This window comes from Poecilia reticulata, chromosome 21, assembly GCF_904066995.2.
Source record: "Poecilia reticulata chromosome 21, P_reticulata-male-v2, whole genome shotgun sequence".
Taxonomy (NCBI): domain Eukaryota; kingdom Metazoa; phylum Chordata; class Actinopteri; order Cyprinodontiformes; family Poeciliidae; genus Poecilia; species Poecilia reticulata.
The window spans coordinates 2,874,746-2,981,334 of NC_088850.1; the positions used below are offsets into that span (position 1 = coordinate 2,874,746).

At 38.9% G+C, this 106,589-nt stretch overlaps 8 protein-coding genes and 4 long non-coding RNA genes across 17 annotated transcripts; 2 read left to right on the forward strand and 10 right to left on the reverse strand.

Annotated features, from left to right (window-relative positions):
* Positions 1 to 6,941: 6,941 nt before the first annotated feature.
* Positions 6,942 to 10,666, reverse strand: LOC145549653 (uncharacterized). Its single transcript, XR_014085494.1, has 5 exons — positions 10,556 to 10,666; positions 10,304 to 10,375; positions 10,193 to 10,221; positions 10,017 to 10,085; positions 6,942 to 9,294 (listed from the first exon to the last, which is right to left on the reverse strand). It is a non-coding gene; the product is annotated as an uncharacterized LOC145549653 (long non-coding RNA).
* A 1,077-nt stretch (positions 10,667 to 11,743) lies between these two features.
* LOC145549681 (uncharacterized) lies at positions 11,744 to 12,540 on the reverse strand. Its single transcript, XR_014085530.1, has 3 exons — positions 12,316 to 12,540; positions 12,118 to 12,201; positions 11,744 to 11,837 (listed from the first exon to the last, which is right to left on the reverse strand). It is a non-coding gene; the product is annotated as an uncharacterized LOC145549681 (long non-coding RNA).
* Positions 12,541 to 18,769: 6,229 nt separating this feature from the next.
* Positions 18,770 to 19,229, reverse strand: LOC145549678 (uncharacterized). The gene is made up of 2 exons (XR_014085525.1): positions 18,960 to 19,229; positions 18,770 to 18,845 (listed from the first exon to the last, which is right to left on the reverse strand). It is a non-coding gene; the product is annotated as an uncharacterized LOC145549678 (long non-coding RNA).
* A 14,366-nt stretch (positions 19,230 to 33,595) lies between these two features.
* On the reverse strand, positions 33,596 to 36,821 carry LOC145549785 (uncharacterized). Its single transcript, XM_081602613.1, has 8 exons — positions 36,738 to 36,821; positions 36,269 to 36,601; positions 35,916 to 36,188; positions 35,666 to 35,734; positions 35,276 to 35,356; positions 35,163 to 35,191; positions 34,771 to 34,836; positions 33,596 to 34,192 (listed from the first exon to the last, which is right to left on the reverse strand). Exons 1-8 carry the CDS (start codon positions 36,796 to 36,798, stop codon positions 34,067 to 34,069), a joined length of 1,038 nt encoding a protein of 345 aa, XP_081458739.1. The 5' UTR covers positions 36,799 to 36,821; the 3' UTR covers positions 33,596 to 34,066.
* A 2,162-nt stretch (positions 36,822 to 38,983) lies between these two features.
* Positions 38,984 to 41,631, reverse strand: LOC145549786 (uncharacterized). The gene is made up of 6 exons (XM_081602618.1): positions 41,559 to 41,631; positions 41,061 to 41,384; positions 40,645 to 40,911; positions 40,417 to 40,497; positions 39,411 to 39,494; positions 38,984 to 39,145 (listed from the first exon to the last, which is right to left on the reverse strand). Exons 1-6 carry the CDS (start codon positions 41,611 to 41,613, stop codon positions 39,138 to 39,140), a joined length of 819 nt encoding a protein of 272 aa, XP_081458744.1. The 5' UTR covers positions 41,614 to 41,631; the 3' UTR covers positions 38,984 to 39,137.
* A 1,607-nt stretch (positions 41,632 to 43,238) lies between these two features.
* Positions 43,239 to 52,430, reverse strand: LOC103457208 (uncharacterized). Of its 2 annotated transcripts, XM_017302079.2 has the most exons (16): positions 52,352 to 52,430; positions 51,934 to 52,203; positions 51,709 to 51,795; positions 51,280 to 51,372; positions 51,172 to 51,200; positions 51,046 to 51,102; positions 50,755 to 50,814; positions 47,051 to 50,309; positions 46,516 to 46,851; positions 46,100 to 46,366; positions 45,872 to 45,970; positions 45,483 to 45,569; positions 45,374 to 45,402; positions 45,222 to 45,278; positions 45,053 to 45,112; positions 43,239 to 44,792 (listed from the first exon to the last, which is right to left on the reverse strand). In XM_017302079.2, exons 8-16 carry the CDS (start codon positions 47,178 to 47,180, stop codon positions 44,676 to 44,678), a joined length of 1,182 nt encoding a protein of 393 aa, XP_017157568.2. In that variant the 5' UTR covers positions 47,181 to 50,309; positions 50,755 to 50,814; positions 51,046 to 51,102; positions 51,172 to 51,200; positions 51,280 to 51,372; positions 51,709 to 51,795; positions 51,934 to 52,203; positions 52,352 to 52,430; the 3' UTR covers positions 43,239 to 44,675. The 2 variants fall into 2 exon arrangements, with proteins under 2 accessions (XP_017157568.2, XP_081458618.1); XM_081602492.1 differs by having other exon boundaries at positions 51,934 to 52,426.
* On the reverse strand, positions 50,193 to 57,609 carry LOC108166111 (uncharacterized). Its single transcript, XM_081602797.1, has 4 exons — positions 56,838 to 57,609; positions 54,211 to 56,763; positions 50,755 to 50,814; positions 50,193 to 50,309 (listed from the first exon to the last, which is right to left on the reverse strand). Exons 1-4 carry the CDS (start codon positions 56,859 to 56,861, stop codon positions 50,193 to 50,195), a joined length of 2,754 nt encoding a protein of 917 aa, XP_081458923.1. The 5' UTR covers positions 56,862 to 57,609.
* Positions 57,610 to 58,536: 927 nt separating this feature from the next.
* LOC108165746 (uncharacterized) lies at positions 58,537 to 62,835 on the reverse strand. 2 transcript variants are annotated; one of them, XR_014085653.1, is made up of 3 exons: positions 62,178 to 62,835; positions 58,893 to 61,120; positions 58,537 to 58,651 (listed from the first exon to the last, which is right to left on the reverse strand). It is a non-coding gene; the product is annotated as an uncharacterized LOC108165746 (long non-coding RNA). The 2 variants fall into 2 exon arrangements; XR_014085652.1 differs by lacking the exon at positions 58,537 to 58,651 and having other exon boundaries at positions 60,781 to 62,058.
* A 1,450-nt stretch (positions 62,836 to 64,285) lies between these two features.
* LOC103457210 (uncharacterized) lies at positions 64,286 to 69,744 on the reverse strand. The gene is made up of 2 exons (XM_008397174.3): positions 69,141 to 69,744; positions 64,286 to 66,342 (listed from the first exon to the last, which is right to left on the reverse strand). Exons 1-2 carry the CDS (start codon positions 69,438 to 69,440, stop codon positions 65,926 to 65,928), a joined length of 717 nt encoding a protein of 238 aa, XP_008395396.1. The 5' UTR covers positions 69,441 to 69,744; the 3' UTR covers positions 64,286 to 65,925.
* Positions 69,745 to 70,477: 733 nt separating this feature from the next.
* On the reverse strand, positions 70,478 to 82,898 carry LOC103457211 (cysteine-rich protein 2-like). The gene is made up of 8 exons (XM_008397175.3): positions 82,669 to 82,898; positions 77,790 to 77,884; positions 75,784 to 75,841; positions 75,548 to 75,676; positions 75,285 to 75,353; positions 75,060 to 75,154; positions 72,998 to 73,055; positions 70,478 to 71,051 (listed from the first exon to the last, which is right to left on the reverse strand). The coding sequence occupies exons 1-8, from the start codon at positions 82,709 to 82,711 to the stop codon at positions 70,987 to 70,989; spliced, it is 612 nt and encodes a 203-aa protein (XP_008395397.1). The 5' UTR covers positions 82,712 to 82,898; the 3' UTR covers positions 70,478 to 70,986.
* A 7,874-nt stretch (positions 82,899 to 90,772) lies between these two features.
* LOC108165760 (uncharacterized) lies at positions 90,773 to 94,254 on the forward strand. Of its 3 annotated transcripts, none has more exons than XM_081602696.1 (8): positions 90,773 to 90,901; positions 90,996 to 91,322; positions 91,431 to 91,709; positions 91,853 to 92,014; positions 92,417 to 92,506; positions 92,677 to 92,705; positions 93,056 to 93,118; positions 93,439 to 94,254. In XM_081602696.1, the coding sequence occupies exons 1-8, from the start codon at positions 90,847 to 90,849 to the stop codon at positions 93,490 to 93,492; spliced, it is 1,059 nt and encodes a 352-aa protein (XP_081458822.1). In that variant the 5' UTR covers positions 90,773 to 90,846; the 3' UTR covers positions 93,493 to 94,254. The 3 variants fall into 3 exon arrangements, with proteins under 3 accessions (XP_081458822.1, XP_081458821.1, XP_081458820.1); XM_081602695.1 differs by having other exon boundaries at positions 90,999 to 91,322; positions 93,053 to 93,118; positions 93,439 to 94,253; XM_081602694.1 differs by having other exon boundaries at positions 90,774 to 90,901; positions 93,053 to 93,118; positions 93,439 to 94,253.
* Positions 94,255 to 96,029: 1,775 nt separating this feature from the next.
* On the forward strand, positions 96,030 to 103,242 carry LOC103457302 (uncharacterized). Of its 2 annotated transcripts, XM_081602690.1 has the most exons (11): positions 96,030 to 96,283; positions 96,973 to 97,074; positions 97,156 to 97,245; positions 97,753 to 97,781; positions 99,176 to 100,658; positions 100,741 to 101,061; positions 101,142 to 101,417; positions 101,730 to 101,762; positions 101,839 to 101,934; positions 102,031 to 102,059; positions 102,410 to 103,242. In XM_081602690.1, the coding sequence occupies exons 5-11, from the start codon at positions 100,598 to 100,600 to the stop codon at positions 102,488 to 102,490; spliced, it is 897 nt and encodes a 298-aa protein (XP_081458816.1). In that variant the 5' UTR covers positions 96,030 to 96,283; positions 96,973 to 97,074; positions 97,156 to 97,245; positions 97,753 to 97,781; positions 99,176 to 100,597; the 3' UTR covers positions 102,491 to 103,242. The 2 variants fall into 2 exon arrangements, with proteins under 2 accessions (XP_081458816.1, XP_017157669.1); XM_017302180.2 differs by lacking the exons at positions 96,030 to 96,283; positions 96,973 to 97,074; positions 97,156 to 97,245; positions 97,753 to 97,781 and having other exon boundaries at positions 98,818 to 100,658.
* The last annotated feature ends 3,347 nt before the right edge of the window (positions 103,243 to 106,589 follow it).

Below are 106,589 nucleotides of genomic sequence, written 5' to 3' on the forward strand. Positions count from 1 at the left end.
GATGACTTTAATGTTTTATTTCAATGTTTCTGATATGTATTATTTTCCTTTTGTAATTTTTATTTTGATTCATTTTTAGAATTCTGTCAGTAGATTTATTGTAATTATTAAATATATTGAAAATATATTTAGAAAATGGAAGCTTTAGCGAAAGTTCAAGCTGGAAGACTCCACCCCCTTCGTTCGCCCATCGACGTCATGCTCATCTCCGACCTCAGCGCTGGACCTCACCCGGCGCGTTCAATCAGCAATCAGGCTCTGCATAAAAGGATCCCCACCAAAGCCGTCAGCTGATTCCCAGCTGCGTTCAATCCGTTCATCGCACGGCTCAGCTTCTCCACAGCCTCGTGATTCCCCGTCCATCGACCTCGCATCTTGCGTTGGCCCTTTCTTTTCCACTCAGACGCTCCTCCGATGCAAGATATTTCTCCTGGCCCCAGCCTCAATCATTTGAAGCAGCTTCTCCCGCCATATCTCTCACCTGCCTGGGGTTTTCACTTACTCCACAATCCACCTCCGAAAAAAGAAAAAACATAACAAACCCTCCGGTCACCTTTGACCTTCGGCCAGTGACGCACGACGCATTACCTCCCGCACAGTCTGTGAGACAAGGTAGTCAATTGCGGAGCTCTACGTGGAGGTGACGGCCTGTCTAAAGAAAGACGACAGAATCAAAGAGGATCTGATGGAAGCAGCAAAAGGCCGTCTTCCTCCGCCTGCCAAGCTTCTCTCACTTCCACATGCCGGTATGGTCAGCATCTTTCCGGATTTCCCCCTCTACGCCCGTCTCGGGTTGCCAGGACGCTCCTCAGGTGCAAGAGATTCCTCGATGATTTCAAGTAGCGTCTCCCCCTTTCTCTCGCTCAACTGGGATTTCTCCATCTCCCGCTCCCTCACCATCTACTCCACGGTCCACCTCTGGCAAGTGGACACGTGATCACACTGTTTCAACCCACACCGTCTTTCTTCGCCTCAGCTCCTTCACACCAGCGCCACGCTATGGATCAGCAATGCCTACGGTTTCCCTCTCCTGCATGGCCGCTGTCAGTACGCTCAGCAACACCTCTGGTTTTCCCTCACTACGCCTGTTTCAGGCCACCAGGGTAAGACGTAGCATTTTCATGTCTCATTCAAGTCTCGCAATACTTTGTAACGCAGACACCTGTCATTAGTTTATCCCCTCCCGAACACGTTGACCGTATATTCATGCGCCACTTGAGTTCTAATGTCTACGGATTTTTACCCAAACATCGACTAAGTTAAGTCATCGTCATTTTTTTCTCCGAGGCGCCTTTAAACATAACCTTAGTTCAGTAGGTGACCGCTGTTGCATAAGAGCCGCAAGATGTATGTTAGAATCCTGACAGTGATGGAGGGATATCTTCCCCTGCAGCTGGCCCATGTCCCAGCGCCGCTCAGCCCCAGCAGCTGGCCCATGTCCCAGCGTCGCTCAGCCCCAGCAGCTGGCCCATGTCCCAGCGTCGCTCAGCCCCAGCAGCTGGCCCATGTCCCAGCGTCGCTCAGCCCCAGCAGCTGGCCCATGTCCCAGCGTCGCTCAGCCCCAGCAGCTGGCCCATGTCCCAGCGCCGCTCAGCCCCAGCAGCTGGCCCATGTCCCAGCGCCGCTCAGCCCCAGCAGCTGGCCCATGTCCCAGCGTCGCTCAGCCCCAGCAGCTGGCCCATGTCCCAGCGTCGCTCAGCCCCAGCAGCTGGCCCATGTCCCAGCGCCGCTCAGCCCCTTCAGCTGGCCCATGTCCCAGCGCCGCTCAGCCCCAGCAGCTGGCCCATGTCCCAGCGCCGCTCAGCCCCAGCAGCTGGCCCATGTCCCAGCGCCGCTCAGCCCCAGCAGCTGGCCCATGTCCCAGCGCCGCTCAGCCCCTTCAGCTGGCCCATGTCCCAGCGCCGCTCAGCCCCAGCAGCTGGCCCATGTCCCAGCGCCGTTCAGCCCCAGCAGCTGGCCCATGTCCCAGCATCGCTCAGCCCCTTCAGCTCGCCCATGTCCCAGCGTTGCCTGCCCCTTCAGCCGGCCCGTGTCCTAGCCTTTCTCTTTGTTGGTCCATGTCTCAGTGTTTTTCCTTTCCCTCATACTTTTCAGTGTGGCTCCCTTACCGTGGGCACCTATCCTACAGCCTTTCTCCAGATATATTTGTGTCCCCTAGCTCCCCAACTCCTGCCTGGCTTCGTGCCTTCAACTATCCTTCTCTTGCCCGGTATTATTTCGGCTCTTTCCTTAGCAGGCCTTCATTCTCCAGATGAGCATCATAACATGAAAACCCCTCTATCAATCAAATTTGATTCCTCCTATCAGCTTCTCATCTTCTAGTTTTCTGCACTCCTTCGGCCTACAACCCGTACTTTTCTTTTCTCCACGCATCATCAAGTTGGCATACAAGTTTTAGGTCTCACCTTTCCTCGGGCCCAGCCTCAGCCCTTTTTTTGGAGGAGAGCATCCCTAATCAGTTATTGGGATGTTCATCGAGTTCACATCAAATCTCAGCTCAAATTAGCTGCCGGGGTCCGAGCGTCAAAGAACTGTTATTCATTCCTGTCATTAAATCTTTTAATTGCTCCCTTTTGTCCGTCTGAGTCTCTCCAGATTGAACTAAGAAGGTAACTTGTTTAAAACCATTGCAGTTCAACACTGAGATCATTTTTACCTTTAGAGTTTGATGAATCACATCCTGTTGAGGTTTTGGTTGGCGTCGGGTTTTCAGTCCTTCCTGTTGTCATTGTCATCACTTTGGGTTGTTGTGTTGAACCAGGCAGGAAAAAGAAAACTGAAAACATAGAATAAAAACGCAACCAAAAACTTTACAGGTTAGATTCGCTTTCCACAACTGCAGTCACAGTTTCAGCTTGTTGAAGACATTTTTGTTTTAGAAAACTGTTTAAGTTATAATACATATCTCTTTATCAACAAACAGGAAGTAGTTCATCATATTCTCACCTGGTTTTTCCCTCAGAGGTGAAATCCTGAAGCTAAACTCCTTCATGTCTCCTTCAGGTTTAACTTGACATCTGAATAACTCAGAAGGTTTTGATGTGGAAACATGAGGAGACGTTGTGAAGCTCACAGTGGCTGAACAGGCAGATTGAGTTATGGTTTTAATATTTACAGCATCTCTGTTATCATACAGCCACTTCACTGACTGAGGACATCTATCACCATATGATGACACAGAGCAGATCAGGATGGTTTCATTGTTGATCTTCTGTTCAGTCACTGAGGAAGATGAAGATATTGATACAGTAACATTAAGGCTGACTTCATCACTTCAGTTGTAGTCATTATATGAGTTTTTGTTGTAAAAAGTATTCTGAAGGGAAAATATAAATATATAAATACTCACAGTTAACAACAGACAGATCAGCCACAGACTCTGCTACTTGTTGTCCTGATGTTTCAAACCGTCTGCAGGTATAAAGTCCAACATCCTGCACTGAGATCTTCTTTATAACCAGAGAACATTTTGCTGTAACACTCAGTCTGTCTGGTTTAGTTCTGGAATATTTATGAATCTTCCCAAATTCATACAGTGGTTCTGCTTTATTTCTTTGACCACTGAATATCCAGGTAGTGTTATCACAAGTTTCCTTCTGGTCTCTAAAACATTCAGCAGGCAGAGAGACTTCATCTCCATCTCTGACAACAAAGTGAGATGTTTGTTTAGCTGCTGCTGCTCCTGAGGAGATGATGAAAGAAAATCAATCAGGAATGTGCAGCTTTGGCTAATGTCCTAATAACTGCCATACAGATATTAATATTCATCTTCAAAAGATTTAGATCAAATCAGATGAACCTACATTATTAATGGATTTACTGATACATTATTCTTACCTGTAAAGTTTAGCATAAAGAAGAAAAACATCATAATCCATCTGAGTTCAGCCATCGCGTGTCTCTTGTTCTCAGTCTTTAGTTGTGTGACTGACTGGTAGAGGCGCAGCATCTACTTCCTCTGAACCGCATGATGTCACTTCCTCAAACTGACGGATGGTTCGTGTGTATTTTTATTATCTAATCTAGTTTGGACATGGTGTAGAGGTAATCCGTCTTGTCAACATAACAGGATTACAGAAACACAACTTTTAAAATCAACATTTCGTCTTTTTAGCAAGAAAATATTTGATCAGTAAATGTTCAGAGAAAAGCAGCAGGATGAGATCATCATGGTTTCTGACAGAGAGGTGTTGAAGAAAGGAAGATGATGAAGGTGTGAAGATTTTAAATATAAACATGTGAATTTCCCGTTCTTTATTCTGACCTTTTAATAACTAAAGAGGACATTTCTATGAGGATGTGGCTGAAGAGCTCAGAAGGTTGCGGCTATTAATGATGAGCAGATAAAAGATGGTCAAAACAATCATGAGAGAATGGAAACTTTTAGTCACCTACATACTAAGAAATGGTTGAAGGAGCTGCACTTAAATTAGAGCTGCAAAAACTGTAGACTTACACAAAAAGTCTCAGAATTGGTAAAAATCAGGAGTTTCTCTACATTTCAGCTCCATCTGTCTCAAATAGAAGTCAGAACCTGAAGAATGTAACTTCCTGCAGAGGAAATCATTTAGTCATCTGAATCAGAGCATCTAAAAGCTGCTGGACGGCAGCCATCAAAGACTGGAGTTTGACATTTCCTGGAGGGAAGAAGCAGATCTTTTCTTCAACAGGAATAAAAAAAGGTCAATGATCTGAGTCTGCAAGAGCGAAAACAGGAGCATCGGTCCAGTCAGATGGAGTTTTTATTCATTTTATTCATTTTTTTCATTTTTTACGCTTTGAAAACCACAGCATTAGTAATAGGTTATGCTTAAATATAGTCAATAATCATCCTCCAAAATCTTCATCTAAAAATGTCTGCAGATAAAATAACTTACAGCGCCCCCTTCTGGAGATAAACAGTAAATCTTCAGTGTAAGAATTTGCATTTGGAAAAAGAGAAGTTTTACTGTCATTGAGTTTTTCTGGTTAAATGAAGGATACATACATAACAAGCAACATTACTCTTATTGTAACTCAGATTTTATAAATGGAGAAAATTTAAAAATGAAGTGAAATTCAAATGCTTTAAATTAAACTAAACAAATTGTTGCTATGCCAGTAAACTGCTCTGGAAAGTATAATAAGTCAAAAAGCATATTTATTATTTTATTTTATTTTATTACACCAATATACAATAGACCTTAAATTCTAGTATTTAAAGTATTTAAATCCAACTGAATTCATCCATCGAGCGACTCTTATTTTTCAGCTGTGTGACTGACTGGTAGAGAGATGGAGAATCTACTTCCTCTGACTCACATGAGGTCACTTCCTCAAACTGGCCAACCAGTCATTTATCGAGTTAAACACTTTAGACGGAGAACCAACGCCCATTTTTCCTCCTGCATGTTTATCTGATTATTAGAGATCAGAAAGAGTCTTGAAAAGGCTCCAAATGTATAAAATATTAAAATTAGAACTGTGACTTAAGATGGACGTTTTTTTAAATGAAAGAAACTTCTGTTTAGAGTCTATGTTGTCTGTGTGACTGAAGGCTTAAAAGACAGAAGATGGCAGATGTGTGAAGATTAAAAAAATAGATAAATGAGTGTTTGTTTTCTTTCACACGTCAAACATGCCTTGTTAGTTCCTCAGTTTACGTTTTTTCTTTCTGAGAAGTGATGAAGTGTTTGGAGAGAATGTGGCTGGTTTCACCCCCTGATGATAATCAGATGAACTCATTACTGCCACTGGACTCCTGCTAACTGAGCACATGCAGAAAAGAACAGGCTGATTAAAACAGTGTAGAAACATTTTAAATAGTTAAGACTTGATTAAGTCTTAATTAAAAGTGTTTTAAAGTAGTTGAACCTGGGAATATTGACAACTTTATACTGTTACAACTCATCACCAACCTCCTGTTGTAAAAAGCAACATTGCTCCTGTTTGTTCCAGCTGGTTTCCTTCTGTATTTTATCTGTTTTACCTACAGATCACTGTCAGCATATTCACATATTTCTGTCTTAATCCAACATGTTGATGACAGAGACAAGGTGTGAACATTAAAGTGGTACATTGCTGCAGAATGCCCCTGGTGGTGGACAGAGACATTGCAGCTCTCATCATTAACTCCAGCCTCTGTTTCTACTCAGATCATCACAGAGGAAACACTCATAAAATCACTTTAAATAAAGTTCTTCATTTAAAAACAGGACAAAACCAGGAGACATTCTTCTCACAGGATAATTCAGCATTTCTTATGCTCTCTTGGTGGGTCAGTGCTTTGAGATGTCAAGTTTAATGCCTTAAGCAGAAGATACTAATAGATGTGTGAAAAAGTTCAGATACATATACAAGAGTCCTTTCCACACAGCTAAAGTCATTTATCAGTTCTCCATTTTAATTCTAGTGCATTTTATTCAGAGATGTGAACAGGAAGTCTTTGGTTACACTGCAGAGAATAAGACCTTCAAAGTTTTATCTTCTGATAATGAGAAAGATTATTAAAATTAGGGGTTTTCTCCTCTCAGTTTTGTTCTGTGACGCACAAAACCAACAAAAGTAGCTACCTGTTAATTTCCAGTCACAGATAGTTAAAGTTAGAAGATTGTAAATCTCCTTTGCCTGTGTATTTCAGTGGGTGTGAACATTAATTCAATGTTTTTACATATTATTGAATTAAGCCAACATTCCAGTAACATTTAGAGGTTTCCCTGCTAAATCGTGCAACAGCAACATTTTCTGGTGCATGTGTTGCATGCTAACCAGGTTCTTTCCTTAAGCTGATTGGTTTTATCTGTGATGTTGAAAATCTGATTGGTTGGAATTAGGGATCAACCTACACATATGACATGTTTGCGAAAGAGAGACAAAATTATTTCCACAGTAAAAAATGCTACATTTATAGGTTTAATACAAAAACTTTATTTACAGAAAATATTCATTGAAATGAGCTCAGGCATTCAGCTGTTCAGGTTACATAGTTTAAACTTATATGATAAAAAGCAACAGACAGGAAATAGTTAGACATGTTTTGCTAAGGTTGCAGTTGTAGCTTCTGCAGTTAATGCTTCTGCTTCTTGGTGCCTCATTCACTGTGTGTGTTTGTGTGTTTATACATGTTTTAGATTTTAAACCGCATTGGAGGCCGTCTATGCATAGTAGTCTGAAGGTTCTGAGTTTAGGATTTTGATGTGAAAGGACTAAAATGTTGGATTATCAATACTTCCCCAGCGTCCTGGATGACAGTCAGGACTCCAGGGTTCTCAATCTAAAGTATAAGGAAGCAAAAGGTAGTTTGCAAGGTTAACAGCAAAAAGGGCAGATATTTAAGCTCCTGCTTCACAGTCTGACCTCTACAACACCAGATCCACAGCAAAACACACAAACTAAGATTACAGGTTCCATCCAACAAGTGCTTCAGAGACTGTTGCATTGCATTGGTTACAGAAACTTGGTTGCAGTGAAACCAGACTCAGACAACAAGCCAGAGGGCTGCATGGCTAACCACCATGACATCAATAGGGTAGAGGTGGGGAGTTATGCATGTACATCAATGATAGCTGGTGCAAAAAGAGTAGACAGCCAATGTTTCCCATATACTTGGAATATTTAACTGTCACATACGGTTAAATATTTGCACCTTGCAATTTGTAAAAGTTTACCTTTTGGCCACACATGCCACCCAATGCCAATGTTAGCTTAGCTGCAGGTCAATTGTACAAAGCAATAAGAAGTCATTAGACATCTAGGGATCATCTTAGTTAGGGAATTCAATCATCTTGGTTAAAATTTAATGCTTCCAAGTCTTAATCAGCAAATAAAACATGCAGCAAGAGTTGAAAGCACGAAGGACAAAGACTGTAGAAACACTCAAAAAAGGTTTAGTCACATTTTGATCTGTGAGATTAACTACCAATACTGAAAGGAATCCCAGTGAACCATATAGAGTAACAGGGTTGGTCTTCATTATATGACCAGTCTGCTGGGGTTTTCACTATTGTGACATTTATTAATTAATTCAGCTACAATTGCCCCACTGACCAAAGAACCATCATCAACATTCTCACAACTACCAATCAGTACCTTCTATTTCTGGTTTAAAAACTGGTTCAAAGCCACATCATTTCCTTCAGTGTATCAAAGCTCCTAATTGGTGCTGATTGGATCTGGGTTCAGCTGGCCAGTGTCTCCAGAAGAGCTTCAGATCCAGTTTAAGGTTTGTCACTTGCTCTCATTACTCTCTGCCTCTCTTTCCTCTCTCTTCTCCAGCCAGTCATGTTTTTGGTTTAAATAAATCTAATTTTAAGTAATGCCATGCAGTGCTTCCCTTTATTTGTTGTGGTCCCAGAGCTAGGCTGGGACTAACTGGGGGCTCGTCCGGGACCAGATCTGACTTTCTGAGGCTGGTGAAGAGCAGCTTGAAGAACAACTTCAGCACCTCTACATGCAAACATACAGTGAAACTAACACCTTGAGGACTCAAAGCAGATTCTGGGCCAGTTTTCACAACAAGGCAATGGCCAATATAATGCAAACAACTGACCTGATAGGACATTTGATGATTGTTTTTCATCATAGTCTGCATATTGTTTCCTGTATGCTTTGCTGTTGCTCTAACTGTGCCACGTTAGCCTGATCTTACTGTGGGGATTGAAAAATATTCTCGCCTAAAAATGTCCAGACCTGCATAATTTTGCTATTTTAAATTTTACTCACACTCATAAACAACAGAAAATGTTTTCTATAAATATACAAGGAAAGTTAAAAAGTTAACAAAAGCAACATTTTCATTCACAAGCATTTTGTTTAGGACAGTGCTATGACATGATACATAACAACCTGAGTAAAAATTTGAATATTTACAGTCAATGAAAATGTTAATACAGTTTTTACATGCAAAAAGATAAACTAAAACCCCAAAATACAATGTACGAAATTTTAAGACTGTCTTTTGTTTGTCATAATCCTTTAAAGTGGACATGACCAATTACTCCTCATGTTTTATGGAGAATTAATTGAAAAACTTATGAAAAAATGGTCCAAATGGGGAATCATGCTGAAGAGCTAAGCTTGATTATCCATTAAATGCAACTTTTTTTTATTATTTCCTGTTTTGAGACCAAAGTTCTGAACTTAATTGGCAAAATAAAAAGATAATTAAATTATCATGTTACCACATGTTGGGTCTTGTTTGCTGCTTCAGTTGATTGAGGTAATAAAACTGTAGAGCTTGTTGGGATCATCAGCGGCTGCAGCAGAGGAGGAACATGCTGCCACGGTGCTGTAGGTCACTGCGTCATGTTGGACAACCTGGAAACAGAAAAACAATATTACAGATTCATTAAGGGGAGGTTTACATCATGCTACATTTATCCTCCTCCAAATTTAATCACAGACGACTCTTAATCCTCCCAGAGCTGTTATTTTCTATGTACAGCCTATTTCTGGGTCATTTTTAGACTTTTACTTTGATTTTACCTGGGTAGTCAGAATGGAAACCAATAGAAGAAATTCAACACACAGAGAAAACAACCTGTGCTTTAAGATGAACATGTCAAGATTGTGATGCCATTTAATTATAAGTATAAATATAAAGTCCATCCATCCATTTTCTTACACCCTTGTCCCTCAGTGGGGTCGGGAGGTGCTGGTGCCTCTCCAGCTAACGTACCAGGCGAGAGGTGGGGTCACCCTGGACAGGTCACCAGTCTGTCGCAGGGCAACACAGAGACACACAACCATGCACACACACACTCACACCTAGGGGCAATTTAGACAGACCAATTAACCTGACAGTCATGTTTTTGGACTGTGGGAGGAAACTGGAGTACCTGGAGAAAACCCACCATGCACAGGGAGAACATGGAGACTCCATGCAGAAAGACCGGGGCCAGGAATCGAACCCAGAACCTTCTTGCTGCAAGGCAACAGCTCTACCAACTGCGCCACCGTGCAGCCCAAGTATAATGTATAATAAATAATTATTAGAAGATCAAAATATAGATTACTTTCTGTATTTCAGTAAATCTTACCGGAGTATTTCTTTTAGTTTCCTCTGCATGTCTGATGGTGGCGTAAGAAACATCATCTTCAAGCTCAACCTGCTCAGAGGAAAGAAACAGATTGATTCTCTGTGACCTTTGGCCTTTCAAGCATCGCTGCTATCTGTTTAACTTCTGCTAAATAGTACAATTTAAACTTTACTCACAGCATTTTCCACAGCCTTAGTTTTCTTTCCTGAAAAGTTCAGTGAGTCAGATTTATGCTAATCCAGAAAGATTAGAAATATATTTATAGTTTTATTAATTAGTTTTCTCACCTTTAGCTCTCCGTATGATGATCACCACAGCAGAGATCAGGATAATGGCTGAAACCACAGCTACAGGAATGACTGGAGCAAAGCAAACAATTTCATTTTTATGGCGAGTCATTGTAAATAGTTTTTTTTTAATTATGTATTTTGAATGTAATTTTCAGTATTCAAGGTAATTAAGTTTTTATTTTACAACTTTTTGAAAATAAAAAGGATGAGATCTGAACATGAACAAAGAATCAAACAGTGTTAACTCACCGACTTTATTTACTGAAGAGGTTATAGTGTCATTGTTAGTTTGTGTGACGTCTGAACGGCCTTGACAAATGAGAAAAAATATAAATTATTTTTATAAACAAGATGTTTTTACATTTTCCCTCAATTAAAATAAAATGCTTTATTGAATGATGCAAAGACCATTTCCAAGAGTCATACACACTTCCAGTTATCGAATTTATTAAAAATCTACTGGGTTAAATGCCATACGTCACTTAAATTTATTCGTTTTCATTTGTATTTCAAACTAGATGACATCCGATCCATCAATCCTCGATGCAAAACCTCAAATAAGAGAATAAAATTCATCAATAAGACTGAGGAATTATTGTAACAGGAAAAAGATGAGAGGAAATGATGACAAGAAAGAAAATATCAAAATAAAAAACAATTGTGTCAAAGACGCTCAACAGAAAAGCTTAAAAATCACAGAATAAATCAAATGAGAACTAAAACTCAGAACATCCTATCCAAAGGAAATAAATTATTCTAAATGGTAATATTAGCTCTAAGACAGTTGATGGATTATGATATTGATATTTTCTGATGTCATATTGATTGTAGCTGAATTTGAAGAGACTCCATGCAGAAGTGGCTTCGTTTTTTTCTAGCTCTAAAATGTGAATAAAGCAAAAATATGACACTTATTGCATGTAATACTAAACCAGACACTTGGACAGTCAGGTAAATCTTTAAATAATATTTTAAGACAAATAAAATCTCCACTTTTAATTGATGGTGAAACATCCATTTCAGATGTGACCGACAGTGAATTTCTGTTTTTAGGTTTCGTTGGTTGTCCAGAGTTTCCTTCTGTCTTCACTAAAGTCAAAAACATACATAGAAAAACACAAAGAAATGTTTTAATGTTTGCATCTGACGCCTCCATCAAACCTGAATCAAATAAAAATCTGGGGATTTTCAGTGTAAATTAAAATGCATATTTTTATCAGTGAATTGAAACTCAATCATGTTCAAATCTTCATATATCAGTGATGCTAAACCTCTTAGATAACTTAGTGAACATTTTAACTCCCAGTTTTGTCGTTTAGAAAATGAAGAACAAAGTGAAGACGAGTCATTCATCTACAGAAAATATATTAAAACCTGAATCAAACACAAAATGTAAAACATTATAATATTATGTTCAGGATATTAGTAAAATCATTACCTTCAGGGATTTTTGAAACATTGTCTGGATTTGGTCTGGTGGTTGTTCTAGATCCAGGTTTTGCTGTTGGTTGAACTTTTCCTCCTGACTTTTCTACAAAACAACAACAAAAAAAAAAAAAGTTTATAACTTTAACCTCTTCTAAATTTTAATAAAAATACACAAACAGTTGGACAAACAGTGAAAATGAATCGAAATCATGAAGCCAAAGACATTTTCATGTGACGTCACTGATCTTATAAAGTTTATCATCTTCTAACTTGTAACTGAACTTAAATAAAAGCCATTTAACTGCAAACATGCCAAACTAAATTATAATAAAACACATTGTGTTTTACAAATATGATGTTACAGATATTAGTAAAATCATTACCTTTATTAGTTGGTGAAACGTTGCTCTGGTTTGGTCTGGTTGTTTTTCTGTTTCCAGGTTTTCTTCTTGGTTGAACTTTTCCTCCTGAGATTCAATAAACAAAACAAATTAGAAAACATTTAATCTCTGAACAAGTTTTAAAGCCAAAGACATTTTCATGTGACGTCGCTGATCTTCTACAGTTTATCATCGTCTCACCTGACGGCTGCAGACTGAAGGTAAACTCTTCATTAGATCCAGTTTGAGTCACTTTACACTGAGGAAACTTTGACCCTGATGATAAAGTGACAGCAGCAGAGCAGACAGACTCTGATGGTGATTCTTTGTTGGTCACATCCTGATAAAACCACTGAACTTTGTATGGACAGGAGTCAGAGGTCACCACAGAGCATCTTAATGTCACCCTCTGGTTCTCCTTCTGTTCAGTCACTGATGAAGACAGAAATGTTAACAGAAGTTTTAAAATACCCTTTTTATTATAATCCCTGTCGTTAATTACTCAAACAAGTCACTGATGTGAACAGATACAGGAAATAATGAAATAATGACTAATATTAATACTCACGATAAACAACAGACAGAGATATTATATCAGACTGATGAACCAGAGTGTGATTGTGTTCATCTCTTGTGTCCCATTGTTGACATTGATAAAGTCCAGCATCTTCCTCTCTGACCTTCTTTATAACCAGAGAACATTTTGATGTCAGACTCAGTCTGTCTGGTTTAGAGCTGATAATCTGACCGAGTGAAACCAGAGCTTCTGTTCCTCTTCCTGAAACAGAAAACCTCCATGTTGTATCTCTACAGTTCCTCTGACCATCGATCACATCTGAACATGACAACATGGCTTCATCTCCAGCTCTCTTTATAACAGATGTTCTCTCTGCAGTGACTGTTAGAAGATAAAACAGGAGCATAAATATTAAATTTAACCGCAGTGAGTAAAGCAGATCTATGATCTGTAGCTCTATAGAAATGTTGAGTATCTTCCTACCTGTGAGCTGCAGGATGATGAATAAAAAGCCTTGAATCCATGGGAGATGATCCATTGTGCGTCTGTTGCTCTGACAGTCAGACTGACTGACTGAACACAGATGGAGCTTCTACTTCCTGATACTCACCACTTCCTCTCTCTGACTGATGGAGGCTCAGAGCTTTATTTGGTCACATCTGCTTGATTTCAGCCATTTGCTTTTAGAAATAAGTTATTGCTCATTATTTAGATTGTATTTATTTTGAAGTCCACATTAAAAGCTAATAGTAAAAAGTAAATGCGAACATTAGAAGTTATATTTCTCAGCCTCATTACACGACAGTACAGATGGTGACGTACAAGAAAGTCTTCAAAGGGGAACAAGATCAGCCTGTGAAACGTCTCAGTTTAGCTAAATGTGCGAAAAGATGAACTTCCTCTTTTGTTTGGGTCTTTGCAGAATCAAGCACAAGAATCCTGCAGATCTATGGTCAGTTCTATAGATGCATCAGATACGATTTTATTTAACTTTTGACAAACTGCTGGTTTCCAGTTTGATCCCTGAAGGGTTTGATCAGAATGTGGAGAACAGCGGCAGCAGCAGCAGCAGCAGCAGCAGCGGCAGCAGCAGCAGCAGCGGCAGCAGCAGCAGCAGCGGCAGCAGCAGCAGCAGCAGCAGCAGAGCTCTGCGGTTTGAACCAGTGATCAGAATAAAACATCATCTAACACTTTGATGTGTCATTTATGCACCAACCAACTCAGTTTATTTTAAACTTGCAGCAACACATTTGCAGACTTTTTTTTTTTTACAGTTCAGGGCTGTAACACTTTGCATATAAACTGTGAAGTTTAAAATGTCATTAAGACATGTTATATTTAACCTGCAGAAAACTGACTGATGATGATGAAAAGGCAAATCAAAGTCCAGTATTAAAGATCCAGGTACAACTTTAAAACCTAAAACCTGCTGGTTTCCACTTTGACATATGAAGTTTTCTTATGTGTGAAATGATGAGGAAGTGTTTGGTGACAACTTGGTGAACAGCAGCAGCAGCAGCTCTGAGGTTTTAACCCACAATAACTAGAAAATAGACGTGGTTAGGAAGTTTATGGGTTTCATTTCTACATCCGTCAACTGAACCTGCAGCTACAGAACATGTTAGATAATAAAAACTCTTTTTATTGTTTATTTTACATGTTTTGTAAGCTTAAGTAGAAAAAGTGGGAATATGGTTTGACAACATGGAAATGTATTTTTACAGTAAATAAAACACAGAGGTCAAAATAAATTGACACTTGCATTCTTTCTAAAAAATAGTAAATACAACTCATCCTAACTCCTACATATGTTTTCAATGAGGATAAAAACTGAAGAACTGGAATCGTTTCTGAACCTGGAGCTCAGTAAAACGTCAAACTATCTGATCTCTGATTGGATGGTTACATTTGTGATTGACATGACATTGACCAATCAGCTGAGAGGAAGAAACATCTAATAAAAACCTGCAGGTTGAAACTCACACAAGTTAGAGAACTAAAGCAAAGAGTTTTTCACAGCTTTTTTCTTTCTAAACAGACATCAGCATACAAAAATTATAACTTGTGTAACTAATTTTAACAAGTACAAATTCTTTATACACATTTAAATTCTTATCAATGGAGGCATGAAGATGAAACTTTCAGAAATTTCACTTTGCAAAGTGTCAACATTTATTTACAACACTTTAACAAACACAACATTTATACACCATGAAGTGTTTACATTCTCACATTTCCGTCTATAAAACTACAAAGCAGAAATTCTCAGAAATTTTAGTCTGGAAGGTTACAAACCTCAAAACAAAACTCAAATTATTTACAACAAAATATAAATAAGTGGAGTTTGTGCCCATGTTGCAAACATTTAACGTCCATCCATCTTCTTGCACCATTGTCCCTCAGTGAGGTCGGGAGGGTTGCTGGTTCCTCTCCAGCTGGCGTACCGGGCGAGAGGCGGGGTCACCTGGACAGGTCGCCAGTCTGTCGCAGGGCAACACAGAGACACACAACCATGCACACACACACACTCAAACCTAGGGGCAATTTAGACAGACCAATTAACCTGACAGTCATGTTTTTGGACCGTGGGAGGAAACCAGAGTACCCGGAGAAAACCCACCATGCACAGGGAGAACATGGAGACTCCATTTAGAAAGACCGGGAATCGAACCCAGAACCTTCTTGCTGTAAGGCAACAGCTTTACCAACCGCGCCACTGTGCAGCCCACATTTAACGTTAAGTTATTAAATGAGTTCTTATTTTTTAACCTAATGTGTCATAAAATACACAAATAACATTGCAGCAACAGATTTCATGCAAATGTCTGCTTTGCTTTACTTTGGTTTGATGTTTGTTTTCTTCAGGAACCGCTAAGAAATGAGATGATACATTTCAGATAGTTATCCATGAAACCAATAAACAAAATAAACAGTAAAATACCATCGGACACTTTGTGCATGCCATTAATAGAAACAGCAAAATAAAAAAACTCCTGTCTTTGAAAAATGTGACATTTTTTGTATTAGTAGATAATAATATTTTTCATTCCAATCATTTTTAACATGTGACATTATTATGAAGCACTGAAATGACAGCAGTGAATATTTCTTACTGAGTTGATGCTGAGAAAAAACAAACAAATCTGACTTTTTCCAAATTCACTGAAATGTAAATTTCTTGGAGTTGATCTGGGACATCAGAGGAGTTTGAAAACACAAAAAGTGACAATAAAATATTACAAAAACCTTCTAATGTTAAAGTTTACATCACCAACAGGTTTTATGGAGAGAACAAACAGAATAATCCAGTTTTAATATAAATCAATAATCAGTTTCTGAGCTTAATATCAATTCATCAGAAGCTTTGTGAGTATTTTCATTCTGCAGATTATCAAACTGTTTCATTTCTCTTTCTCATTTTAGTTCTTGTCCAAATGTTGACGCTCACAACAGTTAGTGAAAAAGCAGCTAAAGCCACAGAGACGATGATGAAACGGCACAGAGCTGAAATAAAGGAAAAATAGATACATTATTCAGTTTTAGGCTTAATATGATTAAATGTTTTGATATTTAGCAAAGTATCTGTTGAGATAAGTTGCAGTTTCATAATCCATCTAAACAGGATGATGAAATCCTGACCTCTGACCTTCCTTTATTATATTTATTTACATATTTAACTTTGTTACATTATAAATCATTCACCTGTGAAAAACATTTCTGGATTAGGAACACAAAGAAACACAAAGAAATGTTTTCATGTTTGCATCTGACGCCTCCATCAAACCTGAATCAAATAAAAATCTGGGGATTTTCAGTGTAAATTAAAATACATATTTTTATCAGTGAATTGAAACTCAATCACGTTCAAATCTTCATATATCAGTGATGCTAAACCTCTTAGATAACTTAGTGAACATTTTAACTCCCAGTTTTGTCGTTTAGAAAATGAAGAACAAAGTGAAGACGAGTCATTCATCTACAGAAAATATATTAAAACCTGAATCAAACACAAAATGTAAAACATTATAATATTATGTTCAGGATATTAGTAAAATCATTACCTTCAGGGATTTTTGAAACATTGTCTGGATTTGGTCTGGTGGTTGTTCTAGATCCAGGTTTTGTTGTTGGTTGAACTTTTCCTCCAGACTTTTCTACAAAATAACAAAAAAAAAAAGTTTATAACTTTAACCTCTTCTAAATTTTAATAAAAATACACAAACAATTGGAAAAACAGTGAAAATGAATCGAAATCATGAAGCCAATGAGATTTTCATGTGACGTCACTGATCTTATAAAGTTTATCATCTTCTAACTTGTAACTGAATTTAAATAAAAGCCATTTAACTGCAAACATCCATCCATCCATCCATCCATCCATCCATCCATCCATCCATCCATCCATCCATCCATCCATCCATCCATCCATCCATCCATCCATCCATCCATCCATCCATCCATCCATCCATCCATCCATCCATCCATCCATCCATTTTCTTCCGCTTATCCGGGGTCGGGTCGCGGGGGCAGCAGCTTCAGAAGGGAGGCCCAGACTTCCCTCTCCAGCCTCTTCCAGCTCCTCCAGGAACCCCAAGGCGTTCCCAGGCCAGCCGAGAGACATAGTCCCTCCAGCGTGTCCTGGGTCTCCCCTCCTCCCGGTGGGACATGAACTCCTCACCAGGGAGGCGTCCAGGAGGCATCCTGACCAGATGCCAGAGCCTCAACTGGCTCCTCTCGACGTGGAGGAGCAGCGGCTCTACTCTGAGTCCCTCCCAGATGACCGAGCTTCTCTCTCTAAGGGAGAGCCCAGCCACCCTGCGGAGGAAACCCATTTCGGCCGCTTGTATCCGTGATCTCGTTCTTTCGGTCATGACCCAAAGCTCGTGACCATAGATGAGGGTGGGAACGTAGATCGACCGGAAAATCGAGAGCTTCGCTTTTTGGCTCAGCTCTCTCTTCACCACGACGGACCGATACAGCGCCCGCTTCACGGCAGACACTGCCCCAATCCGCCTTTCGATCTCCCGCTCCCTTCTTCCCTCATTCGTGAACAAGATCCCCAGATACTTAAACTCCTCCACTTGAGGCAGGACGACCCCCCTGACCCGGAGAAGGCACTCTACCCTTTTCCGGCTCAAGACCATGGCCTTGGATTTGGAGGCACTGAGCCTCATCCCGGCCGCTTCACACTCGGCTGCGAACCGCTCCAGTGAGAGCTGCAGATCACGTTCCGATGAAGCCAACAGGACCACATCATCCGCAAAAAGCAGAGATGCGATCCTAAGGCCACCAAAACGGATCCCCTCAACACCTCGGCTGCGCCTAGAAATTCTGTCCATAAAAGTAATGAACAGAATCGGTGACAAAGGGCAGCCTTGGCGGAGTCCAACTCTCACCGGAAACGAGCCCGACTTACTGCCGGCAATGCGGACCAAACTCTGACACCGGTCATACAGGGACCTGACAGCCCGTATCAAAGGGCCCGGTACCCCATACTCCCGGAGTACCCTCCACAGGGCCCCCCGAGGGACACGGTCGAACGCCTTCTCCAAGTCCACAAAACACATGTAGACTGGTTGGGTGAACTCCCATGCACCCTCCTAGACCCTGCTGAGGGTGTAGAGCTGGTCCAGTGTTCCACGACCTGGACGAAAACCACACTGCTCTTCCTGAATCCGAGGTTCGACTATCCGACGGACCCTCCTCTCCAGGACCCCTGAATAGACCTTACCAGGGAGGCTTAAGAGTGTGACCCCCCTGTAATTGGAACACACCCTCCGGTCCCCCCTTTTTAAACGGGGGACCCTGCCAATGCAGGGGGAATTACCCCCTGCATTGGCAGGGGGTAGTTCCCCTGCCAATGCAGGGGAACTACCCCCGATGTCCATGCGATATTGCAGAGTCGTGTAAGCCAACACAACCCTGCAACATCCAGAGCCTTAAGGAACTCCGGGCGGATCTCATCCATCCCTGGGGCCCTGCCACCGAGGAGCTTTTTGACCACCTCGGCGACCTCGTCCCCAGAGATGCTGAACTGCTGACCCAGAACTGCAAACATGCCAAACTAAATTAGAATAAAACACATTGTGTTCTATAAATATGATGTTAAAGATATTAGTAAAATCATTACCTTCATGAGTTGGTGAAACGTTGCTCTGGTTTGGTCTGGTTGTTTTTCTGTTTCCAGGTTTTCTTGTTGGTTGAATTTTTCCTCCTGAGATTCAATAAACAAAACAAATTAGAAAACATTTAATCTCTGAACAAGTTTTAAAGCCAAAGACATTTTCATGTGACGTCGCTGATCTTCTACAGTTTATCATCGTCTCACCTGACGGCTGCAGACTGAAGGTAAACTCTTCATTAGATCCAGTTTGAGTCACTTTACACTGAGGAAACTTTGACCCTGATGATAAAGTGACAGCAGCAGAGCAGACAGACTCTGATGGTGATTCTTTGTTGGTCACATCCTGATAAAACCACTGAACTTTGTACCGACAGGGGTCAAAGGTCACCACAGAGCAGCTCAATGTCACCTCCTGGTTCTCCTTCTGTTCAGTCACTGATGAAGACAGAAATGTTAAAACAACACAAGATCAATTATCGTTAATATTAATTACTGAAATAAAATGTTCTGACATGAACAGATATTGAAAATAATGACTGAACAAATATTAATACTTACGATAAACTACAGACAGATCAATATCAGAGTGATGAACCAGAATGTGATTGTGATCATCTCTTGTGTCCCATTGTTGACATTGATAAAGTCCAGCATCTTCCTCTCTGAACTTCTTTATAACCAGAGAACATTTTGATGTCAGACTCAGTCTGTCTGGTTTGGTTCTGTTAATCTGTTTTCTCTGACTGAGGTCAAACAGCTCTTCTGTTGTTCCACTTTTTAAACCAGTAAAGGTCCATGTTGTATCATTACAGTTCCTCTGACCATCGATCAGTTGTGAACATGACAACATGGCTTCATCTCCAGCTCTCTTTATAACAGATGTTCTCTCTGCAGTGACTGTTAGAAGATAAAACAGGAGCATAAATATTAAATCTGACCGCAGTGAGTAAAGCAGATCTATAATCTGTAGCTCTACATAAATGTTGAGTGTCTTCCTACCTGTGAGCTGCAGGATGATGAATAAAAAGCCTTGAATCCATGGGAGTTGATCCATTGTGCGTCTGTTGCTCTGACAGTCAGACTGACTGACTGAACACAGATGGAGCTTCTACTTCCTGATACTCACCACTTCCTCACTCTGACTGCTGGAGGCTCAGAGCTTTATTTGGTCACATCGTCTGCTTGGTTTCGGCTAAGCATTTATGAATAAATTATCACTTATAACTAAAAATGATTTCATTTCAAGGTTAATTTTAAAGACCAACACATCAACATTAGAAGGGACTTTTTTCAGTCATATTTTTACAGACTGTGATGATGTGCAAAAGGTCTATGAAAGACGAAGAAGGCCAGCATGTGAGCATTTTTACTTTTGCAAAATTTGAAAAAATGCACTTGCTTCTTTGTTTGGATCTTTTACATACTGAGAATAAAACAGAATAATTCAGCAGACCTGATTAGTTTTGATGAATTTTAGCAAAAGTCCAATTTTATAGATGCAGGTGAGATTTTATTTAACTTCTTAAAATCCTGTTGGTTCTCAGTTTGATCTCTGAACTGTTCCTGTTTTTCACAGAAAGACAGTTCAGAGGTCAACTGATGAGAATGTGGTGAACAGCAGCAGCACCGTTAAGGTTTTAAGCCACGTTTTAAAAAATACACACATCTAGCAGAGTGATAGGTTTCATTTATGCACTCTTTAACTCAGTTTATTTTAAACCTGCAGTTGTAAAAAACTAATCTGCAAGTTGTTTTTTTTTTTAACGCGCAGCGGTCGGGAAGCGTATCGATGGGGAAAAGGCAGACTGACATAAACCTTTTAAAACAACGGAAACAATTTCGGTATCCTGATTATTGAAATGTAAAAGTGCTGTGTTGTTCTATCACTCCGTTTCATACCGGACCACTTACAGCACCGGTGTTAACGCTATAAAATGAACGACCTCTGTCGTGTTATCACCCATGGAGGGATTTCTTTATTTCTTTATTTAAATAGGTTCACTTTTTAGAGGGATACACAGTGAGGGTATCATGATTTTAGTGTGGTGGGATGGTGTTCCACCCTCCCCCACTCCGTGCACCGGGCACCGTTGATTGGTGGGCGGGGCGAATGCCTTTATAGTTGGACAGGCCACTGCAGGGTGCGTGCGTCTTTGTTCTCCCACTGTTGCTATGGTCGGCGGCTACATGTCGGCTTGTGGGTTTGGTCGACTCGTCTTCGATCGTAAGTGGCAGTTTTGCTATCCGTTGCTGGGATTATGGTTGGTTTTTGTGTGCTACACCTGTCGTGCGTTTCTGCAGTGTTGCTCTGATGGCGTTGCCAGCTGCAGCTGAGAATGTGGCGTGTGGCTTCCGTCTGGTCCTCACCTGCTGACCCGCTTCCTCCCGGGTTAGGCTGTGTTTCCACCCCTGGGTGAGCTACCTGCTATTTAGCTTTTGATTTGTTTTATCTGGATCCACCGTTAATGGGTTTTCTGTTTCAGACAACTGATTGTTTGGAGCTGCAGCGCTTTGAACGCTCTGTCTTGTCTTGTCATTATTTGGTTGGGCCGATCTCAACTGAACCCGTTGCGGATTGGGCCGGCTGTGTGGGCGGGGCGTTACTCCTGTGGCCCCACTGAAGGGCATTTCTAAGCAGATGACAACGATTTGTTCCATTGTTTTCTTTTATAGTTTTGTTTTGTTATTGAAGTTACTAATTTGTTTTCTTGTTTTTTTTTTGATTTACTAATTCCTTTTGCATTGTATGTTTGTTGTTTTGGAATAATTGAACTTGTCTGTTGTTTTTCCTTATGTGTTCCTTTTGTTCCAGGGACCGAGTAGTAGGCCTGAAGTCTCGTTTTTAAAAATGTTTTAAAGAAGAATTGTTAAATAAAATATTGTGCACTGCTAAGTCTGTGTTCGGGTGCATCTTGTCACTTTTAAAAAGATCTCCACCTGCTGGCCACATTAGTAATTACATGTTTATAAGAGATTTTCTTTTGTCCTTCCATGGGAGCGGGCAGATTTCAAACAGAAATAAAACACTTTTTAATATAAGTTGCTACTTTGACATGATCACAGAACTGCCAAAACATATGTACAAAAATCAGTGGCGCAAAAAGTGGGTATGCAACGCATAGGGGCGCAGCACCAGAGGGGACGCCAAAACAGTCTGGAGGGGGCGGAGCACCAATGATGTTTTCCCATACACTTCAGGGTGCCTTACGCTCCTTCACCTCGCGCACATGAGGTAAATGTAGCGAGGTTTACCCTTCACGTATGGTCGCCTCGGGGAGGGGGGGTGGTGGGGGGAGCAAGTGAGCGTCGCTCCTTCAACCTGACATTCCTTCCCGGGGGGGGTGGGGGGGGGGGGGTGATTTATGTTTTCGCATCCACCTAAATAATGTGCAGTTGTGGCACAGACAAAAATACCAGACAAAGTGAATCACTGGAACGTCATCAGCTGGTGTAACGCAGAACTGATGAAGCTACCATTAGCAGGTGCGAAGCTGCCCCATAAGCTACAAACACTGAACAGAAGAAGAGCTGCCATCGATACATTTGCAGCCAGGCATGATTTAATGTTACACAATACAGTTTTAACAAGTTGCTCAAAGTCTAAACTGGTCTTGTTGTGCATTTAAGGTGTAAAGTTTACCTTCGACCAAACGCCCCCCAAAGGCATCCCAGCGCCCCCCTTTTGTAAAAATGTCCGCCAGCGCCCCCTGCCGTCCTCTGAATGCCCCCTGGGGGGCGGTACCGCCCACGTTGAGAACCACTACCTTAACATAAGAAATTTGTAATAGATTTCTAAATTAAAGTACAAATCTCAATTTATTTTCTATGATGCACAAAGCAGAAATTCTTAGCCATTTTGTTTTACAAAGGTTACAAAACTAAATTCACAATGATGCAGTCTGATTCACAAAAATTACATGTACAACTGACATTTGTGCATATTTTACAAACATGATTAACTAAATTAAATTTAAGATTTCAGCCCCACATTCTTACACAATATACATGTTCGGTAAAAATGTAAAACAAAACTTTTGTACACATTTATAATGTATGTGCTTTCCTTGCGTTGAAGCAAAATTTCATCTAGACCATCACATATTTAATTAAAAAGACAGAATCAATACAACATATGAAACTTGCAAAAAAATTTGAATTTGACACCAAAATAGAGATTAATTGATAAAGAAAAATAAATGTACATGTTACCGTAATGAGTTGTGTCTTGTTTGCTGTTTCAGTGGATTGAAGTTATAAAACTGTAGATCTTGTTGGGATCATCAGTGGCTGCAGCAGAGGAGGAACATGCTGCCACGGTGCTGTAGGTCACTGCGTCATGTTGGACAACCTGGAAACAGAAAAACAATATTACAGATTCATTAAAGAGACATTTACATCATGCTACCTTATCCTCCACATTTAATTATCAATTATTCTTGATCTTAGAGCTGTTTGTTATATGAACCTAAAGATTCAGGGTTTTAATCAAACTCAAAAATCAAATCACATTTTATTTGTATAGCACATTTCAGCAGCAAGGCATTTCAAAGTACTTTACATAATTAAAAAATACAAAAACAGCAGGTGAGATTGAATAAACAGTAGAAAAGAGAGAGATTTTGAAAGAAAAAAGATAACATTAAAACCCTGTCCTTATTTGGGACTTTAGTTGAAACGCTGTCAACTGGGACTCTAAACCCCGTAGGACTTTAGTTAGACGTTGTTTAACTGGGACTCTAACCCACGTTTTAGAGGAATAAAAAGAAATTAATAAATAGATAAAAAGTAAAGAAAAACATTAAAAACATGGAAGACATCAAAACCCACTCTAACCCTAATTTAGCCATAAGCAACTCTAAACAGGTGGGTTTTAAGTTGACATTTAAAAGTACTCAGTGTTTCAGCTGTTTTACAGTTTTCTGGAAGTTTGTTCCAAATTTGTGGTGCATAGAAACTGAATGCTGCTTCTCCTCATCTGGTTCTGGTTCTGGGGATGCAGAGCAGAACCAGAACCAGAAGATCTGAGGGGTCTAGACCAGGGGTGGGCAATCCTGGTCCTGGAGGGCCGGTGTCCTGCAACTCTTTGACGTCTCCCTGGTCCAACACACTTGAATCCAACAGCTGAATCACCTCCTAAGTGCAGTCAGGTTCTCAAGAGTCCTGCTAATAACCTCATTATTTGACTCAGGTGTGTTGAAGTAGAGATCCATCTAAAAGTTGCAGGAGACCGGCCCTCGAGGCCTAAAGTTGACCACCTCTGGTCTGGGCGGTTGGTACAGTAATAACAGATCTTTAATGTATTGTGGTGCTAAACTGTGCAGTGATTTATAAACTAACATCAGTATTTTAAAGTCTATTCTCTGAGCTACAGGGAGCCAGAGGAGGGACTTTAAAACTGGTGTTATGTCTCCATCTTCCTGGTTTTAGTGAGAACAGCAGCAGCAGCTTCTGGATCAGCTGATTGATTTATTAGTCAGACCTGTGAAGACGCTGTTGCAGTAATAAAATAATTTTAATAAAATGATTGCCTCTCTATAGAAAACATTTTTGGGGAAATATCTTACTCTGTTCATCTGACATTACCTTGGTGGATAAAAATCAAGAAAAGTAAAGAAACGACCCAGAAAATTAGCCTTTTGCTTCAAAAAGCTTCTTGAACATTAATTAAGCTTTAAATTATGCTTCAAGATTGTGATGTTATTTAATAACAGCATTAAGTATTATATTGTAATGTTTTAATGTCAAAATTAAGAGATTTTCTGAAAACAGATCTTACCAGAGTTGTTCTATTGGTTCCCTCTGGATGTCTGATGGTGGAGTAATAAACATCTTCAGGTTCAACCTGCACAGAAAGAAAAAGTTGAGCTGAACTTCCTTTAAGTTTTTACTTTTAAGTAATAAACTCATTGTTTATTCAAACACCACTGTCAAATGTTAAACGTTTGCTACTAAAAGAGTAATATTTGTTGATCTAAGTTGCTACAGAAAATTTTCTAACTTTTAAACAGTCGCTAGATCCCTTGAGAAATAATTTATTTTAATGCTGTTTGTTTCAACGATTCTCTCCTGAAGTTTTATTTTCAGGAACAATTGTTGAGATTGTAGCTAAAAACACACAGAAGAACAACAGGCAGATAAGACGATGGACTTTACTCACAGCATTTTCAACAGTCTTTGTTTTCTTTCCTGAAAAGTTCAGCGAGTCAGATTTATGCTAAACAGAGATAATCCAGAAAGTTGAGAAATATGTATTTATAGTTTTATCAGCAGTGCTCTCACCTTTAGCTCTCCATATGATGATCACCACAGCAGTGATCAGGATAATCACTGAAGCCACAGCGATGAATGGAGCAGCTGAAAAGCAAACAGTTTTATTATATAAATGCTTGTTCTCAGATTTTGAAACCTTATAGTTTATGACTTGTGTTTTTGTGAAGCCCTGAGCTGCCTTTTTGCTGAAATGGACTTTACCAATAAACTTGATTGTTTCATCTTATGGTGCTGGATAAATGAGACAATAAACTTTATTTTTTAACTTTGTTTCAGATTCATCTTCAGTGAGTTTGTCTTTACAATTGTATTTATGTAGCACTGATTTGTGGCACATATGTGAAAACAGTGTGTGCTGAAAAATGTAATTTCAAAACTATTCAAATATTGGAAAAACAGATCCATCAAGCATCAATGGAAACTACAAAAAATAAATCATAAATAGATGTGTCACATCTATTTGATACATCTGTTTGATACATCTATGTACTGGGTGTGAAATACTGAGAAGAAACCATCAAAACTGTCATAAAATGTGTCAAAGTAACAAAAAGAAGCTAAGATAACAATTTAGAGGATAAATTACAAAATGACAGAAGCAATCAAAGATAAAAACCCCCCACAAAATTTATAAAATGTTAAATCCTAACAAAAAGAAATTGTCAAAAAAATTAAACATTACTGCACACAATTGATGGATGTTACCTTTATTTATCACATTTTTTTCAGTTGTCACCTTGGTTGAAATTGAAGCTGGATAGTCTCGACTTTCATTGGTGGCTTTATTTGTTGCTGTGTTTCCAAGGCAAATAAAAATACAAATTAAAATCTGACACTTAAATCACATATTGTTTAAGGTAATGCTACTTTTAATAAAAGAGACTTGTGGCTCTTTTATTAAAAAGAGTGGCGTCACATAAAAACCTTTCATGTGACGTCGCTGATCTTCTACAGTTTATCATCGTCTCACCTGACGGCTGCAGACTGAAGGTAAACTCTTCATTAGATCCAGTTTGAGTCACTTTACACTGAGGAAACTTTGACCCTGATGATAAAGTGACAGCAGCAGAGCAGACAGACTCTGATGGTGATTCTTTGTTGGTCACATCCTGATAAAACCACTGAACTTTGTATGGACAGGGGTCAAAGGTCACCACAGAGCAGCTTAATGTCACCCTCTGATTCTCCTTCTGTTCAGTCACTGATGAAGACAGAAATATTAAAACACCACAGGTTAAATGTTACCTCTATCATTAATCCTAGTCAATTACTGAAACAAAATATATTGAAAATAATGGCTTGATGTTAAAACTCACTATAAAGAACAGACAGATCTACAGCAGACTGATGGAACTGAGTTTGTTTGCCTCTCATATTCCATTGTTGACAGTAATAAAGTCCAGCATCTTCCTCTCTGACCTCCTTTATAACCAGAGAACATTTTGATGTCAGACTCAGTCTGTCTGGTTTAGAGCTCTTAATCTGACCGAGTGAAACCAGAACTACTGCTGGTCTGCTTCTTGAATCAGCAAAGGTCCATGTTGTACCATTACAGCTCTGTTGACCATCGATCAGTTGTGAACATGACAACATGGCTTCATCTCCAGCTCTCTTTATAACAGATGTTCTCTCTGCAGTGACTGTTAGAAGATAAAACAGGAGCATAAATATTAAATCTGACCACAGTGAGTAAAGCAGATCTATGATCTGTAGCTCTATAGAAATGCAGAGTGTCTTCCTACCTGTGAGCTGCAGGATGATGAACAAAAAGCCTTGAATCCATGGGAGTTGATCCATTGTGCGTCTGTTGCTCTGACAGTCAGACTGACTGACTGAACACAGATGGAGCTTCTACTTCCTGATACTCACCACTTCCTCTCTCTGACTGATGGAGGCTCACAGCTTTATTTGGTCAATAAAGCATCTAGTTGTTTATACTGACCTGCTTATGAGTGAAGTATCTGTTTTGTTTTCTTAAAATCTGTATTAAAAGCAATAAAAGTTAATAGTAACGTCATTTTATTTTACATGCCATATGGACATACAAAAAGTTTTCAAAAGAGGAAGAAGACCAGCATGTGAACACTTTCAGTTAGCTAAATGTACTAAATAAAGATAAAAGCTCTTCCTCTTTTTGTTTGTGACTCAAAAACTGCAGAATTGAGCTGAAGAGTCCAGTCGGCCTGATTGGTGTTGATGAATCGTAGATCAAAAGTCCAGTTTTCTGTCACAGGTAAGATTTTATTTAACTTTTTAGAAACCTGCTGGTGTTCAGTTTGATCTCTGAACTGTGTTTTGTCTGTGAAATGATGAGGAAGTGTTTGATGAGAATGTGGTGAACGGCAGCAGCAGCAGAGCTCTGAGGTTTTTACCCACAATGCCCAGTAAACTGCCCACATCTCTCACATTGATGGCTGACATTTAGATACTCAGTTTATTTTAAACTTTCTGCTGTGCATGTGTATTTCACTTCCTACATTCTTAAACATGTATCCTATGTTCATGAAGATGCAGGACTTTTGTACAGATTAAACATGCAGATTGAAAATAAATTAAATAAGCACAGTAATCAGAAATACATAGATTTTTAATTAAGTAATTCAATTTGTGCATGCAAAGACCACAACACATTTTCAATCAGGACAAAAACAGTTCCTGCATTTAAAACCATTCAGCTGCTTCGTACTTCAGTCACACACTGATGATGTCATCGGCCCAGATCCCTCGCATGTTTTCTCACTTTGCATTTAAAACATTTTTAACAGTTTAAGTCATGTTTCATTTTTCAACCTCAGATTTCAGACAAAATTCCCTCAGTAATAATGTAACAACACATCTGCACCAACGTTACAGCTGAGTGTTAATTTGACGTGATGTTTGTTTTGTTCCTGTTGAATTAAACTCATCTGACACGTTATTATAACCACTCATCATCTATAAACACTTATCCTTATTCTAGGAGGGTTTGGGGAAAGGGGGCTGGTGTCATGGTGTTGGACTGTTGGAGGAAGCTGGAGTACCCAGAGAAAACCCACATATGCACATAGAGAACAAACAGACTCCCTGCAGAAAGACGCGCAGGCCGGGATTTGAACCAGGGACCGTTTTGCTTCAGAGCAACAGTGCCACCTACTGGAAAAAAACATTAAAATAAGTGTAATTTATAAAAGCATAACATCTTCCTGTTGAAACGTTTCATTATTTTATTTACAGTGGTACAATAATGTTTTTAATCAGATTTTTTAACATGTGAAACCATTATGTAGCACTAAATACACAGAAATGTCTGTTTTTCTTACTGATTTGATGTTGAGAAAAGTTTTAAAGAAAAAATCATCCGATGTTTTCATAGATCACATCACTGTCATCGTCTTTATGCTCTGTGTGGAAATGAACTAAAACAAAAACACACAACACTTCTTTTAGAAACAGACGAGTCATTTCAATGAGTTACAGCAAATTATCACAAAAAATATTACAACGTTATTAAAGTGAATCTAGATGCTCAGTTAACTTTGAAAATGCAAAAGTGAAATTAAAATCTAAAGTTTACTCCAATAACTGATATTCCTAAGTTTAACACCCACCCAGTTTTACTTTATTTATCAAAAGTGAAGTGATTATTTTGATTCAACAACCTATAAAATTGTTGTATTTTTTCTACTTTACCTTTAGTTCTTGTCCAAACGTTGACGCTCACAACCGTTATGGAAAGAGCTGCTAAACCCAGAGAGACGATGATGAAACGCCCCAAAACTGAAACGGAAACAAGAAATCATTTTCTCCAGTTTAATACCTAGAAATTAAACATCTACTTAATTTTTTTATTAAATTAGCAATTTAGATTATTTTGTAATCCACAACAAAATCAATTAGCCCTGACATTCCTCCACTTTTTACTGTTTCCCAGGTTGATTTGTGGCTAGTGGTTTTAAATGAAGTCCAAACTCAGAATGCTGATAAATGTCCACGACTCCACAGCTTGTCAGACACATACTTGTTGAAATATATTTACTATGACTGTATTATTTAGTCAATACTTTTGTTTTAATTATTTAACTTTGTTACATTTTAAATCAGACTCGGTGAAAAACCTTAACTGGACTTCTGACACTGCAGAGACCAATAGAAAGACCTGCACTTAAAACTTATGAAATATGGAACAAAGATCAATCAAACCTCAAAGGAAAACTACAAAAAATTAATCAAATTCTGAAATAACAGTCAAGGAGCAGCTGTTGTAACAAGAAGCAACTGTGAGACTATTATAACATCAAAAAAGTAATAAATGCATCAATGTAGCATTAAAAGAAAAATGGGACTCAAAACCACAATGAAGTAAAAAGAGGCATAAAAATGTAATAAAACTACCGAAAACATTGTGACCTCATGAAAGATGTGAAAAATTATATCTTAATATTAATACACATACAATTGATAGATTTCTACCTTGAATTATTGAGATCTTTTCAGTCGTCGTCTTGGTTGTAGCTGAAGTTGGAGAGACTCCATTTGTGAGAGCGGCTTCATGTGTTGCTGCGTAAAAAAAAAAAGACCAAGCAAAATTCAAACAATTATTCAAAGTTATGCTTCTGTTTTTACATTTAACATTACAAAAGCAACTCAAACAATTGATTAAACTGGTCGAGTTGATACTTTTCTCAGTTTAACAGCAAGGTAAGTCATCAAAACAGAGAAGAAGAAATCTCTACCTTGAACTGACGGTGAAACAGAACCATCAGATGTGACTGGCAGTGAATTTATGTTTTCAGGTTTTGTTGTTGGTCCAGCGTTTTGTCCTGTGTTCACTAAAATCATAAAACAGAAACAGAAAACCTGTAAATGTTTTACAATGTCTATCACAACAATTAAATATCCAAACGTGTTCAAATCTCTGTGTAATGTCATTGATGTTTAACTTCAAACATAATTTTAATAAATATTTCAATTCCTAGTTTTGTACCTAAAGAAATTGAATAACAAATTCAGACATATTTTAAAAAACTGAATCAAGCACAGTGTTCTATTAATATCACTTTTATAATATTAGCAAAATCACTTCTTTAGGGGGATTTTGAAACATTGTCTGTTTCTGTTCTGGTTATCTTAGACTTTTTGTTTCAAGGTTTTGTTGTTGAACTTTTCCACCTGATTTTTCTATAAGGAAGGAAAATAAATATTCAAAATGTTCAATAATTTATACAAAAAAATTGGAAAACAATTTAGTGTCTAACTTTTGAAGCTCATGATAGTTTTGTGCTATAAAACTGATCTTACATAATTCATAATCTAACCTGTTTCTCACCTGACGGCTGCAGACTGAAGGTAAACTCTTCATTAGATCCAGTTTGAGTCACTTTACACTGAGGAAACTTTGACCCTGATGATAAAGTGACAGCAGCAGAGCAGACAGACTCTGATGGTGATTCTTTGTTGGTCACATCCTGATAAAACCACTGAACTTTGTACCGACAGGGGTCAAAGGTCACCACAGAGCAGCTTAATGTCACCCTCTGGTTCTCCTTCTGTTCAGTCACTGATGAAGACAGAAATGTTAAAACACAAAGTAGGAAAATTACCTTCATTATAGAAATACTTGCCATTAATTGCTGAAAAAAATCACTCTAATATGAACGGAAATAAAAAGAAAATGACTGAAGAAATATTAATACTCACGGTTAACGACAGACAGAGAAATTATATCAGACAGATGAACCAGAGTGTGATTGTGTTCATCTCTTGTGTCCCATTGTTGACATTGATAAAGTCCAGCATCTTCCTCTCTGACCTCCTTTATAACCAGAGAACAGTTTGATGTCAGACTCAGTCTGTTTGGTTTAGAGCTGATAATCTGACCAAGTGAAACCAGAACTTCTGCTATGTTTTCTGAAACAGAAAACCTCCATGTTGTATCTCTACAGTTCCTCTGACCATCGATCACATCTGAACATGACAACATGGCTTCATCTCCAGCTCTCTTTATAACAGATGTTCTCTCTGCAGTGACTGTTGGAAGATAAAACAGGAGCATAAATATTAAATCTGACCACAGTGAGTAAAGCAGATCTATGATCTGTAGCTCTATAGAAATGTAGTGTCTTCCTACCTGTGAGCTGCAGGATGATGAACAAAAAGCCTTGAATCCATGGGAGTTGATCCATTGTGCGTCTGTTGCTCTGACAGTCAGACTGACTGACTGAACACAGATGGAGCTTCTACTTCCTGATACTCACCACTTCCTCTCTCTGACTGATGGCGGTCTGGTTCACTGGTAAAATCAGTTATATTCACTGACTATTGTGGACAAAATGATAACTTGCTTCAAGATTTCTGTTCAAATAAGTAATATGTTTTGACCACAGAAAACTAAGTTGAAATTCAGTGTTCCTCTTAATGTGTTCAGTCCCATTATTTAAGTGTTTGACGTCTTTAGAAGAAGAAAAGCGAACATGTGAAGATTATTAGAAATGCAGTTCTTTTGTTTAGATAGTATTTTAGAAACCTAATGAATGCAGATTGGAACTGTGTTTATTAAGAGCTGCAGATCAACATTCTAATTTTAGTGATGAGAAAGTTTGATGTGAATGTGTTGAACTTCAGCAGAGCTCTGGAGGTGTTAACCCACGACGGTCAGTGCCATGCATGCGGTTACCACCGTGTGAGGTGTCATTTAGTCTCATCAACAAATGTATTTTAAAACTGCAGCAGGAAACAACACAAACCCATAACGGTCCAGTCTTTATCATTTCAAGGGAATCCAAGATTAGTTGAACATGTCGGCCTAAATAGGTCGTAATTTTTCTGTTGAGTAAAAAAATGTTGTTTGTGAAATGCCAAAACTCAATTACTTAAAAAAAATTACGCCTTTTGTTATATTTTCCACTCATGGATGTCACTCGTTTTTCACCCGATGGACTGATGACATGTTTTGGTCCATTCAGTGCCTGAATCCACGGAGTAAACACAGGAAGCTAACGTTACCTGTGTCGTTGTTTGTCATATTGTGTTTGACTGGTGTAATTTTAGATAATGCCACACTGTGTCACCGTTTGCTGTATTAATAAAATAAAAAACAATTCCCACTCACAATAAAAAAAACAGAACGCAGTGGGAGCGAGCCGGAGCCAAGCACAACTTCTGAAGGACCTACATTTGTGTTCTGAACATTTATCTCCAGACGACTGAGCCGTTTTGTGTGAGCAAAACAGATGAAGGCTCTAAAAGGGGATGTGGTTTGCTCTGTCACATTTACACTCCCATCAGACAGAAGTACTTTAAAGCTGTAGAAGGAAGAAACATCTGCAGATAGGCAGCTGCATGTACTTTATTCTATATAAATGTATACATTGCTAACTGAAAAAGTCACCTAAAAAACACAAAAGAAGGCTTAAAGAGGCACAAGACTCAATTTTTATGTTTTTTTTTTAATGCTCATCCTGCGTCAACATTCCAGACATACTGAAGCTGATGGCCATGCAGGACATTTTTACTTTGCAAAAAGGTATTCCTAATTGTATGATTGACTTTATCTGTTCAAAGTAGTCAGGTTGCATCATGAAAGGCTAACCTGTATTGGCATGACAGAAGCTCAGATTGTGTATACTCAAACATGTCTGTGTGAATGTGTGTGGGGGTCGAATTGTGTTTCTAGAGTACATGTGCGTGCACACAGTAGCTGCATATGCTAATTTTCCACATCAAATTGAAAGTCACATGTAAAGGGTATAAAACTTACAGCACTCACAACATGAGTGGGCAGTTATTTTCTATTGAACAGGAAGAGTTTGATGTGAACATGGTGAGCAGCAGCAGCAGCTCTTGAGGTTTTAACCACAAAGACCAAATGACATGTGGTTTGTTCATTGTCAGGTATCGTTGACAACCCCATCAAGAAGTTATTTTAAAGCTGCATCAGGAAGTAACACATATGCAGACAAATATCCATTAATTGCTGTAGTTTACAGAATTATATTCATACCAGACTGAAAGAAAATATCATCTTGAAGACGCTTTACAAATCTCCACTCCATCTAATCCAGAATACAGTTTTAATTCCCCAAGGCAGACTAACAAGATTTATTGAGTTAGATTTAGGATTCTCTTTGGATGTTTGGTAGCAACAGACAGAGGAAAAAGTTTTCAGGTCAATAACTTGTTTGTCTCTGAAACGTTCCGGCTCGTTCTGGAGGATCTTCTGATGTTTCCAAGTCAGAACAAAGAAGCTCTAAGTCCTCTGAACACAAAGATCTTCTGTGTTCAAAGATATTCAGTCATTTTCTGTTTGGCAAGAAAATGGCCAATGATAGGTGGACATTTTGTCAGTTTTGTTCCTTCCCCTTGACATCCCTCAGCTGCCTCAGAGCTGGATGAAATCTTAACCTTAACACAGTGGTTCCCAAACTTTTTCTCCTGTTTTCACTCCATACATACACAGGTCTAAACCCAACGCGAGCGTCGTAGCGCTCATGTTGCGTTTAAAAGCGGCTCAGAAATACAGGTTACGATATGTTAAGCGTCATAGCGTCATGTTGCGTTTAAAGGTGGCTCGGAAAAACAGGTTACCACATGTTAACAACGGATTAAACAGTTTCAACTGCTGATAAAAGTGACAGAGGACACAGATATGGGAAGTGTGGAAGCCCCTACTGTATCAAATTGACATAGGAATAACAGAGTTGGCCATTCTAAGGTAAAAACCAAGCGCATACAGCGTTCATGTTTTTTTTTTTTTATTCATCCAAGCGGCTTCCCCCCCCCCACCTCCCCTGCAATGGCACGGCGCCCCCGTAGGGGGCGCGCCCCACAGTTTGGGAACCTCTGACCTAACATACATCTGCTGCCCTCTGGTGGACGCCATGTTTTAAAATGTTTCAGCCACTCAGTTCATTAGGATCATGGCTCAGTGCAGTAGGACAAAACGTTGTTCACACAATAACAATGATCAGGTTCTTGAGCTGCTAAATGTTTTACAGCTGTGATGTTTTTATGCTTATTTGCAGTGTTTGGTTTTTGATCCAAACCAACAATAAAATATTTCACCGTCATTTGGTCTGATTATAGTTATAGTTTATGAGAGAGTAGAGGCTGTTGGGGTCGTTGGAGGCTGCAGCGGATGAAGAATGACGCCTCACTGTGCTGTAGGTCACCGTGTCAAGATCACCAGGAACCTGGAAAATACACAATATTTCAGTTTTATCCAGATAAAGGGCAGAGTTACAGCAATGTATGAATATGCTTCCACGTTTTGAAGCGACTGTTTACTCTCCTGATGTTTTACTGCTGTTTCCATGGTTACAGAATGACAGAATCTTGTCTATGAGAGAAGCTGATTTCATCCACTTGTATCCAGAATTGTATTTTTCCAGTCATGATTACTGACTTGTTGGCATCATGGCTGAGAGTTAGAACCAGTAAACAAAAGGACTTTACTTTAATTCACCTTTTCCTTCCTTAAACGCCTGCATTACTGTAACCAAAGCTCCTATTTATCAACCATTTGCTGCTGCACTTCCATCACTAATGAACCAAACCTGAACTTACTGAACTTCTTCATTTGGAGCACAAAGCGACGCCAAACCCAGAGCACACAATCTACATGTTAACTTTATAACTTATTCATATTAGCTAAATTTCTTCATCTTTTTAATTAACCTCTCAAATTCATACAGGTAAGTTAAACACTTTGTGTTCTGAGAATGTTTTTCACTTATTAATGCTAAAAATAAAAAAATAAAAAGGGTCTTACCAAAACTTCGCCGCAGGTTTTGGGATGTCTGATGGAGGCGTAAGAAACGCCACCGTCTACATCAACCTGAACATGGAAGAAAACAACAGAGACAAATCAATCATTTCTAACTTTAGCATTAATTTATTTAACCCTGGAGTTTCTAAATGTTTACTGAAAAAGGTGCCTTATTGGATATTTTAGTACTTTAACTTGGACCTATAAACATAGTGAGTTTTATTTATAGACAATTACATCTCATCCTAAAGTAAAACTAAATTATTTACTTTAATTTGTAAGTTGTATAAAAGCTTCTCCTACATGCATAAACATGATAAACCAACTTCTAATGAGTTCAGATTTCATAACAGATTTATTTCTCAAAGAGGAAACGTTTTAATATTTTCACTCACAGCGTTTTCATCCCGTCGTGTTTCACTTCCTAAGAAAGGAATTTTAAAAAATCAGCAGATTTAATGGATAGACTGAAAAAAGCTATTTATATAAGTTCAGACAGAGTTCTCACGTTTAGCTCTCCATCTGAGGACAGCCATGGCGATTATCACCATGACGACCAACGCCACACCCACACCAACGTATGGAGTACCTGACAAGAAGGAGGAAGTATAAATAAAAGCTCATGTGGAAATGCTTTTAGAGTCTCTTTTCATTTCTAAAGTTATTTTCAGAAATGGGAAACAGATTAATCATCTTTACAGAGGATTAAATTAGTTTAGAAAAGCATAACTTTTAGGAATTTTGGGGAATTAGAAATCTTGAATATGAAAACAACTCAAAAGCTTCTTTTGAAGGTATAAATTTTAAAAAATAAACCCACAAACAGAGCAAAGCGTCCTTGATAAGATCTAAATGAAAACATGAAGACGTTCTCTTCACGGTTTAATGAGATGCTCACTTCCTGATGTGGTTTTCACTGTGTTTCCGTCTTCAGCTGTTGTTGGTTTTTGTGTCGCTGCTTTTCCACCTAAAGACAAATAAAAGGCATTAAACTCAAACAGTGTAATGTTTTCTGTCTGCTGTGTTACTTTAGTTAGAAAACAACCAAATAACCAGAAACCACATTTGGTCGACGTGAAAACACATCATAACAGTGAATTTTTATTTTAAAAAATCAACTGAATTACTTTTTTCAAGTGTTTTCTCACCTGATGAATGTTGACTGAAGGAAAACAGCTGAACATTTTTACGAGCACCAGAATGAGTCACTCCACACTGAAACATCTGATCCATCGATGATGGATTATCACAGTTAGACTCCAGGTAGATCACAGCAGCAGAGCATTCGTCCTCAGATCGTTTTACTTTACACTTTCCCATTTCTTGATGACTAAAAATCCACTTCACTTTGTGTTTACAGGAGCCATATTTCACAACAGAGCAGCTTAATGTGACCGTTTGGTTCTCCACATGTTTAGTCACTGTAGAGAAAATATTCACAGAATATGTACAATTATACAATATGGCGACGTTTCATTTTATAAAATACGAAAATACTCACTGGTAACAACAGACAGGCCAATCACAGATTGATGAAGCAGACTTTTTGAGCCTTCAGATTTATCTTGCTGACAATCATACTGTCCATCATCCTCAGCTGTGATGTTCTTTATAACTAGAGAACAGTTTGGTGTTAAACTGATTCTGTTTCTGGTTCTGGTTTCCTCCTCAGGTTTTCCAAACGTAACCAGCGCTTCAATCTCTTTGCTGTTGGACCCTACAAAGAGCCACGTTGTCCTGTTACAGTTCTGTTGACCTTCCACCGCTTTCTGACAGGACAACATGGCGTCTTCTCCAGCTCTCTTTAAAACAAACTCAATGTTTGCAATGACGGCTGAAAAGATAAAATAGATCCAGTAGGTTTACATAAAGCCGTGTGCATCAAGATCTGGAAGCATTTCAGTCATTTACTCAACAAACCAGATCGAATGTTTAAAGTTTTAGCTTCAGAGTTGATCTTATTCTCTTACCTGCAACCTGAAGCTCCAGAACCAGAAATAAAAACGTTTTAATCCATCTGAGTTCAGTCATTCTGCTTCTGTTGCTCTCAGCCACAGATCTGAGTCTGAGAACAGAGCAGCTACTTCCTGACACTCACCACTTCCTTACATCCACTCTGAATGGTTTTATGGTTTTATTTTTAGGCAGAAAAATAAAATAGAATGTTAGTTAGATAAAATAGAGGAGCAGATGTATTTAAATATAAATGTACTTGATAAATTTTCAGTATTAATCATTAAAATGTCACTTTAATCAATTAGGATTTAAAGACTGTTTAGATTATTAAATACCAAAAGTATTTCTAAGAAACGGAAAAGCAGGGAAACATTTGAAATTTGTCCATTTTAAATAAAGCAATAATGATGGCATAAATTGTAGCAGGTTGTGTTCAGCAGCGCAAATCAACATCTTTGTCTGTGGTGTGTTTGATGTTTATTTAAAAAAAGAGGAACTGAATGTAAAGACTTTTTGAGTAGACAAATATCAGATGCTGCACAGTTCTTCTTTCCTAAGTTTGGTTTTAATAGAAGCAAAAATAAAAAGTCAAACTTCTGATCAGACGCTCCGGTTCTTATTTAATTTCATTAATCTTGGGCCTCCGTTCTCCTTTTGCAGCCATGAAATTTCTGTAAACTGGAAATGAAGTTATTGATGAAAACATAGAGAAGGAAGATTAACGCTTGAATTCTGCTTTTATTTTGGTGCCGTTTATTATCAAAACCAGGGTTTGTGCTGCTGAAATGCTTTTGACTGATCAGGTTATATGTGACCAATCTAAGACCTCAAATGTCTCATCATACCTACAAAGGGTTGTTTTTTTTATAACTAAACAGGAAGTCTAGGAGGAAGTGAGTAAAAGTGTTGACTAGTGCAGCACTTTTCTTCTTCTGTGTTTATGTTCATTTAAAACACAGAATTTGTTTTATAGATGAAACATAATTAAAAAGAGCAACCAAACATGTCACAAACAATAAAAGGTTATTTCTGAGAAATCAGAGTACTATTCTTATTTAATCTAAAACATTTTGATCAGTAAACAGGAAGCATTTCAAACAGGCGCTGAGCTGGAACACAGGAAGTTGGCGCCTACTAGCTTAGCGCGTCTTAAACCTAAAGCAGGAAATCAAACTGGTTACTCCCATGAATAAGAGCCAGAACAGCAGAATCATTTATAAACATGATGAGTTTTTCCTTGTGTGTAGCTGCACAGTTCTGTGTTAGCAGTGGAAACAGCAATGGACCAAATCAACAGCCCTGAGGTGACCCGCTGCTCACTGTCATGGGTTTGGAAATCTTTTTGTTTTTGTTTACTCAAAGCAGACTGACGGATGTTTCTATCCAGAAGTTTCTGTGATCAGGCCAAACTACTAGAGAAGGTACTCTAATAAAGTTGTCTCCTCACTATATTTTCATAAATACCTAATAAATAAGAGAAACTGCTGATTGCTCTTATTTTCACCTCTGCAGATGTTATTTTATTCGTCTGAAGACATTTTAGGAAAATTATGAAATTATTTCAAAACAAAATCTTGCCAAGAACTTAATATTTCTACTAATAATTCAGATTTTTTTTCTTCTCTTTATTTCAGTGGTTCATAAGAACCATGAATGCCGTGCAGACGCCACTTAGTGGTCATCAGATGTACTGCAGGTAAGCCTCATCCTCAGCACCAGATGAAACTAAAGGGACGTTTTTGCTGAACTGAAGATGGCAGCATTTCATCATCAGACCAAGAAACTTTTTCACATCATAGGAAGAAATCCTTCCTCAGCGCATCTCTAGTGACGTCACACCTTATTTTAGAACCGTCTGGAAATTTTCTTTAGTTTCGAATAGTTTTTATTTTTCTGTTAAATGGTGGAAAAAGTGTTGAAATCATTCATGGTTTCAGTTTTTACTCAAAATATTTGATTCATTTACATTTTTCACATCCAGGCAAAGTTTGAAAATACCTGAAAGTGTCTCAATTTCTCTAAACTCAAGTCGTGGCAAACAACACAGAACAGCTACACTTCATATGTCTTTTTATTTTCTGTGCTTGGATTATGAGTCATATGCTGATAACTTTAAACAATAGCATAAAATTTGCAATTATATACAATTAGAAGCAAAGCAAAGTTTACTAAACATTTTAAACGTACAGTTTTTAATTCATATTATAACAAATATTTATAGAAGCAACATGTAGGAAGAAGGAATAAAATAAATCCACATTCATCTTAATATTTTTGCAAATAATCTATCAAACTCAATATCTATCAAACTGTTGGGCTCTGCAGCCCAACAGTTTGGGACTTGATTTACTGAGGACTTGATTTTCATAAATGGAACTAGATGCAAACCAAAAAGTCTTTTTACATCTTCTTCATCACCGCTCTGCAAATGGAAAACAAACAATTACTTTGAGATAAAACTAAATATATTGTTGACAATGAATGAAGGAAACAAGACGAAATAGTTCGCAGCAAAATAAATGAAGGAAATCCGGAGGTAAACTTAATTTATACCAAATTTAACAAAAACATGCATAAATCATTGAATATCCAGGATTTACTTACTTTATCTTTGTTTCAAAAAAAGGTAATTAATTTTAGTTTATTGAATTGTAAGAAGTAAAATCTGTCAGATCTTTAATATTTACCTTTGATTCTTATCCAGATGTGAACGACCAGAACGGTTCCTGAAAGTGCCACTAAACCCACAGAGAACACAATGATCTTTATTCCTGAAAATAAAACAAAACCAAATATCAGTTTACTTTCATATGTTCATTTTTACATAATCAAACTCTAAATGGAAATCCAAGACAGTCCAGATCAATAAATCCAATAATTTCTGATAGAAAAGTCTGCAGCAAAGATATTAGGTTGAAAATCAAACTAAGATGCAGCATCTTCACAGAAAGCCTTAAAATAAATTCATCTTTAATCACCATGAAATGAAATGGAATATTAGAAACATTCCTCCTGTTATTTTAGTAAATATATCACTTGGGGAGCAGGAATCTCCTGTTTCTAGTGTCTCCAGCCTTGAAAAGCTTGATTCTACCAATGTCCCTCCAGAAACTCTTCTTTTGTCCTTTTGCAGGTTTTTTTTTTTTTTGCTTCCAACAGATCCATCAACACAAAATCACTTGGATTTGGTTCGATGACCTTATAATAATGTGGGTTATTAAAAACTATTTGCTAAAAATAATAAGAGTCAGGAAACTTTTCTCCCCAAACATTTACTCTATATGTAGAGGGGTGAAAAACAAGTTAATAATAAATAAAACAATAAGTAAGAAAATAGGCACCCCAACATAATTTTTATTTTTGTATCTTTAATTTTTCATTGTACTAAGTTCTTTAATGTCATTTTAGTTAGGCCTATGCAATTCCGCACACAACCGCTAGAGGCGCTGCCGCGTTGGTGGCATAGAGAGGATTGAGCACACAAGAAGAATAAATCTTCCTGTTCGATGCTAAAGGAAGCTCGACGTGTGTGTCTCATCTTTTCTACATCACAGCGACACACGTTGAGGGAAGATAATCTAATACATTACCCTCAGCCATCCAAGGTTGCAGGGTAACACATACAGCGTGGCTGAAACATTAAATAAACTTAAAACCTTAAGTTTCACAATAACCTGCAACATCGTTCATTACCTTCTTTGGACAAAGAATCTCTCATAGGCAGAACTGATGTGGTTTCTTCAGGTTTTTTTGTTGGGCTGCATGTCGTTTCATCTGCACACAAACGAAGAAAACAAAGAAGTTTTTAGGTTCATGTTTTCACTCAGCAGGAATAAAATGCATGCAAACCCAAACCAGAAATTACATGAGAGTAGATATTGCTAATAATTTGAATGAACCTGAAGCAGCAACTTTTCTCACCTGGTTTATCTTCTGTGGACTGATGGTTGAAGTTGAAGATCTGTTTGGTTTCACTGTTTGTCACTTCACACTTGAACTCACAGCTCTGTGTGTAGGAATCCTGTATAAAACAAACTGCAGCAGAGCAGCCAGAGCGTCGTGTTGTACAGTTGATCAAATCGATATTCCCAGTAGAACAGACATGCAGCCATTTCACTCTGTATCCACACTGACCACGCGTCTCCACAGAGCAGGTTAATGTCACCACATCTATAACCTGTTTAGTCACTGGTCAAGAAATAAGATATTAGAAGGGAAATTTTACACAAATTATCCAAAATAAGCCACGGAGGCCATTTAGAAAATTAAGACACTCTGGTACAACAGCAGGAATAAAGAAACAGTAGCATAAAAAATGACTTTATATTCATACTCACTGTGGACGACAGACAGAGAAACTCCAGACTGATGAACCTGAATGTGTTCACTGGGTTCAGCTCCAGATTTATATTGTTGGCAATTATAATAACCAGCATCCTCCACTGTGATGCTCCTTATTACCAGAGAACAATTTGCTGCAACACTCAGTCTGTTAGATTTACTCTGATCATTCTTAACCTTTCCCAGTTCAACCAGTTCAACTGAGCTGCTGGTTGTACTGTAGACCCATGTGGTACCATAACAGTTTATCTGACCTTTTATCACATCTTGGCAAGACAAAACCATGTCATCTCCAGATCTCATGAAAACAGATGATCCACCTGCACAGAAAAGGAAGAGAGAAAAATGATGTAAATTTGAACTTTTGAAATTTGCCAGGTCATCACTAGGTTCCTGTGTTTAGTAACATAACATGGATTGTAAATAAAGCATTTGTTCACATGTCCTTAACAGCTACATTTCTTATCAATTTAAATATTTCTATAAATTCTTACCTGTAAACTGAAACCCCAGGATGAGAAATAAATGAATCCATTTTCGTTCAGCCATTTCTCCTCTGTGCCTCGTTGTTCTTGTTCTGACAAACTAAACTGTCAGATACTGACAGCTTTTAGAAGGTCATCTGTACTTCCATGGTAAAAGAGGCGATACTTCCTCATATCGTGTTTTTTTGTTTTGTTTTGTTTTTTAACAGTTAAAATTATTAATCTTAATTAACCATATACATGTTTAACATAATGAAGGAGATCAAAGCAGGTTAAAATGTATTTTAAAGCTTTTAGGTGAACATTGTGTTCAACCACGTAGCACATCTGAGACGGAGGCGTTTTTCTCACAGTCATAAAGAAGAAGTGAACAGATGTGAATGCATGAAATGTCTTTAAGGAACAAAAGTTTGCAAAAGAATCTTTGTAGATTTAGTGCTGGAGTCAAATTCATCTAACAGTTAAATGAGCAGTAAGTGAAGCTGAGTTTAAAAAGCTGAGAAAGTTTTAATGCAACTTGTTTCTAAGTTTAACTCAGCCATTCATCTGAGGACTGAAGGGGGAAGTGCTCTGGTGAGAAAGAGGGCGGCGGTGGCTGCAGCAGAAGCGGCAGCAGCAGCGGGTGCAGCAGCAGCAGGTGCAGCAGCGGCAGCAGCAGGTGCAGCAGCGGCAGCAGCAGGTGCAGCAGCAGCAGCAGGTGCAGCAGCAGCAGCAGGTGCAGCAGCGGCAGCAGCAGGTGCAGCAGCGGCAGCAGCAGGTGCAGCAGCAGGTGCAGCAGCAGCAGGTGCAGCAGCAGGTGCAGCAGCGGCAGCAGCAGCGGCAGCAGCAGGTGCGGCAGCGGCGGCGGCAGCAGCTGCGGCGGCAGCAGCGGCTGCAGCAGCGGCGGCAGCAGCAGAGCTCTGCTGGTTTTCACAGCAACAATCATCAAAAACCGTTTTTAAACAATAAGAAAACTTGATAACTTAAACTTTCACGTTGTTAAAATGAAGAGGGTCTCATGCTGTTCCAGTTCATCTGTTATGAAAATCATCATTTGTGTCATCACAATAAGACTTAAAGACTCAACCCAACATACTGACCTCAGGTCGAGCTCAGGTTTTAAAAAATGATCTGGTTTCTGAATACATTTTGTGTTTTGACACCTCAAATGAGAAGTTTCTCATGGGAAACTTTTAAAAGCTCTGAAGGTTTTACCACAATGATGATGCAATAAGTGGTTTCACACAGTTACAGGCGTACACTGAATAAAGGATGCCATCTTTCTCTCTCTGACATCAAGAGAATAAATGTTTTATTTTTAGTTCTGACAGTAACTTATTTTCTAAATGTCATGGAGGGAGAATGTTTTAAGAATTGTTTTCTTGGTTACTTCTTTAAAATTAATTACAGCACACCTACAATTACTACACCTTTAAAATAAAAAGCATCAACCTGATGAAAACATAAAATGATAATCCTCTGATATTTAATGGTTATAGTTTCAATGTGTAATAATAAAACCAGTCATTTGTTCAGACAACTCAGCCTGGGAAATGACTGGTCAGTTAGTTGAGATGTTCCTCATTTTCTACCGTCGGTCTTCAGAGAAGAAAAGGAAGTCGTTTAGAGAAAGTGGCTAAAAAACAAAAAAAATGTTGACTTGTTACAGTTTTAACCTCTAGTGAGTAATGATGAACGTAAAAAGTTACATTTTAACTAATCAAATGTATAAGAATTGAAGATTTTTGATGAAAAGGCACATTCAGATTTGTGAGAGTATAAACATTTTAATGTCCATGATAAATGATAACAGATGAAAAAGCATCAAAGTATGAAATATACAGACGTTTTCGACCAGCAAATGATCCATACAGACAGAATGCTGACATTTTACTTTATTTTGATTTCCAACAACAAAATACTTTACACTTTGTTGCTTTAGTGACTTAGAAACCCAAATAGTCACAATAAACATTGTAAATAAAAACAGAATACAGTGTTTAACCACATTCTTTCCATTGATTCTTTATATTTAACAGTTTTCCTTCCCAGTTTGGATTTTTTAAGCATGGCTGACATGAAGGTAAGTTATGATTCCCTAACCTGTAGCAGATGAAAGTCACATTATTGTAGGTTTATAGCAGGTAAACAGATCAGTGCCAGGCTAACAGATGGTTACATTAATATCACCCATTCAGCCAACTTATGCCTCTGTGACATCAACCATCTCCCTTTTACTCCATGCCCTGGTCTCATCCAGGCTCCATTACTTCATTGTGCTTCTCTTTGTTTACCACATCGGTCCCTCCATGAAGTTCAGCTGATTAGAGCTCAGCAGACTGGATCACCTCTAAAGATCATCTCTGTGCCCAAGCGACTCATCGCCTCCCCAACCATTTCCACACCGAGATCAAAATCCACCCGTTACCATTCAAAGCGCTAACATGTCCAATCCTGGTCCTACTAAACTCCTTCCTGTTTGCACACCATCTCCGCCTCTGTCCTCTCTACGCCACATGTCCGTCTGTCCACCATGGGACTCTGGCCTTTCAGCTCTGATCCCCAACATCTGGAATAAACCACCACTGGATCCCCAAACGACGACACCTCATCTCTCCTCAATCAGACCAACAAACCCAACTGTCCCTTCAAGAACCAAATCTGACCAAACTGAAGTTTGCATTTCTTCAGATTGGGAAACATCTACAATTCTTACATTCATTTGGTGACATAGAAAAATGGTCAAACGCACAAAGAAATATATAAATAACATCTTTGATCTAGAAAATGTTTAAGGTAATATAGACAGTTCAGCTGAGCTAATATTGATGTTATAATTGTTAAAGCTAACTACCTATATTTAGGATATTTAGGATTGGGATATTTAAGTTTCAACAACCAACAGCTTTTCATCCATAAGGCTTAAAAATTACACAAGTGAACATTAGCAACTGTATCACCCACAGCAACATTATATACTAAATACAGATACAAACACAGCAAAAAAAATGGCCATGCAAGTCCTCCATTTAATGGCAAGCTAAAATAATAAGCTATAATATTTTTAAATTTGTCACTCAGAATCACCAACGTCTGGACATTACAGGTCACTAATTTAATACATTATTTGTTAAAGTCGTATTGCACCTATTTTCCTGGGGCGGTGATGGTGGAGTACAGGTTGTTGGGGTCAGATGCTGCTGCAGCAGGCGGGCCAGCAGCTGACACCGTGCTGTAGATCACATTGTCTCTTTCACCAACAACCTGAAAAGAGGAAAAGTCAAAGAAGACACCTTACGAACGGATCATTTTAGATTTCAGCATGTAGCAGTTTGCTCTCAGGGTTCATTTTCTCTAACAGCCAGACTTGGGAATGTTGTCAGAATGTCTTCAACTTTTAGACCATTACCTGTTTTGTTGAGTCCTCCATTTAATTTTAGCCATTTTAAGTGTGAAAACTTGGAATGGCTTTTCTAGAGATTAAAATCTTACATGTGTCCATTTTACTGACTAGTCACACTTACATTAAGCCTTACTTGGGCTTCACTGATGGTGGCGTAGTAGACATTATCTTCAGGATCAACCTGCAGAAGGAGGAAGATGTAGTTTTACTTTAATAACCATGTTATCACATTTAGCAGTGTATTTTTAAAAGGTTCAGCTCTAAAAGTCTGTTTTTATGTGTGTTCTCACGTTTTCATGGCTGGTTTCCATGGTGGTGGGAAGAACTGGAGAATTTAGATTCACATCCTACACAAAAAAGATGGGACAGAATAATGAATAATCATTTTAATGTTTTCACAAAGAGGAATTGAGTAATTTGTTATAATAGTGATTATACTCACAGCACAGTCATGCACCTGTCTTCGGTTTCCTGCAAAAACATCAGGCCTGACTTTAACCTCCAGAATTACAATGTATGGTGATTTTTGTTAATATTTAACGTTTTCTCACGTTTAGTTCTCCATCTGATGACAATCCCAGCAACGATCAAGAGTGAGACTAAAACCACAGCAGCAGCAGCAGCAACGTAGGGAGCTCCTGACAACAAACCAGTAAAAAAACTTCCATCTTATATCACCTATTAAGGAATTTATCTAATTTTTACTTTACTTTTATGGGTGAAAACAGAATTAATACAACTCAAACATGGTAAATGTTAGTGCAGGAGCCATGTTTGCATTTTCTGACAGACGCTGACTGAACAGGTCGCCTTAATGTTGAGACATTTGTGTTGATGTGGAAAGAACTTTTGTTCTTGTAACAGGTAATGTTGGTCAGAAGAACCAAGTAGTTTTGACTGTTAGGATATCAGGTCAAGATGGAGTCCAACATTTAATTACCTTTGTCTTTATTTGACATTGAGATGGTTGGATGTATTGTGGTTGTAATTAATTTTGTGGTATCTTTAACTTTATTTGTTGGGATGCATGTCGTTTCACCTGCAGACAAACAAATCAATAAGTTATTAGGGGAAAACATAAACCTAAACATAAACCTAATCATCTAAAAATAGATGATTAAATGTGCCTGATTATTGTTATTCAACCTGAAGCAGCAACTTTTCTCACCTGGTTTATCTTCTGTGGACTGATGGTTGAAGTTGAAGATCTGTTTGGTTTCACCGTCTGTCACTTCACACTTGAACTCACAGCTCTGTGTGTAGGAATCCTGTATAAAACAAACTGCAGCAGAGCAGCCAGAGCGTCGTGTTGTACAGTTGTTCTCTTTAACATTCTGTTCAGAACAGACATGCAGCCATTTCACTCTGTATCCACACTGACCACGCGTCTCCACAGAGCAGGTTAATGTCACCACATCTGTAACCTGTTTAGTCACTGGTCAAGAAATAAGAAATTAGAAGGGAAATTTTACACAAATTATCCGAAATAAGCCACTGAGGCCATTTGGAAAATTAAGACACTCTGGTACAACAGCAGGAATAAAGAAACAGTGGCATAAAAAATGACTTTATATTCATACTCACTGTGGACGACAGACAGAGAAACTCCAGACTGATGAACCAGAATGTGCTTAATGGTTTCAGCTCCAGATTTATATTGTTGGCAATCATAATAACCAGCATCCTCCACTGTGATGCTCCTTATTACCAGAGAACAATTTGCTGCAACACTCAGTCTGTTAGATTTACTCTGATCATTCTTAACCTTTCCCAGTTTAACCAGTTCTACTGAGCTGCTGGTTGTACTGTAGACCCATGTGGTACCATTACAGTTTATCTGACCTTTTATCACATCTTGGCAAGACAAAACCATGTCATCTCCAGATCTCATTAAAACAGATGATCCAGTTATTGTGCAAACTGTTGACAAAAAGACAGTGAAAAATATATAAATACACAAACTTGAACATTTCAAGATGATTCAATTTAACAGGAAGCTTGCAGACGTTCAATGATAGAAAAATACTGATTTGTGGTAGCATTGTAAATAAAATGTTTGCTTGCTAATATTTAAACAGCCATTTTTCTGAATTATTTAAATATTTCTACATATTCTTACCTGTAAGCTGAAGCCCCAGGATCAGAAATAAATGAACTTTAATCCATTTTAGTTCAGCCATTGCTCGTTTACGCCTCGTCGTTCTTGTTCTGATGAACTGAACCGACACTGGCAGCTTTTTGCCAGTCATCTGTACTTCCGTGATAAAAGAGGTTTTACTTCCTCACATTCTCATTATGTATATTTTTTTGCACTCTGTTACATTTACGTTATTCGCAACTTTAAAAAAGTGGTTAACCTTAATTAACCATCGGTATATTTAACATTGCCAAGATCATCTAAACAGGCTCAAATGCATCTTAAAGCCTTTTGGTGAACTTTGTGTTCAACAACGTAGCACATCTGAGACGGAGGCGTTTCTCACAGACATAAAGCAGAAGTGAACCGAACTGAATGTTTAAAAGATCTTTAAGAAAAAAGCTCAACAGTCAGGCTTTGTAGACTTATTGTAATTACATTAATGTAAAAGTTACAATAGCAGCGAGTAAAGCAGAAAGTTTAAGGTTAAAAAGCTTTAGCACAACTTGTTTCTACTTTTAACTCAGATGTTCACATGAAGGGGAAGTAATTTGGTGAGAATGTGGTTCACAGCAGAGCTCTGCTGGTTTTCAGCACAGCGTCAAAAAAGAAAAAAAGTATGTTAAAACGATGAGAAACTTTATTGTTTTAAGATCAACAGTTTTACATTCTTCACTCATCTGTTATTTTTAATATTCCACAAATTGACAAAAAGCAATTGTGAACATGAGTTCAGCTTAAAATCAACTCATGTTTATTTTAGCTTAGAAAAGAATCACTTTACATCCAGTTAATTAGATTTATTGTTATACTTCTTGCTTCATTATACTAAACTATATTTGTATGGAAATTACCTTTACTGTTATTGATTGCTCTGTTTGCAGCTGCTTTGTTAAAAGGTGAAAGTTAGAATGTATGAAACATGGAAATGTTTTTACAATGGTAAAATTTTATTGACCTTACGCAATCCATCATTTTTCAGAAAAAAATAAAAGTTCAAACAGACCATTTACAAAATGGGATATTCAGCGAGTAACATGTCAGGATACCATGACCTCTACAGGTGACTTTAGTTTGACCTTTTATAAATTTTTGTATGCATGTTTCCAGCTTTTAAATGTTTCAGGAGCTTTTTTTTTCACATCTTCTCCAAGTGGGAGCTTAACTACAAAATTCACAACTGTTTGATACGTGAGTCAACTAATACATTTCCTGCTTTGATCATGATGTTCACATTCTGTCATGTGACCAAGATGACATGCAACCTCTGATCAACAGGATCTCGTCACTGAGAGGAGACAAACAGGAAGTCCTCAGACGGAAGCTGAGCTTAAGAGCATCATCAGCAGATTGTAACTTAGATACAGAGACGCTAGAAGAGCCACAGAGAGGGAAGTGGACGCATCGCCCACTGATGACGGCTTCGTTGTGAACAGAACCTGATAGAACCAGAAGATGAATGCAGCTCAACTTCTGGCTCACTTAATGAAGGTGAGAGGAACCCAAACACATCAGTTGGTCGGTGTGCAGATGACCTGCATGGATACCCGACCTCACCACCATGAACAGGCGCCATCATCTGGGAGCCTTCATGTCAGAAAAGGGACCGGCCAGCCGCAGTCAATTCACATTGATCAGAAATGATCAATAATGTTGGAGCCGTTAATGACAGCATCATGCATCAGCCACTGCTGTTACCAGACGAGGCTTTGGTGGTGGAGGCGTTACAGTGAGGGCAGGCGGGTCTGATGTAACTGATATTAATGCATATAATCTTATAGAAGGTAAAAAAGTGTAAAATAAACAAATTTATATCTTAAAATTTTACCAAGAATAAATAAACATACATATTAAAAGCATCTCTATGGTTACAAACTGGAGCAAAACAGAACAAGTTTCTGTCCGACCATTTAAAACCAGGTGATTCAGACTATATACTGCCCTCTGGTGTGCAATTAATGTAATTACAAAATAAAATCAATTCTTAATGCAAAGTGCAGTTTGGGATTTTATTGTGGATTTGATGCTGTTGATCCCTGGATTTAGACTGAAACCAAACCAGTTTCCAGTCTTTTCACAGTTCAGAATAATAATCATAATAATCATCATCACTCTGCAACTGAAGAAAAACCCATTTAAGATCAAACTAAAATTATTTTATTGACAGATAATTAAAAGAAACTGGATCAATATGAATGCAGAGTCTTGAAGTTATGCAGATTTATATTATAAACATCCTAAAACTATAAATCCAATTCAAAGCAAATTTAACAACAAGTTAAAACTTTGAGAAATGTAAACGTTTATATTTATGTGCTCAACTAAAAACATAAATCATTGCTTCAGTTTTTACACATTTTTTTATTAGAAGCCTGTTTCTGCCTCTCATAAAAAAAAATAAAAATTATCTTGATATGTTTTTATATCTGCTGAAAATGTCATCTATAAGGTGCATTAATATCTTACTCAACAGCGCCTCCTACTGGGTCAATTATTCTGGGAAATCTGACTAATTAAAGGTTGTGGAGTTAATTTATTAATTATAAAACTGAGCATTTAAATAATGACTAATATGTTACGTGTTTTTTCATTATGTAGAGGTGGAAATAAGTTTGTTTCTCATAAATGTGTTAAATTGAACATTCTTATTATTCCTCTCATTTCAGTAACTTCATGAACCTGCAGCTGAACTAAAGAAGTGATGACAGAGTTGCATAAAATTAAGTTGAGCATGATCATATGGTGCAAATAAATAAAAGAAACAAACTGTTAGTACTTCTGGTGAGTCCAGGGTGCGGCGTGTGTGTGACTTGGCCGCTTGATGGCAGCTAAACAGGAAGTAGTAAACGTGTTATCAAAAACAGATGAGTGTAATAATGTAGTGCTTCTCTTGAGCTTCTGTTTATTAAAATTAGCTTTCAGATATCTACAAAAATACAGAAGTGACTAAAACCATGTGACGGCAACAAACTATTTAATTGATGTAGATGATAAAAATACAGGAAACGGACAAAATCAACTTCCAATGCCTTTTAAAACACAGCGAGATAAAACAGTTCAGAACCACCAACATCTGGAACGTTACTAATTTAACAGAAACATATTATTAAAGTCTCATTCACACCTATTGGCCTGGAGCGGTGAGCAGAGAGTAGAGGCTGCTGGGGTCAGTAAAGGCTGCAGCAGGCGGGCCGGGAGCCGCCACAGTGCAGTAGGTCATGTCGTCCCCTTCACCAACAACCTGGACAAAATTAAAAATAAAAAGATAAGATGCTTCCTGTTTGATTCACAAAAACCTGACAAATGTTAACCCAGCTGCTTCAAGTTTATCTTTTATTTTTATCCTATTTAACTCCAACTTATCTCAATTTGTTTTTCAAATTGACATGTCGGTATGTGTTTACTCCACATACCGACATGTGGAGTAAACACAAGTTTGGAAAGGTAAAGATTTCATGTTTCGCTTATACCATTCAGTAATCTGCATGTTTTTTACCACAGACTCTCCAAGTACAATAAATAAAGTTAATTAAAAATCTTCTCTGGGCCGTAGTCAAACTGTGGTCAGTATGAAACAACAAGAAATGTCAACATCTTTAGTTAAAGTTAAAGTCAGATAAAAGTAGGACCCGAGTGAAAACTTCCAGTCAGATTGAGACGAGGAATAAAGAAAGTTTTACACTTACATTAAACCTGACTGGAGTTTCACTGATGGTGGAGTAATAGACACCATCTTCAGGCTCCACCTGCAGAAGAAACATTCAGTTCAACATCTGAGATGTAGAGAAACTTTGACAGGTTTATCTTGTTCTTTAAAATTTAGCAGATTATTTCAAAAGAGGTTTAACTCAAATTCTAGACGCTTTATGAGTCTTTGACCTGTCATCTTATCGTTTGTTCAATATTTGTAGTCATATGAAACTCATGTATCTTGTTTTCATGATGATCAGGTTATTTTGAGCTGTGTGTGTTCTCACGTCGTCTCTGCTGGTTTCCAGTGCCGTGGAAGATACTGGAACAGTCGGATTCACTTCCTGAACCAAGAAAAGATTAATAACCAACTGCTTTCAAAAAGAGGAATTGGTTATAATAGTGATACTTACAGAATAGACATGCACCTGCTTCGTGTTTCCTGCAAAGACATCAGGCTTAACTTTAACATCCAGTTAAAATACTTGGTGATTTTAATATTTAAAGTTTTATGTTCTCACGTTTAGTTCTCCATCTGATGATAATCCCAGCAACTATCAAGAGTGCAACTAAAACCACAGCAGCAGCAACGTAAGGAGCTCCTGACAGGAAACCTTTTAATAAATACACACTTTAGATCAGCTTTTGAAGTCTTTCATTTTTACTTTTCTCTTATAATTTAAAGCATAATTAATGAAACCAACACATTAAATGGTTCTGTTACTTATTGTTTTTTAATGGTTGCATATAATAATTTTCCCTCACTGCATGTTCTTAGTGTAGGATGTTGACATGTTTGTATTTTACACAAAACCCTGACTGCACAAGCTTTAAGTCACCTTTATGTGGAGAGAAATGTCCTGTAACAGACAGTAGAGAGAAGAACCAAACGGTTCTCTGACCATCAGAACGCAGCACCGCGGTGGAGTTCACAGTTCATGTTTCATTACCTTCATCTGGAACTTTTTCATGTTTTGTGGCTGGAACTGATGATGTTGTATCTCCAGGTTTTCTTGTTGGGCTGCATGTTGTTTTACCTGCATGCAAATAAATGGACAAAACCAGGAAGTTATTAGGTTCATGTTTTCCATCTGAATGAGAAAAAATACATTAAACCAGATGAAACTCAGCATTTCTGATCATTTTATTCAGTCTGAAGCAGCAACTTTTCTCACCTGGTTTATCTTCTGTGGACTGATGGTTGAAGTTGAAGATCTGTTTGGTTTCACCGTCTGTCACTTCACACTTGAACTCACAGCTCTGTGTGTAGGAATCCTGTATAAAACAAACTGCAGCAGAGCAGCCAGAGCGTCGTGTTGTACAGTTGATCAAATCGATATTCCCAGTAGAACAGACATGCAGCCATTTCACTCTGTATCCACACTGACCACGCGTCTCCACAGAGCAGGTTAATGTCACCACATCTGTAACCTTCCGTTTACTCACTGGTCAAGAAATAAGATATTGGAAGGGAAATTTTACACAAATTATCCAAAATAAGCCACTGAGGTCATTTGGAAAATTAGACACTCTGGTACAACAGCAGTAATAAAGAAACAGTAGCATAAAAAATGATTTCATATTCATACTCACTGTGGACGACAGACAGAGAAACTCCAGACTGATGAACCTGAATGTGCTTAATGGATTCATTTCCAGATTTATATTGTTGACTGTGAGGGTTCTTGCATAAACCAGCCAGAGAGACACTGAATGGAATCCAAAAATAATCTTAATTTATTACAAAAAAGTTCAAAAATAATTAAACAATGAAGAACTGGGCCCAAAAACTGAGGTCAACATAACAAACTCCAACTCAGGTAGTAACACAAAGAACTCAAGCACAAAACTGACCTAACAAACAAGACATGAGGGGAGCTTAAATAGTGGCTGATCAGACCACAGCTGACACACAAGGGGTAATTAAACATACAAAAACTTAAATAAATATTAATCAATACAACACCAAATCTTTAAATTAAACAAACATTGGACTGAAACTACCAAATAGAAGAGACATTAAAGAACTGGTCAAATTAAATGAAAGAAAACCAAATTTCCCCGTCCCCTGGCAAACAAATGGAATGGCCCGCTGAGGAGGTTTGCCAGCCATATATGGATGTCAATTAGCTGGAGCTCTTCTGTGACCCTCCAGCAGCTCCAAAGGAAACTGGTAACTCAAAACAAATAAATTAATTTGTTGCTTTTAACAAAAATATAAAGAACTGACAAATAAAGTTAACTAAATGCGTGCACTTCAAATAGTTAACTAAAAAGTCAAGTTAATGAAAATTTTCAAAAATAAAAATCTAAACTATTCACTAATTAATATCTAAATTAATATTAAGGATGAACAAAACAAACAGTTACCATTCAGGTCTGTGTGACAGTAGGGTCGGCTGTCACATTCCCCCTCCCTTCAGAAGGGTCATCACACCAACGAGAGAGGTAGTCTGCAGTCACATTCAGCTTACCCGGTATGTGCTGGACTGTAAAGCGGAAGGGTTGCAGAGCAAGAGACCATCTTGTAATGCGACTATTTGTGTCCCTCATTCGCTGAAGCCACTGGAGAGCTTTATGATCTGTCTGGAGGATGAACTCTCTTCCCAGCAGGTAATACTTCAGGGAGTCCAGAGCCCATTTTATGGCGAGGGCTTCTTTTCCACCGTAGAATAACGGACTTCTCTAGGGTGTAGCTTACGGCTTATGAAAGCTACAGGCTGTAAAGCCTCATCACCTTGCAGGAGGACTGCTCCAATACCCCTTTCTGAGGCATCTGTTTGCAGAATAAAACTTTTGTCAAAGTCAGGACACTTCAGGACAGAACTCTGACCCAGAGCTTGTTGAATGTCATGGAATGCTGCAGTTGTCTTCTCTGTCCACTGGACTTTACTAGGACATTTAGATCCAGTCATATCTGTCAGAAAGGCAGCTCTGGCTGAAAAGTTTTTTATGAATCTGTGATAGAAACCTGCCATCCCTAGAAACGATCTCAATTGCTTTTTGGTTTGAGGCAATGGACAGGACTCAATAGCATGAATCTTGCGAACCTGTGGCTTGAGTTCACCATTTCCAATTATGAAACCCAGGTACTCTGTCTCAGATTGTGCAAAAACACATTTTGCTGGGTTAATGGTCAAACCTGCACTTTGGAGGAGGCCCAAAATTTCTTGTAAATGCTGAAGATGATCCTCCCATGAATTACTATATATGACAATGTCATCGAGATAGGCACAGGCATAGTCATCACATCCACGCAGTACCTGATCCATGAGTCTTTGGAAGGTAGCGGGTGCGCCATGCAATCCAAAAGGCAAAACTGTAAACTGGAAAAGTCCCCAAGGGGTCCGAAAGGCCGTCAACTCCCTGGACTGCTTAGAAAGGGGTACTTGCCAGTAACCTTTGCACAAGTCTATAGTTGTCAGGTACTTAGCTTTGCCCAATCTACTGACCATGTCATCGATGCGAGGAGTAGGGTAGGAGTCAAACTTTGACACAGAATTAAGGTACCTAAAGTCTATACAGAAGCGCATCGTTCCATCTTTCTTTGGCACCAAGACGACAGGATTACACCACTCACTCTTTGAAGGTTCAATAATCCCGAGAGATTGCATCAGCTCCATCTCTCTCTTCAGGGAGCCGAGAAGGCGTTCAGGAATCCTGTAGCTCAAACGTTTTACTGTAGCATCACTTTTCAACACAATCTCGTGTTCAAGAATGTCTGTACGACCTGGATATTCTTTAAATATTTGAGGATTACATAATGCTCTAACCTGAAGTTGTTGTTCACTTGACAGATGTTTCAGGTCAAGCTCCATTGGTGTTGATGAGGGCAGGAACTGATCATCAACAGCCTCTTCCTCTTCAACAGCTCTAATCAGCATGACTTCTGCCCCCATTTTAGGTCGCTCTGTCCACTCCTTAAGGAGGTTCACATGCAGCACTTTGGTGGAATGTGGTTGTTCCAATTTAACAACTTTGTAGGTGGTAGGGCCAAGCTGTCTTGCTACCTCAAATGGCCCCTGCCACTTGGCCAACAGCTTGCTCTCACTGGATGGTAGCATAACCAGAACCTTCTGGCCTGGGACAAAGGTCCTTTGCCGGGCTGACTTGTCGTACCAAGCCTTCTGGTACTTTTGGGCTTCTGCCATGTGCTGCTGGGCCAAAGCCGTCATCTTTTGTAGCCTCTCTCTCATCTGCATAACATAGGAGATAACATTAACAGGCCCCTCCCTCCCCTCTTCTCCAGCCCAGGTCTCCTTTAATAGTGCCAGAGGTCCCCTCACCTCATGACCATATAACAGTTCAAAAGGAGAGAACCCGGTGGAGGCCTGTGGTACTTCTCTGTAGGCGAAGAGGAGATAAGGCAACCATTGATCCCAATTGGAGCCAGTTTCATCCACAAACTTACGCAGCATCTGCTTGAGTGTTTGGTTGAATCTCTCCGTGAGCCCGTCCGTCTGTGGATGATAAGGGGTAGTTCTAACACCCTTAATCCCCAACAGCTGATATACCTGCTTTAGGAGAGTAGACATGAAGTTAGTGCCTTGATCCGTCACAATTTCGCAGGGAAATCCAACCCTTGAAAAAAGTTGCACCAAGGAGAAAGCCACAGCTCTTGCTTTAATCGTCTTTAATGGGAACACTTCTGGGTACTTGGTTGCATAGTCTGTAATCACCAGCATATATCGGTGTCCAGATTTGCTTCTTTCAAGTGGACCTACAATGTCCATACCCAAGCGCTCAAAAGGCGTGTCAATTAGGGGAAGAGGCTGCAGTGGTGCTCTGGAAGGGAACTTTTTGGAGGTTAATTGGCACTGAGGGCAAGTCCTACAGAACTGTGCAACATCAGTCCGTAATCCAGGCCAGTAGAAATGGCGTTTGATGCGAGCCAGGGTCTTGTGGCTCCCTAGGTGGCCAGCCCAGGGAACTGAGTGGCCCAAAATAAGCACCATCTCTCTTGCATCCTTAGGGACCACAAGTTGCTTAAATGCCCCCTGTTGGCGGTAGAGGATATTTTTCTGTAGAACAAACTCTTCAGCACCATCTCTGTGGTCACCTTTCGGAGGTCCTTTGGCTTTCAGAAAAAGAGCCGACAGACTCGAGTCATCACGCTGGATTTGAGCCATATTTAAAGGCACTTTAAAACCTTGTGGCAGATCCTGAACCTCTTCTATAGATGTAACAGGTGTATGCAGAAACTTTTCCTGTCTCTTTTGTCGACATGATTTTCTAGATTTTCCGGGCTGCGCATCCAGCTCTACATCATAAAAAGGCAGCACACTCAGAATTGGAGGAGACTCTTCTGGCTGTTTTGCTTGAGAACGAGTCACTACATTGCAGTTCTGTGGTGTATGTAGCAAGTCAAACAAAACAGGTAAATCACTACCCAATACTACTGGAAAAGGGAGATTTTCTGCAACACCAACATTCAGTAGGTATAATTGTCCTTGCACTTCAATATAAATATCCGCTGTGGGGTATGGCCTTTCATCACCATGCACACATCGGATAGGGATTGTGTCAGATGTGCAAATTATATTAGATGGAACCAGCCCTCTTTCAACCAGAGTCTGAACACTCCCAGTGTCAATTAAGGCCTTCACACCTTTCCCATTAACTTTCACATCACTCAGTTTCACAGACTGTCCAATACTGATGCAATTGTCACTTTTAAATGGGACAACACACAGCTGAGTGAGTTTGGGAGGGTTTTTTGGACACATAGGTTTTGTATGGCCTTCCTGACCACACAAATAACAAACAGGCACTTTATTGTATTGCCTGGGTGTTGCGCTTACTGACTGGGTTTCCCTTAGGAAGGCCTTACCCACAGCAGATACACCCTTTTGGTGGTGTTGTACAGGTGCAGCTCTGCGTGTGTCTTTAGATGCCTTCCAAGAAGAGTAACTCCATGGTTGTCCTTTCCGTCTAGCAGCCACAAACACCTCAGCCAGTGAAGCCGCTTTGGAAGCTGTTGGAGGATCATGTTCCCGGACCCAAACCTGAAGCTCAGGAGACAGCATACGTAGATATTGCTCCAACACAATAACTTCACCAATGGCTTTCACTGTTTTACCTCTAGGTTGTATCCACTTTTCATACATCTCCTTTAACCTTACGTACAGCTCCTTGGGAGTTTCTCCAGGCTCCACTTCTGTAGAACGAAATCTCTGACGATAGGTTTCTGGGTTAATGTCATATTTCCTCAGAATTGCCTCCTTAACAGATATATAATCATCCACTTCATCAATGTCCATATGCACATAAGCGCTTCTGGCTTTTCCAGTTAGCAATGGAACCAGACGGAAGACCCAGTCATTCTCTGGCCAGTTACATGAAACTGCAATCCTCTCAAAAGTAATTAAAAAATGTTCAATGTCATCAGTTTCTGTTAATTTTTCTAATTTAGGTTCCAAGAAGGAACGAAACTGACCTGAAGAGATGACTTTGCGGTCCCCTGGCAGTAGATCTTTATCCTGTGGTTCTGGATCAGAGTTTTCCAGCTTAGCAGGTTCAGATGTTGGAAAAGTTTGGGCCTGCACTTCTGATTGCAAAAGACTGAATTGGTGTTGAAGAGACCTGAACCGTTGATCTTGGCGGGCTGCTTCCTCTTTCATTGTTCTATTTTGTTCCTCCTGCTGGCTCATGTGGGCACGAAGAATATTAACAAGATCTGTATATGTTGGTTCTTTCACCTCTTCACCCTCAGTGCCTACATGTCCTCCAGATGCTCCTGCTTCAGTGCAATCAGTCTGCTCATCAAGGTCTGCTGTTCCTTGAGACTCCACAAAATTGCCTCGTTTACTCCTTCCTCCACGCTGCATGTTTCAATCATCAGGGTTGGTAATGGGGGGGGGGGGGAAACTTTGTACTCCTGGCTGGTAAGATCCCACTTCTGACACCAAATGTGAGGGTTCTTGCATAAACCAGCCAGAGAGACACTGAATGGAATCCAAAAATAATCTTAATTTATTACAAAATTTCAAAAATAATTAAACAATGAAGAACTGGGCCCAAAAACTGAGGTCAACATAACAAACTCCAACTCAGGTAGTAACACAAAGAACTCAAGCACAAAACTGACCTAACAAACAAGACATGAGGGGAGCTTAAATAGTGGCTGATCAGACCACAGCTGACACACAAGGGGTAATTAAACATACAAAAACTTAAATAAATATTAATCAATACAACACCAAATCTTTAAATTAAACAAACATTGGACTGAAACTACCAAATAGAAGAGACATTAAAGAACTGGTCAAATTAAATGAAAGAAAACCAAATTTCCCCGTCCCCTGGCAAACAAATGGAATGGCCCGCTGAGGAGGTTTGCCAGCCATATATGGATGTCAATTAGCTGGAGCTCTTCTGTGACCCTCCAGCAGCTCCAAAGGAAACTGGTAACTCAAAACAAATAAATTAATTTGTTGCTTTTAACAAAATATAAAGAACTGACAAATAAAGTTAACTAAATGCGTGCACTTCAAATAGTTAACTAAAAAGTCAAGTTAATGAAAATTTTCAAAATAAAAATCTAATCTATTCACCAATTAATATCTAAATTAATATTAAGGATGAACAAAACAAACAGTTACCATTCAGGTCTGTGTGACAGTAGGGTCGGCTGTCACAGACAATAATAATAACCAGCATCCTCCACTGTGATGCTCCTTATTACCAGAGAACAATTTGCTGCAACACTCAGTCTGTTAGATTTACTCTGATCATTCTTAACATTTCCCAGTTCAACCAGTTCTACTGAGCTGCTGGTTGTACTGTAGACCCATGTGGTACCATTACAGTTTATCTGACCTTTTATCACATCTTGGCAAGACAAAACCATGTTATCTCCAGATCTCATGAAAACAGATGATCCACTTGTACTCACTGTTGAGAAAAAAACAAACAAACTGAAAAATACTTTTAAAATGCATAAATCTAAACATTTCAAGATGATTCAGGTTAACCAAGTTAATTTATGCCTTTCCTTTCTTCATGTTTAATAACAGAAAACAGCTCATTTATAAGACATAAAAGTGTAAATATAACATCTGTTTACTGGATTTAGTAAATGATCCAATACCCAGCTATATTTTCTGAGACAGTAAATATTTCTACATATTCTTACCAGTAAACTGAAGCCCCAGGATCAGAAATAAATCAACTTTAATCCATTTTAGTTCAGCCATAGTTCGATGCATCGTTCTTGTTCCGACTAAATCTGGTACAAGCAGCTTTTTGAAGGTCCTCTGTACTTCCTGTTCGAGGTGATACTTCCTCATCTCTTACGTTTATTTAGACTTCTGTTTTATCTCAATTATAAGTTTTAAAATAACAGATTAACCTGCATTAAATGTTGGTATATTTTAACATAACCAAGTCTAAATGTTGAAAAAGAACTTTTATTTAAGCCATTTGGTGAACATTGTGCTCAGCTCATGAGAGACAGAGGCGTTTCTCACAGCTAGAAAGAAAAAGTGAACTGAAAGTGAAGCAAAAGTTTTCAAATAAAAGTTTAATAAAGAACCTTTGCAGATTTAGTTTTGGAGTCCAGAGTGCATGGTGTTGCAATAGCAGCAGGTAAAACAGTTTAAAAAAAAGCTTTAATGCTTTAATTACTTCCAATTTTATCTCAGCCGTCATGAGAAGTGGAGGAGGAAGTGCTTTGGTGAAAATGTGCAGCAGCAGCAGGGATCCGTTTTCACAGCAACACCACAACGAACTGCTAACGACGACGAAACAAACGTCTCCCTTTGAGATCTCAATACATTCAACATCTTTCACTTCTGTTTTGGTCATTTTCTATGCTCCAAGCATTCACAAAAACCATGAGGCAGCAGTTTACTGTTTAAAATGCACTCATATTTATTGTAGCTTAGGGGAAAAAAGAAGCTATAAACTTTGATTCCCAACATTTCAGCTCTCAGGCCTTTCAAGGTCAGAGTTAAGTCAGGCACCCAACATTTCAAATGTAATTGGTTAATTTTATATGCACCCAAACTACTTTCTATAATATTATATTAGCTGGCTTTGAATAATGACACATAGCAGTCGCTATATTAAGAATCACATTTCTAATTTATCCCACTAAACTGTTCAATGTCAGACTTTTAATACAACAGGCATGGAGTTGGTCTGTTTTGTATTCCAGTTACTCTGGGAAATTCCAACTTCCCAGCTGGAAAAAAATACACCAAAATAAACAAGCAGATCGCACTGAGAAGTTGGATTTCCCACTGGGAAACTGGGAGCAACGCAAACTTGTCCCAGTTACAACTTGTAAGGCTGAGTTTCAACATGGCCGCTCCTTGTAGTAGCTGTGGTGGAAACATGTTTATTTTATGAGACACATGTAAGAATGTGTCTTAAACTAATGTTAGAACAGAACCAACAAATGATCTGAACAAATTGAAATGGTGTTTGGTCTGAATGGACGTCACCATGTTGAAAGTCGCCGTTACTTCGGGTGTAACGTCAAACTGGACGCTGTGTCCCGAGGTAACCGGACCGCAGCTTCATTTCCTCGGGATGTCGCTCCAAAATAAGATACGTTTATCATTTCTGTCTGGATCAGCAACAACAAATCTGATGCAAGTTCAACTAAAACATTTACATTACATTGATTGCTGGGAACAACCACATCATCTCCATATACTCACTTTGTTTTTTTAGTCATGTAAAGATAAAATAAACATAAAAAAAGAAAAACGTTCCGTATTTTTGAAATGCAAGATTCCAGTAAAAGAACATGGAGAATCCAGGAGAACATACTGCTCAACAAATTACAGGTCAAAAACCAATTCCTGTTTGTTTGTCCTCCTGCTCCTTGTTTTTCCACAAATACGGAAGTGCAAAGCTGCCAAAAAGTCAAAGCACCGACTGCCACATTTAGACCAACATGGACCTTTACGTTCAGAGCAACACTGAAACATGGCAGCTTTCTGGAAAATCTTCAAAATAGATACAAAAAATTTCTGCTAAAGAGTTCATTTTATGCCTACAAAGAGGAACAGAGATGAATCAGCATTCGTTTATTAGCGTTTCCCATTTTGGGAATAAAAACGCGTATAAAAACCGTTTCCTGTGTTAGCATGAACGTACTTTGTAAAATCTGGGCGTATAAACCGGCTGGTTCAGGAGGATGATCCTCTGTGGACTCCTGAGCGTCAGACCAACAGAAATTTAACCCGACGGCTCAAACTTTACTCGGGCCGTACCTGGCAGAACCGCGTCTCCGCCCCAGTCCAGCAGAGAGCAGCTTCATTCCCAGACTTCCTGGATGATTTCAGCTCAGATGAAGCTTCTGGAAACAGCTGGAGGTCAGAGACACACGGCCTGTCTAAACGTTCAGAGATCCTGGCAGCGCGGGGTTAAAAAAACACATATCCTCTGGTCAACATTCAGGAAGAGAGATATTTATATCCATAAACATTTTCATTAAAACATTCCTTATAAGAGATTTAAAAAAAGAGGAACAATGAACCGTGTTCTGAGCTCAGAGTCTTTAGTTTAACAGAACTAATTGATTCATTTGCTGCATTATTGAGATATTTTAGAGAATATTTTCTCATTTCATACATTTGGGAGATTCTTGGATTATCTTCTATTCTCCACCAGAGTTAAAGGTCCAATAGGCAGGAAAAGCACAAAGTACCCTAAAAGTAAAGTGTTCAGTTTGATCCTTTTTCATGATTAGAATCGATTGTCCACCGGTCCTGTTGAACAGCAGACTTCAAGCGTTGCTATGGGGTTTTTTTTCTCGTTGCCGGGCTCCATTGTGGGTTCACTGATGCTTCCTGCTGCTTTCCTGCTGACTGCAGGGCGACCACAGACTTCCTCCATCTCATTTCCCCTCTGCTGGGCTTTATTGTACTTTGGCTTAGTGAAAAACTGTTGAACATGAACCCTGAGCTCGACGCTGCACGCCTGAATCCACAGAAGACTGAGGAAATGATTCTGCTGCGAAAGCACCCCGGTGCTGCAAGCTGGAACATTTAAATGTCAGGCTGAACAATAAAAATAGAGCAACATGGATTTATGACAGAAATCCAATGCTTGCAATATCTAAAAAACATGTTCTTCTGACAAATGATATATTAGCTTGATCATAACAAGAGTAAAGGTTAATACAAAGAGAAAAATGCATTTTCTGAATATGGAGTTGAGATTTTTCTCTGATGAGCCAAATGAGGAACATTTGAGCTTCGCTGCTTGATTCTGCAAAAACATGCAGCTTTAGGGTTGGCAGGTTGCCAAAGGTGCCGCGTCATGTTGAATTAAGTCCGGTCCAAAGTCTAAACCAATACAGGCAGTGAAAAAAAACAAACAAAAAAAAAACATTGTTCAACTTACTGCTACAGCGATAAGAGGACACTAAGCAGTAAAAACAAAAAGAGACCTGACAGAAACTTACTTCATGAGAGCAGAACACGACTTTTCAGCAGATCAGTTTGTTTACAGATGTTATGACCGTTTAACGGTTCAGACCTGGTTTGGATGCAGATCCAGTTTCAGCAAAGTTGGTTCTTCGCTGCCGTTTTGTTCTTCAGTTAAATATACAAATGTATGAGAACAAAAACCCAACTTTCCTGCAGTTGCAGTTACTTGTGCACATTTAGAAAGAAAGAAATATTCTGAAGGAAACTCTAGACTGAAGACAAAATGTGATATAAGTGCATTTGTTTCGACTTACAAACGTTCTGAATCATTTATTGTTCTCTTCAAGAAACAAACCGCTCAGCATCCTGATTATCCTGATGAACAGCAGAAATCATTTTTACCTGAATGCAACTTTAAATGTAGAGAACATAACCTGACAACACAAGCAGGAAAGTAAGAAAATGCCACCCATTTGGAATAAATAAAGGTAATACAAAATCTCAACAAACAAAAGCAGTAAAAATCAGCAAAACAAAATAAACGGTCACTATGATAAAGGATGTTAAAGAGATGAGTTTTAAATGTTGGAGGGGTCAAAATCTGCTCATCCACCTGGAAGGATTCAGCTTTTAATGATCCTGTAACTGCCTGTAGAATTAATCCATTTTACTAATCTACGTGAAGAAACATAATTTACAAAGCTGACCTTGTCATGGATGCAAGGATATTTACGACTTTTCTTTGGAGGAGCAGCAGGGAGAAAATCTGGAGATTTTCACTGATGATGAAATATGTTTATGTGTAGCAAAAGCCAGATCTTTAATATATAAATGTTCTTATAACCTGAGTTCTCAGTATAAAATAGAGTTTCATCAATAAATAAATTTAAAGCGTGACCCTGAGGCCGCAGGTGTTTCTAATTAAAGCGGTTGCCAAGCAACGTTTTGATGAGCAATACTGCCATCTACTGGAATGGAGTGTGAACATATGTCAGATTTTAAAACTAACTACATAAATAAAACTATTGGCAACAATCAGTACACCTGGCCCCGTTACTCTCCTATTTCTGCATGAAATATAAAACTAAAACCAAATGTTGAGCAGATAAATTGTAGATAAACGACAGTTAAATATTTACGACAGCAAACAGTATTAAAGTGCATATAAAAATCATTAAATCTTGGCTCAAGCTAATTCCTATTTACATGGAGTGAAGGAAACATTTATGTTCGCTTACTCTACATAAAACATAAAGGTATTGTTAAAATATATTTCAAATGTTAAAGATTTTCGTTTGATTTTTTTAAAAAAGAAATTTTCTATCCTTTTCTAACCCAGTTATTTTACGAAAAAAAAAATTAAATTGTTAAAGTCCAAAATTCTGTTGCAATTTTGGACTTGCAACAGAAGTCCAAGAAACTCAACAGAAACTCAAAAATATGCCAGTATTTTTGAGTTTCCCACTAACTCAGTCATTAAAGGAGGAATTGGTTTGATTTAAAAACTTTGTCTGATTACCGTATTTTACTTAAGATCAATTTCCTGTTTGCAGCAGATTTAAAACGAATAACTTTAACATTGTAGCCGCAACCTAAAATAAGGAAATACTAAAGTAAAAACCAGCCGCTAATGGATAAACTTCCTACCCATCTTTCAAAATAAAAGCTCATGAATCCCGGAACTGAGGACAGACTTAATTATACTCAACAAAATACAAAAATAATCTTTAATTATTATTTGACACATTGTTTTTTATATTAATACAGATTTTTATTTTTCGTTAATTACTAGAAATTATTATCCGACAGCCACATCCTCAGGCTGAACCCAGTGAGGTGATGCTGTTCAGCATTCTGTCCACTAGATGGTGCTGCTAACCGCTTTAATACGACTTGAAACCGAACCGCTGAAAGGATCTGAAGGTTTTATTCCATCAGTTTGTTTATGATCAATTCATATCCAAACTAATCATGCCAACAGTTAGCTATGATTATATTTCATGATGAATGATGCCGTAACAATGTAGAAAAATCTCCAATAATAAACTTGAGATGATTTTGTTGCTCTGTTTTAAACTTAAACTCAAAGGTTTTAAAATCATTTCCTTCAGACTCGGGTCTTGTAATGATCACAAACACATCATAGGGGTAGCCAATTTTTAATCTTATTTCCAATTTAAAAATTCATTTTTAATTTTTTCTAAACATTTTTTTCTTTCCAAATTGTGCCAATGAGAATATTCCTGGAATGAAATGATTGTGAAACACTGCAATAAAATGTAAAGTTTGCTACATTAATACAATTTCCCATCAGACTGATGACATCACAGAACCAGCAGCCGCCTGCGTCCACCGTCAAAACCACCACAGAACAAAAAGAACAAAAAAGAAAATACTCACAGTATGAAGACGGACTGTGTAAAACAAAAAGTCCTCAGTAAAAATTAAAGCACATCATAATGGAGAACAACAGGACAGGAGGAGGTGGTGAAATGAAGTACAGGTGAAACTAAATCCCCTCTCAGAGTCAGACTGCCAACATGAAGCTGGATAGAGCATGTCATGATGTCTGTGATCCAAAACACTGACTGGTCACATAAAATGTGCGTCAATATTTCCAAACATTATGAGCCGCAGAGCTGCTTTTGTCATTCTGGTGGTGACCAACACTTTAACGTTCAATTTTGCCTAATAATCTAAAACAAAATGCCGTAAAATAAACTAAATTTAAAGTTAAATGTGTAAAAAAGGATTTAACTTATTTACAGCTCACTCTGGAATAAATTTGAAAATGTAATAATCTGTTGCTTCATTTTTCTGAACTTAAAGCAGGAGAAAATGATGCGGCGTAAAAACGGCTTTCATTACGGAACCAAAACGTTCATCTATCCGAGCTTCATGCGAACACATTCTGAATTCAGTGAAAAACCCGTTAAACAAGCACTTTGTGTGGCTGCAGCGAGATCGTTTTACATGATGGCCTCAGGTCAGAGGTCACGCCAGTCCCTGATTAGACTCTTCATCGTTTGGACCCCAGTTCACAAAGAGGAGAAGAAGAAGAAACGTCGGCCGGCGGCTCGGATGTTGGCTATGGCTTTTTGTCGACTCTCGTTTCCGCAGCAACCAGTCAGGAGGTGGAAGTGGGCTGGTGAGTACGTCGGAGTGTCCGGTCGAGCTTTGGGTCGTCAAAGTTAGCTTTTCTCCTCTTCCTCTTCATCGTTTTCAGTGCAAATCCGTCAGAAAAGTCTTTCCATCTCTCACTGAAGGAGCTGGAACAAAGTGCTTCAGTTCGCAGGGGACAAGTTTTTTTTTTTTTGTTTGTTTTCAGAAAGTCCTCAGTAATAAAACTAGAATCTCAGTTAAAACAGGAAATATACACAATCATATGTTTACAATATATTATGTACATTTTACATAAGCTCATAAAAAGTAAAACATGGCTGCCTTTTCAAGGTGGGAACAAAGTGCCGTCACTTTGCATAATGTAAACATGAAACAGTGGCTGTGTTGCTGCTGCTGCTGCTAAAAAAACAACAAAAAAAAACACTTTCTTTACAGATTCAGTAACAAAAACACACAGCTCTCATTTCCATGTGCAAATCTGACATACACAGCATGTCAGGAAGAGCAAACAGCAACACAACGCAGCTGAGGTGTTCACACACGCAGGCAGAGCGTCACAATGGAAAACTGGACCAGAGAGAAACTCTCCACATCTTACTGCAGTGCTGAAGGCCAAACCGGGTTCATCTCTTCAACGGGAGCCGCCTCGTTTGCGGCGCGTCAGTCCTGAACCTTCAGCAGAGACTTGAGGTGAACGCTCATCTGCTCGCGGCTCTGGCTGTTCTGCTGCGGCCCGTCCTCTCCGACCCAGTGGCTGGGCGGCTTGGGCAACACGCTGGGCGACGGCGGCTCGCTGAACTTCGCCCCGGCGTAAATCTTTTCAAAATCTTTGAGGTATTCGGCTTCGGCAGTGGGGCCGGTTGGGATGGTGACGTTGTTTGAGGCGTTCAGGGGTTTCTTGGGTTCGACGGAAGACGAAGGCTTCTTGGGAGAGCGGCTGTCGTTCTTTTTAGCGGCGGGGGAAGCGGCGGGCGACTGGCTCTGTTTGGGTTTGTGGCTCCTGGTGTTCACATTGTGGGCGAGCTGATCGAGTCGGGGGAGGAGACGGGGCGCCTGGACACCTTTAGGCTTCAGCACCTAAAAACAAACAATTAAAATGATGCATTACAAACATTTTCTCTCTTTTCCAAAGCCATGTTTCAGATAATAACTTTTAAAACAGTTTGTAGTTAAAATGAGAACGAAAAGTGACACTGAAGGATCATATTATTCCTAGTTCTACAAACCTGAGAGCAATTTAGTGTTTGGATATTTTTGAAAATAAAGTAAAGCAAAACAAAAAGTAAAGACGCAAGTAATTAGCTTAGCTTTCAGTTGAGAGTAATTACAGTGAGCTGCTGGGGCTCCCTGGCATGAGAAGCCACAATCCCCTCTAAATGCGTTTAGAACGGCATATTTTAATAGTTCAGGCACCAAATACACCGTAACATGCATTAATACACACAGCAGAAACCATTTTATCAGAACTGCAGAGGCTCTGCTAACATCAGTTCAGCCAATCGGTGCCAATCATCAACTAGTTTAATTATCGATTAATCATTAACCGGAGTTAATTATCCCTGCTGATCTAATTTTTGCTACAAATGATAAATATAGGAACGATGACGTTGCACTTCAGACAAATGTTTACTTTCTTTAAATATTATTTGAATTCTTTATTTGCATCTTTGGATGCATTTCTAACATTTTATTATAAACAAATTAAGAATATGCAGACTGTGCCATCCATCCATCCATCCATCCATCCATCCATCCATCCATCCATCCATCCATTTTCTTCCTCTTATCCGGGGTCGGGTCGCGGGGGCAGCAGCTTCAGAATGGAGGCCCAGACTTCCCTCCCCAGCCACTTCTTCCAGCTCCTCCGGGGGAATCCCAAGGCGTTCCCAGGCCAGCCGAGAGACGTAATCCCTCCAGCGTGTCCTGGGTCTTCCCCGAGGCCTCCTCCCGGTGGGACGTGCCCGGAACACCTCACCAGGGAGGCGTCCAGGAGGCATCCTGACCAGATGCCCGAGCCACCTCAACTGGCTCCTCTCGACGTGGAGGAGCAGCGGCTCTACTCTGAGTCCCTCCCGGATGACCGAGCTTCTCACCCTATCTCTAAGGGAGAGCCCAGCCACCCTGCGGAGGAAACTCATTTCGGCCGCTTGTACCCGTGCCAATTTTTTTTAATCGGCTAAAACTAAAGTAATCGTTGGTAGCATCCCTAGTTTGGATATTTTAGATGCGCTCTGTGAATGGATCCACAAATAAAGTTTAAATAAGACTGATGATCAGTCAGTCACCGTTTCAGCTTGAAACAAATCTGCAGTATAAAAACGCCATTAGTACTTCTGGTTGTAATTCATGTTTTCTGCCTGATTGAGGCTAAAATATTCCTCTTGTTTTGCTCCATGAACACAAGAACAATATTCATCCACTTTCTATTCACTTCATATTTCTAAGCATCCATCCATTCATGCATGCATCAGATGTGAAGAGGTAAATAAACATCATCTCCTTTTGTTTCAAACACAAACTGAATCATGAGATCATCAGGTTTCATTCTCTGTCAGTGTTGATGTTCAGTAAAAACAGTCGCCACCCACAGACAGTTGCTGTGTTCAAGTACGATCCGTCACGTACGCCTGGTTCTATGAGTCACGCTGCTGATTGCAAAGGCTGGCAGTAACTTTGGAAATTACTGCTGCTGTTTTTACTTTTTCATCCAAGCATTTCTCTGGGAGCAGGTGTGGAAATTCATGCTGGAGGAAAACGATTCAGTTCAAAAACATGAATTCCAGCCTTGAGAAGTTTTAGTTTCTTTAGTAGGAATTAGACAAACTGTTGCATCACCTGCAGCCCTGCCTGTCCTACATTCGTTACTCTTATGCATGCCCAAAGGAAACACGGTTTAGAATCGAGCAGCTTTTAAATAAAGTGTGTTTTCAGGTTAGGGCATGCAAGCAAATACCTTGGTGTGTGTGTGTGTGTGTGTGTGTGTGTGTGTGTGTGTGTGTGTTCACCAGAACAACCGTGCAGAGCTGCAGAACAGGACTGGAGGGAGTGCATGGTTAAAGGAGGATTTGGGTCCTGCACTTCTGCGCCGTTTAATCAGTTTGATGCTTTTATTTTCATGTCAACACAGGTTTGTAATCTACTTTTGAGAAGCACATCAACTGATAAATAGGCTTGAGCCAATTTTTCAAGATTTTATCATTTTAAAACTTCTAATAGCGATGAGGTTTTACATGAGTAAATAAAAGGAAGCTAGCGGTTGCCTGGATTAAAACATAGTTATTAGTAAAACTACTTGTAAAAATGTGAACTTTTTACCCATTTTCCTTTAACCAGCTCTCTTTGTTTACGGCCTTCTGAATTATGTCACTAACTTTTTCTGATTAAAGTGCAGCTGAAGCTTTAAACTGTGACGCAGTTTAATCTAGATCTAGTAAAGTTTGGTTCTTCCTCCTTTTGAAACCTGTTGTGGTTAAAGCTGCCTCTTTATGCGCTGATCAACAAACGAAAACAGGAAGTTATGCTGGTTTTTCACTTATTATTTCACAACAATAGATCGCAAGTGCGTCACTGAAAAAGCCTCAGGCACAAAATATACTTTGAAAATTACTGAATTTGCCTCAAAACTGGATAATTGTGCCGTAAAATTAGTATAAAATATGTTATTTCTTATAACGGCGCTAGAATATATCACCAAAAAGTTACAAACTAATTCATATGGGACACATTATTGTTTCTACTAGTGATAAATCAGGAATCAGTATAGGCCTGTCATTTATATTACACCTGTGTTTTATACAATAAATCGATAAAATGTTGTTTCAGGTTGAGTTTGATACCACTGAGGCCTACAAGTGTACAAACTTCCGTAAACTCACCTCTTTTTTAGCTCCTTGTTTGACATGATGGAGGGTCAGCACCGTCTGGTTCCCAGCCGCGGACTGGGCCGAGTGTCTGTGCCCCGATGAGGCCGTCAGGATGGCGGTGGAGGCGGCGTTGTTGAGGTCGGACAGCCGGATGTTCGGGCAGTGTCTCGGGGGTTTCTGGTGATGCAGCAGCGGCTTCCTGCTTCCCTTCTTCAGCAGCGCTTGCTTCGCCTTACAGCTCGGTATCGGGTTGTTGTTTTCAACGTTGCCGATATTGGCTTCGTCACCGTTCGCAGGAGTTCCGTCCAACATTTCTTTGGAGTGGTGAAAACATAAAACAGGCGGCGAAAATCAGCTGCGGCGAAGTTGTTTTAACCAACAACGTCACAGGATAACAGTGAGCTAACTTGAGAAGTAGCTAACTACACTTTCTTTTCGAAATGCCCTCAAAAACAGAAAGCAGTAAATACAAAAATAACTTATTTTGTGTTTCTGTAAGTTCCAGTGATGAAATATGTGCGTTTCTGGAAACAGTCACTGATAAAATATCGAGCAACAGATTCTTTCTTTGTGGCGCGTCGCTGCTAGTCTGATGTGATAAACCAGAAGTAGTGTGTATATTGAGTTTATAGTAGTCACGTGATTTCCGGTAGCAGCTTTTCAAAATAAAGAGGGGCATTAATACGGTGTGGATGAGTTTAAAAATTCAGAAATTGCAACACAGTTTAAAATATGTACGTGGTAGTCAGTAAGCACGATTAAACATTAAATCTATGTGCATATATAATACTAGAACTATGATGATATTTAACAAGTATGTACAAAATATCGCCAAAAGCTAGTTTCTGTCTTTTTAGCGCAACAATTTACCTATTTTCTATTTCAACAACCAACTGCAAATCAAACGAGATTTCTGTAGATTTTTTTTAACAGGCATTGCATAATAGAGGAAATTTTACCATCTTAGTTAATTCTTTTCAATTGGACATTTACAATCCTGTGAAAAAGTATATGCACTTGTCTACACATTTATATTTTTTGCTTCTGTGTTACACTTACATGTGTCAGATCATCAAATATATTTTGGTTAATTTGAGGCGTTACAATGACAGGCAAGGAGAGATTTAGTTCTATATCACATCATTGCATAATTGTATCAATTCAGCCAAATGGAAGATTTTTTTAGACATTCATTATTTGCTTAAGATTATGCTACAAATTCATAAAATTTGACTAGGCCACTCCAGAACCTACTTTTTCATCTAATTCAATGTGAACTATAGCAAGTATAACTAGCTCAATTATTTTTATTAGAGTTTGTAGGAAAAAGCACAACGTCACAGACAGGAAACATTATTTAATACCCCACAGTTTTATTGTATAAAACATTACCTGCAGCTGACCAGCATTCATAACATTCAATAAAATGTTTGTGTGACTAAACAATTTTTCCTGTCAAAACCAGGTGTCCAAAAACACTGACAATAAAAAGGTGGGCTGGTACTTTGTTGTTATACAGTACATATCATTAGTGCACAAATGTTTCAAAACCAACTAATCAAGAAGGAGAAACACAGGAGCTTTAATCTACTACAATAATAGGTTAATAGTAACTATTTGGCAAAGAGAACAAATAAACCCAGATGTTAATCTCAGTCTCACTTGGGAGGACATATTAAAGGTTTGCTTCAGTACAAAAAATAGATAATATAAACAATATACAAATACAACATAAATAACTAGGTAATCCATCCCTGTGATTGTAGTACATATCATTTGTCACAATGACCACTGAAGGCAAATAAACGAGGCTCCTGGAGGTGTTTGTTCGTCCACGTGTCGGAAGCAGCGGCTGAGTTTAAGGCTGAGCTTCGGCTTCAGGTTCGTCGTAGATGTAGCTGCCCACGCCGCCGGTGTTCACACCTGAGGAGAAACACGACATTAAAGCAATACGTCAACTTCTCTGGTTACATTAAACTACAGCGTGAGATTTGATCATGTTTTTATCATATATCGATGTTTCTGGACACTTTTATTCAGTGAATTGTAAATTGTTTGGGAGTTTTGTATTGTGATCCTAAAATTATAATGAATATTAATAAAAGGGTGATTGCCATAACATGTCAGGTGACTTCCTGAGGAGGACACACTGGACTATGACATTAAAACTGCGCAAATTGGAATTACGAAAATAAATTTGGTTAATGGAAGCACAGCAATTAAATGAAAAATGTTTATATTCCGGTAAAGTTTTTGCGTTACATCCATCCATCCATTTTCTTGCACCCTTGTTCCTTAGTGGGGTCGGGAGGGTTGCTGGTTCCGGGCGAGAGGCAGGTTTCACCCTGGACAGGTCAGCAGTCTGTCGCAGGGCAACACAGAGACACACAGGACACACAACCATGCACACACACACTCACACCTAGGGACAATTTAGACAGACCAATTAACCTGACAGTCATGTTTTTGGACTGTGGGAGGAAACCGGAGTACCCGGAGAAAACCCACCATGCACAGGGAGAACATGGAGACTCCATGCAGAAAGACCGGGGCCGGGAATCGAACCCAGAACCTTCTTGCTGCAAGGCAACAGCTCTACCAACTGCACCACTGTGCAGCCCACTTTTGTGTTACAGTGAGGTGTTTTTTTAGCTGTGTCAAAGTTACTGTATTTCACAAAACTGCAATGGAAAAACTTTTTTCACATCCAGTTGTGGATCACAGTGACGTGATCAACAACTGGATGTTGCCACTGGTACAAACCATGAAGAAGAAGACGACAGGAAGTAACTGGAGGATCATGGCATGTCTTTTAATGACTTACTGCATGAACAAGCTTATTAATGTGTGATTTGTATATGCGTTTATTATTTAATGGAAACACCGCAGTTGTGAAATTGTGTTTTTTCGACATTCGAAGTTTCGAATATTAAAGTTTAAATGCCTGACAAACAGAACAGATCATTTATCATGATTGGTGCTGAAGCTGCACAGCTAATAGGTTTTCTGGAGGCAAAATAAAGTTTTGTAGCTGTTAAAATGTTGCAAACATTTTATCACTTCTGAGTCGTCATCACGAGTCAGGATGAGTAAACGGAGGAATTATCAAGGTGAAGACATTCAGGTTGTCAGAACACAGCAGGACTTCAGTGAGTCAACAAGGCATCATGTCCACATCAGCTCATAAAACTTTAAACCAGGCCAGGTTTAAAGTTATAAAATTATAATGCTTCCTGAAGGGGTTTATTGTTGTTGTGGATATGATTGTGTAATCCACTTACACAACTCCTATCTAACTAAAACTAACTGGTTTTCTTCTTCTTCACTGATCACACCCAGTAGTTCCCCGTATTAATTAATGCATGAAATATTCAGTATCCTAATCACTCATCATTTGGACTACATTTCCTCCTTGGAATCTATTATGGGTCTAGTGCACTGATTAAAATGTACATTTCAATTCCAATAATAACTTGATTATCTTTCTTGCTTTCTTTGTCGTCATGGTTACACTCATTGATCGCAGTGTAAGATGGCTCTTTGCTACCACCTTATTCTTACTTTATGCAGGATTTTTCGTAGTTTAATCGCAGTAAAAGTGTCTTTCTATCAGTATCACTGATTACATTAGTGGCCGTTTTAGTTTTGATCTGTTTGTTCCTCCTGTTAACATTTCATCTAAGGCCCAGTAATCAGCTTGCTCTTCCCACAAATATTCAATAAAACTACCACTATCTTATACCTGGTTCTAATAAACTTTCAAAGTTATAAATAAAGTCCTGAAAACTGTATTTTAGACTGTTGGTGGTTTGAGATTCTGCTTTGAATCCATTTTTCCATCAGGATTGGTTGGATCAACGTCTTCATACCTTTGGGTCCAAACAGCACAGCGTAGCAGGGTTTGTGGCAGTACGGCTGTCCATCATGCTGCAACGAGAGAAAAATATCATTTTAATCATTTCTCAGCTTAGCTGGTCTTTTCACTTTTTCCACTTGTTTACATTTTGAAAACTTAAAGTACTACTAGCACAACCAGCACTAATACAACTGAACTACTGGTGATATTATAGTTATATACAGATGCCTGCTTTTTACTGACTCTTTACTTTGACTAATCTTTGTCTTTGTCCATGCGTGTTTTTTTAAATATACTGAAGCCCAGATTCACTTTCCACAGATTCTTTCAGAAAAAGACTGAATTGTTATTTATTAGCTAAGTTGCCTCCCTGCAGTAGTTGCCTCCCTGCAGTAGTTGCCTCTCTGCAGTAGTTGCCTCCCTGCAGTAGTTGCCTCTCTGCAGTAGTTGCCTCCCTGCAGTAGTTGCCTCCCTGCAGTAGTTGCCTCCCTGCAGTAGTTGCCTCACTGCAGAAGTTGCCTCCCTGCAGTAGTTGCCTGCCTGCAGTAGTTGCCTCTCTGCAGTAGTTGCCTCCCTGCAGTAGTTGCCTCCCTGCAGTAGTTGCCTCTCTGCAGTAGTTGCCTCCCTGCAGTAGTTGCCTCTCTGCAGTAGTTGCCTCTCTGCAGTTGTTGCCTCTCTGCAGTAGTTGCCTCCCTGCAGTAGTTGCCTCCCTGCAGTAGTTGCCTCCCTGCAGTAGTTGCCTCTCTGCAGTAGTTGCCTCCCTGCAGTAGTTGCCTCTCTGCAGTAGTTGCCTCCCTGCAGTAGTTGCCTCCCTGCAGTAGTTGCCTCTCTGCAGTAGTTGCCTCTCTGCAGTTGTTGCCTCTCTGCAGTAGTTGCCTCCTTGCAGTAGTTGCCTCCCTGCAGTAGTTGCCTCCCTGCAGTAGTTGCCTCCCTGCAGTAGTTGCCTCCCTGCAGTAGTTGCCTCCCTGAAGTAGTTGCCTCTCTGTAGTAGTTGCCTCCCTGCAGTAGTTGCCTCCCTGCAGTAGTTGCCTCCCTGCAGTAGTTGCCTCCCTGCAGTAGTTGCCTCCCTGCAGTAGTTGCCTCCCTGCAGTAGTTGCCTCTCTGCAGTAGTTGCCTCCCTGCAGTAGTTGCCTCTCTGCAGTAGTTGCCTCCCTGCAGTAGTTGCCTCCCTGCAGTAGTTGCCTCCCTGCAGTAGTTGCCTCACTGCAGTAGTTGCCTCCCTGCAGTAGTTGCCTGCCTGCAGTAGTTGCCTCTCTGCAGTAGTTGCCTCCCTGCAGTAGTTGCCTCCCTGCAGTAGTTGCCTCTCTGCAGTAGTTGCCTCCCTGCAGTAGTTGCCTCTCTGCAGTAGTTGCCTCTCTGCAGTTGTTGCCTCTCTGCAGTAGTTGCCTCCCTGCAGTAGTTGCCTCCCTGCAGTAGTTGCCTCCCTGCAGTAGTTGCCTCTCTGCAGTAGTTGCCTCCCTGCAGTAGTTGCCTCTCTGCAGTAGTTGCCTCCCTGCAGTAGTTGCCTCCCTGCAGTAGTTGCCTCTCTGCAGTAGTTGCCTCTCTGCAGTTGTTGCCTCTCTGCAGTAGTTGCCTCCTTGCAGTAGTTGCCTCCCTGCAGTAGTTGCCTCCCTGCAGTAGTTGCCTCCCTGCAGTAGTTGCCTCCCTGCAGTAGTTGCCTCCCTGAAGTAGTTGCCTCTCTGTAGTAGTTGCCTCCCTGCAGTAGTTGCCTCCCTGCAGTAGTTGCCTCCCTGCAGTAGTTGCCTCCCTGCAGTAGTTGCCTCTCTGCAGTAGTTGCCTCCCTGCAGTAGTTGCCTCTCTGCTTTAGTTGCCTCCCTGCAGTAGTTGCCTCCCTGCAGTAGTTGCCTCCCTGCAGTAGTTGCCTCCCTGCAGTAGTTGCCTCCCTGCAGTAGTTGCCTCCCTGAAGTAGTTGCCTCTCTGTAGTAGTTGCCTCCCTGCAGTAGTTGCCTCCCTGCAGTAGTTGCCTCCCTGCAGTAGTTGCCTCCCTGCAGTAGTTGCCTCTCTGCAGTAGTTGCCTCCCTGCAGTAGTTGCCTCTCTGCTTTAGTTGCCTGCCCGCCCGCCTGCAGCGCCTCACCTCTGCATGGCTGCCCGGAGCCAGAGTCTTGCTGCACCTCTCACAGCGAAGGCAGGGCCGGTGCCAGTTCTTCCCCAGAGACGACACCTTCTCAGCTGCACAGAGAGACCACCATGGAGACAGTCACCACGGCAACCAGTCGACTGAGTCACCAAGACCCTTCTCTGACACTGATATGATACATGCAGATATCAGATGGGGGGGAATAGCGACAGATGTGCTCACCAAAGTACACCGTCTTGTTGCATCTGGGGCAGATGTTTGGTCCGCCAGAGAAAGACGAAAAGCTCGCAGCTGCAAAATGTCACTTAGTTGGGTCATTTCTTACATTTGTTTGAAATAAATTAGAATTTAGTTTGAGGTACATAAAAGCTGCTTCTTTATTTTGTTTTTAAAAAACACAATCCTTACGGAGGAGCAGCACTTTGTTCTAACACAACTTTCCGACACGTGACAGGTTTTCTATTTCTGCTCCACATATTTCTCACCCTTCACTGGTCCCCGCGTGGCTCTTTTCTCCTCCTCCGGATTGCCAAGTGTTGCCATGGAAACGGCTGCCGGGGCCTCGTTGACAGGAGCGTCGTACATGTAGGAGCCAGCTCCGCCGATGTTCACACCTGCAAAAAGAGCACAGGAAAAAAAATAAAAAATAAAAAATGGTGCAAACCTTAATGAGAGAAATTCAGTTCAAGAGAAAAATCTGATTAATAAGGTGAAATGGCACCTTTTGGTCCAAAGAGGGCAGCGTAGCAGGGCTTGTGGCAATACGGTTTCCCATCATGCTGCATAATAGGAGAGAACAATTAAAACAAAATCATCTTTTTTATTTAAAAAAGTTGCATAAAATGTAAATTTGTCTAACTTTACATGAGCTTGTTTTAGGAATTAATACAAACAGTCTTCTCTTTGTGCTTTTCATTTGGAAGGAGAATAAAAGATATCAGTTCACAGTTTGGTATTCCATAAATGTGACATTTCAAGCTGCCAGATGCAAGTTATGGACTGTTTACAGCAAAAGAAACAAATGTGTCTGTTTTTGCTAAATGTGTTTTTATATAAAACTCTGTTTAGATATAAAATCTGCAGCATCGTCTGCCCTGCAGTCGTGTTCATTTGTCATCCAGACATCAGTGGAATTTCGCCAACAGTTCAGTGAAGGAAAGTCAGGAATCCTGAGCGTCAAATGAAGCTTTTTAGTCGAGTTTTTCCACGTTTCTAACTCAACATCAGCACATAATTAATCCTAAATTGCCCATTCTGCATAATTTCTATCACTCGCCATGTTAATATGATAAAACGATGAATCCTCTCACTACTGAGAGCGCTGTTAGCAGCTCAGCATGATTCATTGTGTTACTTCCCTGTTAAAGGTCTAATAAAAACAGTGAAAGTTGCTGAAACAGCATCCAGACAGTCTGATAACGCTCCTGCTGGGCTGTTAACTCACGCTGCTTCTTCTATATGTTGCTTTTCAGATGAACTGAAAAGGAAAAACTGGAGAAGATAAAAACTGACATGAAGACAATTTTAACCTGAACTGAGCATTAAAGTGTGAAACTGAAAGCAAATAGCACTCCACCTTTAAGACCTATATGTCTGAATGTCCATGCTAGGACTCATTGTTTAAATATTACTTCATGACACAAAATAATGTTTTTCTATAAATAATTTAAAGTCTCAACTTCACAAAAACCTTTGCGGCGTTCCCCTGGAGCCAGACTTCGGACCCATTTGGTTTATATATCTTCCTTTTTTTGTTGCCGTGTAATGTAGGGTTCATGACACTCAACTATGTTTTGTTTAGTTTATTGATTAGTTTTAGTAAAAAGCAAAACTTGCAGAACAAACCTTGCATTATGGGAAATGGAGTCTTTTGTACTGCTGCTCTTCCTCTGTGGAATATTCATCCTGACTCTCTCAGGTTTAAATGTACTCTAACAATGTATTTTATTTATTATCTTCAATAGAAATGTGTTTTTATTTAACTTTTGTAGCATCATAAGCTTTTCAAAAAGAAAATGACTGAAATAAGCTAACAGATTTTAAAATCCACACTGGAACCAGAGAGTTCTCATAAAATAATGAAAAGAAAGACAAAGCAGAGATTAATGCTAAAACCTCTTCATCGTGTGAGGAAACTGCCAGGTTTTCTCTCAGATGATGTGAAATCAACAGGCTGATCGTCTCTGTGGTTCAAACTAAAACGTTCCTGCAGGTTTTAATCATCATGGTTTACAGACAGTTTCAGAACCAGAGAGCAACCAACAACTTAATCTACTGACCTTTTTACTCCCTTATACCGAAGGAAACAAACATGATATCTGTGTGTTTTCATATAAAATATTTAACACAGTTTGAAACATTAATTTCACTGAATCAGAACATTTGAGTTCATTTGTAAGACATTTTAATGGTTATTTCACTTCTCTCATCCTTAATTAGTTATTTTATACCCTTTCTATCTGTCCTGGTCCTACAAGCCTGAGAAACACTTTAAATATGTGGCATTAAATTATTGGTAAAATAATTAAAATATGAAATAAAGAAAAACTGAACCCACAAATGATCCTATCTGGATCTGTTCAACTCCTGCATGATGTTTAACAGGTAAATACCAAATAAAATGAGCTCTACAAAGTAAAATAGTAAAAAAAAAAAGAACATTATAAACCGACATTTGTCTGACGGATGAGTCTTCGCGATCAGATTTCCTGCTGCAGCTCCTCTTACCTCAGCATGGCCGCCGGGGTTCAGCGTCTTGTTGCAGCGCTCACATTTCAGGCAGAATTTATGCCAGTCTTTTCCCAGAGAGGAAACCTTCTCCGCTGTGCAACCAGAAAACAAACAGACTGAAATCATTCTCTGAAGTACTGTAAAGTTTGACAGGAAATATTGCTACTTAGATTTAGGATTTGAAATTACTTTTTATTGCAGAATAAGAAATGGAAGTTTTAATCGTTTAGGAATGTAATCCAGCTTTAATGAAAGTTTTATTTTATAAGCAAAAACAAAAAAGAAGGAGTGAAAAATGAACCTGTCCTAATGCTTCATTACTGGCACAGTAAAACGCAGGAAACCTGTTATTAGTGAGAAAAAAAAGTGTTTTTACAGCAGGCACTCCTCCGCACTCGTCTCTGAAAAGCCTCCATCATTTCTCTTTTTTCCATTCTTTCATTCAGGCATTCATCCTGTCTGCTGCTTTTGTTTCGGTGCATTTCCAATCCCACATCACTTCATTCATTCCTTAAACTGTGAATCTCATCAGGCAGATGAGACGTTCATCATTCTGCTAAATCATTTCCTCTCCGTCTGTTATGCAAAGACTCGTTCCTCTTCAGCCGTCACAGAGAATATTCCAATCAATTCAACATTTCAGTCCAGGAAAATACCTTTGGAAGGCAGAGAGACACTGAAAAGGACACGAGAAGGAAGGGAAAGACAGATCAGACAGGTCTGTATCCTTGAATCTCATCAGTGGAGGGAAGTAAAAGGAAGACAAAATAATGTAGAGCACTCAGAGAAATGAGAAGAGTGATAAATAGTTATTTCTGACCTTTTCTCCTCCACCTACACGTCTCCTCCTCTTAAAAAGCCAATTCCTTCAGCAGAACCTTTAATATTAAGACTTTCTGGAGAACATTACCTGCTTTGTTTTAATGAGACAGAAACATCTAGCACCAGAGAAAAACCCCAAACATAAAACATAAGCATCAGTCTGCTGTGAATAAGAGCAGCGCAGCTGTGTCACCATGTCGACTCTCTAAGTGGTAGAAAACACTTAAAGGCCACTTACTGTAAGAGTCTATATCGGTCTAAAGCACATTCTTTCCACTGAGATCTAAAGGTCAACGTCATGAGTCACAGATTTTCCATTTTCATAACATTTTTGGTCCGTTTCTGTTTCTAAGTCCAACTTTACTGAAGCAAAATATCCATCATCCCAACCCTGACTCCCACAGGAGCCTCCATCCTAATTAGCATCGAAACTTCATCATCCGTTCTGTGTCTCTACAAAGTGGCTACTTCATAATTAACACATGTTGGCTGACAAAATGTCTCCCTAAGGAAGACCCTTCGCCGAATCTACACGGAACAAACCGAAACAAACACGTACTTTCTTACAGTACCGGCCTAATTCTTGATCTGGACCAGTTGCCAGGCAACCATAAGAGACCACATGAAGTCCCATTAAAGACATATCTACAGAGACGAGTATTTTTGTTACCTTTTAACATCATTAGTCAGGTACAGGTTAGAGAAGAACGTCACTTCACTGCATCATGACTGCAAAAATGTCTGACCTTCAATCATTTCTATATAATTTACATTATGAGCCACTTTAACATAAATGCAACAGTATTTTATTGTTTACCTAAATATTAATAGGCTACAAAATTCAAGTATTTATCATATTACGTTCATTTTTTGTATTAATTTCTGCCACTTCGCTTATTTGCTGGTTGGAATTTGTTCTTTGTCATTCAACCTAATTTTCCTCTTTTTGTAAAAACATGATAAATACATATTAAGAGGAACAAGATACTTTATTTTATAATTTGCCTATTTAATCTATTCCTATTTTAAAAACTTGGCGAGTAATGCTGACTCTGATTCTGAACAAAGTGTTTACATTAAAATCTCTTACTGGATGAAAGAGAGCAAAGCGACATTTAGCCGAGCGAAAGCATCAAGCATTCGGAGTTGAGTGTGTCCCAGAACAATCACTGATTGAGAGTGTGTGTCATTTAAATGCACACACCACAAACTATTATTTGCTCATATGGACGTATGTATTCATATCAGTGCTCAGATTGGTGGCACAAATATAACTCCATACTGCTTTTGGCCAAGAAAGATTTTCTGTTTAATGTAACTTCAAATTATTTCCAGATGTTTTGTAAAGTATTTCTAAAATATGTGATGCAGCTGAAATACCAGTGAACTGTTATATCTGACATGGTATTGGCTGGTGTTTGGAAGCAGCCAATCACGGAGCATCATTCATTTTCCTTGATGCTGATTGGCTGTACTTTAATTATTAGCTTCTGTGGTAGTGCTAACATGGTTTCCATTGTGCATAACAGTGGATATTATCAAACAATCCTGCAAAGTTCAAATTGATTAAAAAAGTTTTCCATCTAAGGAAATTTAGCAGATCGAATCAAACAGACAAAAAGTCTTCCTGGATTATCAGGTAGCAACAGTGACTCGACTTTTAAGTAATTCCTTATTCCAGCAAACTGGAAAAGTCAACTTCATTCATTCAGATTTATTAGATCAGAGAAAAGAAGCTTGAAAAATAAAATATTCCAGTAAATCTGTTCCTGTTGTAGTAATTAGTAAAGAAAACCTCTTCAGGAAGAAAGCAGAAATATTAAACACTTTAAATGGAAATAAGAAAACTACAAAAATGGGAAAAGTATTTCACAGAACTGCATAAAAATATCAGCCCTGTTGGTTGTAAATTAAAGCTTCTGATAGACGAAGTCTTCTTGGCCCAAACCCACAAATGTAACAGGAATGAACAATCATAGCCAAAAATCTGTTGTTGTTTTCCAGTTCTTACATAACTTCACCTCTGACCTCTGTCCAGATAAACGGAGCAAATTCCTCAAAATAAAAACCTTTGTTCAGGCTCAGTGCTTCCTGTCAGGAGGAGTTTGATGAGAGAGGCATGACGGATGGACGGAGGGAGTGAGAAGTTTCCCAACAATCATTTATCTGTTTCTTCTCCTCCTGAAATATCCCAACAGATAAACTGAGCCTGATACAACATGACACTTCCTGTTTAGTTTCAGAGTCTGACCCGCCTGTCAGGGTGACATGTGACAGAGACGACTGGCACACGGAGTGAAGCAGGATGAGTTTCAGAAATTCATTTTTTATTATATTAAGGTAAAATATATCTGCAAAAAGTCTTCATGTTGCTAAAATCTTCATTAAAAGGTTTTATTTTCAGCCAGTTCATCTTTTTAACTGTTGAAGATTAAATGTTTCTTATTATTTTGAAAGTACTGATAATCTTAAGATAAATTATATCAGATCTATTAATAAATACTTGGTGTAGAAAATAAAATGAACTAAAAATGACGCTAAGGTTGAGGTTGGACACCTTTAATGATGCTAGGGTAACATAATTCCCTGTGAAGCCGCCTGCATGAGGCAGATCATCTTTCTCCTGAGATCCAGTGAATTTAGCAGCATCATTATTAACTGAAAATGTTTAATTATTAAAAAAAACTGACAGCAGACGGCTTTGATTCAGGCTGCAGGGAGGAGTTTGGCTGAGATCCTCCTGGAGAGAGAACAAAAGGGCGATCGATCCATAAAAAGCAACGCGCTATTACTTATTAATAATTAACCGTCGGGTGCGGCTCAAAGTCTCGACTCAAATTCTAATTTATTGTAAACTAAAACACAAACTGATCGGCCAGCACTGGAACCAAAGACCTGCAGCAGCAGCTTTAATAAACTAATTCTGTTGGAAGTTAACGAGACATCAGGGATTGTTTATGAGCTTCTGGTGTCTTTAAGCACACAGGCCAGTTAATGGCTCCCTGTAATCTCATCCTCAGATAGTGGAGCCATTACTGCTGGATCTGGAGCCGAGGCAGAACAAATCGCCTGTCAGTCTGTGGCTCTGCAGCGGAGACGTTTTGGATCCGTTTTGGAGAGGAACTGTCACTTTCACTTCACATCGGCGAGTGTGTCTGACGTTACTGTCACACAATCACTGAGTGGCTCATCAAAGCTGGGATGTTTCTGTAAACTTCATGAAAAGTATCCGACTATACCGGCTGGTATAGTGTGGTGTGTGTGAGAAAAGATGAAAAAATAAATAAATGAACGTTTATAGAATAGATTTCAGAAGATTAACATATAATAGGATTTTCAGACAGCAGTGCAGACAACATGACTACGCACATGAAAATCCTTGAAATGGATATTCTGTGGGAGGAGAGATTAAAGTCTGAGTGGGGCTGTGAAGTGACTGGTCTGACTGGTTCAACCACAAAGATATTTAACACACAGAGCAAAAACAAAGTCATACAGTAAAGAAAACAGCAAAATACTGGAGTCAGGCTCTTTACGGTGTATTTATGTTCACGCTCTAAATCAATATAAGATTTCTCTACATGCATAAATTCATTACATTTGAGAAACATTAGAAATACATAAAATGTTGAAAACATTGACTGAAACTGTCATGTTTTAAAGTTTAGAAAAGGGAAGAGTCTTATTTTAAATCATAATTATACATTTTACTCCCAAATTATCATTACATTTAGATTTTAAAAAAAAATCAGAATTCAACCTAAAATCATTTCTAAAATGTAAATTGATGTGACTCAATCTTAAACCCTACAGTATATGTGACTTGGTTGAATTTCTTTTGAGACACAATGAGAGATAAAAGATGAAAAATAAAACATCCCACAATGTCTGATTGCGTTTCAATAACCACAAATAGCTGGAATCACTTCCTATTGATAAGAATGAGCATCTTACCCGGCCAGCACTCCACCCACCCACCCACCAGTCAACGCCCCCGGTCGGAACCACGGTACCGGCGGCCTCTGCAGCGGCTGCACAGCAAACATTCACTCACCGAAATACACCGTCTTGTCGCATTTTGGACACTTTGACGCCATGAGGGGAGCGGAGCGGACAGGATGGATGGAGCGTGATTTCTGTCTGTCCTCCGGTTGGAGAGGCTTTCTGTCTGTCTGCAGCTCCGGTGGATCAGACAACCAGACACACCTCTGGCTGTCACTGCTGCTTTCAGGACGATGAGGAGACTCACATCCAGCCTCTACTGGCTCTGCTGCGCTGGCATAGCCCCGCCCCGATTGTGACGTCATCGCGCTCTCATCCACACATGAGATCAAAGCGACTTTCATATGGAGTGAAAATGATCTTAGCATGAAAATCTATGAATTCAGTACATTTCTGCCAGTTTGAGGATTTCGGTCAATTTTATTCCAATATATGAATCTGAAGTTAAAGTTTTAAAGTTCTGCATGCAAATCTATAATCAATTACTTTTCAAAGGCACATTTTTAATTTGCATTCAAAATTTTAATCGCAAAATTCAAAGAAATATTGAATGTTGCAACAAAAACTTGCAAAAATGCAACCAAAGATTTCAGACATAAAAAAGGAAAAAAGTAAATAAATTAAATATGTATTTCTCAAAATCATAAGTTTTAAACTTTAGATGCAATTTTAATTTCAGACTGATTTCCAAAAGTAGATGTTCATTTTGATTTGCCATTATTTCAGAATAATAAAATGTTTTTAATTTGCAAACAAATTTTTTTCTATTTTTCTTAGAACTTCCACCAACCTGGATTATTATCTATAAATGTGCTTAACATACAGTAGAATAAAACATAACTTTGATTTCATCTAGTATATTTTCTTCATTTCACATTTTTAATCCAGTCCCTGCTAGTGCGTGTTTGGTTTAATTTAACTGCATTTAACTTATTGACAAATTTAAATATTTAACTATTAAATATTTGTCTCTAGCTGGTGAGAAACACCTTATTTTAGTGTTTACTATATTTTTAACCATTTCACACCAAAATTCTTGTAAAAAATATTTTCTAGATACAATGAATGTCATTAACAAGTCCAGATATTACACTGCAGGTGTTTCTCATATGATTCATGTTGAATTCCGGTCACATTTGTCGCTGTGCGTTAATCATCGTCGCCCTGCGGCTGTTTGTTTCCTCTGTGGTTGTTAGGTTACCTTTCCTGACTCTCTTCACAGGGAATGTTAAGCGACGCTCTGCAGCTCCCAGAATGATTACGCTCCACATTCCTGGCTCTGACACCAGGACGGCTCACATATGGACGGGTTTTTGAGTTGAAATTTAACTGTGGTATCAACAAAGGTGCCTATTTACATTAGAATATCACAAATTAAAAAGGATCGCAGAGATAGAGGGAGTAGCAACAAAAAACTAACACTATTCATCACCGTTTACCCAGTGATGCATGGGTGTGGCGGGATCATGAAGGGGGAATAATTTTTTTTCTGGCAGGGACTGAGAAGCTGCTGAAAACTGATGTGAAGTTAGATGAATCCATCCATCCATCCATCCATCCATTTTCTTCCTCTTATCCGGGGTCGGGTCGCGGGGGCAGCAGCTTCAGAAGGGAGGCCCAGACTTCCCTCTCCCCAGCCACTTCTTCCAGCTCCTCCAGGAACCCCAAGGCGTTCCCAGGCCAGCCGAGAGACGTAATCCCTCCAGCGTGTCCTGGGTCTTCCCCGAGGCCTCCTCCCGGTGGGACGTGCCCCGAACACCTCACCAGGGAGGCGTCCAGGAGGCATCCTGACCAGATGCCCGAGCCTCAACTGGCTCCTCTCGACATGAAGGAGCAGCGGCTCTACTCTGAGTCCCTCCCGGATGACCGAGCTTCTCACCCTATCTCTAAGGGAGAGCCCAGCCACCCTGCGGAGGAAACCCATTTCGGCCGCTTGTACCCGTGATCTCGTTCTTTCGGTCATGACCCAAAGCCCAAAGATGAATCCTTTCTGAGAAAATAAGGGGTTAAATGACCCCAAAACCAAAAGCTCCCTTTGTGCACAAAGATGATAATAAAAACTTAACAAACCATTTAGTTTTGTTTAATTTTGTTAAAACAACAAATCTTAATAGTTTTATACTCCAAAACTCTGTGACACAGATTTTGACTTTGACTGATGGAGTTCGGAAAGAAACTCAGACAGGTTTAACCGTCATATCGAGTCATATCGAGTAAATTTACCCGACATTTACAGTAAAATTTGAGCAACAAACAAAAAAAAACAGTCACTCCTTTTTAGTTGGACCTGCAGTAAATTGTCACATGTGAATTTTGCAGAAGTTATATCTTGTTTCTCTACTGCTGTAGAGAAACATAAACTCTGAATGCATCATGACTGAAGGATGAAAACTGTCTCACTGAAAGAGCAAAACCGATGCTAAATCTTCCAGTGAGACAAGTCCCTCCTGTATTTCTAGTGAGATAAACACACATCCAGTTTCTGCCCACTGGGTTTTCTATGACCTTCATAAGGACTCGTCTTAAAATAAACACCCCCAGATTGTGTTTGTAAGTTTTGGCACAGGAACAACAGGATGTCATGGCTGCGGAGGCGGCGCGACACCAAGCAGCTTCTGGTTCATATCTGCAAAAAGGGATGCAGCATTTCTCTAGACAGTCTGCAGTCAGACTGAAGATTAATAATGCTGGCTGTTATTATATTCAAGTATATTACTCATTGTTTCCCCACCGACATAGGAGTCTAATTTTAACCTGTTTTACTGACAGAAACACGACTTCTGTTGGATCCCTGGGAGGAAGACGTCAGTCTGGGCTTTTCCAGTTTCTACCACAGCCTCCTTTGATTTATAGGTAATTTTATATGCATGAACTTCACCAAAATATAGTCATATATTTTGGTTAATAGAGAAAAATGATCATGATGCTGGTGAAATTTCAGAAGAAGTTGATTTTAACCTTTTATGTCAGAGTTTCTCAGCCTCATTTTACCTGCAAATTTGACAAACCATATAAATGAATATTCTAAATGACAAAATTAAAGACAGTACAACTTTCAAAACTATTGGAATGTAAACCAAAATAATTTAGAAACCCACCTCTTCCAGACTGAATTAACTTCAGCCTTTACGTATCGAGAAATTTACACCTAAATGCACCCGTCCTACGATGCTAAACATAAAGTGACATAAAAAAAAACAACCAAAACTCCGTCCAACTAAACATGACCTCCTGAATGTCAGTAGGCTCAACTTCAGCAAAATGTATAAATTCAAACATCTAACAGCATGAAAACCACTGAAAAGAAGAAGCATCCAGAGATAAGGAACTAGAATACATCATATTTAAGAAGTTATAGCAAAATGATTTCATATTTACGTCAGAGCAGCTGTGAATGTAACACAGATGAAGACATTCTGATGGATTAATCTGATTTTACTACAGATTATAACACTTCAGTTTACATGGAAGAAATCTAGTCACAAATATTTAATATAGTCATTACAAAGCTAAATTGATGACAAAAATAACTTTTGCTTCTTGAATTTAACAAAGGATTTCCTGCAGACATGCAGAATAAAGCAAACTGAGGAAAAACAGCAAATAAAACCAAACCTGCTAACAAACCTGAACGTGAGAGTGACACGAAGTTGAGAGTATCGATTTTCTCAGAATGAAAATTGAGTTAATCCAGGATTTTTCCTCTTTGATGAGATACATCACAATGTCTCTGGGCTTAGATCGAACCACATGGTCAGACCCTCATCTGACTGCACTGCAGTTTTTATTTATATTTGTATTTTTCTTGAACTAATTCGGATTTTATATATCTAATCAAGACGACTGTGTCTTAAATAATTTAATACAGTGCGTTTAGGTGACTGGATTTACTCAATCCAGTTAAAAGCTTCCAAAACATTTGAACATTTGCAATCAGATCTGTATTCCAAAGCTCAGGTAGGTAATTTATAATTTAATACAATCTGCTGGTAACATTTAAATTGTGGAGACATTGTTTCCAGTTGCCTTGAGTTTAATCCACATTTATCAGCTTTTTTGTGATTTAAATGAGTCTTGATAAGTAGGAGGTGCAGCGCCACCACCTGGTTTGGTTAGAAACTGCATCTAATTTAAATGGCATTTAAGACAAAACAGCAGGTTAACAGTAATAAAAGCGATGAGAAACTTGTCACCATTTTAAACTTCTTTTTATTTATTAAATTATTTGAATCATACTCTTTAACGACCAAGACCTCAAGCTGTTTTTGATCCAGAGCTGGACTAAATTTCTTGCACAGAGATGAATAAATTAAACGTCTTACATGGATTATAAACAACCAGAACTAGAGAACAGAAATATCAGATAAAAGCAGAGATGAGGCGAAGCTTTAAACGGCTCTCTGACATTTAAAAACGGTCAGAGAGTATCCCCAGATGCTTGGGAATCTGGATTCCAACGTAAAATTAAGCAATTTGAGGAAATTACATCAGCAGAAGCACCAAGGGTTTGGGTGAAGCTAAATTTGTGGATGTGACAAGCTGGCAGAAGCACAATGATCGCTTTCAGATGGATCTGTACTCCAGATACTGATACTTCAGTTTACGAATAAATCCACCAGAACATTTTGACTGAAATAAAACAACTATGATAAATATTTATATGTTGTTTTAGTTAAGACAGTCATGCATTGTGTGTAACTTGGAAGCTGTTAGTTTCTGCTTGCAGTTAAAATCACTTCACTGTATTATTAGTGAGAATTTGTTTGTTCTTCCTCTGTGGTTTTTGTAGCAGCTGCTGGGCAACGTCGTGTGTTCTTCACTGTTAAAATTGGTGATGAGGTCACTTTGCCCTGCGTAAAGGAGATCCCAGCACAGAATACCTGCGACAGAACCACACGGGAGGTCCAACAGTCCAGAACCAGAAAAACATGGTTCCAACACGGACATTTTACAGCAGAAGCTTTGGCTGATTTAGACAGACTGAGTGTGAGAACTGAGCAGGACAAAATCTCAGCAGGAAGGTTGATCTGTCTGTTCTCACCAGTACATCCTGTTTCTGTTTGAACAGTTCAACAATGAGAAATGGGTTTAGCTTTTTTATTTTAAAACAATATTTCTATTTTCACCAGAGACTGAACAGGAGAGCGATGATGAGGTCAACCTAACCTGCTCTGTGACGAACTATGTCCACTGCAGACACTCAGTGGTGTGGGTGGGTGTATGAGGGCAAAGACAGCATATCGTCACACATGAATGCGTCAAGGTCCTGTTCTGCCACTGTGACTTTCCCAGCATCTCATCTGCAACACAACGCAAAGCTTTGTGCAAAGTTAAAGTGCAAAGTTAAAGATGGTTACGATAAGAAAGACCAGCTGTTCACCTGCAACTCACAGTGTCCAGGTGTAGGAAAAGGTGAGAACTGTCAAAATCACTTCAAACTCCAAGTATTTGTTCATTTTAAAGAATTAAAAATGTGAATATGCCATCAGTTTTGACTGAAACATCTTCATACTGAGTCATGTTTAAATGTACTGGCTTATCAGACTGTCCAGATGTTTTAAAGTCATTAAGAGACATCATTGTCCTTTTGGGTTTGGCGACTCTGAAGATGGCATCATTTTAATCCTGCTGCGGAGGAAAACTGAAGGTGAAAACATTCTCTGTTCTTATGAGATGTGTTAGTTTTTAATAACTGAATAAATAAAAAGGGAGATAATGTGTTGTTTTCAGCAGGAGGCTCACTAATGAACATGATGCTACAGCAAAGTACGAAAACATCGGAGAGCTTTTTATCCGTCATAATCCTGTATCGTAACCTTCAACATCTTTCTCAAAGTTCTGTTTCCAAAACAAAACATGAGTCTACAATGTTAATGTAGGCCAAGGTCTAAATGGCCGTTCCGGCGTGCAGTCTCTCTCTTCTCAGTGCGTCAGCGCTCGCTACGAAGCCATGCAGCGATCGCTAGCAAAACTACTACTAACACTACACACACCACAAACTCTAAATAACATACTTACTGTATAAAAAACCTATCGAAACACTTTTAGTAAAATCCACAGCATCAATTCTCCCTAGTCTCTTGCCGTATCCAAATCCCCCCCCCCCTCGTTTGTCCCCACGTGTCTCCGTTCTACCTAGCAACAGACCGTCAACACATTTTCATTGGTTGTGTCGAAATGTGGTACAGTTAGACCCCCACACAGTAAGGCGGAAATGATCGATCATATTCCTGGCTTTATTTTCAAGTAAATAACCACAAAAGTTATATAAAAACACCACTTTTATAAAGTTTGAAGTCCGTACTGTCCACCAGAGGTGAAATGAACACTCGGTATGCCGTCTGTGTTATTACGAAGCCTTATAAATGTGTCACGTGCTTGCCCGCTCCACAGCTGGCTTCGTCCCGGTAGGGTTAAAAGATAATACCTATGGAGTGAGACAAGTTAGAATCATGTAGTTCTTGTCAACCCTGTGCTTTATCTTTAATAAATGTTCCTTTTATGCATCTTTCAGCAGCATTGTCTCCTGTTTGTGTTGTTGGTCTGAGCCGGTCATAAAAATTGGGGGCTTGTCCGGGATTTGAATCAAATTGAATAAGCAACTTTAACATGGTTGAAGTTTAATCAAAATGAGCTCTATGAACCCAAAGAAGATATCAGACAGAAGGGCAAGTATGAAAGAGGCGATGAGTGGAAGGGCAACTGAGTCGTCCGTCAGGATGTGAGGAAAAAGATTGTTAATCTGAACGAGTGGGAAAAAGAGAAAGAAGGGTTGAACCCTGGGGTAAAAACCTTTGTTGTAAAGAATAAATGTTAACTGTAAAGAGGGATGAGGAAGATGAGGACTACAAAAAAGTGTTGAAAAGGCAATGAGTTGGATAAAAGGTGAACTTGTAAAGAAGGATGAAGAGGACATAAATAAGTGGGATGAGGAAGAAGATGTAAAGGGCAACGAGTAGGATGATGTGTCCCAGACTGAGTATGTTATCTACTATTGTTTGTTTTTTTAAATATGAAACTGTTTTTAACCTCAAGTTAATCATTGAGTTCTAAATATAAAAAAATGAGACCAACATGTAATGCCATTTGTGATCTAAATAACCGAGTTTTGCTAATTTCCTGATGACCAACAATAATCTTCTACAGAATCCTTTTCAGGTCATATTTTAATTTTGTTCTCTGAAATGTGCATGTTTGGACAACAAAATTCCCACAGTTCAGCCAACTCTGATTAGTCAACTAAACACTTTAAACACGTAGGATGGTTGTTGAAAGATGCGATACGAAAACAGGAAATGATGCAGTGACTGCATGGTGACGTAGTGCTGTCACTATGCTGGTAGCAACAGCATATTAGGTGATGTGTATAAATATTTATGCACTCAGTCCACATCCTCTTTAACTTCGTATGGAGAGAACAGACGTACTTACGAAGAAAGAAACTTTCTGCGGTTTTAGGTGTAAAATTCAGTTGCACCTAATAGAGCATAAACTTTTGGTTCACATTGTTAAATATAAAACCTCCACAAAAAGTCCCTTTAAAAACATGCATCTGTTTAATGGAGGGATTGTGAGGATGTGCATTAATCTGATCATTTTGCTTCCAAGAAGTCTGTCTCAGTTTGAGAATCAAATTAGCTTTGATCTGCAGCTCATCCTGCCAAAACCTAACGATATCAAAACATGTGAAAAACAATGTTTTAATTTTTAAAATGAACTATAAGTTAATGAGAGGAAGGATGATGTTTTTACATGCTATGAGGAAGTGAAACCTCTAACACCCACACGGCCTGCGTCAGGTTTGCATGTTAAAATTGGAACCATTTTTACAGAGAAAGACAGAAATATCAGCTTTTATTCAGATAACCTCTTTATTTCCACTTCTAAAACTTCATATCATAGATAAGAAAACATCTAACAAATATTTACTTCAGTTTTGCGTAAATAATTGTTGTAGTGATGCAATATTGTTCTGCCGTATTAATTATTGTGTTGTTTTATGTTTAGTTTATGTTGTATTTTAACCTCACTGTCCTTCAGGGGGGATTTTTCCACTTATTCTTGCATTTGCTGCTGCAGCAGTTGGGCACCGAGGAGTTTTTTTCAAACACAGAGTCTCTATGAGGAAGTCACACCTTCATACACACACAGACTACGCAATGTTTTCATGTCTAAAAAGAGATTGCTTTGCAGACTCAGTCAGTTGTGCGTGTGAAGAGACAGAAGCACTATGCTTTCCTTCCAACGGATTTCAATGTCTTTATTTCTGATACTTCAGATCACAGGTAAGGAAATATCTAATACCTAATTGTTGAATCTACATCTCAATCAACCTGCAAACAGTTATTTGCTACATTGTCTTTAACCTTTTCCCTGCAGCAGCAGCTGGGCAGCAGCGAGCTTTCTTCACTGTTAAAACTGGTGATGGAGTCACTTTACCCTGTGGAAATGTGGGACAGGAGAAACTCAACTGTGACAGAATCACATGGACGTTCAGTCAACCAGGAAACAGAGACCTATCATTGTTTGAACGAGGAGATTTCACAGAAGCAGCTAACGCTAAGTCAGGCAGACTGAGTGTCACAGCAGACTGTTCTCTGGTCATGAAGAACGTCAGAGTGGAGGATTTTGGTGAATACTACTGCAAACAGATCCCGACTATAAGCCCAAATCTCACATTGAAGGTTGATCTGTCTGTTGTTACCAGTGAGTATTTATATCACGTTGATATTTAGCCACACTTCCTCTTAGTAACACAACAACGAAGCTGAATTTACTGTTGTTGTCTTTTCTAAATATCTCCATCTTCACCAGTGACTGAACAAAGAAACAATGGAAAAGTCACCTTTAACTGCTCTGTGTCTAAATACACCGTCTGCAAACACTCAGCGGTGTGGCTGTATGAGGGGAAAGAGAAAATATCACCAGATGTGAATGTATCAGGTTCCTGCTCTGCAGCTGTCAGAATCCCAGCATCTCATCTGCATCAGAACTCAAAGTTTTATGAGTTATTAAAGTGTAAAGTACATAATTCATATGACAAAAAAGACCTGCTGTTCACCTTCAGCCATCAGTCATCAGATGAGAAAACAGGTGAGAACATCAAACATTACTCATCATTCTCTCAAACCTGAAATATTTAAACTTTTAACATTTATCTAATCTAATCAGCTGATTATTTTCATATAATGATGCATCTGCAAACCTGATTAACACAAAATTATCCCAATTTACAGAACAATCAACAGCAGCTACATCTACTACATCAGCAACAACTAGATCAATATTAACCAAACCAGATAGAACCGAATCAGCTTTTCCAACCAGCAGCAGGAGGCAAACTTCAGTAAACCCAACAGCAACGCCGTTTACCAAACATAATCAAACAAAATCACGAGGTAGAGATGCATTTTATTAAGTTTAAATATCTTAAGGTATAGGCTGGGTTTTTTTTAAATTAAATTTAGTGAAGATATTAGCAGTAATGTCTCCAATAGCTGTGGTAGAAAGTAGAGAGTTTGTAGAAAAGTAAAAATATCCACAGATTAGAGGAATGTCTAAAGAAAGAGACGCTTTCTAAAGTTTTTTCACTGTTTTCTTGGCCTAAATATATTTGTGTTAAAGTTGTTAGCTTCTGTTATCATATATAAGACAGAGTCCATCTGACCTAGTATTATTGTTGTTTTCACAGATTGTCACTTTAACAAGCCAGCCTTTTCCTTTAATTTCAACCAGATGTTTTATTCAGGTGTCTTTCTTCCAGTGGTTTTATTTTATGTAACGTGTCGTTTGTCCACCAGGTTGGATTTGGTGGGTTGTCATTGTGTCCATGTTGTTAGCAGGACTCTTAATAACTGCGATGGTGACCATCGGATGGATAAAAACTAAAGGTGAGAACAATCACTGATTTATCTAAAAACAGCATCCATGTAATTATGCAAACCGCTGCTTAATATTTTAACTGTTGTTTTTTTTATATGCATAAAAATAAAGTAATAGTAGATGATAAACTATGATGCATGATTGTCTTTAAGCTGAATCAAACTCTTGTCTCTTTTAGGAAATAAAAAGCAGAAGGAAGACCAGCCTGTGAGTTTCACCACAGAAATATGACATATTTAGACATTTTGAAACGTCATTCAGCCACTGCTGGCTTCTGGACTTTTTTGGACTTTCGTCACCCAGATATGAAACTCAGCTGAGGAAGTGAGCTCAGAGTCTGCCGTGAATGACTCAGTTTGATCAGAAACCCACACAGGGCAGAATGACACCAGATGGTTTTGTGGGTTAGGTCTGGTCCATGCAGACGTGTCAGAAACCAACTGACTGATAACTCTTTAACAACAGGAAGAACCTTTAATGACAAAAAGTCTAATTTTTTAACTACAGTTTGCAGAAACCCCATCACTTTTACTCTTTGCTTTGTTTTCTTTCAGCAGGTGGATCCTTATGTTTCTTATGCATCCATGAACCTCGGCATGGAAACCAGGACAAAAAGCAACGTGAGTGCCACCATAGAAACGCAACATAGATTTATTCATCACGGTGTGATGTAATGTAGAAACATTAAGGTCTTCCAGGTTGAAACCTTTTCTCTAACTGGGTCTTAAGTGTTAAGTTTAAATATTGCAAAAGATTCATGGATTGGCTTCATGTTCAAAATGTTCAAATCTGATATTCATCATCTGTGAGCTGATAAACTGGGATTTACCGTCTGCCTCCTCTATGCACAGAAAAGCAATGTTAAATATTAACATCTCTACTTATGGTTAACATGTTACAGTAATATTTTTTATGTTTTTATATTATTGTGCTATTCCAGGTCCCTGACACTGTGATCTACAGCACTCTACAAGCTCCATCTGCTGTCATCTGATCAGCTGCTGTCCAGAACTGAAGAAAAAGCAACATTTCCTACTGAATGCCTACCAATCTGTGTATCAGTGTACAATGTGTGAGCGTTGGTGTCATGATCCGTGTTTCTGTGTGTTTATTTTTGAGCTTTTTTCTGAGTCCTGTCTCTGCGTCTTCCCCGTTGATTGTTTCCCAGGTGCGTCTCGTTCCCTTGATTACCCCTGTGTGTATTTAGTCTCACCTGTTGTCTGTGTTCCTTGTCCTTGTCTAACGTTGTGTGTACCAATCTGTTTCCCTGTGTTCCTTGTGCTCCCCGTTGTTCTGTACCGCAACATCTACCATTAAACAACATCATCATCTTCACCATAACCTGGGTCTCAGCGTTTCTCCTCACCACTTCCACCCAACAATTATGACAGTTGGTGAGTGTGATTGGGTGAATGTGACTCTACTGTAAAGTGCTTTGAGTTGTCAAAATGATTGGAAAAGCCCTATAAAAGTTCAGTCCATTTTACCATTTTCCTTTAATTTGTTGTGGATTTGAATCCAGTTGTTTTGTTCTGGATCATTTCTGCTTGTTTGATGCATAATCTGCTCCCATCCTGCCTCTGCAGTGCTTGGATCACAATCCTTCAAACATTTAATGCATTTACAAAGTTTATTGTAATATATATATTTTTATGCTGGCAAATCAGTAGAATTACAGTGTTTTTCATTCCATTGTTTATTGTAATTTCTAATAAAGTTGCCAAGCTTCAGCTTTCTGATAAGCCGGTTGTGGGTCGCCATCTTTCTTGACGCTAAATACAGTGTGATGCTAACCAACCAATAGGGAGAAGTTGTAGCCTGAAGGCTCTGCCCCTCATTATCATAATGAAGCAGAAACGAATAAGGACAATGGCAAAAGGACATGCAGAAATAAGTAAATATCAATACAGATAAAGCATCCATCCATCCATCCATTTTCTTTACACCATTGTCCCTCAGTGGGGTCAGGAGGTGCTGGTGCCTCTCCAGCTAACGTTCCGGGCGAGAGGCGGGGTCACCTGGACAGGTCACCAGTCTGTCGCAGGGCTACACAGAGACACACAACCATGCACACACTCACCTAGGGGCAATTTGGAGAGGCCAATTAACCTGACAGTCATGTTTTTGGACTGTGGGAGGAAACCGGAGTACCGGAGAAAACCCACCATGCACAGGGAGAACATGGAGACTCCATGCAGAAAGACCCGGGCCGGGAATCGAACCCAGAACCTTCTTGCTGCAAGGCAACAGCTCCACCAACTGCGCCACGGTGCAGCCAAAAAAGAAGCCAATAACTTAACAATCTATTTAATTTTGGCTGAAATGGCTCTCCATTCTCTATAGTCCAAAGACTGCTGGTTTAAATTAGAATTTCTTGCTAGTCTGGTACATTCATGTTTTTAAAGTTTAATGAAATGTTGTACATTGTCTCTCTGTAAAACAAACAGACTGTAAATAGAAACATTTCTCTTCCCAGTTTTCCAAACGTTCCAATGTAAACAGAAGCTAAACTGCTTTCCACAGATAAACCTCCAACTTGCCTTTGGTATCATTACCTTTAAAAACTGATGTGTAGTTAATTTACTCACTGAAAATAAACAAACCTGAAGGTCCAGAAAACGAGAAGAGGCCAATGGAAAAGTAAAACGGGTTCAGTGTTCAGGTTCAGTGCAGCAGAAGCCTGTCAAAGGGTCAGTGTTGTGTAAAAACAACTTTTTGAGCTTTACTTCGTGTTAAAGCTCCTCCTTGGAATAACAGTGTCAAAGTTTCTGAGCTTCTGCCTTTCAGACCTCCCACATGTCTTTCCTACTCTGCTCCTTCAGACTAGCAGCAGCAGCAGTTAGCAAACACCTGGTGGAACTGTGCATCTGATGAGCTCATTATATGAGCTACTTCTAGGTGAAGGAATGTACAAATGTTGTTAAAGGGTTAGTAGAGGAGCCATGTTGAGATGACTTCCTGAAGGTGGAGTTTCAGAAAGAGCAGGAGTTTTTAAAGAGACAGAGACCCAATTTCAAGGCATTAAATTACAAAGTCACATTTCTTTTCAAACATATTTCATATATAAAGCCTTTTTATAATGACTGAAGGTAATATAGTTACTTTATTGTGCTTTAAAATGATTCTATATGACTGGAAAACACATCATACGTCCCCTTTAGCCTTTTACTCATTTTTGTAAGTGAGGTGAACTGCAGCAGAGAGCATGTGGGTCAGAGGGCCCTGAGCATCCGGCTTGAGAAACATCGCTCTGGCTGCTGGTTTTTCAACGTTTGCTTTCATAAGTTTAAATAGATTATGATTATCTGCTCTTGCTATGAGCATTGTGTGGTCTAAATTTAAAAAAAGGAGAACAATGAGACGCTTTATGCTGCTAGTGTGTTCATGTGCAACAACTGGTAACAGAAACTAACACAACAGAAACGGTCCCATCTTGTTTCGAAAGGTATCAACTCTTAAAGCTACTGTTTTATTCTTGCAAATATTTTAAAAAATGCTTTTGAAATACGCTAAGGAGGTAAATGAAAAAATGCTAATGTTGGAAGTCTTTTTGACAGGTTTCTAAAAACATGCAGAGACTAAAACAACAAACATCACAAGTGAGAAACAGGGTGAAGACGTAGTGAGGAAGTCGCCCCTCCTGAAGCTCATGGGTGTTTATTTTCAATAAGAAGCCATTTTGAACTCAAGTCGTTAGCGAACATGAACAGAGGAGATGAAGATGAGCAAAAAGGCTGAAACAGGATGGATACGGTTGTCTTTAATTCTGATGCTTCACTTTGCAGGTAAGATTAAATTTAATAAACATTAAATAAAGTTTAATGCTGCTTTCAGTATTTGTGTCCAACTTAACACTTGTCTAGTCCGTAGCTTCCTGACTGCAGTTGACTCTCACAAAAGAGTGACGCAATATTTTATGTTTTTTCTGACCCGTTACTCAGGACATAAAAGTTTATGTTGTATTTAATTTATATACATTTCATTTTAAGAGGTCGTAAAATGAGTCTTTTATCACGAACAGACTTGGTGTAAGAAAACATTTGATTTGACAAAGTGCGATAGATTTAATTTGTAACAAGCTGTTATAAGGAACTAAAGATTAATAAGTAAATTAAGCAGATTAAGTGTTTCAGTTTATTTTTAGCCGTGAAGAAAACTCATAAAAAGCATGTCAGCTGCTTAGAGCTGCAGATAAATTATGTCAAAGATGAGTTATAAATTTAACCCCAAATGACTTTTACACACAAACAAAAACTTATTAACGTACTAACAAACGAGAAAGCACACAACACAACAACGATACTGCGGCTCATGTATTGTTGTTGGACCAGAACTATATTCGCATTTTGTGGGTTTTCCTTCATGATAAACAACCAAAGCAGTAAAGAAGCAGCTCATTAGTCATGAGGGAGATGACATGGAGTCTCTCCTCACAGTTTGTTGGGTTTTTTCCTGTCACATTCTCATTCAACAGCTTTTACAACAACAACAAAGCACAACTTCACCGAATCCACCGAAAAAACTCCAACCAGCATCACATCTACTGCGACGGCCTCACAGTACAGCAACATTAAAGGTGGTAATGGATTTCAGTCAGAGTGTCCACTCCTGTTTTTCTAAACCGTCTCGATTAACCATCAGTTTTAATCCTCCACAGGTCAGTTATTATATTACATCATTATTTTATTTGGTGCAGCAGCTATCATCATAACAGCTGTGGGGATCATCAACATGAAGAAAACAAGAGGTGAGAGAAATCAAACTATAAACTTTGATTTTTTTTATAGTCTCACCGGTAACATCAATATTAGTTTATTCAGTTTCCTGACATTACTTGTTGTAAAGATATTTTTATGAGTGGCAGGCGTAAATTATTTGGTTTATTAATGTTTAATTTATACATTTTATGCTTAAAAACAATAAAAACTCTTGACTGATGACAAAACAGTTACTCAGTTCAAAATTATTATAAAGTGTGAACCGTCTGTAACACAGACAGTCAAACTCCTGCGTACATGAGCAGATGCTTTACTGACTGACATCAGAAGAGCTAAAATGGTGGATGAGAAACTGCAGCACGTCTATCATTGTGTTTGCATTGATGAGATCAAAATGGCTGCCTTGAGCTACTGCAGTTCTGCTTGTTGGTTCTCACCAAAAGAGGAACTGTGAGAAAGGTCTGAGTGAATAAAAACTATTTTCAACCTTTCAGAATGAGACTTGAGACGCACTCATCTTTGTTTCATACTTTCAGGAACTAAGCAAATGAAGAAAGGCAAAACTGTAAGTATAAAGAGTCATTTAATACACCTGTAATTGTGATAATTCAAGATTTAGTTTATCTTTCTTAAAAATGGCTCAGGGGAGTGAGTGCAGAAAGAGGTTGTAGAAAGAGGGTGAAAGGATTGCAGTACGACTCGCTACCTCTGCTTTGACTCACTGTCCTCCATCGGTTGAATTCATCACTATTGGCCCTTTGCAGCTTCGCCACCTAACCGTCCTGACAGACGTCTGAGATGAGGGACTGGAGTCTGGAACGGAGCGACTCTGATTGTTTTCCCAAGTTGTTTTTTGTCTATTTAGCTTGAGATTATTAGTCTGTGTCGGTAGCTCACTTACTCGGGGTTCATTAACCAAGTTACGAACAGTTGGAACTTAGATGGCTTAGAAACTGACGTGTTGATTTGGTCAAATCTGCCTGAATTCGGAGCGCATCTTTCATTCCACTGTGTGATAAATGGTCTTTCCTCTTACACCAGAGCAGACTTTAAAGGTCAAAGGTCATGGCTCACCTTTGAAAAAATGATGAGCCATTTTTTCTATGGTTACTAAAGATTAGATGTATGCTTTCTCCATAATACGATATTTAATTGCTTTTCATTAAGCATATTTATTAAGTGTATGAATTCTTATGACTGGTTGCTGCTCTCCATCACCACAGTATCTTTTTTCATAAGGTTTTTGATAAAATGACAACTTTGCATCCTTGTCTGTTTGTGAAGATGGCGACACAGCACGTTATGAGCATTTTTACAGTGAAATAAAATAAATAAAAGTGATGTTAAGCTACCAGCTGACTGTTTTTGACAGGTTTTACAGGAGTTGATGCTCACAGGTTGTTTTGGAGCAGGGAGTGTGGCGCCATATGCAAAATGTCTGTAGCTTTTGCTGGACATCATTTTGTTCTTCATGTGTCCACATTGGGGTTTATGCTAAAATGAGAAACTTTTTTGTTTGAAGTAGTTTTGTACCAAAGAACAGAGTTTTCTTTTATTTTACTGCGACATTAAGAGCTGCACAATTAAACTAATCGACTCATGACAAAATGAAATGGATTTTCTTATTAGCATTTTTGGAATGACATTAATGTTATCTGGTAAAATGTGAAGGCTAAGGGTCATGTTACAATGTTTTTATGTGCAAGAAACAGGCAAGCTAATGTAGATGCTAACTTTATCAAGCAGCCTTATAAGACAGTAAATGCAAATTAATAATTAAGTATGGTGTCATTGTATTTAGATCTGATCAAACTAAACGAGACCGAATGATCAAAATCCTCTAAATCTTGACAGCAGATGGAGACAAAACGTGAAAGAATTGAGTCAGTTCCAAAGAGGGTTCAGAGGCTTTGATGATGATAATGAAATGGTTTCAGCATCATGATGTTCTGTATGCAGGATGATCCCGAGGAAACCGTCTGCTACGCCTCCATCAGCCACTCCAACAAGACCAAACCTGAAGCACAGGTCAGTGCTTAACCTGCCCTGGTGGTTCAGGGGGCAGCAGAATCATCACTTTGGGGAAGTTGCCTTATTCAATGTTTTTATGCTTCTTTTAGGTTTGTGGTGATGATGATGAGGATGATGAAAATGCTCCTGTGATCTACAGCACAGTTACACATGGCCCTTCTTCCACTATAGTATCCAGTGATCCAAACTGCCTCTATGCTACAGTTAACAATTAAAATGAAAATGATTAAAAGGTCACATGTTGTTTTTAATTGATGGTTTCTAGTAACTGTATATATCAGGTTTATAATTCTATATGTTATTCGCTCACATTGCTGCCTGTGTCTCCAGTTTTACTGCAGCTTATTGTTCTCACATGACATTTTTCTTTTCCAATAAAGTTTCACATATCAGACATAACTGGCTGTTTCTGCTGAGGTTTGAACTGAAGTAACTCAAACTCCAGTCCTCCAGGGCTGACGTCCTCCACCTGTGATTTTATTTGTGTTTCTTATTTAATGGAAACATTACAACTGTGAAATTGTGTTTTTTTGACATTAGCAGAATATTGACAGTTTTGCTACATTTGTAATGTTTGCAAGTGAAACTCAGAAACAGGACTGACAGAGTGGCACAAACAGGGAAGTGGCAAACATTTTAGGTTTATCAAGTCAGAGAACTGCAAAGCCTGTTACCATTCAGTCAGTCTTTAACCCTTTACAACAACCTGAATTTGAGCAAAAACTGTATGCTGGTTTTTCTCATCCCACATCAGTGTCTGACCTCAGAGCTCTGGAAATACAGCTTTGGAAGAATGATTAAAAAAAAAAGAACCTTATGGAAAGCCTTTTTGTTTCTTGTGTTTGAAAGCAATGAGTGAATACCATTTGCAAGATTGTGTAGGAAGCAAACATTGACCCCTGTAACCTGCTTAATTGGAAACTTAAAAACACATACAAGTGTTTTTGACGTCACAAGCAAATCACAGCTCTTCCCCTGATGTGTTCTTGTTCTAAAATATCCTCTGGAGATGAAGCTGCATCTGGGGGAAATAAGGAACTAACATGTCTCACAACAGTGAATAATATGATGTGTGTGCTTTTTTACTAGCAGTCTATCAGATTTTAAACAATAACTTATGGAACAGTTGGCACTTTTCTCTACTGTTCATATTTACTACGATTCACCCAGACATGCATGTTTTACCCTGTTGCCATCAACAAAGTGGGCTAAGACTTTCCGAAGGGAAAAAACAGGCTGAAGTCAGTGAGGAAGTGATACTAAAGTTATTTCCACATTAATGCAATATTTTGAAAGCGTTGTAGTGTGAATCATTTGCAGATGTGACCATGAGAAGAACAGAGAAGCAGAATGGCTGCAGTTAGATGGATACAAGCGTCTTTATTCCTGATGCTGGTGCTTCAGTTTACAGGTACAGATCATAATATCATGAAGATTTCTACTTTAACTGAATGCACGTTTTATTTTACACATTATTTGTCATGTTTTCACAGCAGTGGCTGGGAGAGAGCCGTCCTTCTTCACGGTCAGTGCTGGAGATGAAATAACTCTGCATTGTGGGAACGGATCAGATCATCAGCGTGACGCTGGATCCACCGAGTGGCTCTTCAGTGGCTTCAGATCACCTGAAACTGAGATCCTGGTGACAGAGCTGAGCAAAAAAGTGACCAGAAGATCTGACAGGCTGAGTGTTTCAGCAGACCGCTCTCTGGTCATAAAGACAGTCACAGTGGACGACGTCGGCTTTTACACCTGCAGGAAGAACGTCTCAGGAAAACAAGACGATGCAGACATTTTTCTGTCTGTCATTGACAGTAAGTGTTAAAATTTACAATTAGAACAGCATTTGATGCTAATGTCTCAATTTATTTCCTTACATTTCAACCTTTGCTAGTGGTGGAGCTGAAGGTCAGCGACAAGGTCGTCTTGAACTGTTCTGTGCTGCAGTATGAAGACTGCAGATATGTGGTGGAGTGGTTGTACGACGGTGCAGAGGAAACATTGTCAGACATTGAAATTTCACCACCTTCCTGCTCAGCCACCATGACGCTTTTGACATCGGGGCATCAGCAGAAGCCATATGAGTCTCTGACCTGTAAAGTCACCAACACTTACACTAAAAAAGTGGAACATTTCCGCTTCAAACCTCCACCTCCTGTCAAGAAAACAGGTAAGACTGTTGCCTTCCTTCTCCTCTCTGTTATTCTGACCTGGCGGTGCAGCGCTGCCGTTTTCTGGCTGATCTTAAAAACCAAATCCACTGATTCCAATATGGCCAATACAGATATTTTGACTGAAAAGTCTGTAAATATGGTGATGAGCTCACTAAGTGGCCTCATCGGTGTGATTACTGTAAACCATGCACATGCAGACATGCATGCAAAATAACTAAATCAGCTGAAATGCAGGTTTTTTTATTAACTGTGTTGCAACAACAATAAGGAACACATTCTCACTCCAGCATTTCTTTCTATCACTGCAGATGCAATTATGAAAAATCCACCAGAACAACAAGGTAGACATAAACATTTTTACCTGACTGCACTCATTCGTGGATATTCACCATAACTGTGTCTCTTTACTATGTTTAGACTTTCCATACTTGCTGAGAGGAATCATTGTGTCTGTGGGTTTGGCAGTTCTCATAATATCTGTGGTTACAGTTGACATATTGATGAAAACTAAAAGTGAGAACAATCACATTTCAAAGTAAAACAATATCAATGTTTTTTATACTTTAAATTAAAGTCATGTCTGCACTTTGTGTGTTTTTATTCTTTCAGGAAACGAATCAGAGACGAATGAAGATGCTGTAAGTTTAAATACTGGACAGTGAAATGATAAATGTACAGAAATAGTTTATTGTATTTTAATTTTTACAGAGTAGCAGTTCACTTTGAGGTAGTTGAGTAGAGATGTGTTTTGAACATCATCAGTGTTTTATTGTATCAGCATAATTTAACAACAGAATAACAAACCATAACATTATGACCACTCACAAGCTATATTAAAATCACTGGATATCTATGGTGATACATGAAAGTTGGTTACTGAAATAAAAGACCTAGAAAAAACATAAAAATAAAAGACAAAAACAGAAGATTAGTGACAAACTGACCCATTTATGCCACAATTCGATTCTCTGCTCTTTGTTTTCCACAGACACTCGACAACAGAGAAGACGAAAGAATAGAGATGTATGAAAATATTATAGTTCTTTCTGCATCAGACAGACTCCACTAATCAGAAACCCAAACTCAGGTTTGCATGTTTTACTCCTGGTGAGGAGTTTCTCCTCTGGAAACTTTCCCTGGAGGAAATGTTTCCTGAAACTGTGCTGGAACCGAAACGTTTGGACTCAGTGTTTATGAAGATAAAGGTGGAGAAAATAACTTCCAGAAAGCAGCAGAACCAGAAGAAAAATGTGAAAACAAGAGTGTTTGGAGAACGTTGACACAATATTGTTAGAACGTCTTTGTGGATTGTTGCTTCAGCTGAAAATTCACAGCTTTTTTACACTTTGATTTTTGTATTGTTCTTTACAACTTTTGCATTTATTAAAGCATTACAAAGACAAGTTCAAATCATTTTTTACATAACCTTTATTTGTGCTAATCCATTGTCATTACACCAAAGCTCCACTAGGGGGTAGCGCATTTATTTCTCACTGATTCAAAGCACATTGAATCAAACGGTTTCCTGCTGTAATGATCAGGATTAAAATAGCAATCACATTATTTACAGCTTCAGTTTGTTCATATTGTTTTTACATTTGTACTTGGTCATGTGAGCAAGCTGTTGAAATATGAATTTATGTTTGTTGTATAAATATTTTTATTGAATTAAATTTAATTTCTTACTTCAGATTTTATTTTAATTGTTTAACTAAATTATTAAAGAACAGAGAAATTGTTTATGCACTTTTTTGTTACTTAAACTGACCACTACAATAAAAGGAAGTCAAAATCACTCACTCCGGTGAGTTGTCATGGAAACTTTAATGATATCCATCAATGTGTTAACCACAAATGCTGCTGATCATTGGTGGACAAATATATCTCCTCTGCTGCTGCTAATAAACACATCCATTATGAAAACCTTTTAGCCAAGTACAGCATAATGGCAGTACCGACACAACTTCTACACCTTGAAGCCTGTCAGTTACAGCCTTACGTTAGCTGAACAGATCAATATGCAATGTGTACCATCTGACATACATTACAGATTTAATTTTACTTGAAAAGGTTTTTTACTAAACTGTAATCGTGTTAGCCACGCTAGCACCGAGTACCGTGTATCAGGCCCTAGGCACATTTGAACCCTCAAAACCATGAATGTCCGACTTACCCAGCCTAGCAAGAACAATAGGCATCAGTGATCTTCTCCACAGCTATATTTATGCTGAGGGTGTGAGGATCTGTTGTGTTCCTCATCGACCGGTAGCATTTAGCTGTGACAATGTTGGCGGCATCGCATAGCTCAAACACCTTGATGTCGTCCAAAAAACTTGTCGGTTCCCCTGTCCATTGTTGTGCCTGATATTTTGTGAAAATCCGGCAGAAATGCTAAACTAATCGACTCAGAAATATTCTGCAGAGAGTCAGTCGAAGTGAAAGATGCCATGTTTACACATAGAAACTAAGCTCCGCGAGGCTTTGCTTGTGAGACATGCAGCCACGTGGGGTTTTAGAGGGTGTTTCTGGGCGGAGCTTGGTAAGGTCCATTGAGGTCATCATTGTATCAGCTGAACCATAAAGACAAGACAAAACATTTTTCCAAGTCCAAAACATAAACATTTATTAGACAAATAACTAATGAAACAGACAGAACTCAATAAAATAAAAAAACAGCCTCCAATTCAATATTTACCTCACTCGACAGACATCCACACACCACGACAAAACGTTACGGGGAACCATTTCACCGCCGCACCGTTCCCCGGAGATAGCGTCACGGGCAACCCCGGAGCGATCTGAAGTTAAAGTTCCGGGTCCTATACATTTAAAGGGAGGGCGTGTTTCCCTTCTCTGCTGTATTCAAATTAGGGAAAGGTCCTTAGCTAAGTTCATTTAAATCTAGTTAACTTTGTTCCAGTAAAAAACTGTTTCTAAGATCAAAGAAGTGTTATTTTCTTTTGAATGAAGACAGATGTTTTTTATGACCTTGTCCCAAGAGAAAGCTCTACTCTGTTGGCAGGACCACATTGTTTTACACCAGCTGTTAAATCTTATCAAAGTGGTCAAAAAGGATAAACTCACACACAGAGACGAAGCCTGTGAATGGCTGCTCAGTCCACAGAGAAACTAGCTGTATTCTAAATTAGAGAGAACTACAAGCTAAGTTATTTTAATTCAACTTAGTGTATAATGTTTCAATAGAAATATCCTAGGTAAGAGATTACGCTAATTGAACCATGGATATAATTTGAAGTGAATTTCCTTATTTTGAAACACCATTAATTTGATCTAATATTGAACATATAGTTAAGTTTTTACAACTAGCTTATTTTAAATTTATGTTCTTAACACTGGTTAATTTAGAAAGAAGTGGATGTTTTAAAATTTGTTTGCAGACAAGAACATTGTTTCTCTTAAGATGGGTTAAAATTTTAACACAGATTTAGAAAAGAAAAGAAAATAATCAAATGTTGAGGTAGTATCTGAATCTCATTGGGTTGCAATCATTTTATTATTAGAGACGAAGTCTGGAAACAACCAAATTAAATGAGTGTTTCTGGCTCTTCCTGGAGAAATGGCTCATGGTCTTTTACCAAAGACAAAATTCTGATGCTACTCCATTTTTGTTTACGTTTCATGAAGAAGGAAGTTGCTGTCAGTGGCTTCTTAAGAGGTTTTCGTATCGTTTCCCTCTGTGGTTCTCATGGTAGTATAGCCACAAGTGAGGAGGGGAACAGGTTTTTCAAACGGTTTGGTTTATTTGACACAGAGTCGTGTGAAATTGAACCACAGCAGCTGAAAATGTAACAAATGCTGAAACTTTGGTCCCCAAACCAACTGAGTCTACCGGACTGTCAGGTATGAAAACAGTCTTAATCCACTGAAGTGGATGACTTCTGCTGATAACTGAGAAAGAGTGAGATGTGTTAAATGAGCAATTCTGATTCACAGGCCTATGATAATAACCAATTCTGTGTGTTTTGTATAGAACAGTGGTCTCAAACTCCGGTCTTTGAGGGCCGGCGTCCTGCACCTCTTATATGTCTCCTCTTCATTACACCTGGCTCTAATATGAACTCATTAGCAGCTCTGTAGAGCTTGACTATACACTACTGATTCAGTTTCACTAATTAATTCAAATGTGTAGGACGAGGGACACATCTAAAAATTGCAGGACTCTGGCTGTCGAGGTCTGTAGTTTGAGAGCCGGTATAGAAACTGCTGCTGGAGGCTGTGAATGAATACCAACAGATCGTGGAGCTTAGAGCTGACATTTATTTAGTTGGAGGGTCCGGTATCAGTGTGTTTGTCAAACAGAACCAGCTATAAACTCAGTTTTAATCTGGAATATGTTTTTTTTTTCTGCAGGAGTGTAACCATGATGACGAAGAGGAAGGTGTTGAGGTTTATGAAAACTGATTTCTGCTGCTGTCGGGCAGAACTGATCAACAACTTCAGCTTCCAGCAGGAATGAGAGCACTGCTCATGATGAATATCTCATTATATTTAACACCAGCAAGCAATAATAGAAAAACTGATTATCTTAAAAAGTTACATCTCTTCATATCAGTTTTTGCCTGAAACTTCATTTCTGAAGCCTTTTGCTTTGTGTCTGACTCCCACAATATTCCTACTGTGTCCTGTGTTTATTATTTGGGGAGTTTAAATCTTAACAATGAATGAAAATATATACAAGATGTAACATGAAATTTTTTCAATAAATTTTTAATCTAAAAATATGTCCGACTCTTTATAATATAATGAAACAGTCCAAACGATTCAATTTGACCACAAATCCAGTCATAAATGACTCTCTTTGACCACCAGGGGGAGAACCAACTGTTAATGATATTATTGTAGTCTAAATATCAGGGAAATTTCATATTCCAATTGTCTATCAATTAAAAATGGTTTCATGGTTGCTTATTGGAAAACAAAATATCCAGCAAAAATGTATTCAGTCAAGTTATTAAAAATATTAATATCCTGTGGGTGATTTTATTTGTTGCTTTCTTCTTTGGTTTGAGTGAAAATCCTTTATAACATTTATAATAAAACTTTAGCACCTTCATTGATTAATTATGTTAATCCATTGACATTACACCAACGCTCCACGAGGGGGCAGCACAATTAAGGTCCACTGATTCATACAGCTTCCGTTTCTT

What these genes read in the sequence shown, in the direction of transcription:
- LOC103457210 (XM_008397174.3), bottom strand. Translation starts at nt 69,440, where the DNA reads ATGTTGGACGGAACTCCTGCGAACGGTGACGAAGCCAATATCGGCAAC. An exon ending in AACAAGGAGCTAAAAAAGAG is followed by an intron (nt 66,343 to 69,140) that starts GTGAGTTTACGG and finishes GTTTGTTTTTAG; the next exon opens with GTGCTGAAGCCTAAAGGTGT.
- LOC145549785 (XM_081602613.1), bottom strand. Translation starts at nt 36,798, where the DNA reads ATGACTGAACTCAGATGGATTAAAACGTTTTTATTTCTGGTTCTGGAG. An exon ending in CTTCAGTCAACATTCATCAG is followed by an intron (nt 35,735 to 35,915) that starts GTGAGAAAACAC and finishes ATTTGTCTTTAG; the next exon opens with GTGGAAAAGCAGCGACACAA. An exon ending in AAACCTGCGGCGAAGTTTTG is followed by an intron (nt 34,193 to 34,770) that starts GTAAGACCCTTT and finishes TGTATTTTCCAG; the next exon opens with GTTCCTGGTGATCTTGACAC.
- LOC108165760 (XM_081602694.1), top strand. Translation starts at nt 90,847, where the DNA reads ATGCTTTCCTTCCAACGGATTTCAATGTCTTTATTTCTGATACTTCAG. An exon ending in TCTGATACTTCAGATCACAG is followed by an intron (nt 90,902 to 90,995) that starts GTAAGGAAATAT and finishes TTTTCCCTGCAG; the next exon opens with CAGCAGCTGGGCAGCAGCGA. An exon ending in TAATCAAACAAAATCACGAG is followed by an intron (nt 92,015 to 92,416) that starts GTAGAGATGCAT and finishes TTTGTCCACCAG; the next exon opens with GTTGGATTTGGTGGGTTGTC.
- LOC103457211 (XM_008397175.3), bottom strand. Translation starts at nt 82,711, where the DNA reads ATGGCGTCAAAGTGTCCAAAATGCGACAAGACGGTGTATTTCG. An exon ending in TGCCCTCTTTGGACCAAAAG is followed by an intron (nt 75,677 to 75,783) that starts GTGCCATTTCAC and finishes CTCTTTTTGCAG; the next exon opens with GTGTGAACATCGGCGGAGCT. An exon ending in CTCCGGGCAGCCATGCAGAG is followed by an intron (nt 73,056 to 75,059) that starts GTGAGGCGCTGC and finishes CTCTCGTTGCAG; the next exon opens with CATGATGGACAGCCGTACTG.
- LOC145549786 (XM_081602618.1), bottom strand. Translation starts at nt 41,613, where the DNA reads ATGGCTGAACGAAAATGGATTCATTTATTTCTCATCCTGGGGTTTCAG. An exon ending in CCTGGGGTTTCAGTTTACAG is followed by an intron (nt 41,385 to 41,558) that starts GTAAGAATTTAT and finishes TTTTCTGTGCAG; the next exon opens with GTGGATCATCTGTTTTCATG. An exon ending in AGATTCTTTGTCCAAAGAAG is followed by an intron (nt 39,495 to 40,416) that starts GTAATGAACGAT and finishes TTTTATTTTCAG; the next exon opens with GAATAAAGATCATTGTGTTC.
- LOC103457302 (XM_081602690.1), top strand. Translation starts at nt 100,598, where the DNA reads ATGGCTGCAGTTAGATGGATACAAGCGTCTTTATTCCTGATGCTGGTG. An exon ending in GCTGGTGCTTCAGTTTACAG is followed by an intron (nt 100,659 to 100,740) that starts GTACAGATCATA and finishes ATGTTTTCACAG; the next exon opens with CAGTGGCTGGGAGAGAGCCG. An exon ending in ACCTCCTGTCAAGAAAACAG is followed by an intron (nt 101,418 to 101,729) that starts GTAAGACTGTTG and finishes CTATCACTGCAG; the next exon opens with ATGCAATTATGAAAAATCCA.
- LOC108166111 (XM_081602797.1), bottom strand. Translation starts at nt 56,861, where the DNA reads ATGAAAAGTGGATACAACCTAGAG. An exon ending in AAAGTGGATACAACCTAGAG is followed by an intron (nt 56,764 to 56,837) that starts GTAAAACAGTGA and finishes CCTGAGCTTCAG; the next exon opens with GTTTGGGTCCGGGAACATGA. An exon ending in AAACTCCAGTCAGGTTTAAT is followed by an intron (nt 50,310 to 50,754) that starts GTAAGTGTAAAA and finishes AATTTTGTCCAG; the next exon opens with GTTGTTGGTGAAGGGGACGA.
- LOC103457208 (XM_017302079.2), bottom strand. Translation starts at nt 47,180, where the DNA reads ATGACTGGCAAAAAGCTGCCAGTGTCGGTTCAGTTCATCAGAACAAGA. An exon ending in TTCTCTGTCTGTCGTCCACA is followed by an intron (nt 46,367 to 46,515) that starts GTGAGTATGAAT and finishes TTTCTTGACCAG; the next exon opens with TGACTAAACAGGTTACAGAT. An exon ending in TGGAAACCAGCCATGAAAAC is followed by an intron (nt 45,113 to 45,221) that starts GTGAGAACACAC and finishes CTCCTTCTGCAG; the next exon opens with GTTGATCCTGAAGATAATGT.